The sequence below is a fragment of the Paramormyrops kingsleyae genome, chromosome 9 (genome assembly GCF_048594095.1).
Source record: "Paramormyrops kingsleyae isolate MSU_618 chromosome 9, PKINGS_0.4, whole genome shotgun sequence".
Classification (NCBI taxonomy): domain Eukaryota; kingdom Metazoa; phylum Chordata; class Actinopteri; order Osteoglossiformes; family Mormyridae; genus Paramormyrops; species Paramormyrops kingsleyae.
In genome coordinates, this window is record NC_132805.1 from 21915863 (window position 1) to 22028082 (window position 112220).

Consider the following 112220-nt stretch of genomic DNA (forward strand, 5'->3'; position numbering starts at 1 on the left):
ACCGACCGGCTGATACCCGCCTTGACTCACGTTCTGGCGACCCTGGGTATCCAAGCTTCCTTCGGCAGGTTGGAGGGGACCGTGGAAGCTATCCTGTACGATCTACGCGAGGCCTGCGATGGAATGCTGAATCAGTTGACTGGAACAGGATCTGTTTGAACAGAACCCTGTGCTTAAGCGATCCTGGAAGAAGAATTTTTGACTCGTTGGGAGGCCCAAGACTAAAACAAAAAAAAAAAAAAGCAACTTGTGATGGGGAACGGTATCGGTGGTGCCTTGCGGCGGTTTATGTTAAATGTTTTTTTTTTAGAAAAAGTTAGTCCTTTGTTGCATGCTATTGATAAAAAGAAAAGCGATTGTCGGGATATGGATGATTATGCTTGTTGCTGCTTTCATAGACTGATATTTGAGATTGAAGTCGGAGAAAATTATCAGCGGGGAATAGTTTTACATAGCTGATGGGGGAGAGAGAAGGACAATCACCCGAAAATCTCATTGGCGCGTGTCTATCTTGTATTCCCGACGATGAATTTGACTGTAATCACATTTTTGAATTTTATGCTTTAATCGCAGATGTACTTGCCTTTAAATTTCATAATAAGCAGCCTATCGATGTTAATCAGATGCTTTCTACTCTGCATACATGTATTGCTGAAAAGGCCACTATACGGACCTTACTGCATGTGACATCGCTAATCTACCTCAACAACTGTCACGGCTGTAACTAAATGGTATACCCTTGTAATAGCATTTTTAAACTATATCTTTCACTAAATGTATACCCTTGTAATAGCATTTTTAAACTATATCTTTCACTAAATGTATACCCTTGTAATAAAATTTAGTTGAATAGCTTTGTAATAGTCTTTTTTAAATACCGAGTGGTTAAGGCGCTGGACTTAAGATCCAATGGATCTTAAACATTCACCCCAGCTAAAACTCTTTTTGTAAACTCTACACAGAAAACACACATTTCATTGTTGTGTGTCTGTGTGTGTCAACATTTAATCACTAAACAAACCTGCATATAAACCCCCCCTCCCCAGACAGCTATAAAACGCAGCATCCTCGCTCTCACCCCCATTCGCTGTGTGAAAAGCATGTCTGTTGCCTACAGCTCGTGTCTTCAGCCATACATACTATGACCCCAGCCACCCAGGGTCATACGGGGCTGCCTCCAGACTGCAGAGAGCCGTGGAGGAAGATACGGGGAAAAAAGTGGCTACTGATGACATCAGAGAGTGGCTGTCTATGCAAGACAGTTATACTTTACATAAGCCGGCTAAAAAGAATTTCCCCAGAAACAGAGTGTTTGTACCGAGAGCCATGTATCAGTGGCAGGCCGATTTATGCGACATGCAAGGGCTGGCGACGTACAAAGATGGGTTAAAATATCTCCTTACGGTGATTGATGTTTTTTATAAAAAGGCCTACACGCGTGCGGGTGGCTGTAACGGAGGCCTTTGATTCTATTTTAACTGAGGGGGGTGTACTATTAAAATGAAACCTTCCGAAGTCACGACCGATAATGCTCATCCAGTATTTGATAATCTATACGGTCCTCTGAAGAAGAAAAAAAGCAGACGGCCACATTTTAAGTTTAACATAGGGGACACTGTGAGAGACTCCAAGCACAGTCAGATATTTGACAAAAAGTATGAGCAGACATTCACGGACGCATGCGAACGTGTGCCCCGGTGTATAAATTGAGGGACGTGCATGGTGAAATACTTGAGGGCACATTTTACGAAGTGGAGCTGCAGAAAGTCAAAATATCTCCGAAACGTGCGTTCAAGGTCGAGAAGTTTATAGGCTCTAATACTGACGAAAAGGTCAAAAAGTGGATTTTAGTACGCTAGCAGGGTTGGCCCTCGAGGTTCGTTTCGTGGATACCGCAGTCGGACTTGATATGGATTTAATTTTAATTTTTTTAATGTAAAAAAAAAAATGGAGGATCGCCCCTCTTTTTACCTCACGCTACCGTCAAACTCTTGTCTCTCCATCTTCCCCAATAACCAGAGTTCGGATTACACTGTGATGCTGTTGCGACCTATACAGCTATGGGGGCCTTACGAAGTAGGACTGGCTGAAATCATGTATTGTTACACATGGCGAAATATTACATACCCGGAAAATACTCTTGAATTGCGGGACACGGAGGTGGAGGCAAAAAGAGAGACCGATCCTTTAGTAGATTTGCCTTACCTTTTCCCTCGGAAAATTAAAGTCGGATATTATGAATCCGTTTCACAGATTGTGTCCGAAATCAACGCTTCGTTAAAAAAATTAGGTACAATATGTTAGGTACAATACAGGATCAAATTTAAACCTACTCTGGCCCACATGCTGGACTTTGAGCCGGGTCGCTGGTATAATGTAGGAGGTACCGCGTCGACCGCACCCTACCCCGCTGACATTCACGCGGGATTCTATAATATGTACATCTACTGTAACATCGTGGAACCGCAGCCGGTGAACAAGCAGAGCCTGCAGAATTTGCATATTGAGATAAAGAACGATTAGAATACTCTGATTAATTTCTCCTACGGAAAAACGATCGTCAAGCTATACTTTCGCCCCATGTCAAAGATCCCCGTTTAAAAAAAAAAGAGAGAGAAAGTGCAGGTGGTGGTGGTGGGGGGCAGCATGGCGTACCACAATTCGCAAAGACTTATTCAGTATTACACCAGTCAGGCGGGGCATGGGCTCCCCGGTTTTGCGGGGCCCCGTGATGTATGGGCTTGGGTTGGGCTCCATGCTCAGTAGGGCTTTTAGATTTGTTTTACCCATTCTTAAGCGCGGGGTTGATATAGTGAAACCTCATTTGAAATCAGCGGCCAAAGGAATAGCTTTGGATCTCGCCGGCTCTGTAGTCAGTGGCCGTTTTACAAACACCGGTGACCCCAAGCAGGAAGGGTTGGGTCTGCTGCTGCTCTCTCAGAGGGGGAGGAGGAAGAGAGCCTCAGCGCCTTTACTCAGGCAGCACGGTCATAAAAAACCTCGCAGCAGAGCCGTCAGGATTCCCAAGTCTCGACCTCCAAAGAGAAACAGGAACCCCCCCGGGGACATACTTTAAGAGAGAGAGCATAAGGAAGAATGGCTCTAGCTCACCGCCTCTCGGCAGAATGCACCAAATCTGAGCTGGACCTGTTTGCGGCCCCTAAGACGCAATTATCCATAGATCAGACCAATTATGTAGAAATCAACCCATTAAATTACATTACCGATCAGGATGTTTTGGATTTCCTAATACCGGGGTCGGGCAATTTCTATCTGGACCTCAACTCTACATTGCTATATCTAAGGCTCAGGATCGTTAGGGCGGACGGAGCCCCCCTGGTTGATGCCGACCCCTGCGGTATTATACAGTACCCCCTAAACTGTATATTCTCTCAGCTGGATGTGAGTCTGAACGACGTCCTGATCAGTTCTTCGTCGGCCAGAGACCCTGCTCAATTTTTCTACCGATACGCTAGAGAGTCAGTTTTCGGCAGGGCTCTGGTACAAAGACGTCGGAGCCGACTTGGATAGCGTGGACATCACCCCCCAGGGCCCTAACGTGGGGCTGCAGAAGCGAGCTGCCTTCTGTAGAAACTCACGGGAATTTTCTCTGATTAGCCCTATACACGCTGATATTTTTTTCAGCGAACGAATGCTGTTAAACAATGTGGATATACGCTTAAAGTTTGTAAAGGCTAATAGTCTCGTGTAGAAATGACGCCGATTATGAACTGAAAATACTGAGGGCCAGCCTGTTTGTGAAAAAAGTGGACGTCTCCCTGGCGGTGTCACTGGGTCACTTGGCCGCTCTCATGAAATCAAACGCCCTGTACCCCATAAGCAGGGTAGTCGTTAAAAATTACACGCTGCCCACGCAGTCGCGGGTCTGCCCGCCGGACAATCTTTTCCTGGGTAACTTACCGTGCTACATCGTTTTGGGGATCGTGGACCATGCCGCATTCATGGGCATGCGAAACAGAAACCCATTCAGGTTTCAGCATCGCGACCTCGAATTTCTGAGCCTCTGTAAATGGCCGACACATACCCAGCTAACCGTTCCAGCTCGATTTTAACGCGAGGCAGTCGGTCAGAGAGTTTTACAACCTTTTCCTGGCTACAAACAGGCATTTAAGGGATTTGATGCTATGCATTAACCGTGAGGATTTTGAAAACAGATACTCGCTATTTGCTCTCAATCTCTCCCGAGACGACGAGCTGGTCGGTAGTGCCCTGTCACCCGTCATCAGTGGCACGTGCCGTCTGGATTTAAGGTTCAGAGCCCCGCTACCTCGAACCATGAGTCTCATCGTCTATGTCTGCTTCGGCAGCGTGATTGAAATAAACTCCAAGAGACAGGTTTTGGTGGACTTTTAATCATGAACACTCACCAGCTGGAATGCTTTTTACAACCCCTGCTGGGGGATGCTTTTGGAGGTGTGTGGCCTAGCAATTTATTACCCACCTGCATAGAGACAAGGCCCACTTTTCTGGTCGCAAACACGCACGACCGCAATAGAGAGGGTGAAAACTGGATCGGGATAATTTTGGAGCCCCAAGAGGGGAAAGCCTCCTTCTTTGATTCTTACAGTTATCCCCCCGATTCCCCTTACTACCCTAAAAGTTTTATGCGCTTCTTAGGGAGGCACGCTACCGAAATAAGGTATAATACGTCTCAAGTTCAACACGACTTTTCCTCCACGTGCGGGGCCCACGTCACCTTTTTCCTCTACCAGCGCTTCAAGGGACTTTCATTTCAAGAGACTATGATGCTGTACTCTAACGACTTGAGGAAAAACGACGCTCTAGTATCCAAGTTCATCAAGAAATATTCAAAGTGTATTAGCTGTGTTAATAAACTTTCAAAGCCGCAAAATGTATGTTCCTTAAAACTTTTTAAAGATTGTTATAGTTGATAGATTAATGTGGGGAAAAAATAAAAACCTGACACGTTTTATTCAATAAAAAAAAAACATTTTATTAATCATCTTTTTGGCGTTACAGGCATTTTGTTTTTTTTCCACACGCGTAAAAGCACTTAATCACTGTAATCTATCCACCCAGGAGCATAAGGGGTACCCTATAAAGGCCATAAACGATATTCAGGGGAGGAATCGCGCGGCGTGTGAGGGGTACCCTCAAGCCCCGGAGAGATGTCCGTACGAAATTTTCCATGTCTCTCGCGCTTTTCAGAGCAGCAGCAGTGGGGGACGAGGTGTAATCTTTAAGATGGCTGAGGGCTTTCCTGGTTTGAATATTACCGACGGTCGTGAGGGGGATGTTTAATTCGGATATTACGTTTAAAAAGGGTTCCCAGCCTTTAGGATATCCGACGGCCTGGGATTTCGGCTGGGATAAAGTTTTCATCAAATCCAAAATATGGGAACCTTTAATTGAACAGAGCTTGACTTGATACCGGCTAAAACATTTCCATAAACTTGGACAGAATAAACACCACTTGGACACTGGATGCGGTGAGGACACTCAATCTCTTGTTTATTGGTCTAGGTGCAGCTTAAATAGGAAATCACATGGCATGGTCACATGACAAACACACCTGAGAGTAATTCACAATAATTGGGAGCACACCCATTAGCCAATCAATCAATTAACAGGGTCTATCTCTGATGATGAGTTCACCCGACTGGGTCCAACGTACGGCCCCGTTGGAATCAAGCAGTTTCTGCATGATGTACCCCACATTCTTTCTGGCCCTGGGAATGTCGTATGACATTCCTCTAAGACCAGGAATCATTCTTGTAGCCCTATGTTGAACCATTTCCAAGGCAGCAATGTCCTTTTTAAGATATGGTGACCAAACCTGCACACAATATTCTAGGTGAGGTCTCACCAAGGAATTGTATAATCTTAGCATTACCTCCCTTGACTTAAACTCCACACACCTGGAGATATACCCCAACATTCTATTGGCCTTTTTTATTGCTTCCCCGCACTGGCGAGAATGAGACATGGAAGCATCAACATACACACCAAGGTCTTTCACCTTTATTTCAGTAGGTCCCATAAAATACCTGTACTTTATATTTCTGCTCCCTACATGGAGTACCTTACATTTGTCTATGTTAAATTTCATCTGCCAGGTATCGGCCCAGTCACTAATTAAATCAAGATCCCGCTGTAGCTGCTGAGCCGCTAGTTCAGTATCTGCTACACCACCCACCTTGGTGTCATCTGCAAATTTCACCAGTTTACTGTATATATTGATGTCTATATCATTTATGTAAATTAGGAACAATAGTGGTCCTAAAATTGAACCCTGCGGTACCCCACTATGAACGCAGGCGCACTGTGACATTGTGCCTCTTATACTGTAACTACTCGCTGCTTCCTATCCGTTAACCAGTTATTAATCCAGGTCGCTACAGTTCCTAAAATACCTGTCGCTTTGAGTTTAAGTAAGAGCCTATTGTGGGGGACAACATCAAAAGCCTTTTGGAAATCTAAGTAGATGACATCATAGGCCTTCTTATCATCAACTTCCTGAGTAGCTTCCTCAAAAAACTCCAACAGATTTGTTAAACAGGATCTACCTCTCCTAAATCCATGCTGGCTATCCCTCAAAATGTTATTTGAGTCCAGGTAATCTACCATTTTCTCTTTCATTATAGCCTCCATAACTTTACCAGTTATACAAGTTAGACTGATTGGCCTATAGTTTGACAAATTACTTCTATCCCCTTTTTTGAAAATGGGTGTTATGTTGGCATGCTTCCAATCAGAAGGTACCACACCTTCAGATAAGGATTTTTGAAACAGTAAAGTTAAGGGTCGGCAAATAATATCCCTCATCTCTTTCAACACTATAGGTAAGATGCCATCAGGGCCCTGTGATTTATTTATTTTGAGCTTAGCTAGGCTTTGAAAAACATCAGCTTCAGTTATATACACTCACCTAAAGGATTATTAGGAACACCATACTAATACAGTGTTTGACCCCCTTTCGCCTTCAGAACTGCCTTAATTCTACGTGGCATTGATTCAACAAGGTGCTGAAAGCATTCTTTAGAAATGTTGGCCCATATTGATAGGATAGCATCTTGCAGTTGATGGAGATTTGTGGGATGCACATCCAGGGCACGAAGCTCCCGTTCCACCACATCCCAAAGATGCTCTATTGGGTTGAGATCTGGTGACTGTGGGGGCCATTGTAGTACAGTGAACTCATTGTCATGTTCAAGAAACCAATTTGAAATGATTCGAGCTTTGTGACATGGTGCATTATCCTGCTGGAAGTAGCCATCAGAGGATGGGTACATGGTGGTCATAAAGGGATGGACATGGTCAGAAACAATGCTCAGGTAGGCCGTGGCATTTAAACTATGCCCAATTGGCACTAAGGGGCCTAAAGTGTGCCAAGAAAACATCCCCCACACCATTACACCACCACCACCAGCCTGCACAGTGGTAACAAGGCATGATGGATCCATGTTCTCATTCTGTTTACGCCAAATTCTGACTCTACCATTTGAATGTCTCAACAGAAATCGAGACTCATCAGACCAGGCAACATTTTTCCAGTCTTCAACTGTCCAATTTTGGTGAGCTCGTGCAAATTGTAGCCTCTTTTTCCTATTTGTAGTGGAGATGAGTGGTACCCGGTGGGGTCTTCTGCTGTTGTAGCCCATCCGCCTCAAGGTTGTGCGTGTTGTGGCTTCACAAATGCTTTGCTGCATACCTCGGTTGTAACGAGTGGTTATTTCAGTCAAAGTTGCTCTTCTATCAGCTTGAATCAGTCGGCCCATTCTCCTCTGACCTCTAGCATCAACAAGGCATTTTCACCCACAGGACTGCCGCATACTGGATGTTTTTCCCTTTTCACACCATTCTTTGTAAACCCTAGAAATGGTTGTGCGTGAAAATCCCAGTAACTGAGCAGATTGTGAAATACTCAGACCGGCCCGTCTGGCACCAACAACCATGCCACGCTCAAAATTGCTTAAATCACCTTTCTTTCCAATTATGACATTCAGTTTGGAGTTCAGGAGATTGTCTTGACCAGGACCACACCCCTAAATGCATTGAAGCAACTGCCATGTGATTGGTTGATTAGATAATTGCATTAATGAGAAATTGAACAGGTGTTCCTAATAATCCTTTAGGTGAGTGTATATTTTACTTATAGACGATGCCGGACTAGTAATAAGAACTGGTAAGTTACTGGTGTCCTCAACAGTGAATACCCGTGCAAAACTATCATTGAACTCATTTACTATATCAATGTCATTTTCAATTATAAGACCCTTACTATCCTGCAGATTAGTAGTAATAATCTATATTATTCTATATTTAATAATAATAAACTATAAAGTAGTAGTAATTTCAGCTTTTAGTGCTCTTTTAGAGTTAAAATACTGGAAGAAACTTTTAACGTCATCCTTAGCCTCCAATGCGATCTTCCTTTCGACATTCCTTTTAGCTCGTCTAATGTCATTTTTTAACTCAGCCTGTAGATTTAGATACTCTTGCTTTATTCTGTCATCCTCAGTTATTTTCCATTTCTGGAACAAAGCCCTTTTCCTCCTTACTTTATACTTTATTTCCCTAGTAAACCACCTAGGTTGCAATTTCCTAAATTTATTCTTGCTGGAAACAGGTATGAAGTCCTCTTGCACTTGCAATAATGTGCTTTTAAAAAATTCCCATGCCTCTTCAACAGTTTTGTTATTTAACTCCATCCAGTTCACAGTTTCTAGTTTTAATCTCATACAATTGAAGTTAGCCTTCCTAACATTATATATTTTTGATTTGGACTTTGCTCTTCGGGCACTAAACTTAACCTCAAATTTAACCATGTTATGATCGCTACTGTCAAGTGGTTCTAAAACGTCTAATTTACCAATCCTGTCCTGGTTATTAGAGAAAACCAGATCAAGAATGGCCTGGTAGGGGTGTTAACAAACTGAGTAAAAAAACAATCCTGTACTAATTCCACCATCTCCAGTTCATTTTCAGAAGAGCCAGCAACAATGTCCCACTGCATCCCCGGTAGATTAAAATCACCCATAATTACCACATCATTTTTATTACTCATAATCCTAATATCACTGTATAACAATCTGCTTTCCTCGGCAGCTACATTAGGTGCTCTGTAACAAACACCGACAATTAGGCTATTTGAGTTTTTAGCATCTAATTTTACCCATATAGCTTCCGTAGTTTTACTTATATCAGTAAGCTCCCTTGCCTGCAAGTTATCCTTCACATATACTGCAACACCACCTCCCTTCTTACCTATACGGTCTGTACGGAACAACGTGTAACCATCCATATTATATTCTTGTCCATCCTTTTCTTTCAACCACGTTTCAGTTATAGCTATAATATCATAAGGGTCTGATGAGATAAGAGCCTCTAAATCATGAATTTTATTCCTAATACTCCTGGCGTTTAAATACAGACAACAAAGGGTAAGCCTATTATGGTGCCCACTTATATGATTTTTTGGGGCTTTCCGTTTCCCCCCAGTTACATACTTAACTAACCTCCCTGCCCCCCCAGTCCCTAGTTTAAACATTCCTCAACTACTCTACAAATTCGCCTTCCCAGTACACTGGTTCCCCTCCGGTTCAGATGCAACCCATCCGGCTTGGACAGGTCCCACCTGTTCCAGAAGGTCCTCCAGTGCCCCATAAACCTAAACCCCTCTTTACTACACCATCCTTTTAGCCACGCATTTAATCTCCTTATCTCAGCTAACTTAGCCTGACTTGCGCGTGGCACGGGGAGTATTTCAGAGAATACCACCATGGACGTTCTGCTTCTAAGCTTATTGGCGACTTCTATAAATTTATCCTGCAGAACAGCCCTTCTACCCTTGCCTATGTCGTTGTTGCCAACATGCACCACAACAAGTGGATCCACCCCAGCTGGGGCCAAAAGCTTGTCCACACGATATGGAAGGTCTCCTACCTGGGCACCAGGCAGGCAAGACACCGTACGGGACCCTCTATCACACGTGCACACATAACTGTCTACTCCCCTAATAATTGAATCCCCCACTACCACAACCTCCCTCTTCCTGGGGGGAGGGGGCTCCTCAGTGCCCAAGGGCACACCTGCCTCCCCAGTCCCTTCCGGCTCTAAAGCTGGAAGCACCTGAAACCTGTTAGACACAGACACCTCAGGTGTTGCCGCCTCTGTAACGTGTGTACGCCTTTTCCTGCGTCTACGACCTACGGTCACCCAGCTCTCTCGACCTCTCTGCTCTTCATTCTCCCTCCTCCCCGCTAGTGGCGTACACACCATCTCCCTAAACGGCGTATTAACTAGCTCCTCTAACTCACTGTTGCATTGGATGAGAGCCAGTTGCTCCTCAAGGTCACGAACCTTGACCATGAGTGAGTCCACTAGCTTACATCGCTCGCAGATAACATCCGACTGGACACTAATGTCCAGAAGGGCAAACATCTTGCAAACGCAACACTGAGCCGGCGCCATAATTAACTAACTGACTATGACCCCATACTCCCAGCCCAGTAAATTTATATAGTGTATTTAACTATAAAGATTAATTTGCGTAACGATAAATGCAGTAAAGTGCCGAGTACACTAAAATAAGTTACTTGTGTTAAAACAGAACTTAATTATTATTTTTATTTAAAATTTTAAACCTGATAAATTTACTACTACTTACCAGAAGAACTTCTACCTGAACCAAGTATGAACTAAAAACAAGGCAAAATCAAAGTTGCTCTTGGGAGGTCGAAAAACCACAAAAACCCCCTCACAGCAGGCTACTGCCGGAGCGGGAAAAAAGTGGAAAATGTCCCCCCGGCCCCGACTGGCGACCGAGCAAAGCTCAGGAGCAACTGTTCTTTTCCGGCGCTGGGTAGCAATACCGACGTTAGATATTATTAGATATTATTAGTTATTATCACCCCGTGGGTGTTTGTTACGGAGTTAAACGCGGACAGAAAACGCCGCTCACGGGACACCCACAGCTCACTGTCGGTAATAATCACACTGTTAATTAAAAGACAGGACAGACAAGCACTCACGCCGACCGAAATAAGAACAATAAATAGAAATAAACAGCCACCCACGTAAACAGGTAAAGCACACAAACACTCAAAACACTCCAAAAAACAATCCCAAACAATCGCTGCAGCTCAACACCACTCTCTCGCAGCAATCCCAGCAATCCTCGCAGCCAGTTCTGTTAACCTGCTATATTTACTTAAATATAAATATATTTACTTAAAGCACACAACACTCAAAATATACGTTCAAAATACGTTCAAAACACTCCAAAAAACAATCCCAAACAATCGCTGCAGCTCAACACCACTCTCTCGCAGCAATCCCAGCAATCCTTGCGCACAACCATCTATCTTTTCCTCGTCCGTTTTTTCTTTCCGCTCGGTAAGGATAATTTCTCGCCCCTGATTTTCCTCTTTCCGGCCTAAATTTAGATACCTCTGTAGCAATTGGTTGTATCTCTTTACTTTTTCATGCAAATTCATACCCGGCTGGTTTAATAAAGCGTGCATCTGGTTTTCAAGTTCACCCAGGGCCGATTCACCCTCTGGGTCAGCATACCGAGTTGTTGGGGACTCAGCAGGAACATTTTTTTTTTACCTCGCTCATGCTGGTGATGGAAAAACAAAAAAGCTAGTTAGCCATATTACTGGCGAGCGACCAGGCTTGTGATGAATGGCAGAGCCACTGACAGCAGCGGTAATAAAAATCCTCCTTTCTGAAGCACGGCCTTGCGTTTCCTCGCGACGCTGTTTTTCTTACAGGCGAAAAGCCTAATCAACCTTTTCTGCTTCTTAAGCTTGATAAATTGAGGTACGGTTAAAGGTATATGGCCTCTTATAAGATTGAGAAAGATTTCGGAGAGAGCCAAAATTATGTCATTAGATGAGTCCCCTAGAATCTGTTTACGTTTCTCCCCCCTGGTCCTCTGTAAAACTTTAAGGGTCGGCAGGTGTTTCCTGAGATGCTCGGACATGGCTCAGTAATGTTAAATCAATCAATGGCTCGCTGGTAGAAAGAGGACGGGGAGCGACCCCGGTAGTACACCGGTCCTGAGTCGAAACTCTTTTAGACACGTAGTTCTTAAATCGACCAATACATACCCGTGCCCGGGTCGAGTGGCCTCTTCGTAGGCATCTAGAAAAAACTTTTTCTGCCAAGGAAACATTTGCTGAGCTAAAACTTTGATTTTCATTCTGTCTCACACACTCTTAAACAGACAATAATAAGTAGTATTTAGGGCTATAGTCCTACTGTACTTGCCCTGATGAAATATATTCTGCAAGAGGTAGATGACCGAGATTTGACGGTGATGTATGAACCTCGTGAACGCTTCTGCCACGAGCTTGTTTTCGGACGCGCTGTCCATCAAATCATCGATAATTATCAAGGAGCTGGAGGGGAAGTGCTCCTCATCTTCCCAGCTTTTAGGCAGCCCTTGTATAAATTCAATTTCGCTGATCTGTTCACGCAATTCATCATAAAGCGGCTGATGGGAAGCGTAACACCACACAATTTTTTTAACTGGTGCCCCTATGAAACAGTGACTCTGATTTAAAAGCAATTCTTTAGTGAAATAGGTTTTCCCTGAAGAACTTGCCCTGGTGATTATCGCCGTAAACGGCAATTCTACACGGTGATCAAAGTCTACCTCTCTCATGCCGCTAGCCAATCTGATTTTAATCAAGCTCTTAAGATTTCAAGAAGTCTGTGGATCCATGGAAAATTCCGGAGCTTCTACAATTGTTCCAGTAGACATTCAATTTTACCTGGATAACGTTTGGAACAAACCGGATTTGTGAAAAGTGGACTTTCACATTTAATTGGCCAAAGACTGTAAGTAGTTCAATTATCATTGCATTGCATATTATTATTTGTAAGGTAATTGCTACATGATCGCGGGTCTGGTTTACTAACCAACACTATTCAGAGATGGATTATGAAAACCTGCTGTCAGCAATATCCAAACTTCAATGTCCCAAAGCTGTAAAATGCTTCTCTACTCACTGGAAAAATTAACCATCAGTACTTGATGTGCCATGCTCCAACATAGTAGCTGAGACAGCTGTAAAGTTGATGGAGGAGGTTCATTCTACTTGCAAAACTGACAAATATCTTAACAGCAAATTTATCAACACTAATACACAAATCTGAAACACTATTAAAAACACTAAAAATGCTATTGTAGCCTACTCATTTCTATGTATTCCTCATGTGTATTGTATGTAAAACTTACATGTTATAATAAAGAGTGTTTGAGCCGCTAGGTGTTTCAATGTGAAATATGAAACTGTCTTAGGTGCGGGAGGTTTTTTCATGTTCTAGCAAAACCAAAGTCATTTTTGTGAGTTTTAGGTAAAAGTTCACCAATTACAACCCCAGGCTAATAAATTTGAGATTTGTCATAACCCTACTGCCGAGGCAGCAAGGGTAGCAGGACAAGAGGCTTCTAGAAAGCGCAAGAGGGTATATGACTGTAAGGCTCGTGGGGCTCTCATTAGACCAGGAGACCGGGTCCTTTTACGAAACCACCAACCAAGGGGCCGGAACAAGATTCAGGACCGGTGGAAGTCAGATCCCTATCTTGTAGTGGCCCAAAACCATTCTGATATGCCAGTGTTCACAATTAGGCCTGAGGTTGGTGGCCCCACTAGAATCGTGCATAGAGATCAGATGAAGCCATGCATCTTTTAAGCCCCTAGCTCAAGTCCAGTTCCCTATACACGCAGAAGGGCCCAGTATCAGTCCACGTCTGATACCTATGATTTAGTGCGAGTGCCCGGTAGTCATCCCCATACCATTCAGACTCACCACACATCTACCCCCAGTACATCACATGGTGACACTCCAAATATAGACCAAGATGGGGGACAGAGTGGGCAGTCAGTTTTAGTTGAGAACCAGGTGATTGTAGAGGGTGGGTCAGAGGGGAGGGCACCATCAGAGGATGCAGATAATTCTAGTACAGACAGTGAGAACCTGCCAAGATTAAGTTGACCTCAGAGAAGTACAAGGGGTCAGCTCCCTGTGAGATTCAGGGACTATATCACGAAATAAGTTTGGGCATGATTGTATCTTCTTCTGCACCATGATTGTTCCATTATGATGTTTGTAACCCATGCTTTCCATTGTTGATGATGAATGTTTTGCCCAACTTCCTACTAGTTGAATGACCGTTTGAAAGTTTAAATGTATACCAATGTTTGAGTTCAAATACTGTGGAGAAGTCTCTTTAGTGGCAGGGTTTGAAAGAGGGGAATGTGGCGGTCTATGAAAGAATGGTTTATTCCTCAGGATTAATTCCCCTCCCACTAATGACTGAATTCTTCCCTAGCGAATTGGTGACTGTCTAGAACTGTGATCGAATTAAAAAAAAAATAAAGAGGAGAGAGATATAGCGGCGATATAATGGAACTGACGGAAGTTCAGGGGGTGTATGGAAATTAACGTATGGCTGTGTAAAAGCGATAGAAAAGAGCAGCTGCAGTGGGAACAGCGCGAGCATGAAAGGACTTCTGAGGCACAAGGGAAATGGATAAAGGCTCGCAAACTCTGCTATAGTAATGGAGGAACCCCCGGTGAATCTGTTCGGCTAACATACACAGTTGTCTTCTGTGTTCTCTTTCCTTCTTTCTGTGAGCATTCCCTGCCACTCAACTTCAGCCACAACAGTGCTGAGCACGCAGATCGGACTTTTACAACGAGGTTTTGGCTACTCCCTCTTAAATTGGACTCTAAAATTTACAAAGGTAGAAGTTTCACAAATGTTGTGCGAGCTATATGACAGGATGTAAGCTGTTGGATGGACTGTAATACTATTGTGAGGTGTTTTTGTTGTTGTTGTGAAACTGGTGTTCTGAGGGCTGTTCCACGAATCAGGATTTCTTGCTTAGCTGGATAACTTGACGGATTTAAGGTAGTCTTGGCTAAATGTAAGGGAATGAAAATAAAGTCCATTTTGCCCAGACTACCTTAACTCCAAGAAGTTATCTAGCTAAGCAAGAAATCCTCCTTCATGGAATACCCCCCTGGTGTTATGAGGAAAGTTGGATAGTCTCTATGTTAAGTTAGGAAGTTGTCCCCTTAATGTACCAAAAAAGTTAAGAGCATGGCCTTATGCTGAGGTAAGAGGTAATTTGATTGCTTGTTCTGTTTGTTTCTTTTATTTATTTCTGACTGAAAAACTGTTTGCCTATCAGCATTGTCTGGTAGCATAGTGAGAGGAAAGGGGGGTGGGTTGAAGGTGGGAAAACATTCATTCAAGCCCATGCCAGTGATATTCAGATCCAGCTCTTATCCATGTAAGTAGAGTTAGGTCGTTAACTTCATTTTAAGGAGTCCAGCCTGAGTCGTTACAATTGCTTTGCTGACACATTTATACAAAACACATTAGAATTTCCTTGATTTTGGCCTTGTGCCGTATGCCGCTTATGACATGCTCCAGGTCCTCTGTAACCTTGACTGAGATAAGCACTTATAAAATGAATGCATATAATATTTTGTCTAAGAAAAGTCAATTTACAAGTTGTTCATCCAAAATGTGCAATCATTTGTTTAGAGGTGGAACTGGTATTACATGCTGACTTCCATTATGAAACTGATACTTGCATTATAGAACTGAATCTAGACTAACGGAAATTGTGCGTCATCACTGTCATCCTGTGTGACAAATATGTTGGTTGACATTTTCCTGCACTACAAAGAATGTAATGACTGTTTATGAGAAATGACAAAACTGACAATGTTGTGTCCTTATCAAAGTGTTTTAGATCTATGGCTTATCTTCTCTGTGTTGTTCTACTTACATCAAGGTGAGAATCAGTTATTTGTTTTGCCTTGTCTTGATTTTTAGTAGAAATGTCTATTTATACTAAGATTGCAAAGTACCTTACATAAATGATTTTAAGGCAAATGAAATATAAAATTATGGAGAATGGAATGGAGATGGTTTCATTATGGAAATGAGTCTATTGGAAAGAATTCAGTTGGACTGAATCTATCAATAGGTATTCAAGTCAGATTTCATTTGTTGCTCAGGATGTTCCACCCTGGTGTCTGTGACCGAGAATCCCAGCATTATTGTCTCACAACTGGATGGTAATGTCACTTTGAATTGCCAGTTTTTCCACACTTCTGACGAGATGATAACGGGACCCATTCTGTATTGGTATTATGGAGCAGATATGTTTATTTACCCTAAAGCCTCACCACAGTACCAGAATCGGGTGGTGGTTCTTAATCTTGACTTGAACTGCAGGAACAGTTCCATCATTTTGCTCAGAGTCCAGTGGGAGGACAGCAGAAAGTACCACTGCATGGTGTCCTATGAGAGAGCAGGCATGGGTGCCAGGACCAGAGGACAGGGAGTCATGCTTCAAGTTCATGGTAACTTCAGTTGCCCTATGGCTGGGTTTTTTGTGTCTATTCATAATGGCAGATGGCAAAATATTTGCAGCAATAAGTACAACAACCTTTTTCACAGTTTTTGATATCAGAATTATTTTGAGAGGGAACACTACCTTTCTGGGTTTCTGAACAAAGCAGAACCATTAGCAGCACTCTTTACCTTTTTCCCAATATATACATATACAGGCAAAGTGTGACAATGCAATGTTGAATCAAATAAGGCTTCAGGAAAGCAACTAACAGTATGATAGTACAATCATATTATTAATCATATATGCACAATATTATAATGTGCATGGACATTGGACTTGCTATGTTTTTCCTAATATAGAAATATATTATGTAACATTAAAGACACACTGTATATATTTGTGTATTTATTTGTGTTCCAGGACCCATGACCTTTAACATTTCTGATGAGTTAAAACGCAAACTACAGTGCAACATCGAAGTGTCTGGAAACTCCAATTTATATCTCACCATGTTCCGTGATGGGAGAGAAGTGGCCCGAAGCCAAAATGACACCAGTGACCACCACACAGGACTGTCAGCACTCATTCCATTTGAAAATGGCAGGGAATACGAGTGTCAGCTCAACTTGGGCTCCACTGTTGTTCTGACCCGGTCATTCAGGTTGCAGAGTGAGTTGACTTCTGTGTTTGCATTTGTCCTTATTTAATTTTAGGCATGAGTGTAATGACAATGCAGTGTAATTCAGTGTTTGTGAAAGCTGTTGGCTCAAGCCCTGTACACACTAAACTTCCATTTGTCCAGGAAGTTACCCATAACTGTACAAAAATGCTAATCACTTTAGATAAATGCATCAGTTATATAACTAGTATTCTGATCTGTAAATGTATTGGTATAGTCTTTGTTGAATGTATTCCCCACTGTTAAAGCACCCACTTTTAATGAAGCCCACAGCTGATGGAGCTGTTTTCACCCCACTTCCTTTTTAGAGCCCCATGCACAGGACCTTCCAGAACCAGTCTTCTTGTATGCCATCATTCTTCTGATTCCCCTCAGTGTCCTCCTCTTTTTTCTTGTGATTCTTCTCATCCGCAAAATATGCTGCAAAGGCTCTGGATTCCCATGACTGTGCATAGGATAAGCATGTATAAAAGATGGATGGATGGATGGATGGAGACAGGTACAGAATAAAAAACCATAAATATGGATTTAGGACAGGATGTCTTCAAGTGCCATTATTACAAACTCTCAACTGCAGAGTTCAGACATGAAGGTATTGTATTTTCCAATCTAAACATTTAAAACATGAAGTGCTAGTGTAGAGGTGTACGGTATGACTGTGTCTGTTTGTATGTGTGTGTGTGGATTATGTTTATATTATATTGTGGGGACCAAATGTTCCGCACAATGTGATAAAAACCTGCTATTTTGGCGTTGTGGGGACTAGTTTTCAGGTTCCCACAAAGATCTGTGAGTGCGATCAAAAAACTTATGGTTAAGGTTAGAGCTGGGTAGGGGTTAAGGTCGTCATGTTGGGATTAGAGTTTTCCCCATAGAAATGAATGGAAGTCAGGGTCAGCACCCGTTTGTTCCAGTCTTTCATGTCTTCTCCCTGTTTGGCCAGCAGATGTCACTGGCCATCTTGTCCTCCTTGTTGTTAAAGTCTTTAGTGTGTTTCCCTTATTCCCTGGATTGCCATGTGGCTCAAAGAGTTGAGTATGTGACCTATAAACTAGCGGTGGTCAATCTTATCCGCAAAGGGCTGGTGTGTATGCAGGTTTTTGGGGTAACTTTTAAGTCAGCTGTTCAAACCCAGGTGTGAGGACTCCTCAGCCAATCAGTCCTCTAATTAGTAATATAATTAGGGAGCTGCAGCGAAAACACACACACACACACACACACACCCTTTGTGGATAAGATTGGGCACCCCTGCTATAAAACCTGTTGTCCTCTAATTGGTAATATAATTAGGGAGCTGCAGCAAAAACCCACACACATGCACCCTTTGTGGATAAGATTGGCCACCCCTGCTATAAAACCTGTTGTCTTGTGTTCAAATCCAGCCACCTCTGTTTGTCCTTAGTAGATTTTGTTCCCTAGTGTTTCTTTTTGTATTAGTCTTTTTCTACTTCCTGAGTTTAGTGGTTTGCGTTGTTTTGGGTTTTGCAGGGTGCTTGTGGTTGTGTTTTACTTGTCTTTGTTGTTCCCCTAGAGTTCTGTTTCCTAGTTTGAGTTTCATCACTTAGTTTATTTGTTTTTTAATTACACCTGTTGCCCGTTTTACCAGCCCTTGTGAATTGTTCTCACCTGTCCTACGTTATTCTTGTTAGCCCTCTGTATTTAAGTTCCTGATCCTGTTCTGTAACTGGTGGAGTCATTGTTGATAATATTTTGTTTGATGGTGTTCTGGGGGGTATTCCAGGGGGGTATTCCAGAAAGCAGGTTATGTGACATACCCGGGTAAGTTTAAGGGTAAGTTAGTGGATAACCTCAACTTTCGGTTCCAAAAACGGAGGTTAACTTTCTGGGTATGTACGTAACCATAGCAGCTTACTCTCTGAAGATAACCTGCTACTGAGCAGGTTATGTTCCAGGGTAAGTTTGTTGCAGAAGGTTACTGAGCATGGCGTGCCCTTTTGATGACGATCCTGTGAACGTGGAGGCATACATTATACAAGGTTTTTTTCGCCGGGAGACAGTTATAAGACCGCGTATTGATGTCTTGTCATTTCCTAATGATTATTTGAAAAAGCGTTATCAGTTTTCAAAAGAATCGTTCATTTACTTAACATCTCTTGAAACCGCATATTGCAAATGTCACAAACCCAAACCGCGGGTCTGTGCTTAGCACAGAAAACATCCTGTGCATAGCACTTCGGTTTTTGGCGTCAGGGCATTTTTTGTACAATATGGGCGACGCAGAGCATATAGGAAAGGCAACTGTGCGTAGAGCCGTTCGCACAGTATGTCTGGTACTTAACGCTTCTTACATACGTTTGTACAGTTCCCTGTCCATAGAGCTCTGCGTGTTATTAAAGAGGAATTCCACAGAGTGGTAGGTTTGTCCTTTGTAGTAAAATCTATGATGCATATTTAATATATAGTCATACTATTTATATCTATAGCCTACATGTATTCATCCTGCACACACACACACTTGATACTTCCATATATGACTTTCTATTTCAGGGTTTCCAAATGTAATTTGGAATACATGTAATACATGTATAGTGACAATAAAAGGCATTCATTCATTCATAATTGGGTGCATTGATGGCACCTACATTCCTATTAAAGCTCCTTCAATAAATGAGGGAGACTATGTTGATAGATAGATAGATAGATAGATAGATAGATGTCTTTATTGTCACTATACAAGTACAGCGAGATAGCGGAGGAAATCTATTCATAGTATCAATGTGCAGGTAACTTGATTTTGTATCCTTAATTTTTTGCCTTGTTAAGTGTTTAATTATTTTGCATTATAATAAAAGGGGAGGCGATGTCAAATTTGCAATTTAATACACACGCATTTACTCTGTCCGTTATTTTTTGCCAAGCCAACTCTTTCTTTAGCCGATGCAGCCGTTTTGCTTTTTTTCATTATTATTGGCTTGAATTCCTCATATGCGTGCATTAAAACTTCCAACTCCGCCTCTGTGAAGTATGCCGCTCTCTTTTTTTCACTTTGATTTTCCATTCTGACTCGTGAAATCGGCGATCAATTGAAAACGTCTTTATGTATGCACGGTGCACGCGCATTAACTCTGGGTAACCGATAGGAGGTTGATTGAACTTACTCTTCTCAGGTGTTTTGGAACCGACATACTCATGGTATGCGGGTTTGGGGTATATCAACCCAGAGGTTAAGATTTACCAAATGGTAAGTTAACCAAGCTTTCTGGAATACCCCCCTGGTTGCTAGTTTTTGATTACCTGCCTGTTCTCTGTGTAACCAGTTTCCCTTTGTAGATTATTCTGTTCTGTTAGTATTTTTGTACCCCTTTTTAGTTTTGACCCATTGTGGTCTGTTTGTTTTGTAGTGTTTCCTCGTGTTCTCATGTTCTGTTAATAAATCCCTGTTTTGCGGCGCCATCAGTGGATCATCCACCTTTTCCTGCCTGCACCATGCCACACCCCCTGATAGAAACTCCCGAGGTTGTGACAATGGAAAAACATTAGTCCCCACAAAGATAAAATTACTAACCTGTGTGTGTGTGTGTGCGCACATGTGTTTCATGAGACAATTGAAAAATATCTATTGTTTCACGGTCCGGCTCCACCTCTGAATTCAATGCATAGATTCCCTGAGGTCCATTTTCACGTGTGGTGATCAAGCAGGAAAGCTTACACTTGTCACCTCCATGTTTTACTATGACGCACTTCATTCTTTATGCTCTCATTTGAAACCAACTAACAGAGAATTGTCTTCTGGCTATTTTAGCTATTTCTAGCTGTTCTTTAGTAACTGTTTTGCAGTCTTCACTTTTCTGTAACTCTAAATGATAGACCTAACTTCCAAGGTAAGTTAATGGTTGGAAGACTTTATTGCACAGTCTTGGTCCGTATTCACAAAGCATCTTAAGGCTAAAAGTAGCTTCTAACTTGTCTATTTGTGATAAATTCCTAGAAATAATGGGCATGTCAGTCCTAAATGTTGGACTCCTGGGGCCTCATGTATAAACGGTGCTTACGCATAAAAATGTTGCGCACGCCCGTTTCCACGCTCACATCGAGATGTATAAAAACTAAACTTGGCGTACCGCCACGCACATTCTCACGGCAACCCCAGACAAGGCGTACGCAAGTTTCTGCTCGATTTGGCAAAATGGAGGCACCTACTGGCAAAAGAGTGCTACTGCAGTTTCACTGTGTCAGACTCGCATTCATGACGCGGTCTGCATGAAATACACCGAAATTAATTGGCCATCGGTCACCTGATCGTAATCAATCTGTGACAATAAAACGGTGCAGGGAAAGACAAAAAATATTCCAACCATGGCTGCTCTTGCATTGTTAGAGGACATTGCAAATGGAAGAGTCAGAAGAGAGCGCGTATTCAGGGATCACAGTGATTTCTTGGCTCATGATGATGACTGGCTACTAAGTCGATTCAGATTTCCAAGAGCTATCCTCTTGGAGCTGTGTGCTGAACTGGAGCCAGCTTTACGGAGGAAGACTGCAAGAAATTGCGCCTTACCGGTACCTGTACAAGTTCTCTCCACCCTCGGATTTTTAGCCACAGGTGCTTTTCAGCGTGAACTTGTGGACCGATCAGGCATTTCTCAGTCATCACTGAGAAATGCCAGCTGTATGGGATGGCATAATCCGCTTGTCATCGAGATATATAAATTTTCCCTACACTGTGGGTGAACAGGCAAACATTAAAGCGCAATTCGCAGCGATGTCCGGTTTTCCAAATGTAATCAGAGCGATCGACTGCACGCACATTGCTATAAAAGCGCCTTCAGAGAATGAAGTTGCATATGTGAATAGAAAGAACTTCCACTCCATCAATGTGCAGATCATATGCGACGCGAAAATGTGTCTCACTAATGTTGTGGCAAGATGGCCTGGCTCAACCCATGATTCCTTCATTCTCAGAAATAGTAGTGTTGGAATCAAACTTCACAGTGGTGGCAGTGGTGGCTTGATGGTTAGGGTAGCGCACTTGTAATTGAAAGATTGCAGGTTCGAATCCCCCACCAACAAGTCACCACTAAGGTACCCTGAGCAAGGTACCGTCCCCAAGCACTGCTCCCCGGGCGCTGAATTAGCTGCCCCCTGCTATGTCACGAAAGTCACATATGTTGTTGTGCACTGGGTGCTGTGGTGTGTTGACAATGACCACTGACCAATGACCTTAATTCTTAATTCAATGCTGTGGTGCGTGATGGCTGGCTTCTTGGTAAGAAGACATTTCTTATTCTGGGACCAAAATTGTATGTAGCCTGGCATTACTCAGCCTATACGGATGAGTAACTGATATAGTGTGTTACATGTATGTGGCTGGATTGATTAATTCATGGCCTAAGCGTACGGTGTCTTTAAGAGCAGGTAGTACCAACTTGTTCTCTATGCGCTACCTAGTTTGATTCCTCATAGTGGCAGTTGTTAAAGAATAGGTGATTGGGACTGTCCATCATTGGATTAGTACTACAGATTGGAGAACATATAAAAGAGAGGCGGGAGCATGATCGGGAAGAGACATACGCGGCACGCGGCTTGGCGCGGAAAAAAAAAAGAGAATAGTTCTTTTTGTTCCAGTCGTATCCCGTTTTAATATCGGGGACGTACCTTTCGGTGGGAATCTAAGTCCCACCGTGCTATTTATATTTAGATATAGCACGTCTTTTGAGGCTTTAGTTCAGAGCTGAGTTTGTCTATTGGTAAATACGCCACTTCATTACGGTGGCTAGGAGCTAATTCGTATTTGCATTTGGTGGATATTTCTGTTCCCCCCTTTTCCTTTGTAGTAGGGCAACTTAAGCAATGTGGTTTTATTTTGTTCGGGAGTGACGCCCTAATTGCAACTGAGTAAGCCTTGGACGTACCGGGCATTACGGCATATGGAGCTGCTCAGATAGCGCCTCCAGCTACCGTGAGACCGTAAGAGTCTTAACAGCACAGACGGAGGTAGCGGAATTCCTGGTCTCACACCCTTTGAGCAACTAGTTGCTGCGATGATTGGGGACATCGCGGGTGAGTTTTTCTCGTACCATACTTGCTTGAATTACTTGCATGTTTATGAACGACTACGTTGGGAAAACCGTCACTAAGACCAATTCACAAACAGTCGCAAAATCAGCTGCTGTCAATTCACATCATAATGTCTTGGAAACATTAAATTACTTAAAGGATACCACCTCAGTCGGGAGGGAATAATGATTGTTGTGGAGCTTGTGAGGGATGGCTTAGGTCTTCTTGTGCTTAATTTCTACGTTTCAAAACTACCCAATCATGGAAAACACTTATAGTTATCATTATAACCATTTTTTAAATTTTCTTTCTCTTTGTCTCAGGCAGATTACAATCTAATTGACATTTGTATATTTATGACATAAACATAGGACAGTGTTCCTATGTTGGGACTTTTAATGACTCGTTCATAATACAGTATAGCTGATTCAAATGCTTTTCATACTATTGAATTGTGTATAATTCAAATACACTATAATGCAGTACTGTACATAAAATATACCATATTGTAGTTTCAGTGGGTGGTGCAGTGGTTAGCGCTGCTGTCTCATACCAAAAAGGTTCTGGGTTCAGTCCCAGGTCCTTTCTGTGTGGAGTTCACACTCTCTCCCCGTGTTTGCGTGGGTTTTTGCCGGGGGCTCCTGTTTCCTCCCATGGTCCAAAAGCGTGGAGGATAGATTGACTGTGTCTAAATTGGCCCAGTATATTTATATTTATCATTGAGAGAAAATTACAGTGGTACCTCAAAACTCTAATTTAATCCGTTCAGAACTCCGGATCAAATCCTAAAAAGTTCGAGCTGTGATAAAATTTTCCCCATAAGAAATAATGGAAAACCAATTAATTGGTTCCCGGCCCCAAAAAATTATACCTAAATATGTTTTTTTTTAGCATTTAAACACAAAATGAACCGGATAAAACAAGAGCATATACTGTACTAAACACATCTAAGCACATTTATCAAAACAGTAATTTGTATAGTAAGAAAATAAATGTATCCAAACAATGTGTCCTGCCCCTGATTTTTTTCAAACTGGTTGACTTTTAAGAAATTCGAGTTATAATGAGTACCACTGTACTTTCTTTTTCCCTGTCATGTTTTCAATGGCCGCAGCATTAGCCTACGGTAGCTAGCCAGAAGCAGACGGGCTACCACAAGGCAAAGTGGTGCGATCAAAATAAAGTAAAAAAAATACTGCAGTTTTAATTTTTTCCTTATATTGTCATGTTTAAAAAGACCAAAAGTGAACAATATAAGTGGACTACTTGATTACTCAAAGCAAATTATTTAAACCATTTTTGTACAGGAATGATTCCATACCAAGCTTTTTGATCCATACAAGCAGTTGATCACTATAACCATGATCAATATAAGCAGTTTCCACTGTACAGTGGTACCTCGGTTCTCGAACTTAATCTGTTCCGGACTCCGGATCGAATCCTAAAAAGTTCGAGTTCTGATCTCATTTTTCCCATAAATAAATAATGGAAAACCAATTAATTGGTTCCCGGCCCCCCAAAATTACACCTAAATATGTTTTTTTTTTTTAAGCATTTAAACACAAAATGAACAGGATAAAACAAGAAGAGCATTTTTTTCTTAATGGCTTCCAAAACAATAAAGATCTTATCCCAACATTACCCCTGTCCTGCCCCGATCGTCCGCTCCTTCTGTGTGCCACGCCCTCTCATTAACCTCGTGTGGGATCCCCATGTGATCAGCTGTTTCTGGTTGTTGTCATTAGTCCTCTGTATTAAGTCCACGTTTCAGTTTGTTTCCCCAGTCCGGTCATTGAGTGATTACATTACGGTTAGATGCATTGCGACCTCTCACCCGGCTGCACAAAATGGAACTGCCTCCGTGACGACTAACCTTTTCCCTTATTGGCTGAAGAGTTTAGTTACACACATGATGTTTGTACCAGGCAGTTCTGATGCGTAATCTGCTATTTTTCCCGAATATCACATAAAGCAGTGAGAACTGGTTTTCAGTTAATTTACCTGGTAAAATAAAGTTTAACACTAGAAAGACTGACTGGGTCAATTGACCCAAATCAAACAAAATCACTGCTATTTCTCATTGAAGTTCTTGCTACAAAAATCTGAAAAAAGTTAGCTTCAGTTAGCTTTCGTTTGACAGCTCATGCATATTTTGGCCAAGCATTTGCCGCAAACAGGACGCTTGCACGTGTCACAGGTAGTGACAGTTTTGTTGCGTTTACAAGCGACCGTGACTTGACAGCTGACTCTTCTCTGAAGTTGCCCTGTCGGTGATGGTGTTATGACTATTATGTTATTGTTATTATGACTTGGTTATCTAATTCATTTGCATGACATTACGTCAATTGACCCAGTCAGTCTTTCTAGGTATATACTGCTGTAAAATACTAATTTCACCAGCAACTTCATTTGTGTTACCATGTTCTGTTCAAGAATGATAAAAAAATAAAAGTCAGATTTTTTCAGATTTTTGTAGCAAGAACTTCAATCATGTCCCTCCTTCATCTCTTTTATGTGAGGCTGAACAGATTCACGCCTTTGTGGGGGGGGTTCTGTCACATCCCGCTCCGTACGATCCCGATGTGTGCCACGCCCCCCTCATTACCTCGTGTTCAGCCCTGATTGTTCTCACCTGTTGCCTGTTCCGTTTACCTAGTTTACCTTGCCTGCTTGCCGTGTGCTGACATATGCCTTTTTTTAAGGGACATGTCATAGATACAAACATACTGTAGGAACATGTTTACCTGCAAAGGCTGCATGGAGCAATGTAAGGGTGTGCCATTATTTAATTATGATGATTTTAATAACAATAATACTTATAAACTAGGGGCTAAGGACCTTCCTCTATCAAAGATGTGGTTATTCTGGTGAGGTTGGGCCTGGTCCAACAAACTTCTGATCACAGACAGAGAGACTTAGCTGCTTTTGGAACTAATCCTGAGAAGGTTTTCCATTATCTTAATTTCCTGGAATCTCACAGGGATATTTAAGAAATTTCACAAGTTAAAAACACCTAATGCTTTTTAAATTAGTAATGTTTTTTCTTAAATTTCATTAGCATTCTTGAGGTAGAAGTCATTTTCAAGTGTACCCATTTTGTGTGAAAGATGGGTCCTGTATTATCTGGAATGCAAGGGTAGATAATTTGGTATATAGTAATGTACTATAATAATGTACTATAATAGTTTTTCTTTTGCTTCCTCAGTTTCTATTTTCCTGACCATATAATTTTTCATCCTTTATCAGTCCAGTCATTGTCCGAATTATGATAGTGAAAAAGTACCATAATGATAGTAATGGTGATATAATATAAGAAATTATGATTAAGATTATTTGTTTGATTATTTATTTATTGATCCCAGGAGGAAATTTTGGTGCATGCAGCAGCAATAACACAGTGCACAGATGAACATACACTCACCTAAAGGATTATTAGGAACACCTATTCAATTTCTCATTAATGCAATTATCTAATCAACCAATCACATGGCAGTTGCTTCAATGCATTTAGGGGTGTGGTCCTGGTCAAGACAATATCCTGAACTCCAAACTGAATGTCAGAATGGGAAAGAAAGCTGATTTAAGCAATTTTGAGCGTGGCGTGGTTGTTGGTGCCAGACGGGCCGGTCTGAGTATTTCACAATCTGCTCAGTTACTGGGATTTTCATGCACAACCATTTCTAGGGTTTACAAAGAATGTTGTGCAAAGGGAAAAACATCCAGTATGCAGCAGTCCTGTGGGCGAAAATGCCTTGTTGATGCTAGAGGTCAGAGGAGAATGGGCCGACTGATTCAAGCTGATAGAAGAGCAACTTTGTCTGAAATAACCACTCGTTACAGCCGAGGTATGCAGCAAAGCATTTGTGAAGCCACAACATGCACAACCTTGAGGCGGATGGGCTACAACAGCAGAAGACCCCACCGGGTACCACTCATCTCCACTACAAATAGGAAAAAAAGGCTACAATTTGCACGAGCTCACCAAAATTGGACAGTTGAAGACTGGAAAAATGTTGCCTGGTCTGATGAGTCTCGATTTCTGTTGAGACATTCAAATGGTAGAGTCAGAATTTGGCGTAAACAGAATGAGAACATGGATCCATCATGCCTTGTTACCACTGTGCAGGCTGGTGGTGGTGGTGTAATGGTGTGGGGGATGTTTTCTTGGCACACTTTAGGCCCCTTAGTGCCAATTGGGCATCGTTTAAATGCCACGGCCTACCTGAGCATTGTTTCTGACCATGTCCATCCCTTTATAACCACCATGTACCCATCCTCTGATGGCTACTTCCAGCAGGATAATGCACCATGTCACAAAGCTCGAATCATTTCAAATTGGTTTCTTGAACATGACAATGAGTTCACTGTACTAAAATGGCCCCCACAGTCACCAGATCTCAACCCAATAGAGCATCTTTGGGATGTGGTGGAACGGGAGCTTCGTGCCCTGGATGTGCATCCCACAAATCTCCATCAACTGCAAGATGCTATCCTATGAATATGGGCCAACATTTCTAAAGAATGCTTTCAGCGCCTTGTTGAATCAATGCCACGTAGAATTAAGGTAGTTCTGAAGGCGAAAGGGGGTCAAACACCGTATTAGTATGGTGTTCCTAATAATCCTTTAGGTGAGTGTACATATAGTGCAAATGAGACAAACTTCATAGACAGTACTGTACACACAGTGCGAGCAAGATCACGTGGTGCAAACAAATTTTAAAATGTACACAGTACACAAATTGAATACCATGCTAATGAAAACAGGATATTTCCCTAGCTCTGGGGCCTGCATCATGGGCTAAATATAAGTGAATGAAGACAAAGTTCATTTAATTAAACTGGGGTCCCTTGGTTATCCAGCTAAGCAAGAAATTTTGCTTCATGATACAGACCTCCATTATAAACACTTCACGACTCTGTATTCACTTTCAGTATGTAAATTAAAATTTTAATTCCTCTAAGTTTTATTCATGTGCCCTTCAGTGTTGTTACTTTTACAATCATCATCCAACTACAGTACAATAAACACGTAATGCTCAGTTTTTAATCCATTATGTTCTGGGGAATGTTTTTTTTTGGGGAGACGGGAGGGGGGTTCATGGTAAGCATTTAAATAGAAACAGAAACACAAGTGTCAACCTCCAACTTGTTCTTACACTGTCTGGTACGCACAGCATGGCTTAACATGGTAATTCCTTGTCTTTAATCCAAAAGTTATAGATATTTATTGATTTGTAATTGGAAATGATAATATGCTACTACAGAATTTCTATCCTCAGTTGTGAGCATTTTAAGGTTCTTCTTCATTTCAAACTGAATAATATTCCATTTTGCTGGGTTCTTGCTGAAATGTCAGGAAGGATAGCATCTTGTTTAAATGGATGTTTTACTAGCAAATGTAGGTTAAGAACAACAGCAAAATGGAACAGCATTGCAAAAGTTCACATTCTTAAAGATGCCCAAAACACACAAAGGCTCCTGTAACCTAACAATACATTTTTGTGAGAAACACCATAGAAAGGAATAGCATACAATTTTAAAGGCAATGGACAAACTTAAACCAACATTTCATGATTGTAGTATATTATATCTTAATAACGCCACAGTACGTAGGTTTCATAGACGTTACCATAACTACACAAACCACTGTTTTTCGGTCTTCTGCTCTCCCTCCCTCCCTTTCCCCATCCACCCCACTACTGCAATGCATCAGTCCCTCCTCCCACCCCTAATCTCTTTCCTTCATACTCTCGCAAAAGCACGACAGATCACACCCTTCGTGAAAACAATGAAACTGCACGAATATTTTCTGCGATCACTGGTGTGGTCGTCTCTTTTTGACGTCTCTTTTTGGCTTAGGTCTTCTTGTGCTTAATTTCTACGTTTCAGTCAATTAAAGAATTTTATGCGTGGTTTACCGTTGATTACTTCATATTACGCTGCGACAGACGTTGACTCTCATTGGGAGTCAGTTCTCGTCAGTATTCCGATTTCCAGAAGACGGGATTAAAGAAAAGGACGAACATAGAGAGACATCGGAAGGGTAAAGGAAATGATCATTTCGACAAGGGATAGAACAGACATTTTTGAGATGTATTGCTAGTAGAAAGGGACGGAAATTAACAGCTGGTTGATTTGTCGCTCTGGAAAAAAATATTGGGATGCTATGGTATTGTTTTTTTTTTTATCGTAGTCAGTGTGCTGGAGAAATCATTCATTCAAAGCGTCGCTCATCTTATATAAATGGTATGTGTTATCAGGAAGTATATAAAAATCTAAATTAAAATAGAAATAGAAATAAACACTTTCAATTGCCAATATTATAACGAATTGCAATAAGCATATGTGCCGTTGGTATGCGTCATAAACCAGATACAGTGCGTCCTGGTGGCAAGTGCATTGTCCATTAATATTATTATTATTATTGAAATACTTTTTTTCCAGTGACTTGTAAATTGTAATTAATGCTTTTTGAGTAACTAGCTACAGTCCTTTTGCATTTTTATGTGCACTTCTAAAGTTATTTTTCATGACAGAATAAGTAGAATAACGTTGCAGTTGAATATCAACAGAGAATGCGTGTGTACAAATTGTAAACACTGCAATACTTGTATTCGCCACCTGTCAGTCACTGTGACCTTATGTATGCAGTATTGATAAGTGTGCCGTAATCTATGTGAACAGATTAGAATTTGTTCACTTAAATTTAACAAACAGGCATCTGAAGATTGTATCGGTGTATGGCTTTATTACTGTAGTTTTCAGATTGATATATTCCAGAAAACAAAAGCAATAACAAATTTAACAAAGTGCTGAAATATTGTTCTGACTGCACTATGACTGACTAAAGCCAAAACACAGATGACAAGAAAGTGGGTGTGCTTCCTGTAATATAAAGTTGTGGTTTGGAAGTTCTGCTTGCTAGTCATTAGCTCAGGGCTCCTCCTGCACAGTTATTTAGAATTGAGATTGGATGTGGTGTCTTCCATCTGCACAGCCTTTGCAAGTTATATCGAGTCTTGCATTTATTGGAATTTTGCTGCATTCTGTGAACCATAACTGTCTTCCTGGAATAATGTTGGCTGATGCTTCGTGAGGAGATTTGAAAGGCACTCAGCCAGTACTTGTTAAAAGCATGAACAGACACTCAAAAGTTTATAAATAAATGAGCATAACCTCAGAAGACAACTCCAAGGACAAGAGCTTAATGTGTTTAAGGATTCACAGGATTATAATCAAATCGATCAGATCTGAAATCAATGTATGAAGTCATATATAGAATTCAACGTGATGCTAGAGCTGCATACATTTTGCAAGTGCCATTATCAGGGTTGTGGCTCAGCACCTGCCAGCATTTGCTGATCTCTATTACAGACTGAATATAGTTCAGAGCACAGATCAAAGGGGCGCAAGAAGAGTAACTAACTTGGACTGCAAGTGGCTAAGAACGGAGGCATCTTGTGTGTACAGGAAGGCAAGGTCGTGTTTTTTTTTTTTGCACTTGATTTGTTGGTGAGACTGTGCTGCACCTTGGGGTGGCCTGTGTACACATATATCCCTTCCTCTCCTGCCGCGTCAGCATTGGAGGACCCACTCTGAGCAGCCAGACACGCCCATCCACCACGAGCATGCCTGCACTGCGGCTGCTGCTGGGCCCGGCCCTCCTCTGCCTGCTCTATGGTGAGTGGGAGCCCCGCTGAGCCTCCTTGCACACAGGACCATGCATGAGCCTCTTCAGCTGCACCTCCCTCCCTGTACATGATGGAGCCAGGCAGCCAGTTCCTTTGGCCAGGGGGACATCAGAGTCATAGAAGGAACGTTTGGTATTTTGTTACAGGATGGGAGATGCTGAGATAAATTGCTGGCTTATTGTTTAACACTATAGATCTGATCTAAGTATCACAATTAAAGCAGATACTATGTACAAATTCATGCAGTAACACACTATTCTGCTTTTCATTTATTTTGAATACAGTGTGTTCCTTCATATTTAAAAGATAATGTATATAATATACACTCACCTAAAGGATTATTAGGAACACCATACTAATATGGTGTTTGACCCCCTTTCGCCTTCAGAACTGCCTTAATTCTACGTGGCATTGATTCAACAAGGTGCTGAAAGCATTCTTTAGAAATGTTGGCCCATATTGATAGGATAGCATCTTGCAGTTGATGGAGATTTGTGGGATGCACATCCAGGGCACGAAGCTCCCGTTCCACCACATCCCAAAGATGCTCTATTGGGTTGAGATCTGGTGACTCTGGGGGCCATTTTAGTGCAGTGAACTCATTGTCATGTTCAAGAAACCAATTTGAAATGATTCAAGCTTTGTGACATGGTGCATTATCCTGCTGGAAGTAGCCATCAGAGGATGGGTACATGGTCATAAAGGGATGGACATGGTCAGAAACAATTCTCAGGTAGGCCGTGGCATTTAAACTAGAGGTCGACCGATATTGAATTTTACCGATACCGATAGCTAGGTTGGTCTGTACTTGCCGATAACCGATAGTTTTTAAAATGGATACTGGATTAAAAAAAAAAAACTAAATTAAAACACAACACTACATGTAAAATAGTACTAAACTTTATTACAAAAACCAAACAAAAAAACAGTACTGAATCATGAAAATGTGCTATATGAAATAAATATGAATATATTAATAAATATTGAGGTAAATTAAAGACATGCTTTCAAACTGAAAGAAAAAGTAACACTCCAAATAAATAAAAAAAAAGTTACATACAAAATGAATTATAATAATAATTATATAATTATATAATATTATAATTATATATAATATTAATTATGTAAATGTATATTATATGTGTAGTCTCCCACTATATTTGCTTCTATTTTGAAAACTTTTTTCTCTCTCCATAGGCAGAGGTTGACCAAACTGTTTGTGTAATCTGTTAACAACGCTCATTATATACCCGTCTTTTTAGGCAAGAACCTGATAATGAGTGTCACGTCATGTCATGAAATGGTTTTAATACGAAGGGAGCTGTATTACGTGATAACAAATTTAATAAAAACATCGTAAGTTAGGCCTATAATAGTAATGATTTCATTTCAAACAACAAATATATTATATAGAGAAGGTGAGCAAAGTATCAACAGAGCTTTTTGAAACTCCGAATCAGTAAAACACTGCGTCGCAAAAAGATTCACTGTTTCGAAGCGCTCCAGTCGGATCCCCCCATCCCCCCGGCAAATCGCACCCTGTGCCTGAAGATAAAAAGAACTGAAATCGAATGCATTCCTGATGGTAACAATCATGACATTAAACATTTGGGTCGGACTTGCGTGTATTTTTGCCACATTATTTTAACCGCTTGATGTACTGCTAATGTTAGCGTCCTCTCAGCCTTGTCGACAAACATACTGCTGTTCTTTCTCCAATGCAGAATCTAATCAACAAATGAATTACTTTATATTGAGATGAAAACATGTACTGTAGTGTACTGTATACATACCTTTTCGCTGTCTGTGTTTTAAACGTGCATTTGAAGTGTCAGCGTTGTCCGTGCCGCGCTCTCTCCAGGCAGCTTGCGCTCTCCTTGCAACTAACAGTATCACGTGTCAAAACAAAAGCATGTGCTTTACAGCGATTTTCGCCTATAGAGGCGGCTCTTGCCATAGATATATATGTTGGCTCTCGCACTGTATAAGGACAACGGACCGTTCTCAGCCGCTTCAGCTCTGACGCAACCCGGAAAAACTATCGGCGTGGATTTTTGCCGATAACCGATAGTTCCGGGAATCAACTATCGGTGCCGATTAATCGGCAAAACCGATACATCGGTCGACCTCTAATTTAAACGATGCCCAATTGGCACTAAGGGGCCTAAAGTGTGCCAAGAAAACATCTCCCACACCATTACACCACCACCACCAGCCTGCACAGTGGTAACAAGGCATGATGGATCCATGTTCTCATTCTGTTTATGCCAAATTCTGACTCTACCATTTGACTGTCGAGACTCATCAGACCAGGCAACATTTTTCCAGTCTTCAACTGTCCAATTTTGGTGAGCTCGTGCAAATTGTAGCCTCTTTTTCCTATTTGTAGTGGAGATGAGTGGTACCCGGTGGGGTCTTCTGCTGTTGTAGCCCATCCGCCTCAAGGTTGTGCGTGTTGTGGCTTCACAAATGCTTTGCTGGATACCTCGGTTGTAATGAGTGGTTATTTCAGCCAAAGTTGCTCTTCTATCAGCTTGAATCAGTCGGACCATTCTCCTCTGACCTCTAGCATCAACAAGGCATTTTCGCCCACAGGACTGCCGCATACTGGATGTTTTTCCCTTTGCACACCATTCTTTGTAAACCCTAGAAATGGTTGTGCGTCAAAATCCCAGTAACTGAGCAGATTGTGAAATACTCAGACCGGCCCGTCTTTTACCAACAACCATGCCACGCTCAAAATTGCTTAAATCACCTTTCTTTCCCATTCTGACATTCAGTTTGGAGTTCAGGAGATTGTCTTGACCAGGACCACACCCCTAAATGCATTGAAGCAACTGCCATGTGATTGGTTGATTAGATAATTGCATTAATGAGAAATTGAACAGGTGTTCCTAATAATCCTTTAGGTGAGTGTATATATCTATATACCAAAATTATATATATGGCAAAAGGATGCACTATTTTTGTACACACACACACACACACAGTACATATGATAACAATGGTGGCTAGTATAATATTAGTATTGATATTAATAATAATGTAGGAACCAGCCAATAGTCATACTCAAATGGAGAATATGTCTGCAAATGTCTGGTGGAATCTATTCATTTATCTATCAAGCAAACTGCCAGAACAGATGGTATAAATATGTCAGCTTGCCAGGAATCACTGCATGTGTTTGGTTTTTGCATTTTCCCTACATCTACAAGCTCCTGACAATGACAGAATATAGTAGCAGGTGATGTTTATTGGATCCATTTTTTGAAGTATTTTTATAGGTGACACTAGGCTTGTTTCTGTTTTGTTTGTTTATTTGTGGTGCATTTGGCTGATCACTCGCATAAAATGTTATTTGTATGCTTGAATTGTTAAAATATATTATTCTATTTTAAGTATTTAGAATACAGTGTTCAGAAGATACTGTTACAGAATAAAATCATTTTAACATTAAGTAAAAAGCATACAAGCTTTCTCACACTGTCACTGCAAAAAATGGTAGTTACTCTTTTTGGACCTTGCATGTGTATTCTGAGGTTGTAGAGCAGGCAAGAAAAGATGAGTGGTAGACTGGGGAGATATTCTGTGGCCACTGGGGAAAGCAGTGAGAAATGAATTAGAGAATAAGAGACCAAACAAAAACTTGGAAGGAAATCAGGTAAGTCTGTTATGCAACTTGTGACCTGTGTGACCTTCTAGTCCTGGTTTAACAGCATAAGCTAGCCAGTGCAAAATCACAAAGAGGATGATGGGAATGATGCATGCTTATGCATCCCCACTTAGAGAGAGAACTAGAAAAATGCTGGAAATGTCTGAAAGTTATGCTTCTAAAATCACTATAATCTCAGAAAGTTAAACAGTTTTGAAAATAAATTATATAATCAGAAATTTCCCTATATGATTTTTTTTGTTAGATGCTATATTTGTATAAGTACTGTATTTCTTGGAGCATGTTGGCATGTTAGGCCATTAGAAACTGACTGAGTGACTTAACAAAGTTTATATGTAAATAACTCGGGGCAGAAATAGAAAGTAGGTGATGGCATCATTTTGCATTGTCCAACAAATGTATTGTTTTAGGATTTACAGTGAATCATATCATGGCCTTGTCCTACTAGCTTGTATGGCATATTTGCACCTCTGCCCCCCACCTCCCATGTGGCTTCATGCTTTTTACAGCATGAAATGCATCTGGGAAGCCCCTGTTGTACCAGGTATAGCTATATTCTTATAGTTCCTTACTGTCCAGCAGCATGGTGCATGCTCCCCTGTTAACCTCTGTGCTTAGATAGCAGCTTGCAGCAGCTTGTGTTGTTAACAGCAGAATGGCCTGCCAACATTCCCATCTTAGCTGGGGAACAATGATGGGGAAAGGGGGTGTACAGCTCCATGTAACAGCTGACATCCAATTCTTGCATGCACAGAGGAAGATACACGGGGGGGATGGGTGCACAGTGACATGGGGGAAGGGATCTCAGGTGCAAGGTCTCCATGGAGGAGAGAAACCATTAGGAGGATTTCAGAGAGCAGCAAAGGGAATGCATAGACCAACTGGACACAAATAATGACACAGGGATAGCTTTGTGAAATAACAAATGTCAAAGCTATGTCAAATAATGAAAAGGGGATAGGTATTTTAAATACTGATGATGAATAATGGTGATATCTATGTGAAAACATAACATGGGGATATCTATGTAAAATATCAACTGGAGGATATCTATTTGAAATTATGACATGAGAATTTCTGTTGAATTACAACATGGGTGTATATAATTGAAATAAGAACATGGGGATATCTATTTGAAATAACAACACAAGGATATCTGTTTGAAATTACGACACAGGGATAACTATTTGATTGTCACTGGTATATGAATGTCATTGACACAAGCATATCTTTGGTTACAATGGCTTTTTAATAATTGTGATTTGTTATATTTCACTCCCAGCATGGATCATTCCACTGATTATATAGCCTTGAAGATGAATTCATTCAATCTGGGGGTGGAATAGAACAAATACCTGAAATGGCTGTGTTTAAACAGAAGTTTGGGAACAACATCTTGCTAGTAGGGCTGTGAATCTTTGGGTAGACAGTGAATCAATTCGATTCACGATTCAGAGGTTTTTGATTCGATTCAAAAACGATTTTTGCAAATCAGAACGATTCAATTCGATTCGATTAACAATGAAATTTGATTCGATTCGATTATTAACGATTCTATTCTGTAAATTTTAGTATAGTTTATATTGTGACGTGCTCTCTGAAAAATTGCGAAATATTCATCTGTTCGTTGTATTTCCAAAGTATTTTAACTCAGATTTACAATGTCTGCAAACTGCAACGGACTTGTCAATCTTTCCATTTACTTTGTGAAAACCGAAGTAATCCCAAACCTTTGATCTCATGTTGGCTGGTGCCTTGCAAATTTCTCCTTCTTCGTTGCCCTCCATTGTGCACTGCTGCGTTTATTTAGATGACAACAAACAGGCGGGAATTGAAGATTAGCGACGTAATCCACTGCGCCACTGCAGTGAGGGCGCACTTTACGTCGCAGACGCAACTAATTTAAGATGTATATTTATTTTTTTAAATTATCCATCGTATATTCGTTATATAATCGCGATTCATTCGATTTTAAAATATTAAATCGATTATTGAATGAAACAAACGATTCACGATTCAAAAATCCATGTTTCAAGATCGATGCATATGCATCGGCAGGATTTGTAATCGATGCATCGAGAAAATGAATGAATCGTTACACCCCTACTTGCTAGTAATCAAATTATTACAACATAATACACATTCCACACAATAGTCTGTAAAAAAGTGTGGCCAGAATGACATTAAAAAATTGTAATCGGTAAGGTACAGGTAAGTACATATATCTAACAAAAGAGCAATATATGCATTATATATATGTTTTTAGTGTTTTGACCTATTTGGAGGGGAGTAGTTTTACCTGGAGAGATTATGTAGTTATGTTGAGGTATGTAGTATGTAAAGTAATTTGTCTGGCTGGTTCAGATGGGATAAGAAACCTGAGTAAATTCCCCAAATTACCAGAGATAGTGAAGATGAAAAGAATTCTGACTGTTGATGTTAATTGTCACGCGGGGAGAGGCAAGGAGACCAGGATCCAGGAATGCGGGGAAGGAAGTGTTTTATTAGATTGAACAGTGGGTGTTCAGAGGGAGCCGTAAGCTCCATAAGGGGAAACGGGGCGAAGCCCGGTCTCCGGGGAGCCCGGGAGAAGGCGATCAGGCAGACCAATCCGGAGGCGGTGAGCAGAGAGAATGGTCGAGGTCCGAAAGCGCAGGTCGAAATCCGAAGGGTCAGTCCGATACATACACGCGGGACAGGGAGACAGGAGGGATGGTCAACACGGGAAGCCGGGCTCAGCTGGACGGACGGATCAAGGACAGGAGCTGGGCTGAGGAGGTAAGGAGCAGGAGTTAAGGGGCGCACACGAGGAAGACAGGTAAGGAGCGGGAGCAGTGGAAGACGGAGGACAGAAATACGCTTAGTAAGGCTAGTCATGAGCTCAATACTTCGAGTTGGAAGAGCTCTACTTTGCCCTTATGTAGGGGTGGTAAGTGAGCTGGGGCTGTCTGCACCCATCGGGTCCGCCCCTGTGGGCGTGACAGTACCCCCCCCGACAACCGCCTCCAGGAGGTCCACGCCGTTTGCGGGGACGCCCACGGGGTCGGGGTGCCGGCTTGTCGGGATGGGTCCGATGAAACTCCGCCGTCAAGGTGGGGTCCGACACCTCCGTGGCCAGTACCCAACTTCGCTCGTCCGAGCCCGTACCGGTCCAGTCCACCAGGTATTGCAGACGCCCCTGTCGCTGCCGGGAATTCAATACAGCCCGCACCACGGGTTCCGGCTCGTCCGACACAGGAGCAGGGTCTTCTACTGTCAAGTCCGTGGGAGGACGCAGACTGCTGTATTTCACTGGTTTCAAAAGGGAAATGTGGAAAGTAGGCGAAATACGGTACACTCGAGGCAACTGGAGTTTGATGGTTACAGGTCCTACTCTTTGTAGTATCCGAAAGGGTCCTATGTATCTGGCTGTGAACTTACGGCAACCCGGGATCCGCAGGTTCCTGGTCGACAACCACACCTGTTGTCCGACACGGAAGGGAAATCCTGGACGCCTGTGCTTGTCGGCTTGAACCTTGGTTCTAGTGGACTGCACGCGGAGGACACGCTGTATACTCCGCCAGGCGCCCTGGCTCTCCTGGTACCAGGTGTCTACTTTAGGGACGGTCCCCGCAGGGGCATCCCAAGGGAACAGGGGTGGTTGGAAGCCCAGCACGCACTGGAAGGGGGTAAGGTTGGTTACCGGACTTACCCGGGAATTGAGGGAGTACTCCGCCCAGACGAGTTGAGACGTCCACTTGGTGGGGTCGGATCGGACTAGTAAGCGGAGAGCCTTGGAGACCTCCCGATTGGTCCTCTCAGCTAATCCGTTCGATTGCGGATGTTAAGCTGAGGGTGATATTCAGTTTACGGCAAAATTCTCTAAACACACGGGAAGCGAACTGAGGACCCCGATCTGATACAATATCCTCTGGAATGCCAGTAAATCTGAAGAGTTCCTGAATGAACACTTCGGCGAGCTCGATAGCAGAAGGTAATTTCGGTAAAGGAACCAGGCGACACATTTTCGAAAACCTGTCTACGATGGTAAGGATGATGGTCTTGCCGGCGGAACGAGGCAGATCGGTGATGAAATCCATCACCACATGGGACCAAGGTCTGGAGGGGACAGGTAAAGGTTGTAATAGCCCTGCCGGGCTGAGGTTGCTGGATTTATTAGGTGCACACTCAGGGCAGCTGTCCACAAAGGCTCGAACTTCTTGCTGCCATCCGGGCCACTAATATCGGCGGGACACCAAGGGCTGAGTCGCCGAAACCCCTGGATGTCCCGTTGGGAATGAATCCAGTGCAACAATTGTAAACGGTGCGTTCGCGAGACGTACCTCAATCCGGGGGGGCATCCCGAGGGGGGGCGGCTACGTTCTCGTTCTCCAGCCGGATTCTCTCCTCCAATCCCCAGGTGATTTGAGGACACAAAACAGGAGGGATCGAGGATGGGAACCGTGCGATCCTCGTTCTCGGGGGGGATCGTACTGTCTGGACAAAGCGTCCGCCTTCCAATTCTTCTCCCTCGGAAGGTAACTCACCCTAAACGAGAAACGGGAAAACCAGTGTGCCCAACGTGCCTGTCGAGCGGAGAGACGTTTGGCGGACTGCAGGTACTCTAGGTTCCTGTGGTCGGTTAATACTAGGATGGGATGTTGAGCCCCCTCCAGCCAATGTCGCCACTCCTCCAAGGCCAACTTCATTGCGAGTAGCTCCCTATCACCCACGTCGTAATTGCGTTCGGCTGAGGACAGTTTGCAAGAAAAGTAGGCACAGGGGTGACGGCATCCGGTCTCGGGATCTCGCTGAATCAGCACAGCACCAACGCCTGCCTCGGATGCGTCCACCTCTACCTCGAAGTGGAGCTCTGGTCGCGGTTGCTTCAAGATAGGTGCGGTACAGAAAGCAAGCTTTAGACGGTTAAACGCTCGATCTTCAACCGGTGTCCAGGGCAAACGGGTCGGTTTGCCGCGGGTGAGGGATGTGAGGGGGGCAGCCGTTTGCCTGAAATTCCTGATGAATCGACGATAAAAATTTGCAAAGCCTAGGAAACGTTGCAACTCTTTTAGAGTACGGGGAGGTGGCCAGTCCATGATCGCTGTTATTTTCTGTCCGTCCATGGCCACCTCCCCAGGTTGCATGACATACCCCAGGAACTTCACCTTCTCCTGATGGAATTCGCATTTCTCCCCTTTCGCATACAGGTGGTGCTCCCGGAGTCTCTGCAGCACTTGCTTCACATGTCGAATGTGTGCCTGCTTGGAGGGTGAATAGATCAGGATATCGTCCATGTACACGATAACGAATTTATCCAACATGTCGTAAAACACTGTTCATAAAAGACTGGAATATGGAGGGGCTGTTAGCTAATCCGTACGGCATGACTCGGTATTCGTACTGCCCCCTACTGGTAATAAACGATGTTTTCCATTCGTCGCCCTCGCGGATTCTCACCAGATTGTACGCGCTTCGCAGGTCTAACTTGGTGAATATAACCACCTCGCGTACTTGCTCTAATGCGGACAGGATTAAGGGAAGGGGTTCTCTCCTCTTAACGGAGATAGCATTCAGAGCTCGGTAGTCGATCACCGGCCTTAGTCCCCCATCCTTCTTCTTGACGAAGAAGAATCCTGCGGTCATGGGCGAGGTGGAAGGCTGGATTATTCCCTGGCGTAGTCCCTCCCGAATGTAGGTTTCCAAGGCCTCTTGTTCCTGTAAGGAGATGGGATACAACCTACCGCGAGGCAGGGGGGCTCCCCCCAGTAAATCAATGGCACAATCGCAGTCCCGATGGGGAGGAAGGCTGAATGCCCTCTCTTTATTAAATACGTCCGCGTAGTCCTGGTATTCCTCCGGAATGACTGATAAATCCTCTGGTTCGGGGCTCTCCACACCTGTTGCCTTACACGGGAGAGACATGCATTCTCCAAGACATTGTTATCTCCCCGGCTCGCCAGTCTATGCTAGGATTATGTTTTCTTAGCCAAGGGAGCCCAAGTATGAGGGGGTCTTTGGCTTGGGGTAGAACAAACACCTCCATCTGCTCCGTATGCAGTGCCCCCACTGTCAACATGAAGGGGTGTGTCCGGTGTTCAATTGTTCCCTCCCGAATGTGTTCTCCAGTGACCCCCTGTACCTTAATGGGAAAAGCTAGCTGGCTGAGAGGTATCCGTATCTGACGAGCCAGGTTAGCGTCCATGAAATTACCCGCTGCACCGCTATCGAGGAGTGCCCGTACAACACGATGTGCTCCATTGTACTTTACAGACACCGGCACCGTGAACTGCGTGAGGGACGAGAGAGGCATGGAGAGTACACCTACCGGCAATGGTGGCTCTTCTCGCCGGGGCCGAACGGGGCAAGCGGAAACGGCATGACCCACTCCCCCGCAGTATAGGCACAAGCCTCCCTGCGTTCTCCGTCTACGCTCGGTAGTGGTGAGCGGCGATTGACCGATCTGCATGGGTTCGGTCGAGTCGGATCCGGGAGCCGGAAGGGCTCGCAAATTGTCGGTCTGGGTCCTCCGGCGGCGGCGATCTCTCACTGTATTGTCCAGCCTTACGGCCTGGCATACGAGTTCGTCAAACGAGGAGACCTCACCTGTCGAGGTGAGCTCGTCCTGTAGGTCGGGATTCAGGGCTCGGAGGAAGATGGTCTGTAGGCAGTCGTCAGGCCACCGTAGAGCTGCTGCAATGGTACGGAACTCAAGGGAGAAGTCCGCCGCGGTCCGGTTTCCCTGGCGACAGTCCAGTAGACGGAAACCCGGACGTCTCCCGACCGCCGGGTGGTCGAATATCTCCATCAGGGCACGATGGAATTCCCCACCAGAATGGAGCAATGGACTTTGATCAGTCCAGAGGGCAGTAGCCCACTCGTGTGCTCTTCCGGTAAGCAGCGAAATCGTGAAACGAACTTCAGCTCCGGGCGCAGTGAACATCTCAGGGTGTTCCTCGACGTAGATGCCTACCTGCATCAAAAAACCCCTACATTGGTCGGGATTCCCGTCGTACCGCTCCGGAAGGGCGATGGACAGTGGGACGCTGGGACGTGGCAGAGAACCTGGTAAAGGCACTTGCGCAGCTTGAGTGGTGAGGAGCTGCTCCATGGCAGAAACGCGATTCTCCAAACTCCCCGCTGGATCCATTGAAAGGCGAAGTATTCTGTCACGCGGGGAGAGGCAAGGAGAGCAGGATCCAGGAATGCGGGGAAGGAAGTGTTTTATTAGATTGAACAGTGGGTGTTCAGAGCTCCATAAGGGGAAACGGGGCGAATGCCCGGTCTACGGGGAGCCCGGGAGAAGGCGATCAGGCAGACCAATCCGGAGGTGGCGACCAGAGAGAATGGTCGAGGTCCGAAAGCGCAGGTCGAAATCCGAAGGGTCAGTCCGATACATACACGCGGGACAGGGAGACAGGAGGGCTGGTCAACACGGGAAGCCGGGCTCAGCTGGACGGACGGATCAAGGACGGGAGCTGGGCTGAGGAGGTAAGGAGCAGGAGTTAAGGGGCGCACACGAGGAAGACAGGTAAGGAGCGGGAGCAGTGGAAGACGGAGGACAGAAATACGCTTAGTAAGGCTAGTCATGAGCTCAATACTTCGCGAGTTGGAAGAGCTCTACTTTGCCCATATGTAGGGGTGGTAAGTGAGCTGGGGCTGTCCGCACCCGTCGGGTCTGCCCCTGTGGGCGTGACAGTTAATATCTAGAACACAAATGACAATAGAATTTACAGTTTTGGATGACCTATCCCTTCAACATTGACAAATAAAAATTGGCATCACTTTCTGTATGACCTTATTACTGAGATGACAGTTTGGATTGGAGTATTCTTACTGAAAGAGGTCTGTGTTTGCTGAAATACAGAAGATAATTTGCTCCTGAATTTTTACTGTAGTAAAATAGAACTGTAGTACTGTAATAATTTTGTCACTCTCCACTTGGGCTTTGAAGAACAAGTCAGCAGTGGCGCTGGCAGAAATTTCCCCCTTCATCTTATAGGGCTAAAATTTAGATTGGACTCAAATTGTGAACCTCGACTGTAATCGCTTCAGTTACATTATTTCCCCAGGTAAAACCACAAAACTAATCCCATTTTTTCACACTTTTTTCAAATCTGAAATTTCCAAATAATAATTTAATGATTATTTTTGCATCACTTTATATTTTTGCAAAATTTGTGATATATGTGAGAGATGTATAGCTTTTAATTGAATACTGTTATTTTGCCCATACATATTTCAATTAAGTGGAATATAGAAAGTCCATTGTTTATGAATGTAATTGTGGAATGGCATCGTATAGTATAGCGGCCTTTTGCTGTTAAATTTAAACTCAGTGAGGATAATCCCAAGGAAAACAAATTCAGATGTAGTTTTACACGAGACATCGGACAGTAAATCAGACAGCAAATCAGATTAGTATTAACCTAGCTTGAGTGTGAATGGTGTGTGGAAATTAAGCATAAAGTATAACAGGAAGGAAGAGGTGCACTTAATGATATACACATTCATGTTTTATATTACCTTAAAAAAAAGTGAACACAGTAAGCAAAAGAAGAAAGACTGTGAGCCAGCTGGAAATGATAGATGCTGGGTATTTGTCTCTTCAGCTGAGCACCACACTTTCCTGCTTGAGACTGGGTTTTTCCCTAATGTTCCAAGCAAAGCAATATATGTGATTGCTAATGATCCTGGGGGATTAGGTATTTGAGTTTTGGTGCTGGCTGGAGTCAGGAGAGGGCTGTGACCTGAAAAGGGAAAAGAACTGTAAGACGTAGCAGGACTTTGGCATGAAATTCAATAAGAATGTATTGATAAAGGAAAGGAGGGAATGGGCCTTTATGAACCATTTCAATAAATGGTAGCAGAAAAATAATGACCATTCTCCAACAGACTACCGATTATTCCTTTGGAATAACTTACATTTTGGTACTGGATTTTGGGAATATCATTTTTAAAAGAAGTGAGTTGGTTCTCTAGTCATTGTGTTCCAGCTTCTGTCTGTCTTGTGTCTTTCTCTGATGTGATCAGTCTGTCTTATTCTTTATCCTCCCTCTCTCCTCTACACTACATTTCTGTGGTGTGTGTTCGTGTTCACCTCCTTCTGAGGTGAGTCTCACTACATGCCATCTTAAAGTCTTTCCTGCTCATACTGTACTTTCTCCCTCATATTGGTCAAGTTCTCCTACATAACAGGGTTAATACCTCTGTGAGAACTGTCTTTCTGAGTAATACATTAATATTTTGTCCCTTAACAAGCTTAATTAACCCTGTTAATGCATTCAGTTCTTTCCCTCATGTCTTTCTTTGTACCTGAGTATGAGAAGCATTAATCCTTTCCCTCTGTTTTCCTAACTCTCTGTGCTGCAGTTCGAGTAGCAGTATATTGTGTTGTTCTGCTCTGTGATAACTCCTCTTTCTCTCTTTTTCTGTCTCTCCCTCTCTCTGCAGTTTGCCAATATTACTGTATTTATTGTCTTACAGTTTTGCCAACAAAGCATCTAAATTTTACAATCATAAAAATAATAAAATGTGCTTGCATATGTTTCCACAAGACATCAATTAAGACAAGGTCAGAATAAACAGGAATAATCAAATGGTATCTTGTCTCTGACATGACATGTCCTGGCATTTCATGCCTGTCAGCTGTTGCTATTTTGATTATTTTTGTGATGCGTCAACTGACTATCACTTCACTGTGACTGAAAAAAACATCTCCAGAGGTCAGAGTTGAAAGTATGGCGAGATCAGTGGGTCAGAGTGATGCTGACATCTCTTTCCAAGCTACAGTTTGCTGTATGAAAAGAGACAGTTGGAGCTACAGGTGTGTTTTCCACTGCTGACTGAATTACTGAGCTACATATATAGACATATGTATCTATATATGACGAAATTTATTCAGATCTATCAGTTTAAGAGAATGTAAAAGATTATGGTATTTTCTAGCTAGCAATTTATTAATACTAGCAATTTATTTCCCCTCAGTTTTTTGATTCTGAATTTTTGAAAGGGCTTTGTTGCTGGCTAAACTTGGTTGGTTTTGAGTCAACTGTTTAGCTGTGTATTAATTATATGTAATTATGTCAATTGAAATCAAAATATCAGGATATTCACTATGAGAGGAAATAAATAATCCATTTTAATAAATTCTACATGAAATGCATGCAAAATATAAAATGAAAGGAAACATCATCTCAGGAGTCTCACAGTTGCTGCCAGGGAGCAGTTTCTTATTGGCAGCCATGACAGGTTCAATTAACTTTGGTGTCCATGTGCAATTTTGGGGGAGATGAGATGGTGAGTGATTCTCTGTGTTTCTCTGAAGACTCGCTGTGCCGTGCTGCCTGTGTGGAAGTAGACTCGGATACCGAGGCTGTGGCTGGACATGGCTTCAAGCTGGGCTGCATCTCCTGTAAGATGAGAGGGGAAGTTTCTGCCAGTGCTACTGTTGATTGGTTCTTCAAGGCCAAAGGGGAGAGTGACTTTGTTCAGGTCAGTATACAGTATACAAGCACTGCTAATACATTCTTTCTATTGAGGGAGTGTCAGCAGTACCTGCATAAAGGGATTGTCCGTACATGGACAATGGTGTCCGTTACAAAATGTTTTGATTGAGAACAAAAAACATACATGCTATGCTCTTAAACACCACACCGATGTTAAAAAAAAATAAAAAATTGCCATGATGTTGACCCCTGCCTGCTGCTTCCCCAAAGTGAGTTTCTCACTTTGTAAGTGTAACTAATGATAAGGGGCCTCTCAAAAAAATGTCAGACAGTGATATGGTGATTTGCATTAAAAATTTTGCATTAAGAATTGCATTAGAATTTAAACTTTAAGAATAAAGCTACCAACTTTTCAAATATTTTGAAAATATTCTGTACCTGCCAAATATCTTTAATGATTACAACAGATGCTCTAGAATGTGTATAACCCTAAATTAACAAATGAAAACAAGTTACAAAAGTATTTGAAATTTAATTCAATCCTATTTCTGGCACAGCATATTGTTTGTCATTCCCAAGTGATTTTTAACATTAACTGTACTGGGGAAGATTTGAATGACTTTTGGGTAGCTGGTAGTGCTGGTGGACCCTATACAAATTACCTGGTGTATCACACACACACACACACACACAGATACATACACACAAGTTGGTCTTCCTATCTAAATGGGGACCGTCCATTCATTTCTATGGAAAAAACCATAATCCCAATCACGACACCCTTAACTCCCTGGGGTCTGAGGCCTCTCAGCCACTTTCGGGGTAGTCTGACATGCCTTGACATTTTAAAATATTTCAGCTCTCTAAAAAACATTTATCCCAAAGTGTTACATTTGCTTTTATTCAGCACAAACTCAGCACCAATAATCTGAGACCTCTTAGAATGTTAGTATTCTATTTTTTGTTAAAATCAACTTTAAACATATACTTTTCAAAAACCTATTTTCAGACATGCTGAGAAATTGTAAAAAAATCACATTATAGACATTTCTAGGTAAGACTTTTGAGCTCTGAAGCTTATAAACACAGGGGTTGGCTACACATAGGTGAAAGTGACATTCTGAAATTTTATGTGGTTTGATTACTAAAGTGTTAGCACTTTAGAGTGACACTCTTTTTCTCAAAGTCAGTGGCCTTCACAATGAATATTGATGAGATAGGTGTCCTCACACCTGTAGTAGTTTGCATACTGTCAATGGCCCATCAGTCTGGAATGTCACTGCACCCCACACCCATCACTTTGGAAAGGCAGTTTGAAACACAAGAAAAGTAGCAACAATAAAATCCCTTTCGCAGATTATTGGTAGATGGAATGAAAAATGAAAAACTGTGACTATATAAATATAGAAAGCGATAAATACAGTATATGCCCACCCTCAGATTTCTAAAAAAAAAAAAAATCTGAGGGTGGGCCCAAACTTACATACACATACACACACAGCCGTGGAAAATTAAGAGACCACTCTATATTTTTCAACATATCTACATTGTTACGCTGAGCAGTACACAAGCATAAGATGAAGCAGGAAACACTGGGAACAACCAGAAACCAGCCAGGTAAAGGGTGGGAACAGCATTCTAATGCTAGAGATGACCAACAGTTTCTCATGAACCCTGACAAAGATGACATCAAGAGACGGAATGGAAAATATTAAGTGTAGGTGTGAAGTGCACTGCTAGGTGAGTTCATTTCAGGCTTCTAGAAGCAGGACCATAAACCATGGAAGAAATCCCTCATTAATGAGAAACAGAGAAGAACCAGGCTGCAGTTTGCAAAAAAAAAGAACACATTCACAGACACACACCCATAACTTGAGAAATGAGTGAAACAAATATTGTGCTGTGATCTCTTTCTGTGGCTGTGTGTGTCTATAGTATATATATAAATATATAGTTCCCCATCACAATCTGGGCAGTTGTTATAAATAGCATGCCATCTTGTGGGATTCAAGGCTATTTATCCACCAAATATGTAATTACAAATATATTACAGCTCCATTTTGGTCATTCAAAACACATTGTATTACGCATATACATTAGACATATTCAACAGAGTAAAGGTTTTGGGGATTTCTGAATGGCAAGGATCTCTGGTTAGTAGGATGCCTGGTTAATAAATTATCTCAGTATTTGTGATCATTCTCCTTTCAGGGTTTGCTTATGTGCTTATGCCTTTTCTCAGATATATAGCTATGAGGATGAGACTGCTACAATCATGGATGAACGCTTTGATGACCGACTTTACTGGAATGGCAGCAAGAAGACAACTGACCTGCAAGATGGTTCCATTTTTATACTCAATGTCACCTTCAATGACACAGGCGTCTACCGATGCTTCTTTGAACGTATCCTCACATACAACGACTACGAATTTCACACTAATGCTACCAAATTCATCCACATCAACGTAGTGGCCAAGGGTGAGCCTCATGGACAAGTAAAAGTACAGCAACTGTTGAGAGAGCATTTATTTTAATATCTAACATTTATAAATGGATCAGCAAGTGATGTAAATAACCAGATGTTGAGGGATGGCGATGATGATGATGATGATTGCACGGGTGTGTGTGATATTGTCAGATCGCTTTATTGGTTCACTGCTGTTATGCTAAAATAATAGAATCCATTGCCACTTCAACGATCAATAAATTAAAATGCATATTTACAATATAATTAAATGTATATTAACATGGATCCACGAATTCCCTTGCCCGGACGCGGGTCACCGGGGCCCCCCCCTGGAGCCTGGCCTTGGAGTGGGGCTCGATGGCGAGCGCCTGGTGGCCAGGCCTGCACCCATGGGGCCTGGTCGGGCACAGCCCGAACAAGGCACGTGGGTCCCCCCTCCAATGGGCTCACCAGCTGTAGGAGGGGCCATAGGGGTCGGGTGCAGTGCGAGTTGGACAATGGCCGAAGGCGGGGACCTTGGCGATCCGATCCTCGGCTGCAGAAGCTAGCTCTAGGGACATGGAATGTCACCTATCTGGTGGGGAAGGAGCCTGAGCTGGTGCGCGAGGCAGTGAAGTTCCGACTAGATGTAGTCGGGCTCACCTCGACGCATGGCCTGGGCTCTGGAACCAGTCTCCTCGAAGGGGGTTGGACCCTCTTCCACTCTGGAGTTGCTTACGGGAGAGGCGCCTGTACATTGGGGTTTACCGCGGTGGACGAGAGGGTAGCCTCCCTTCGCCTTCGGGTGGGGGGACGGGTCCTGACTGTTGCTTGCGCTTATGCGCCAAACAGCAGTTCAGAATATCCACCCTTTTTGGAGTCCTTGGAAGGGGTGTTGGAGAGCGCTCCTCCCGGGGACTCTCTTGTTCTGTTGGGGGACTTCAATGCTCATGTGGGCAATGACAGTGAGACCTGGAGGGGCATGATTGGGAGGAACGGCCCCCCCGATCTGAACCCTGACCCACTGAACCCGAGTGGTGTTTTATTATTGGACTTTTGTGCCCGTCACGAATTGTCCATAATGAACACCATGTTCAGGCATAAGGGTGTCCATATGTGCACTTGGCACCAGGACACCCTAGGCCGCAGTTCGATGATCGACTTTGTGGTCGTGTCATCGGACTTGCGGCCGCATGTATTGGACACTCGGGTGAGGAGAGGGGCGGAGCTGTCAACCGATCACCACCTGGTGGTGGGTTGGCTCCGCTGGTGGAGGAGGAAGCCAGTCAGACCTGGTAGACCCAAGCGTATAGTGCGGGTCTGATGGGAACGTCTGGCGGAATCCCCTGTCAGGGGGAGTTTCAACTCCTACCTCCGGCAGAACTTTGCCCATGTCCCGGGGGAGGCGGGGGACATTGAGTCCGAATGGGCCATGTTCCGCGCCTCCATTGTCGAGGCGGCTGACCGGAGCTGTGGCCGTAAGGTGGTCGGTGCTTGTTGCGGCTACAATCCCCGAACCCGCTGGTGGACACCGGCAGTGAGGGATGCCGTCAATCTGAAGAAGGAGTCCTATCGGGCCTTTTTAGCCTGTGCGACTCCGGAAGCAGCTGATGAGTACCGGCGGGCCAAGCGGAACGTGGCTTCGGCGATCGCTGAGGCGAAAACTCGGGTATGGGAGGAGTTTGGCGAGGCCACGGAGAACGACTTCCGGACGGCTTCGAGGAGATTCTGGTCCACCATCCGGCATCTCAGAGTGGGAAAGCGGTGCAGCATCAACACTGTTTATGGTGGGGATAGTGCACTGCTGACCTCAGCTCGGGATGTTGTGGGTCGGTGGAGGGAATACTTCGAGAACCTCCTAAATCCCACCGACACGCCTTCCAATGAGGAAGCAGAGTCTGGGGACTTGGGGGTGGACTCGCCTATCTCTGGGGCAGAGGTCGCTGGGGTGGTTAACCCTCTGGAGCCTAGGGGTAGGAAACACACTTTCACTGACTGGGGCATGATCACACATTTCTTCAAATATCATAAACTTAATTCATGGCAAATAAATTATTTCTTATATATTTGTTTTGCCATTACACTCATCTTTATTTTAATATATATTGTAAATATGTCAGATTTTTGTTAAGTTTGAAATTTGACATTAAAGTATAGACATTGCAAAATGCAGTTTGGAACACTTGCAGAAACATTATAAAAGTACATAGTAAGCAATGCTGGCAGTTTGTTTTGATCCCAGATATCTGATCACCAAAGTCTTGGCTACATGAAGATGACTAAATGGTGTAGATGCAACACTCATTTGGATAAATAAATAAGAAAAACCTAACTCATGTCACTATTTCTGGCTCCTTTCATTGAATATGTAGCAACTTTCATGTGTATGAATGAGCCATTGTCACCTGGCCACGTCCCCAACCCCCTTTTATGGCGCTGAAGGGGATGTATCTGGATCGCGTTTCACCGTTGCGCTGTTAATCAAATTACCATGCGAATGCGATTTGAATACGCGCTAATGCGGCTATTTAGAATGTGAATAGCGATCTTCGGGTGAGAGCGGTACTACACGCCCCCGATGCAGGTAAAACAAAGTAAGATGACATGGTTTACTTTTTTGCCGATTTATCCTAATTAAAAAAACTTTAATACTTCCGACAATGGACGTTTTGAAAAGAAGACAGATTACGGATTTAGCCAGCGTTTTTTTCATGATTCTACATTAAGATTTCAGCGAGATATAAACTGAAATAGACGCGAAAAGTACGCGATGTCGCCGACGACATACTCGACCCCAGAGAGTTAAAAAGCTCCTCAGTGGCCGGGCCCCGGGGGTGGATGAGATCCGCCCGGAGTTCCTCAAGGCTCTGGATGTTGCGGGGCTGTCTTGGTTGACACGCATCTGCGGCATCACGTGGACATCGAGGGCGGTGCCTCTGGATTGGCAGACCGGGGTGGTGGTCCCACTCTTCAAGAAGGGGGACCGGAGGGTGTGTTCCAACTATAGGGGGATCACACTCCTCAGCCTCCCTGGTAAGGTCTATTCGGGGGTGCTGGAGAAGAGGGTCCGTCGGATAGTCGAACCTCGCATTCAGGAGGAGCAGTGTGGTTTTTGCCCTGGCCGTGGAACAGTGGACCAGCTCTATACTCTCGGCAGGGTCCTTGAGGGTGTGTGGGAGTTTGCCCAACCAGTCTACATGCGCTTTGTGGACTTGGAGAAGGCATTCGACCGCGTCCCTTGGGGAGTCCTGTGGGGAGTGCTCCGGGAGTATGGGGTGCCGGGCTGCCTTATAAGGGCTGTTCGGTCCCTGTACAACCAGTGTCAGAGCTTGGTCTGCATTGCCGGCAGTAAGTTCGGACTCGTTCCCGGTGAGGGTTGGACTCCGCCAGAGCTGCCCCTTATCACAGATTCTGTTCATAACTTTTATGGACAGAATTTCTAGGCGCAGCCAGGGCGTTGAGGGTGTCTGGTTTGGTGACCTCAGGATTAGGTCTCTGCTTTTTGCAGATGATGTGGTTCTGTTGGCCTCATCAGACCATGACCTTCAGCTCTCACTGGAGCAGTTCGCAGCCGAGTGTGAAGCGGCTGGAATGAAAATCAGCACCTCCAAATCTGAGACCATGGTCCTCAGCCGGAAAAGGGTGGAGTGCTCTCTCCGGGTCAGGGAGGAGGTCCTTCCCCAAGTGGAGGACTTTAAGTATCTTGGGGTCTTGTTTCACGAGTGAGGGAAGGATGGAACGGGAGATCGACAGGCGGATCGGTGCAGCGTCAGCAGTGATGCGGGCGTTGCATCAGTCTGTCGTGGTGAAGAAGGAGCTGAGCCAAAAGGCAAAGCTCTCGATTTACCAGTCGATATACGTTCCTACCCTCACCTATAATCACGAGCTGTGGGTAGTGACTGAAAGAACGAGATCGCGAGTGCAAGCGGCCGAAATTAGTTTTCTCCGCAGGGTGGCTGGGTTCTCCCTTAGAGATAGAGTGAGGAGCTCGGTCATTCGGGAGAGACTCAGAGTAGAGCCGCTGCTCCTCCGCATTGAGAGGAGCCAGATGAGGTGGCTCGGGCATCTGCTTAGGATGCCTCCTGGACGCCTCCCTGGTGAGGTGTTCCGGGCATGTCCCACTGGAAGGAGGCCCCGGGGAAGACCTAGGACACGCTGAAGGGACTATGTCTCTCGGCTGGCCTGGGAATGCCTCGGGACTCCCAGAGGAGCTGGAAGAAGTGGCCGGGGAGAGGGAAGTCTGGGTTCCCCTACTGAGACTGCTGCCCCCGTGACCCGACCTCGGATAAGCGGAAGCTAATGGATGGATGGATGGATGGATTAAATGTATATTGCTCAATTGTATGGCAGAGCATATTTGATTTTCTATACTGAAACAAGTAATATTTACAGAGGTGGATAGGTCTGGCCCAGAAAATAAAAATCCAGACCAAGATTTTGTTTCATCTGACCAGCTGAGTAACTGTCACTCTTCATGCTTAATTGGTTGGTTAAAACAAAATCTTTGGATATTTACTTTCTGAACCTGACCAATCCACATTTAAATATTTAAGAGTTAAAGAATACTACATTTTTCTGTCTCACTCTAAAACAGGGCGGCAAGAATAAGGTAAGATGCAATGTTTATGGCAATTCTGCCTGCTACATAAAAAAAAATATTACATATGAATTGCTGCTGTTTTTCTTTCCCTTGTTCCTACCTCCAGCCACCAGAGGGATGGCGTCCATTTTGTCAGAGGTGATGATGTATGTGTCTATTATTGGACTACAGCTGTGGTTGGTGGTGGAGATGGTCTACTGCTACCGGAAGATAGCAGCAGCTGGTGAGGAGGCACTTCGAGAGAGCGCGTGAGTACATCCCACATGGTTCTCCATTTTCTTATTCTTACACAGACAAAAAGCTCATCATTTCCTCCTTCTTCAATGTCTCTCAGTTACCATGACACTAATAGTGTCATCGGTCATCTTCAGCTTCTGCAGTCAGCTTCATATGCCTAAAGGCTGATTTATACTTCTGCATAGAATCTATGCTTAGTGTTTCATAGCCTTGTAGCCTGCAAAGTTTACTATGCCATAACATGACGATTGTAGTTACATTTCTGGGGAGGTGCACATCAGGCTACGGTGTGGAGTACACAGATACATGACAGCCTACAGCATAGATTCTACACAGATGTATAATTTAGCCTTTAGGGCTACCATTTTGCCTGCCATACTCATTCTTGCTCAGTGCTAACCTCTGCCTTTCTGCTTTTCCTCTTCAGGGCTGAATATCTAGCTATAGCTTCAGAGAGTAAAGATAACTGTGCTGGAGTGCAGGTGGCAGAATAGCACAGGTAACATGCGTGGCTTTTTCTTTTCCTTATCTATGCTACCTTGCTCTGGAAACATCCCAGGATACAATACAGAGTACTTTGCTAACGTTTTATTTTTGTAATCTGTGATCAACAACATTGATGTGTTGTTACATAAAGCATTAACGACAAGTTAATTCCTTGAAATATGTCCATCATATTTTTAGTTTTACATCAACAAAAAAAATCTATGACAAACCTGTATGTACATTAGGACTATTTTAATGTGAAGAAAATTGAAGACTTAATTTTTTTGTATTTTAGTATTAAATATGGTGTGGGTGATGGGTGTTATATAAATGTATGAAAAAGTAACTAGTACAGATTGATTCTTAAACCAAAATAATGGGCATATTGATATGTATATAAATATGTACAATCCTAAAGATCATTAAGGGAGTATCATCAGTAAAACTGCTGAAATGACTGTTCATGTAGTCTAGAGGCAATGGGCTTTATACACTCACCTAAAGGATTATTAGGAACACCTGTTCAATTTCTCATTAATGCAATTATCTAATCAACCAATCACATGGCAGTTGCTTCAATGCATTTAGGGGTGTGGTCCTGGTCAAGACAATCTCCTGAACTCCAAACTGAATGTCAGAATGGGAAAGAAAGGTGATTTAAGCAATTTTGAGCGTGGCATGGTTGTTGGTGCCAGATGGGCCCATCTGAGTATTTCACAATCTGCTCAGTTACTGGGATTTTGACGCACAACCATTTCTAGGGTTTACAAAGAATGGTGTGCAAAGGGAAAAACATCCAGTATGCGGCAGTCCTGTGGGCGAAAATGCCTTGTTGATGCTAGAGGTCAGAGGAGAATGGGCCGACTGATTCAAGCTGATAGAAGAGCAACTTTGACTGAAATAACCACTCGTTACAACTGAGGTATGCAGCAAAGCATTTGTGAAGCCACAACATGCACAACCTTGAGGCGGATGGGCTACAACAGCAGAAGACCCCACCGGGTACCACTCATCTCCACTACAAATAGGAAAAAGAGGCTACAATTTGCACGAGCTCACCAAAATTGGACAGTTGAAGTCTGGAAAAATGTTGCCTGGTCTGATGAGTCTCGATTTCTGTTGAGACATTCAAATGGTAGAGTCAGAATTTGGCGTAAACAGAATGAGAACATGGATCCATCATGCCTTGTTACCACTGTGCAGGCTGGTGGTGGTGGTGTAATGGTGTGGGGATGTTTTCTTGGCACACTTTAGGCCCCTTAGTGCCAATTGGGCATCGTTTAAATGCCACGGCCTACCTGAGAATTGTTTCTGACCATGTCCATCCCTTTATGACCACCATGTACCCAGCCTCTGATGGCTACTTCCAGCAGGATAATGCACCTTGTCACAAAGCTCAAATTGGTTTCTTGAACATGACAATGAGTTCACTGTACTACAATGGCCCCCACAGTCACCAGATCTCAACCCAATAGAGCATCTTTGGGATGTGGTGGAACGGGAGCTTCGTACCCTGGATGTGCATCCCACAAATCTCCATCAACTGCAAGATGCTATCCTATCAATATGGGCCAACATTTCTAAAGAATGCTTTCAGTACCTTGTTGAATCAATGCCACGTAGAATTAAGGCAGTTCTGATGGCGAAAGGGGGTCAAACACCGTATTAGTATGGTGTTCCTAATAATCCTTTAGGTGAGTGTATATTATATTTACCGAATTATATTTATCTCTATAAAGCAATGCATGTGATTAAGGTACCGATAAGGATACTAACATATGTAAAGTCTTTGTTGACAAAAATGTATTTTTTTCCTGCATTATTAATTTGAAATTTGATAGAAATTTCTCAGATTTCTCTGAACTTTCTAAAATCTTCCGAGATTGAATTGTTAGCAGATGGCATGTAAAAATGCTGAAACTATGTTGATTGTTATAGTTTTGTATACCTCTACTGTTCAGAACTCCCAGAAGAAAAAGGGTTCTACCTCAGTCCAGCTTCTATAATACCTATAGAACTATGTTACAAAGTATTTATTTATTAAACTGTACAAAGCCAACACTGCATATGCATACACTATATGTAAATTTGTACATCACATATTTTAATTTCTACCACCCAGTGCAATTAAAATATACTAAATACAGTTTAACGTGCATGTATTTTGAGACTGGAGTCTGTATTAAAAAAACATTTATAATTCGCAAAATATATAGGACTTTACTAGGAATTTTACCAACATTGTCACCAGTTCATTCGTGAAACTGCAAATCTTTTTTTCATGGAATTCAGATACCTTGCAACTGACAAATTTATTTTGAAACCCAAGCAGTTAAGTGTATGCCTCATTTAAATATACATGAAATAAATGATAAACACCATCAGGTTTGACAAATGATTTTATACAGACAGTATATTAGTGTTCAGCTTAACCATGATAAAGCATTCCTTATTTAATAATTTTGCCATATTTTCACATAGTAAAAATCTAATACTGACAGTAGAAATTTAACACGTGAATGCAATACCATAAAATTTTGTGTGCTCTTAAGTCTTTATAAATAAAGAAATACAAGTATGGTACATGAATGATTGTGATTTTATTTGATAGCCATAACAAAAAACCTGACATAAAACCTGACAAACTACATTATATATGTTTTGATTAGTATATAGTAACAGAAAAAGTATTTGGTTTTAGAAGACATTTCTTAACTTCTGCTTTTTGAAGTTACTGGCACCTGAGAAAAACACTACTGTTAATATTACTCTTATAATGCCACCAGTTTCAGTGCAATGGGTTTTCAAACAATTGCAAACTGGTACAAATTAATCATTCGACTATTGGTAGATCAAGTATAAGAGTAAGAACATTTAAAGTCAATTCTCCCATGCACTTAAGTCTGGGGTTTATGCATGTTTAGATTAGATATACACTTTGGGGGGAGAAACACCAAAATATGGGCATGTCACATGTACATGTCCCTTGCGTGCATTCTGCCACAAACTGAAGGGCTTTTAATTACATTTTTGTTGCATTTTCAAGGTAATGTCAATTGTTCTGCACAAAATTCACTGTTTCATTGTAACACTTTATTTGTTGAAGGATAAGGATGAGCATAACAGTAGTAAGCTACCGATATGCTTTCATTTTCAGAATAAAAGGGTTTTTTGACATGACATCTTGATGGGGGAAAAAGATCCCAGAATGATTAGGTGATGCAGGTTGTTATATTTTCCTACTCCAGTTAGCATTTATGTTTATGTACATTATTCATACTGGTACACAGTATGAATACAGTGTTAAGGCATGCTCAAGGTTTTAGATGAGTGCTGTAGCTTAGCCATGTCCTTGAGATCATACGTATAAGAAATAGACATGCTATTAAAACAATAAAACCTCCGTTTACCTGGGACTCTTAAGTCAAATTGTAATAATTACACCAGAAACTTTAATTTTTATTTTTTATGGATTTAATGTACTGTGAAATATGTTCGTATCAACAATGCAGCTACTCCTCGACTTGATGGGGTTGCGGTCCAATGAATCCATCATAATGTGAAAATACCATACAGTGTATTGCTAGCCCAGGATCAGGAAAAAATTCATTGTTTGATGACTACTGAATGTACATCAGTATCACACCATTGTAAAGTAAAACCATCGTTAAGTTAGGGGCATATGATGTTATTTTTAATGTAATTAAGATATCTATGCATTGTGACACCAAAGTGTCAAAGAGAGGGAGGGAGATTCATGTGAGGATGACTTCAGTTGGACATTTGTTTCCACTCTTCAGACTCCTGTGTGGCCCTTCATCCCAAATGCACCACAATGAAACACCACCCCAGAAATGACAAAAAAGCTGCACAGTAGAAGTTATTTATACTTAATCCTCATGAAACAATTAAATATGCAATTCAATTATACAGTAAATACATCCAAGTGATGTCTACAATACATCATTTCATCACTTCCTGAGAGCCATGCACAGCAAGGCCCTGACACTTTTGCAACAGATGCACCAGAAGGCAAGAGATAGTGCCATGGAGGGAAGAGGAGAGAGAGCTGATGGGAGACAGATATTCATCCATCCATTTTCTGAAACTGCTCGTCCTATTCAGGGTCATGGAGAGTCCGGAGCTTATCCCAGAGGCTACAGGCACAACCCAGGGTGGGGCAGGAGATGGACATAATACTGCAAAATTTCTGGTTCTTCCTTTGGGCTAAGACCCCTAAAAGTCCTAATCAGTTCCATAATCCAGTTACATAAACACATTGTTAGACTAAGGGATTTGTTTCCCAGAACTAACAGGGGAAAAAAGGCATGCAAATCAAAGATCTTACATATCCTATCAACAAAATATTTATACATATAGTTAAGATACATGAAGATGCAATGAAAATTAACAGATAAGGTTTAAAATAAGAAACCATAATAAAAATAACTAGTGTTGTTCAAATACACTTGCTTCTCTCTTGCAGCACAACTATTTTCTTTTTCATTTCAAACCATTATCATTGTTGTTACAATAGACATCAAGTTCAAATTATTTCACCCTTTCTTGGTCCATGATTAGAGGAGACAAAATTACTTTTTAGTCAGTAATAAATACTGTGACTAACGTGCATCAGTTCACCATATTCCCCCTTTCAGAACCCATGAAATGATAATTTAAGATTGGATGCACAGAAAACGAGGAGCGGTTTCATCTTTAACGTAGAAAAGTTCACTTGGGCATAGATTGACAATTGAATATTAGCAGGGCAAGACACAGGTTTGACTGCAATAAAGTGGCAGGAGAAGCAGGCTGCCAGGTGCGCATATGTTGTGTTGGTGTCCTATACACATCTCATTTCCTTTCTTGAGAAACAGCACCTTCTTTAAGATGCTCACAAATTGGTGTGAAAACCTACCATGTGTCGCTTTTAAGCATAGCCAACCAGATGGTGCTAAATCATGTTTTATGCTGGAGCACAATGAACCAGGAATTTAGGCCCTAGGCCAGAGGTGCTGTGGGTAAACATGGGGGTCATTGTTGGCTTGCCTGAACATCCTGCACTCCTGTTACTATTGCACTGCCTTTTTTGTAAGTCTGGGTTTTCCAGAACTCTTCCCATGGAGAATAACTACTCACACGCAGCAAAATGGGGAGTCCTCGACGTGCAGTTTGCAGCAGACAGGCTTGCTGCTGAGAGGATTAGTCTGTGGGCGGCTCTGAGGGGGAGGCCTGTCCTACTTCAGGAGTGACAATTCCTCTCTGCAGCTTCTCCAGAGAGTGTTTCATCTGCAGATGGACAGGGAAAAGGAGGACAGGGAAATAGATCAGTCTCCCAAACATGGAAAACATTGTTTTCTGATACAAGATATTACTTCAGAAATTGTTCTGACATTGAATAAAAAATGGAGCTAATTGAGACTTATATGTTGCATATTGCTTCAAAGTGTGGCATTGCTCACTCAGATATGATTTAATTAGTTAGGCTGGTTTAAAACTAACACAAATTATATTTTGATTCAGTTATCTTCTTCTGTTCTATTATCATAATCATAATTACTGATCTGGAGCACTGCATACAAGGGTTATAGGCTATTCAAATTTGTGTGGATATTTGTAGATCTCTCATATTTCTTGTTTTGCAGTTTTCTTAGCATATCGTTGTGGTGTATAATCTGCACTAGTAGTTTTTGCACCAACAAGCAAAGAATTTGATCTTGTCTATGAAACCTCTTGTTCATCCTTTCACTCTCACACATCATCAACGATAAAATTGTGATGCGGGAGTTATTCTACACAAGTCATACTTATTTTTGAATGATTTGAGAGGTTGAAATTTACATTAATAAACCTTACTGCATAGTGACTAAGGACATTAATTCAAGTGCTATTCTAGAATTAAACCACATAAATGTGTAAAACAGTTTAGTCTAAAAGAATTAGTTAAGCAATTAAATCCAAAATATACTGCTCAAAAAATTAAAGGAACACTTTGAAAACACATCAGATCTCAATGGGAAGAAAAAAGGTGCCGTTGTATAGCCAGTAGAGATCTGTGCTCCCTCCATGCATATGCCTCCCCAGACCATCACTGACCCACCACTAAACCGGTCATGCTGAACAATGTTACAGGCAGCATAAGGTTTTCCATGGCTTCTTCAGATCCTTTCACATCTGTCACATGTGTTCAGGGTGAACCTGCTGTCATCTGTGAAAAGCAAAGGGTGCCAGTGGCAGACCTGCCAATTCTGGTATTCTATGGCAAATGCCAATCGAGCTCCACAATGCTGGGCATTGAGCACAGGGCCCACTAGAGGCCCCTTAGGCCATCCTCATGAAGTCTGTTTGCTCAGAGACAGTCATACCAGTGGCCTGCTGGAGGTCATTTCGTAGGGCTCTGGCAGTGCACATCCTGTTCATCCTTGCACGAAGCAGATGATACCGGTTCTGCTGATGGGTTAAGGACCTTCTATGGCCCTGTCCAGCTCTCCTAGAGTAACTGCCTGTCTCCTGAACCCTCCTCCATGACTGTGCTGGGAGACACAGCAAACCTTCTGGCAATGGCACGTATTGATGCGCCATCCTGGAGGAGTTTGACTACCCATGCAACCTCTGTAGGGTCCAGGTATCACCTCTATGTCACTGACTGTAGCCAAATGCAAAACTAGTGAAAAAACAGAAAAGACGAGGCAGGCAAAATGTCAGTTGCCTCCACCTGTTAAATCATTCCTGTTTTAGTGGTCGTCTCATTGTTGCCCCTCTAGTGCAATTTCATTAACACCAAAGCAGCTGAAACTGATTAACAACCCCCTCTGCTACTTAACTAACCAGATCAATATCCCAGAAGTTAAACTGACTTGATGTTATACTCTGATTAAAAAGTGTTCCCTTTTATTTTTTTGAGCAGTGTACATCTGTAAACCATAGTACCTACCATATGTCATGGTAGTAAGAGAGTTTGTATTACAATTTTTATTACTGAAAAATTCAACTATTTACAAGACGTCACATTTCAGTGGGTTTGCACATACAAGGAATACTCACCAAAACAAAACCCATAGTACAACACTCACCCCAAACAAGAAAATATTAGAGCTTTTCCACTGGCATACAGGAACTGACCAAAACCAGAGCTGAACTGCGGAGAGACTAGATACAGCATGGTTCCAGCTCTCTTTGGTTTTCCACTGCAGAAGGGTCGGCTCAGTAAGGGTGTTACAGTGTTTGCAGAGTGACAGTGATGTGAAACTGAAGAAACATTTATTTACTGTTCACATGGTGTATCATGATTTACTATGTGCAATAAGTATTTTTTATTTTTTTTTTACTATGTGCTAATTCCCACTAGCATGACTGTGAGAATCGCCAAACTATGCAAATATCAAACGTTAGTGGAACTAGCATTTGCTCATGTAAATTTGCATTACAAATCCATTACGTTCAGCTGTTCTATAGTATTTTTTTAAGTAGGAGTTAAGAAATTTTCAAGTTCCAGGAACGGATCTTGATGGGCGATGTTACTAATAATTAATAAAATATAGAATTCCGAATATACGCTTTTTCCTTTAATCCATGCGCAGAACACCAGTATCTCCAAGCATTCTGACCTATCAGATGGTGGTGAAAGAAGCAGCTCAGTTTGGTCATGTTTTTGGCCATGTCAGCATGGTTATGACTCAGGTACAGCTCACATTCTTTACCATGGAAAACCGCCAGTTCACAGTATGGCTTGGTTCTTGGTGGCAGTGAAAAAGCTTCATAAGAATCCACAAACTACATGGAAGGACCAACATAGACAGAAAAAAAGGACATGGGACGTCTACCTGGTCCAGCATGGCGACGGACGATTTCAGAATTTGCTGCCACTTATTCAGTTGGGCCTGGTGAAACTGCCTGTGCATCTGAATAACCTGTGTCCACTCCTCTACAGTTTGGGGCAGGGGACTGCAACATGAGGAAGACACCCTCACTTCATTACTGCAAACATTTACAGCCTGCACACACAGCACTGTGCTTCATCTGAGAGTTCAAGGTGCAATAAACCTCATCAACTGAAGAACACCATAACAACACGCCCACAGATAGCAGTTGGACAGTACTGTAAGTATGACAGATATAATGAGCCACAAATAAGGTGTAAGTGCTAATAAACAGTATAAAACTTCAGCTTTAATTTCTGCTGATAAAGGGCGCAGACATCTTGAATTTTGAGCTCAGAGATCATAAGTGGAAATTCTGACTTCAGGGGGTGTTCCAGTTGAAATTTTGAAAAATAGGTAAGTTCAAATGGAACACAGCAATAGACATCACAAAACACACTCAAGTGTATTTATCTTTTGGGACAAAAGTTGTTAATACTGTGCTGCTACCTGTCTGTGTGGGAGTAGGAGTGCCAGGTTTCCAGAGTGTATGCCGCATGCTCCAGAGACCACAGCTTGTAGAACAGCAGCATGTTCAAAACCACGAGCACCAGCAGACTGAAAACAACGAGGAGGAACACAGGATACATAAAACAAACAGCAGAAGGTAGAGGAGTCACAGAAAGAGAATGGCAGCCATCTGACAGAAAGAATGGCAGCCATCTGACAAAAAGCAGAAGCAATGGAGTATTGCACAATAGCTTCTCACTTCTTTTTACATCTGACTGAGGCTGAATATAACAACACTTGACAGTTTCCTCTGTTGAGGTATGACATTTATGATTATAGATAATAAATACAGTACCTGATACAGACCCTATTGAAAGGGAGGAGTGTGGAGAACAGAGGGGAAAACATACAGATAAGTTAGAAACAGCAGGCAACAGGCAAGTAAGCTGCAGAAATATAAAGCCCAGCATCTCCCAACAGAGTATAGCCCCATGCAAAGACAATGACTGGAAGGTTTACCACTAGGGGCAGGCAGTGATCAAATTGTCATATCACTAGGGCTGCGTGATATCACATCGCAATTGTATGGCACATGCGCCATAATTAATTACCTGGGCTTTAGAGTTGAACAAAACATTTGTCCGGATGCCAGCTTTTCGGTACTACCATGTTTACTTACGCCCACAATTTGGTAAGCAGATTAACAGTGCGCCTAATTAGGAATATTATGAATCTGTATAAATTCAGCATATGCTTATACTATACGATACAACTTTATTGTCAGTCATAGACTGAAATTCTTATTGCATCCCTGGGTGGCTCGTTTATGACAAAGACATAATCATACATGTAAAAACTCATGACAAACCCATGGCATACAAATACAAATACCCATAACATGCACCCCATTGCACTGGATTTTACCATAACTGATTCAACAATAGGATAGATTGGAATACAAAAGGTTTTTTAAACTGAATAGGTTTGAAAGAAGGAACTCTGAAATGTCTGCCTGAGGGCAGTAGTTGATATTCTTTATGCAGAACATGTGAAGAGTCAGGGGAAATGTTTCTGGATAATCTAAGCATGCATTTATAACATGTCGGACTTGAAACTGCAAAAAGTACCATCACACCACCGGCATCTTTTTTACCTTGTTTATCTACAATATATCCTCTTTCAAAAAATGTTGTGGCTGTTGAGCTGTCCCTTTCTTCATCGCCACTTCAGTCCTTATTGCTTCCATGATATACCAAAACAGTAATATGAGGCATGCTCCACTAACCAAATTTAACATAGGGATATGCTGAATTAATTCAGATGACTAACTTTTGGGTGTCACAATACGCATCTCATTAATATTTTAGGGGTATTACTAATCTGCTTAAATTGTGGGCACAAGTAAACGTCCTTATAGTACTGAAAAGATGGCATCTGGACAAATGTTCACGCCCATCATCTGAAGCCCTGGTAATTATAGTGTCATATAATCGCAATTACATTGTAATGTGATTTCGTGTAGCCCTACATATCACAGTATTTTTAGTTAGAATCACAATCCATATATAAATGTAAATATTTTTTTTTGTTTGTTTACAAGGCAATCACACTTGGTATATATGTCGTAATGTTGATTAACCATTCAAACACTTAACCACTCAACTTCACCTAAAATTCAATCCTTAAAAGTAATGCATTATAATATCAATAATATCAAACTTAAGTTCAAACAAGTACACCATCCATCCATCCATCATCTGCCGCTTGTCCGGGGTTCGGGTCGCGGGGGTAGCAGCTTCAGTAGAGGCACCCAGACCTCCCTCTCCCCAGCTAACCCCACCAGCTCCTCGGGGGGTACACCGAGGCGTTCCCAGGCCAGCCGAGAGATATAATCCCTCCAGCGAGTCCTGGGCCTGCCCCGGGGCCTCCTCCCTGTAGGACATGCACGGAAAACCTCTCCGGGTAGCCGCCCAGGAGGCATCCGCACCAGATGTCCAAACCACCTCAACTGGCTCCTTTCGACGTGAAGAAGCAGCGGTTCTACTCTGAGGCCCTCCCGGATATCCGAACTTCTCACCCTATCCCTAAGGGAGAGCCCAGACACCCTGCGGAGAAACCTCATTTCGGCCGCTTGTATTCGCGATCTCGTTCTTTCGGTCATTACCCATAACTCATGACCATAGGTGAGGGTAGGGACAAAGATGGACCAATAGATCGAGAGCTTGGCTTTTTGGCTCAGTTCTTTCTTAGCCACGACGGACCGGTTAAGCGCCTGCAGAACTGCAGACGCCGCTCCGATCCGTCTATCCAGCTCCCGATCTCGCCTACCCTCACTCGAGAACAAGACCCCGAGATACTTAAACTCCTCCACTTGAGGCAGTACGTCTTCCCCAACCCGAAGAGGGCAAACCACCCGTTTCCGGCTGAGAACCATGGTCTCGGACTTGGAGGTGCTAATCCTCATCCCTGCCGCTTCGCACTCGGCTGCGAACCGCCCCAGTGCCTGCTGGAGATCCCCAGCAGATGAAGCCAGCAGGACAACATCGTCTGCAAAAAGCAGCGAGGCAATCCTGAGGTCACCAAACTGGACACCCTCGACGCCTTGGCTGCGCCTAGAAATCCTGTCCATAAATATGATAAACAGGACCGATGACAAAGGGCAGCCCTGGCGGAGCCCAACACGCACCTGGAACACGTCCGACTTATTGCCGGCAATGCGGACCAAGCTTCTGCTCCGTTCGTACAGGGACCGGATCGCCCACAACAGTGGACCCCGGACCCCATACTCTCGAAGCACCCCCCACAGAGCACCTCGGGGAACCCGGTCGTAAGCCTTTTCCAAATCCACAAAACACATGTAGACTGGATAGGCAAACTCCCAGGCCCCCTCCAGTACCCTTGCAAGGGTATAAAGCTGGTCCAGCGTTCCACGACCAGGACGAAAACCGCATTGTTCCTCCTGAATCCGAGATTCGACTATCGATCTCACCCTCCTCTCCAGTACCCCGGAATAGACTTTCCCAGGGAGGCTGAGAAGTGTGATCCCCCTGTAGTTGGAACACACCCTCCGGCCCCCTTTTTTATTTATAAAATAAATAAAACTTATATCAAACTTATGTACAGTGGTACCTCAGTTCTCGAACTCATTAGAAGTCAAATTTCTTAAAAGTCGAACCAACTTTTAACCAAATTACCTAGAGCTCGATCTGAATCTCAGAAGTAAAATCGTGAATGGCGACCTAAGATAACTTGTACACACGGGGAAATGAGTCATGCTCAGCGAAAACAAAAGGTAAAGCTTCAGTCTCAGCCTCACATTCACTGTGACAGCACCAAGCATGTTTACACTAACTGAATACATATATTTAGACAGTAAAAATACATTTAAACAATGATAGACAGTAACAGTAATTATTATTATACACTCACCTAAAGGATTATTAGGAACACCTGTTCAATTTCTCATTAATGCAATTATCTAATCAACCAATCACATGGCAGTTGCTTCAATGCATTTAGGGGTGTGGTTCTGGTCAAGACAATCTCCTGAACTCCAAACTGAATGTCAGAATGGGAAAGAAAGGTGATTTAAGCAATTTTGAGCGTGGCATGGTTGTTGGTGCCAGACGGGCCGGTCTCAGTATTTCACAATCTGCTCAGTTACTGGGATTTTCACGCACAACCATTTCTAGGGTTTACAAAGAATGGTGTGCAAAGGGAAAAACATCCAGTATGCGGCAGTCCTGTGGGCGAAAATGCCTTGTTGATGCTAGAGGTCAGAGGAGAATGGGCCGACTGATTCAAGCTGACAGAAGAGCAACTTTGACTGAAATAACCACTCGTTACAACCGAGGTATGCAGCAAAGCGTTTGTGAAGCCACAACACGCACAACCTTGAGGCGGATGGGCTACAACAGCAGAAGACCCCACCGGGTACCACTCATCTCCACTACAAATAGGAAAAAGAGACTATAATTTGCACGAGCTCACCAAAATTGGACAGTTGAAGACTGGAAAAATGTTGCCTGGTCTGATGAGTCTCGACATTCAAATGGTAGAGTCAGAATTTGGCGTAAACAGAATGAGAACATGGATCCATCATGCCTTGTTACCACTGTGCAGGCTGGTGGTGGTGGTGTAATGGTGTGGGGGATGTTTTCTTGGCACACTTTAGGCCCCTTAGTGCCAATTGGGCATCGTTTAAATGCCACGGCCTACCTGAGCATTGTTTCTGACCATGTCCATCCTTTTATGACCACCATGTACCCATCCTCTGATGGCTACTTCCAGCAGGATAATGCACCATGTCACAAAGCTTGAATCATTTCAAATTGGTTTCTTGAACATGACAATGAGTTCACTGCACTAAAATGGCCCCCAGAGTCACCAGATCTCAACCCAATAGAGCATCTTTGGGATGTGGTGGAACGGGAGCTTCGTGCCCCGTATGTGCATCCCACAAATCTCCATCAACTGCAAGATGCTATCCTATCAATATGGGCCAACATTTCTAAAGAATGCTTTCAGCACCTTGTTGAATCAATGCCACGTAGAATTAAGGCAGTTCTGAAGGCGAAAGGGGGTCAAACACCGTATTAGTATGGTGTTCCTAATAATCCTTTAGGTGAGTGTATAATAAAATACATTTAAAAATAAAGATTTTATTCATTATTTTACTATTAATAATAAACCATTAATACATTATAATAATATTGTTGTGCCGGGACGGAACGGAGACAAAGGCGCAGACGTCAGGGTATTGGGGAATATGGGGTTTAATTATAGGCAAGGCAGGCAAAACGCAGACGGACAATACAATGACCGGACGAGGGAAACAAACTGAAACGCGGATGAAATACAGAGGACTAATGACAACCAGAAACAGCTGATCACACGGGGATTCCACACAGGGTTAACGAGGGGGCGTGGCACGTGGAAGGAGCGGACGATTGGGGCAGGACACATTGTTTGGATACATTTATCTTCTTACTTTACAAATGACAGTTTTGATAAATGTGCTGAGATGTGTTTAGTACAGTATATGCTCTTTATCCAGTTCATTTTGCGTTTAAATGCTAAAAAAAACATATTTAGGTGTAATTTTTTGGGGCTGGGAACCAATTAATTGGCTTTCCATTATTTCTTATGGGGAAAATTCGATCACGACTTGAACTTTTTAGTATTCAATCTGGAGTTCTGAATGGATTAAATTCAAGTTCTGAGGTACCACTGTATAAATAAATATTTATTTTGATCAATAACTGTGCACTGTACAACAAAGTTTATAACAAATATAAACAAACAATAATAGATAAATGGTTGTGTTGCCAACTGTTGTATGAACAATATTTTTATATAGCTTGTGAATTGCAGTAGATTGGTCCACGTCATATTAAACAAAACTAAACCATTTCCACACAATCAAAGTAGAACCTTTTTTGGAAGTAATTCTTACTTAATGCACACCGTTTATTCAGCAGCCTAGCCAACCCACATATGGACTGTGTGTTGTTTCACACAGGACACAAGTGCAGTATTTTTTTTAGCAGTCATATGGTACAGTTGAGGACAAACTTTAACCCCCCTATGATATTTGAAGTTTCTTCAAGATTTTCCAAAGTGCATTTTTAACAGAGCAAGGAATTTTCAACATAGCATTTCTGAACATATTAGTTTTCTTTAGAAGGAATGATTTATTTATATTTGCACACAATAGCAGAATTATTTCAGAAAAAACAAAAATGACCAGGGACAATAATATTAGCCCCCTTTAAGAAATGCTTTAATTTCACAGGTGATTTAACTTAACAATTAAGTTAAAACTGAAGGTATAAAACTCAGTGTAAAATCCTCAATAAGGGTCATTCAGCTGTCATTTGAGACAATACATTACATACAAAGTTATGTAATGTATTGTGGAAAGTTAGTGTTTCCAAGTATCAAGAACTGGAGTGAGAAGTATAATCCAGAAATTCAAAGAGCCACACAGTACAGAACAAGCCTGGCAGAGGTACGAAGCAGATGATTTCAAAGATCCTGGAAAGGAAACTAGTGAGAGATGTGTCTAAAGACCCCAGAACAACTGCCAAGACACTAAAGAATGACTTGGCCAAGTCAGGAATTGTGGTCTCAAAGAAGACAATCACTAGAGCGCTGCACAGGAATGGTCTTCGAGGTTGCAGACCAAGAAGGACTCCACTTTTGCAGAAGAGACACCTTCAAGCCAGATGAAAGTATTCTCAGGACAACCTGGAGAAAGATGATGCATACTGGAAGCATGTCCTATGGTCAGATGAGACTAAACTAGAGCTTTTTGGCCATAAAGACACTGCTTATGTTTGGAGAAGGAAGGGAGAGGTGTATAACCCAAAGAACACCGTCCCCACAGTGAAACACGGTGGTGGGAGCATTATGCTGTGGGGATGCTTCAGTGCATCAGGAACTGGAAATCTTCAGGTGGAAGGGAATTATGAACAAAGAAAAGTTTTTGGAGATCTTAAAAGAAAACGTTAAGCAGTCAGCAGCAAAACTGGGTCTGGGTCGTCGCTTCGTCTTCCAACACGACAACGATCCCAAACATACGTCTCTCCTGGTGAAGAACTATCTCCAGAAGACCAAAGTGAACGTAATGGAGTGGCTTGCACAAAGCCCTGACTTAAACCCAATAGAAAATCTGTGGGGTGAACTAAAGAAGAAGGTCCATGCCTGAAGGCCATCAAATCTGGAAGATTTTGAGAGATTTGCCAAAGAAGAATGGGCTGGGACTCCTCAGATGAGCTGTCAGAGACTTCTTGAAAACTACAACAAATGACTGCAGACTGTTATCCAACAAAAAGGATACACAATTGACTATTAATATCCGGAGGGTTAATAATTTTGACCATGGTAGTTTTTGGTTTCTGTGGAATATTTTCATTTCTGTGTGAAAAGTAAAATAATGTAAGCATCCAAAATAAAACTGAGATGTTTTAAAAGCCATGTTAAATATTATTTGCTCTATTTAACAGCACTTGGGAAAATACTTTTAAAACAATGAGATTTTCATAGGTGGGCTAATAATTTTGTCCTCAATTGTATATAAAGTTTCTTTGGGTATATATATATATATATATATATATATATATATATATATATATATATATATATATATATATATACACACACACACACACACACACACATACATACACACACACATATATACATATACACACACATTTTTTTACGAAGATAGCTAACTGGTTAGAAAAGATTCATTAAGTTTTTAGTTCAACATCTAATCACTAAGATGAGATCGACTGACACAGATAATTGACAAAGAAGTCAGATATACAGACAGTGCTGAAATGTTATGCAGGCTGAAATTGCTTTATTTCACATGAAGGCGTTTTTGTTGTACTGTTGCAGCTTCTGAACATGCAAGTATCACATGATAGGTGCTTGCTGGTTTGTTTTCATTATAATAATAGCACTAATTTGTGCACTTCTGCCTGACAGTCCACCTTAGCTGTACCTGTGCCTAGTCAACTCTGATACACATATGTTTGTAATGTGTTGTCTCACTTGTACATCGCTTTAGACAAAAGCGTCTGCTAAATAAATGTAAATGTATATGTCAATGTAGTGCTGTATAGTGATTCTCGCAATAACTCAGCAACACTTGTCATGTACCAGTCATAAATTATTGTCATTTATACTACGGGACCGTTGAATGCTTGAATCTGATTGGCTGACGAACGTTCTGAGGTGTGCAATTATTTTCAGGGAAACGCACGGCGAACGTAGTTCCAGGCAGCTCTCTTGACCGTATTACAGTTCCATATCACTTCGCATAGTTAACTTTAATAACGGAAATTAGCATACAGTACCTATACAGCACACAGGACTAACAAAAACAACAACATGACAGACGATTTTCCGAAAGTAAATTTTAATATTTACGGTGAATATGAAACTTTCAACAACTGGGCTGCAGCAGTATTAGACAGTCCAGATGAAAAACAACATAAACGGAAGCGGACATCAAAGGCAGCCAGCAACAACAAAAGACATAAAACGATCAGCGAAGAACAGCTAGACATACTCGAGGGAGAAAAACACGAAGAAAACACCAAAAAAACAACAGCTAATGACGTTTTGGAACTAGCAAAAGAGTCGTTGGATGAGATGCGGAAGAAATAATCCTACTCACAATAGCGATTTAAGTAGAAAAACCAGACGAATCCCTTGAAATATATCATCTGATCGATGTCTTGAGGTGTGGCAACCGTAGTATAAGCGGAATAATTGACTCCGGACCGTTGAATTATTAGAAAAATAATGCACACCCGAGGTGTAACGGCCTCGGGTGTGCATTATTTTTCTAATAATTCAACGGCCCGTCGTCAATTATTCCTTACATCACCCACCAATAGTTACCACTCAAATAAAACCACAGAATTTAATATGACCATACAATCAGAGTACCTGACTGCAATGCACTGGTCAATCTACCAGTTACAGACTCCATTCTGCTGCCTCTCACCATCAGCAGGGATCCATCCATTCACATAGTCACACAGTGGCTGGAGACTCAGACAGAACCAGCACAAGAGGAAACTCACATGAAGCTGACGATGAGCAGTGTAATAGTATTGGCACTTCCTCCTCTTGAATGTTCTCTCAGCTTCAAAAAATGTGCAGCTTAAAGAAAGAGGTCAAATGAAAAAGAAGTGAACACTGCAACGGGTTTATATGCTAACTTGTAAAGATCACAATTCACTGGCTGTGTATGACAGTGCACATACAGTAACGCTTACGCCCGCTCGCGCTTCACCCGTGGCATTAACATTACCTTTCTCCCTCTTATCCTTCTCTTCTGCAGAGCTCCTCTCCCCCCGCTCCCCAAGACTGCCGTCTGCTGCTTCTCTCTCCCCTGTCCGCCGGGAGCAGTTGCGCTTGCGTCTACGCAGGCCTTGGGGGCCCTTGGCTGCCTCGGTGACACTGGCCTCCCCCGATGCTATCACAGACACTTTGGATTGGAGCAGCGTCTCTAGCTTGCTTACCTCCATCTCTGGCCGAGTGTTGGATTGAGAGAGAGAGGTAAAAAACATATAAGCATGAATGTATGCGTGCGTGCACACACACACAAACACACACAAACATATGTACAGACACACAAAGACGGCAGTATATGGGCACTAGGAGCAGATGTCAAATCAGTCTCTGGTATGACCAAAATAAAATAAAAATTAAATTAAATAAAGGAGAAGAACTAGTGAAATCCAGTGTCTGACAGGGCTGTGCTTACAGTGAGTTGTGCTCTCACCCATGTGCCTGTAGTACTCTTCAATGCCACTCCAGGTGTTTTTCTCTATCAGGGCTTTAACCAAGCTCCAGGGCTGCTTCCTGTAGCAGATATCTGAGGACACCCTGTACAGAGGGCGAGAGAAACGAAGAAGCATGTAGTGGGCCCTTCATCAGTACCTCCCCCCAGACATGGGCACCGAGGAGGAAAGTACCTGAGGCGACTCTTGTGCCGGTTGATGGACGTTAGGCAGTATCTGTGTACAGTGAAGAAATAATCCTGGTATGGGATACCTGAGGTTATGACTTCTGAGTCCACCACATAGCATTCTCCCTGGATGCTGCTCTTGTACTGGGTCTGAGGACAGCAAGCCAACTGTATGAATGAAACTGCTAAGAACTACAATTACTTTTTTGTCAACCTCATTTTACCACGCTTTAAATTTGCATTTAAAATCACTGACCACATTTAAATCCATTATGCTCTACATAAAGAAACTGCTCCGATAGTGTCAACATTATTACTATTATTGTGTGCGAGAGCAACAGAAGCATGAGCACTGACCTGCGTCTCCATAACCCGGGCAGTCTTTGGCCCAAGGGGGTTATTAATGGCAATAGTATAATTCAGCACACGGCTTGCATTCCCACTGCTGCTATCCTGCTGCCATTGCTGCACTCTGAGGTCTGAGTGGCACACAGAGATCATAAGCAGGAGCTTTATAAACCTTGCAGATCACAACCACACGGCTCACATGATGCAGCTATTTCTGTCACAGGAACAATAGAAATATGTTGAATGGAATTCAATTAATTACTGTCAATTAGTGTGGCAAGACATACACACAATTAATAATACCTCCTTAATGTCAGTCTGTTCTAGCGATGTGATTTATATGAGAGAGAATAGAGGAGACATAATTGTGGTGGAGGAGGAGGAGTAAATGAAAGCATAGCAGATGGCATGTACCTGTAAACTGGCGCTGGGAGAAAAGGTGCTGAATGAAATGTGTGTCTGCAGAGAAGAGCAAGTCATGCAGCTTGTCCACGCCCATGCGGATCACTGTGTTGATATGCAGCCGGCCACTTAAATCGGAGCAGAAGGACTCGACCTCACCTGCAGTAGGGAAACGGCCACAGACACAGGACCATCGTCAAAAGCAGAATGGATGGTAAAACCTGGAAACACTCAAGCTGCAGCAATATCAACTGTCAATAAGCAGTTGTTATATTTTGGAGGGTTAGGAGTGCAAATCCTGCAAGTACACATGCCATTCTCAGTGTGTTAACAGGTCAAAATGTGAACTGCTGGCGCTAAATTTCCCTTGGTGTGTATTTGAGTATGCAAGCGTGTCCTGTGATAGAATGGCAGCCTGTCCACTGTGTGCCCTCTGCTTTCTACAACTAGCTCTAGAATCTCCTGTACTGGATAAGAGAAAATGGACAGAGGTGGCAGCACCTTACAGGACTAAGACAATTTTGCTATTTCAAATCATTTGGAAATTGAGCCCCACTGGCAAACAGACAAAAGTAATCAATAGCTCCCAATGAAAAGCGGACTCAGTAAAAGCTGACACATTATCAACACTATTGCTTATACACGGATCACGGTGACCAGCCTTAACTTTAATACTGCCTGTCTAATATTGTATAGGTCCCTTTTGTCCCACTCAAGCAGCTCTGACCGTTGAAGCATCGACTGCACAAGACTTCTGAAGTGTTTTCAATAGAACTGGCACCAAGACATTAGCTGCAGATTCTTTAAGTCCTTTAAGTCAAGGTTTCTCAACCCAGTCCTCGGGGACCACCAGACGGTCCACGTTTTTGCTCTCTCCCAATTGGCAGGGAATTGGGAGAGAGCAAAAACATGGACCGTCTGGTGGTCCCCGAGGACCGGGTTGAGAAACCCTGCTTTAAGTTGTGAGGTGGGGCCTCCATGGATTTAACTTATACTTCCAGTACATCCCACAGATGCTCAATTGGATTGAGATTTGGAAACCAAGTCAACACCTTGAACTCTTCTTCATATTCTTCAAACCATTCCTGAACAATTTTTGTAGTGTGGCACGCTGCATTATCCTGCTGAAAGAGGCCACTGTCATCAAGGAATACCCCTGCCATGAAGGGGTGTACTTGGCCTGCAACAATGTTTAGGTAGGTGGTACGTAAATGTTGGTGAACGTAAGAGATTTATTTAATTTACCATTGTTTAAATGGCGTCTACACAAATAACATATTAAAACTGACGGTATAAATTTCAATGCAATTGGTCAAAGGTTTAATCCTTCACAACCTTGGGTGAATTTATTTTGGACATCAGAAGAAATATATGAAATAATTTTTTTTTAGATAATTATAAAAAGTTTTAAAAATTGGAAAGAGATTTAATGGAGATTTCACAATAAAATGAATGTTTGAGCTTTTAACATACTTGATTTTAATTTATGGGTTAAAAACCCACACTTAACATTTCTATTGGTTTATTGCATAAAATTCATGTTTTTCAGCCCTGGAGGCACATCAGTCAGATTTTCATTACAATACCCCCATAAAAAGCTGGACACATTTATTACTGTATTATTGCTCATCTGCTACAGTATGTATTTAGGTTGAAGGTTTGAATAAAATTCTTCAGGCTGGTGCGACCCTGGGAGCGAGATTTGGATACTGCAGCACTAGTTAATAACATGTTCATTGTTACATATTCCAAGGGCTTCATCAAGATTTCTTGGACAGTAGATAAGATACACTGAGACTGAGATAAGACACACACTACTAAAAAACGGAGTCAAAAGATTGAAATAACAATAATGTTAAAATAAAAATAAATGCCAGTAGTTTTTAAATTTATACAGCTACACAGATTAACTTCAAAGTATAGCAAGTTCGACCCAATGAGAAACATAAATACTATGGAGTGCTGATGTTCAGTTTTACAAGTATGGGTCACGTTTACCTTTGAATGAGTACTTCACACTTACAATGCCAAATGAAGTAATATTTAAGATAAACTGCACGTTTCATATGCATGTCTCCATCCCGAATGAGACACAAACATGTATGTTCTGCCTGCAGGTCTCCATTCTGAATACGTGTACTTTGCACATGCCGCATATGCATGCTCAGCAGTGCAGGAGATTGATCCCCATGGGGAAATGATCTTTTACGTCTCCCTCAACTTGCCATTTGTAGAGTAAGCTGTACGTGAACGGCAACCAGTCCAGTCATCTAGCCATCACAATTAGGTCCTTGTTAAAGTCGCTCAGATCCTTAGGCTTGCCCATCTTTCCTGCTTCCAACACATTGTATATTAGACAAGTGAAGTCACTTCCTGAAGTCAGCCAGGAGCATAAATATTTGGACAGAGACAAAGTTTTTCAATTTTTAAGTTCTGTACATTACCACAATAAATTTTAAAAGAAACAAGTCAGATGCAGCTGAAGTGCAGACTTTCAGCTTTATTTCAGTGGGTAGAACAAAAACATTGCATAAAAATGTGGGGAACTAAAGTAATTTTTCTACACAATCCCCTCCTTTCAGGGGCTCATAAGTAATTTGACAAATTAATATAACTGCAAATAAAATGTTCAATTCTAATACTTAGTTGAAAACCCTTTCCAGGTAATAACGGCCTGAAGTCTTGAACTCAGCGACATGACCAGACGCTGGGTTTCCTCCTTTTTAATGTGCTGCCTTTACTGCAGCAGCTTTCAGTTCCTGTTTGTTTGAGGGTCTTTCTGTCTGTAGTTTAGTCTTCAGCAAGTGAAATGCATGCTCAATGGCGTTGAGATCAGGTGACTGACTTGGCCATTCGAGAATATTCCACTTCTTTGCTTTAATAAAGTCCTGGGTTGCTTTTGCGGTGTGTTTTGGGTCATTGCCCATCAATATTATGAAACGCCACCCAATCAATTTGGCTGCATTTGGCTGGTTTGAGCAGACATGATGTCTCTGAACACCTCAGCATTTATTCGGCTGCTTCCATCCTGCGTCACATCATCAAGAAACACTAAAGACCCTATGCCACTGGCAGCCATGCACACCCAAGCCATCACACTGCCTCCATCATGTTTTACAGATGACGCAGTGTTCTTTGGATCATAAGCTGTTCCAGCCCTTCTCCATACTTTTTTCTTTCCATCATTCTGATACAGGTTGATCTTGGTTTCATCTGTTAAAAGAATGCCGTTCCAGAACTGTGCTGGCTTTTTATGATGTTTTTTGCAAAGTCTAATCTAGCCTTTCTATTCTTAAGGCTTATGAGTGGCTTGCATCTTGCAGAGAGGCCTCTGTATTTGCTTTCATGCAGTCTTCCCTTTATGGTAGACTTGGATATTGATACGCCTACCTCCTGGAGAGTGTTGTTCACTTGATTGGCTGTTACGAAGGGGTTTCTCTTCACTATGGAAATGATTCTGCGATCATCCACCACTGTTGTCGTCCGTGGACGTCCAGGCCTTTTTGCATTGCTGAGTTCACCAATGCTTTTTTTCTTTCTCAGGATGTACCAAACTGTGGATTTTGCCACTTCTAATGTTGTGGCAATTTCTCTAATTATTTTTTTCTGTTTTCGCAGCCTAAGGATGGCCTGTTTCACCTGCATACTGAGTTCCTTTGATCGCATGTTGTATGTTCACACCTCAATCTTCCAAATGCAAACAAGACACCTCAAATCAACTCCAGGCCTTTTATCTGCTTAATTGATAATGAAAGAACGAAGGAATTGCCCACACCTGTCCATGTAATAGCTTTTAAGTGAATTGTCCAATTTCTTTTGGCCCCTTTAAAAACAGGGTGGCACATGTTAACGAGCTGAAACTCCTAAACCCTTCATCCAATTTGAATGTGGATACCCTAAAATTAAATCTGAGAGTCTGCACTATGTCCATGCCCATTGTATAACTTCAATTGGAATATATTTCAGTAAACAGGTAAAACAGTAAAACTAGTGTCAGTGTCCAAATATATATGGACCTAACTGCATAATGGCACCCTTGACAGATACCATAATGAGATAATCGATGTGGTTTTAAAGTTATGGGTGGTCAGTGTATACAAGTCAGAGGGCCACACCATGTGTTATCAGTGAATGGTTTCTTTATTTCAAGCCAGATGTGGGTAATATATCTTGGTAATATATACTCACTTTCTTCCTGTGTATCTGAAGAGTTGCTGGGGTCAGTGGGGAGATCCTCTTCATTGGTGATATCCAGGGAGGAAATGTTTTCTAAGCTTGGTGGTGCAGGGGACAGCAAGTGATTGATGGAATCAGATGGAGGGTCACCAGCTTCTCCCTGGAGGGAAAGTTACAGTGGTGAAAATATGTTGTCTTATCAAACGTATTCCTCAGATGTATCGATACTGCTCGTCAGTCCTTCGTGTTACTCAGACATAAAAATATGCACTGTCCATAAATGTATGAAGTCTACACAACTGAAGCTACAAAAACATATGTAGTTCAAAGATCACACTTGTTATTTCATATAAAGGGATCAAAGCCAATGTACTTACATTTATGTCAAAATTATGCAATAATCATCTGGGTGAAGAGATCATGTGATTTACGACAGCTAGAACATACAAAAGTGGGGTGGGGCATTTCTGGAAGAATGACTAGTCAAGTTTTACCAGTTTTTCCAAAATGACATCGCGGATGCGTGCAGCAGCCAGAAGCCTCACCAAACTGTGCTCCATTTGTGTATATATAAATTGCCATTCATTTTATCTGCTTAGAGACTTCACCAGTGTAATAGCAGCATTTATATACCCCTTGATGCTACTGCTAATATGTTGCAGGAAATCCATCAGCATATAAATGACAATTTATTTAACAGTATGAGGTGAAGAGCTGGGTGGGGATTGGTGTCATTGTCTTTGGATAAACTGATGCGTCAGTGCTGTCACTCTAGCTTTACACTAGAGTGCTGATGTTCAGGGAGTCCCCATGCCTGTGTTCCCACCTGTCTCTCCCTCTTTCTCATGCTGCTATACCCAGATCTGCCGGAGCCTAGACGAATATTGCACTCGATCATTTTGCTTGCACTGCCTATGGTTTCCTCAACTCTGGCTAATACACAATTTTTCTTACTTCCTCCCTCACCCCTTCTGGGGTGTGCTCCTTGGAGCACAATGTCATTGAAGAATTTATGCCTCTACTGCCTGCAAGACAACTACCTCCACCTCCGGCAACTACCCTCCAACCTGCCTGCCCTTGGCTCAACGCGATGCCTCGCCATCCTTCGATGCGGCTATGCCTCTATTAATCCTGCCATCGTGCATCAAGCACCCCGTGCCTGCACCGGTCGGCCACTGCATTGAGACTTATATTTCAACCCCTGTATTAGCTTAGTCATATCATCTTGTTTGTTTGAATCATCTGCCGGCCCCTGGAGGATGGGCTCCCCCTTTGGGTCTGGTTCCTCCCAAGGTTTCTTCCTCTTAGGGAGTTTTTCCTTGCCACCATTGCCTTTGGCTTACTCAATGGGGGGTCCTTACGAGGCAGAAATGTAAAGCGCATTGAGACAATGTAATGTTGTGATAATGCGCTATATAAATAAGATTGAATTGAATGCAAGCATATCGCAATTTTTTTTGTAACTGCCGATTTCAACATTTTTCGTACCCCACAAGAGACAATACTCTCGACCATGTATATACTACTATCAAAGATGGCTACAGAGTCCTACTCTGTACCCACTTCAGATAATCAGACCATATTACACCACTACAGCCTATAAGCATAAATAAAAAATACTTTGGATTTCTCAATAACCAACAATAAATAATTTACAAAAATGCCAGTTAAACTAATTGGCCTATAGTTTGATGGATTACTTCTATCCCCTTTTTTGAATATGGGTGTTATATTAGCATGTTTCCAGTCAGAAGGTACCACACCAACAGATAAGGATTTCTGAAATAGAAAGGTTAAAGGCCGGCAAATGATCTCCCTCTTGTCTTTTAAAACTATAGGTAAGATGTCATCAGGGCCCTGCAATATATTTATTTTGGGCTTAGCTAAGCTTTGAGGCACATCAGCTTCAGTTATATAAAGATTAGTCATAGACGACGCTGGATTAGTAATGAGTCAGTATGTAGTATCCTCTACAGTGAATGCAAAACAATCATTAAACTCATTAACTATATAAATTTAATTTTCAATTATAAGACCCTTACTATCTTGCAGATTAGTGTTTTTGGAGTTAAAATACTGGAAGAAACTTTTAATGTCATCCTTAGTCTCCAATGCAATCTTCCATTCGACATTCCTCTTAGGAAACATAAATGTTTTTTTAACTAAACCTGTAGCCTTAGATACTCCTGCTTTATTCCGACATCATTAGTTATTTTCCATTTGTGGAACAGAGCCTTTTTCCTCCTGACTCCTGAATTAGGCCATTTCAGTTTTTAGCATCTAGCTTTACCCATATAGCTTCTGTAGTTTTATTGTTATCAGTGAGTTCCCTTGCCTGCAAGTTGTCTTTTACATATACTGCAACACCTCCCTTCTTGTTCCATAGGGACCGGATAGGCAACATGTAACCACTGATATTATATTCTTCTCCATCATTGACACTCAGCCATGTTTCTGTTATTCCGATAATGTCATAAGAGTCTCATGAAATAAAAGTCTCAAAATCATGAATTTTGTTTATAATACTCCTAGCATTTACGTACAGACAGCAGAGGATAGGCCTTTTACAGTGCCCATTTTCATTATAATTTGGGGCCTTCCATCTTCCCATACATATTCTTACTAACCTCCCTGCCCCCCAATCCCTAGTTTAAACACTCCTGGGCTACTCAACACATAACTATATTGCCAAAAGTATTGGGACACCCCTCCAAATAATTAAATTCAGGTGTTCCAATCACTTCCATAGCCACAGGTGTATAAAATCAATCACCTAGGCATGCAGAATGCTTCTACAAACATTTGCGAAAGGATGGGTCGCTATCAGGAGCTCAGTGGAATCACGTGTGGTACTGTGATAGGATGCCACCTGTGCAATAAATCCATTCATGAAATTTCCTCCCTACTAAATATTCCATGTTCAACTGTTAGAGGTATTATGACAAAATGGAGGCAATTGGAAACAACAGCAACTGAGCCACAAAGTGGTAAGCCATGTAAAATCACAGACCGGGGACAACACATGCTGAGGCGCACAGTGTGCAAAAGTTGCCAACTGTCAGCAGAGTCAATAGCTACAGACCTCCAAACTTCGTGTGGTCTTCAGATTAGCTCAAGAACAGTGCGTAGAGAACTTCATGGAATAGGTTTCTATGGCCGAGCAGCTGCATCCAAGTGCAATGAAAGGGGCAGATGCAGTGGCATAAAACACGCCACCACTGGACTCTAGAGCATGGAGATGTGTTCTCTGGAGTGACTAATCACGTTTCTCTTTCTGGCAATCCAACGTAAGAGTCTGGGTTTGGCGGCCGCCAGGAGAACGGTACTTGCCTGACTGGCCACATAATGAACTCTTACTATGACCCCATCCCTTACTCCCAGCCCAGTATATTTCAGCCTCTGCCTGCAGCAATCCCAGCAGCCTCCAAAGAATGCCAAGAGTCTGCAATGAACCAATTGTGTTAGTTCCCAAAAAATTCACAGCAATGTGCCTAAACGACTGCTGAGCAATAGCTCTAACCTCTGTGATAATGAAGTGTTTTGAGCGACTGGTCCATCAGCACATCAGGAACTGTATTCCTGACACCCTAGATCTGCATCAGTTTGCATATCATTCCAACAGATTCACAGAGGACACAATCATCACTGATCTCCAACTTCTGCTCACCCACTTCGATAAAAAAGACATGCATGGAAGAGAAGAATTTATGGACTTCAGCTCTGAATTTAGTACTATCACTCAATGATAGCCAAACTCCACACCCTAGATCTGAAAACTTCTCTGTACAACTGGATTCTGGATTTCTTGACTAACAGTCAAGAAAATGGGTGATCTAAGTTCTTCCACAATTTCGCTGAATACTGATGCTCCACACGACTCAGCAATCAGACCTATCCTCTCCATCCTTTATACTCAGGACTGCATTCCCTTGTATCCAGATAACTCCATCAATTGTGCAGATGATACAGCCGTCACTGGCCTAATTACTAAAGACAAAGAGTCATCCTACAGACACCAAGTGGATACACTAACAGTTTGGTACTCTGAGAATGTCCTAACCCAGAACGTGAACAAGACAAAAGAAATAATCATTGACTTCCAGAAAAATGAGGAAGTACATACCCCTTTGGATATAAATGCAACAGAAGTGGAATGAGTGACTAAATTCCAATTTCTTGGTGCTGACATCATAAAGAACTTAACATGGACCGCTTACACTTCTGCTCTCGCAAAAAAGCCCAGGTCTGGACAATCAATCGAAAATTAATCAAAATCGACATTCAGAACCTCTAACCGACAAAATCTTGCCCATTTTGATTACTTCCTTTTTGTTTTTTTTTTCTTTCCCCAGTGTGTGTTCATGTACTGTCCCTTTTAAAAACATGTATGCTGTCACGTGACCACATGCAGTCTACGACAAGGCAACAACATGGAGGAGAACTGAAACATCAAGCCGACTGAGCAACTCGAACAGCTTGTACCAAAGAAAAATGCCATATTCATCATTTGGACTCATTGTGGCTTTAATGCTTTAGAGGACGACTCCAAAAAAAAAAAAAAGTCAAATGTAAACACTACCGAAAAACTGTTTCACCTACCAAAGGTAATACCACAAATCGGTTTCAGTACTAGCAATACTTCAAATACAGTGGAAACTGCTTAAAGTGATCACAGTTATAAAGATCAACTGCTTATATGGATTAAACATTTTGGGACAGAATCAATACTGTTTAAATAATTTTCATCCATCTATCCATCCATCCATTAGCTTCTGCTTGTCCGGGGTTCGGGTCGTGGGGGTAGCAGCTCCCTCTCCTCAGCTACCTCTACCAGCTCTTTGGGGAGGGGGGGGGGATCCCGAGGCGTTCCCAGGCCAACAGAGAGATATAATCCCTCCAGCGTTTCATGGGTCTGCCCCGGGGCCTCCTCCCTGTAGGACATGCATGAAAATCCTCTCTGGGTAGCAGCTCAGGAGGCATCAGCCCCAGATGTCCAAACCACCTCAACTGGCTCCTTTCGACGTGGAGAAGCACCGGTTTTACTCAGACTCTCTCGGATATCTGAACTTCTCACTATATCTCTAAGGGAGAGCCCAGACACCCTGCGGAGAAACCTCATTTTGGCCGCCTGTATTCACAACCTCATTCTTTCGGTCACTACCCATTGCTCATGACCATAGGTGAGGTTAGGGACGAAGATGGACCAATAGATATAGAGCTTTGCTTTCCGGCTCCGTTCTTTCTTAGCCATGACAAACCGGTTAAGCGCTTGCAAAACTGCAGACACCGCTCCGAATCGTCTGTCCAGCTCTCGATCTCACCTACCCTCACTCGTGAACGAGACCCTGAGATACTTGAACTCCTCCACTTGAGGCAGCACCTCCTCCCTGACCTGAAGAGGGCAATCTACCCGTTTCCGGCTGAGAACCAAATCTCGGACTTGGAGGTGCTAATCCTCATTCCCGGCGCTTCTCACTCGGCTGCGAACCACCCCAGAGTACGTTGGAGGTCACTAGTAGATGAATCCAACAGGACATCGTCCGCAAAAAGCAGTGAGGCAATCCTGAGGCCACCAAACTGGACACCCTCAACATCCTGGCTGTCTCTAGAAATCCTGTCCATAAATATTATAAACAGGACCGATGACAAAGGGCAGCCCTGGCAGAGCCCAACCCACACTGGGAACGTGTCCGACTTATTACTGGCAATGCGGACCAAGCTTCTGCTCTGTTCATACAGGGACCGAATCACCCACAATAGTGGACCCCGAACCCCACATTTCCTAAGCACTCGCCACAGAGCACTTGGGGGAACCCGGTGGTAAGCCTTTTCCAAGTCAACAAAACACATGCAGACTGGATAGGCAAACTCCCAGGTCCCCTCCAGTACCCTCGCAAGGGTATAAAGCTGGTCCAGTGTTCCACGGCCAAGACAAAAACCGCATTGTTCCTCCTGAATCTAAGATTTGATTATCGATCTCACCCTTCTCTCCAGTATCCCGGAATATACTTTCCCAGGAAGGCTGAGAATTGTGATCCCCCTATAGTTGGAACATACCCTCTGGTTCCCTTTCTTAAATATGGGGACCACCACCCCAGTCTGCCAATCCAGTGGCACTGTTCCAGACCTCCACGCGCTGTTGAGAAGGCGTGTCAGCTATGACAGCCCCACAACATCCAGAGACTTTAGGTACTCCGGGTGGATCTCATCTACCTCGTAGCTCTTTAACTACCCTGGTCACCTCAGCCCCAGTGATGGGCCACTCCAGCCCCCCCATGCTTTGTGTCCTCAGATGTCTCAAAGGCAGTGTGCGTAGATGTATTTGAGGCAGGGTTGAGGAAGTCCTTAAAGTTTTCCTTCCACCTCCGGGTGATGTCCCCATTTGAGGTCAACAGCACCCCCTCCCCACTATAAATAGTAGGAACCAGGAGCTGCTTCTCCCTCCTGATATTCCGGATGGTTTGCCAGAACCTTTTTGAGGCCGACCAAGTCACTTACCATAGCCTCACTAAACACCTCCCACGCCCGGGTTTTTGCTTCTGCAACCACTCGAACCTCGTTCTGCCTGGCCTGCCAGTACCCGTCAGCTGCCTCCAGAGACCCCCAGGCTAATAATTCCCGGTAGGCCTCCTTCTTCAGCTTGACAGCCCCCCTCACCTCTGGTGTCCACTATCGGGTATGAAGGTTACCGCCACAACTGGCACAGACTACCCTGCAGCCACAGCTCTGCATGGCCGCTTCTACAATGGAGGTTCAGAACAGTATCCATTCAGACTCAAAGTCCCCAACCTCCCCCTTTAAAATAATTTGCTTATAGTAATCAAGTAGTCTGCTTACAGTGTTCAGTTTGGGTCTTTTTATACATAACATATGGAAAAAAATTAAATTACGGTAATTCTTTTTTTTTCTTTTACTTGCCTACCTTGCCTTGTGGCAACCCATCTGCTTCTGGCCAGCTACCCGAGGTTAATGCTGCATGCACAAAAATCATGACTGGAAAAAGTCATTTTATCACAATCACGAATATGGACTCATCAAAGTTCATGACAAACTATCAAAAACAAGCCAAAGAGATACAGATCTACAATAAGCTATAGTTTATGTATAGTACTGTATTATATTATAGTGTATTTGAATTATACACAGTTCAGTAATTTAATTTGTACATTACTGTACTTTAAAAAGCGTTTGAAACAGCTGTACTGTATTTTGAGTCAATTCAATTCAGTAAATAGTGAAACTGTCCATTTTATTATCTTATACTTGTGTAATAAATATACAAATATCAATTAGTTGGTAATCTGCCTGACAAAGGAAAAAAAACATCAGTTATAATGATTTAACTGATTAGTGATCAGTATTGCCCAGACAGATGTGATCACTATGAACGGTCTGTCCGCAAGAAATGCAAACTTGCTTTTTATATTAAAACTGAAATGTGACCTTTTTCATAAGACGTGTTACTTTCAAAGCAATTCTTTGATTTCAGTTGTTCGAATCATTCAATGAATAACCATAAATGGTTCCTCTTTGTGTGTTTCCTTCAATTATTTTAAAATTAATGATTTATAGTCTTTTGAAAAAATAGCCCAACTTTAATAGTTGAGTATATTTACAATACAAACCTTGGCAATGAAATATGAGGGCGAAAAAATACAAACAAAAAAAACTAATCATTCATTAATCGTAATCGAGGTAAAATGTTCAATTAATCATGATATTGATTTGAGGTCACATCACCCAGCCCTAACACGCGGGTGATGAAAACCTCCGAATACATCATCGACACAGTGCTCCCAGACATAGACTGAAGGAGAGGTCTGAAGGGAGTGCACCAGTTCACTACGGACATAACACACCCCAGTCACGATCTCTTTGCCCTCCTGCCATCTGGACCATACTGCAGGAGAGTGCGCTGCCAGACCACCAAACTGGCAAATAGCTTCTTCCCCCAAGGTGTGCATATGCTTGAACGCATCTTGAAATATCATTTATATTATTCATAAATTTATACATGTCTAAATATTCATGTTCTATTTTGATCATTTGCACTATAAGCAACATTTTCCTTGACATAAGATCTGTAACAGATACAGTGATGGATAGACAAAGTCCTGGAGTGGGCATAGATAGTTTGTTTTGTTTTTGATGGGCAGGATGCTTAAAATCGTGAACACAATTTAACGTTCCCAAAAAATACTCAGATAATCCCAAAAAATGTGAACGTCATTTACCTTTTTTTGCACTGAAATTAGCTTTTAGTTTAATTAAACGTTTTGAATATTTGTGTTCTTCCCTGAGGAAAACAAGACCGCAAAGCCCGAAGCTGGAGTAAGGCAAGTGAATACAGTGGGTTTTATGGTAGAAAATTTCTCCTGAGGACTAAAGAATTAAATCGCATTCAAAGATCAAAATGTATTTTGATGCAAAATACAAAATAACCTATTTGTAAGTATATCAAAATAACACAGAAAATACAGGCACCATGCAAAGTATCAAAATAAACTACAGTATTTTGTATTTTAAAACTAAAAATACTTCAAAGTATTTCAAATACTTCACAAGCACACAGGTTCAAATGGACAAGCCTAAGAGCAACATTTTGTTAGTGAAACCAAAGATCAGATATTCTGAAGCATTTTAAATATATCTACTCACGTGAACACTCAGATAATGGTAATTCAATTATATGATAAAGTAATAACACACACTGAAAGATTTGTTTTTTTGTGATTTGATTTTGTGATCGACAAAAATGCTTCCTTTTTTGCACCATGCAGATAAATCAAAACAACAAAATTTAAAACGAAAAATGACACAAAATTTAAGCGCTTCACTAAGCACCATGTTAAAAACTTTAACGACAGAGGCCCAATTGCAGCTTGCAAGTCTTTTGGTTCAATTGAAGTTATCAACTATTGGCTCTAATGACCATTGACTAAAATGTATGCAGTATCCTTCCTTTGCTGCCACACAGGGGGAACATTTTAAAATGAATTTGAGGAAGCACTTCTTTACACAGCGTGTAGTTAGAGTATGAAATAGTCTTCCTGCTAGTGTAGTGCAAGCTAAAACTCTAGGTTCCTTTAAATCAGAGTTAGATAAGATTTTAACAACTGTGAGCTATTAGTTAAGTTCTCCCCAAGCGAGTTTGATGGGCCGAATGGCCTCCACTCGTTTGTAAATTTCTTATGTTATGTTCAGTGCTGCTGCTACATTTTTGAGGACATTTGTATGAAAATTAAATGATGTAGATCTCAATTGATAATATAAACAATCAAATACTTTTTGACTTATCACATTCACAAAGTCAAATGTCATCTGCATTTACCTTTTCCTTTGCTGCCACTTAGCAGCATTGCTTAAATATTTTGAGATGTCTCAAAATGTAATATTTCCAGTCTGTTACCCATTCAATGCCTCTGCAAAGTTTGCGAAGGATCAAATCAAATGGTTTTAAAGTTGTCACCTTAACAAGCAAAGCATCTGCAGCGGTGGCAAGCTGGTCCCAAAAACATATGTATTAGGGTTATGACAAATCTCAAATTTATTAATGTAATTGGTGAACTTTTACCTAAAACTCACAAAAATGACTTTGGTTTTGCCAGAACATGAAAAAACCTCCCGCACCTAATATTTCACATTGTAACACCTAGCGGCTCAAACACTCTTTATTATAACATGTAAGTTTTACATACAATACACATGAGGAATACATGGAAATGAGTACATATAGCATTTTAGTGTTTTTAATAGTGTTTCAGATTTGTGCATTAGTGTTGATAAATTTGCTGTTAAGATATTTGTCAGTTTTGCAAGTAGAATGAACCTCCTCCATCAACTTTACAGCTCTCTCAGCTACTATGTTGGAGCGAGGCACATCAAGCACTGATGGTTCATTTTTCCAGTGAATAGAGAAGCATTTTACAGCTTTGGGACACTGAAGTTTGGATATTGCTGACAGCAGGTCTTCATAATCCATCTCTGAGTAGTGTTGGTTAGTAAACCAGACCCGCGACCATGTAGCAATTACCTTACAAATAATAATATGCAGTGCAATGATAATTGAACTACTTACAGTCTTTGGCCAATTAAATGTGAAAGTCCACTTTTCACAAATTCGGTTTGTTCCAAACGTTATCCAGGTAAAATTGAATGTCTACTGGAACAATTGTAGAAGCTCCGGAATTTTCCATGGATCCACAGACTTCTTGAAATCTTAATAGCTTGATTACAATTACTAGAAAGTTTTGTACTCTCAATGGAGCCACAATCTTCTTAAATTGGTAGTCTCTCTGACTACCCACACATGATTAAGAAATGCCAGATGGGGTGCTAGGTGCGGGAGGTTTTTCCATGATCCATAAAATTAACTTCGAAAAAGTGATCTATGGGTAAAAGTTCATCAAATGCAACATCAGGATAATTCAAGTTTTGAAAAAAATTTTGTAGTCATAAGCCTAATATGTATACCCTGTCTGGGGAATACATTAAGCCAGTGTAGTAGATTAGCACATATACTGTACAGTATACAGTGTAAAGCAATCCCAGTGCCTTATACCCCCAAGGCCTGGTGCAGGGAGACTTACTGCTGATGTCCGCTCAGGCTGAACAGGATTGGCGGGAGAGGAGACGGAGCTTTGGTCACTTGGAGGACTGAGCACCATACTAGACTTGGATGGAGGCACCTCTATGGGCAGACCAGATGGAGGGGAGGAGACAGGAACAGCAACAGATGGGGGAGAGCAACCCATCATAGCCACAGGCACAGAATCCAGATCTAGAAGATCTGACATGGACACTGACTCATCCCCTGGCCTGGAGAAAGCATCCAGTTAGAAAAATACAGAAAATGCTATTGAAAACGTAACCTATACACTTTTATGCTTTTATTCAACACAGAATATATAAGAACTTTTAAGTATTTCCAAACAAAAAAATCATAACAATAAATCAAGTAGCATCAACAGAGTAATAATTATGCAGGTGGGGAGAACTCACAGCAGACCATTAATGTGATCATTGGTGGGCGAGACATAGTCATCGTCCTCACTAGTCAAGCCCAGCTCGGTGCCATAGCACTGGTGCACAATGTGCCACAGCTCTTTTGGGGAGAGAGGCTGCAGTGGGGAGGCAGGAGAGGCCAGCATTAAACAATAACCCTCCTCAAGCGAGCATGAACAGCAGCCACGTGTGACCTACTTGTTCACTGTGCCACTGTGGCTTACACAACTTGAGAGAGTAAAAGGACCAGCACCTTGTTCAACAGGGCATTCTGCCACAGCCTGAAGATCATCATGTAGCTGCGATCTCGTGCCCCAAATGAGGTAAAGAAGTGCTGCCACACAAAGGGTACAGAGGGGAAATAATCAGGTCTTTTTACACTGTGTTTATATCAACATAATCCATGTTCATCTATTACAAATGCCTGATTTGGAAATGACCAAGATTAACATTAATATTAAGTGTAGAAGTAGTGCAGTATAGTGACTGAGCAGTTTGCACTGTAGGCTCACACTTCCAGGAATGATGGTTTTAATCCAACATCTAGTTTTGAGTGAAGTTTCCATGTTTCCCTATGTTTTCACTGGTTTAAACTGGTAACTCTAAATTGCCCATAGTGTACAACTTTGTATATGAATATGTGCCTTGTGATGAAGGTAAATCATGCCAAGGGTGCATGGTACTAAACAGATTTATGAGTTTAATCAGAAGAATCTGCCTTTCTGGCTCTCATTCACTTTGTCATGGTCTGTGCTGATCTGGATGGCATTGGGGATGAGCTTTGCTGTCTTCTCCTTGGTGAGGTTCACAACATCTTTCAGCAAGATAGTAATCTGTGAGGAGCAAAACAAAAGCCCTGTAGTAGCTGACCATGTCCATATGAATCACCACTCAGAAGCTAAGGAAACACTAAATTGAAGACTTAACAGTGATGCATCACACTATTATTGCAACTACTAAGATGCATGTACAGTTAATAAAGGCTATATAAAACATCAGCAGTGCAATTTACTTCATGATCTAAATTATGTTTCAGTGTTGATAGCTGTGGTGTTCTGATACATTCTGTAGCCTGCCCAGGGGGATTTGGCTAGAGAACCTACTGAACATTTCTGGAAGTTCCTTTGAGCCTAAACTCAGCTTGCTTCCTTCAACTCAGACAAACTTTATATTAGGATATTCAAACGGCCAAGTCAGTGCTATCCAATCAAGCTTTTTTTGATGATTTTTGCACGTGCCAAGTTCAAGGCTGTGCTGAAAAGTTTGTCCGTAACATTTAGTCTCCTCAGAGAGAAAACCAAGTTGTTGCTGTTCTTAGGGCTATTGTATCTAACACAAAAATTCCCCCTTAATATTAATTACTTGTATGGTACTTAATTTGCCTTCTTTTCTTAAAACTATGTGAAATACAGACACTCCTCACTTAACTGAATTCTGTTCCTACAACTATGTTAAGTAAACTGGTCAATAAGTGAGGAGTCGCCTCTTACCGATAATGCAAGCATACTGCACTGGTAGTGGGTCTGTGTCAACCATTTTTAGAGATTGTTTTAATGTCACCTTTGCACCACTTATAACATTTTTAGTATATTTATAAATGTTTTCAGATAGCAGGTAGATGTTTTTATGTATTTTCACCAAAATCTTATGGTACAAATAAAGATGGACAAAAGATGAGATGGACAATAAAGTACAAATTTATAGACAAAATGTGCAGTCTTGGAGATTGCGAGTGCTAGTGTAGTGAGTACTGACTGACTGTGGGAACCAGACAATATCCAGTTCTTTCAACTTCTTTCAAATCGTTTCACCTACCCTAACAAACTTTCCATCACAGTAGGCTCTGAAAACAATATCAAAAGCTGCAGTGATAATAATGAACCATAGGATTCTTACACTGACTCCTATTGAGAAGACAAATTTATAGGACTAAGGGCCTCCTCCAAGTGTTCCTTTCAGTCAGTTTGACTTGAATTTATTTGAAATAACATTACTGGCATCATAAAAGACTATCATTATGTGTTAATAATAGTATTGGTAATATTATGTAATAATAATGAATGATAATGTGACTCACAGTGGTCTCCCAGCGAAAGATATTGCTATAGAAGCAAAGCCAGTTTTCCGACAAATACAGACGTCCCTGCAGCAAGATGTCCTTCTGGAGAGCACAGGAGTAATCTAAGGCAAAATGGCAGGACTGATTAGTTTTTGCAACTAAGCTCCTGCTACATTACTTACAATATTTTTCTAAAAAGAACAGAAACTTGCTCATCATTAGCCCTTTGAAAACTAACCCACTATGAGTCTCTCAGTGTCAGGCAGCTTCTTGAAGAGTTTACGGAAGTCTTCATTACGTTGTTTGTAGGTAGGACTGAGTACCTTTAAGAACAGTGTGTGGATACAAGTGGCACAATGACAGCAGGTAAGTAGAGAAAGTAAAACACATTCAACAGAGAACAGAATGGGAAAAGTTTACCATAAAAGCAGCAACTAGGGAGACAAAAGCAATTAATTAGATTATAAACATCTCATATGCTCGGGACTTTGTGTGGCTCTGCGGGTCTCTGGCTGAGATCACAAGGCTGTAGGTTCCAATCCCATTATCCTCATCATCCTCATCATCTGCCGCTTGTCCGGGGTTCGGGTCGCGGGGGCAGCAGCTTCAGGAGAGGCACCCAGACCTCCCTCTCCCCAGCTACCTCTACCAGCTCCTCGGGGGGGACACCGAGGCGTTCCCAGGCCAGCCGAGAGATATAATCCCTCCAGCGAGTCCTGAGCCTGCCCCGGGGCCTCCTCCCTGTAGGACATGCACGGAAAACCTCTCCGGGTAGCCGCCCAGGAGGCATCCGCACCAGATGTCCAAACCACCTCAACTGGCTCCTTTCGACGTGAAGAAGCAGCGGTTCTACTCTGAGGCCCTCCCGGATATCCGAACTTCTCACCCTATCCCTAAGGGAAAGCCCAGACACCCTGCGGAGAAACCTCATTTCGGCCGCCTGTATTCGCGATCTCATTCTTTCGGTCATTACCCATAGCTCATGACCATAGGTGAGGGTAGGGACAAAGATGGACCAATAGATTGAGAGCTTTGCTTTTTGGCTCAGTTCTTTCTTAGCCACGACGGACCGGTTAAGCGCCTGCAAAACTGTAGACGCCGCTCCGATTCGTCTATCCAGCTCCCGATCTCGCCTACCCTCACTCGTGAACAAGACCTCGAGATACTTAAACTCCTCCACTTGAGGCAGTACGTCTTCCCCGACCCGAAGAGGGCAAACCACCCGTTTCCGGCTGAGAACCATGGTCTCGGACTTGGAGGTGCTAATCCTCATCCCTGCCGCTTCGCACTCGGCTGCGAACCGCCCCAGTGCATGCTGGAGATCCCCAGCAGATGAAGCCAACAGGACGACATCGTCTGCAAAGAGCAGCAAGGCAATCCTGAGGCCACCAAACTGGACACCCTCAACACCCTGGCTGCGCCTAGAAATCCTGTTCATAAATATTATAAACAGGACCGATGACAAAGGGCAGCCCTGGCGGAGCCCAACCCGCACCGGGAACACGTCCGACTTATTACCGGCAATGCGGACCAAGCTTCTGCTCCGTTCGTACAGGGACCGAATCGCCCACAATAGCGGACCCCGGACCCCATACTCCCGAAGCACCCCCCACAGAGCACCTCGGGGAACCCGGTCGTAAGCCTTTTCCAAATCCACAAAACACATGTAGACCGGATAGGCAAACTCCCAGGCCCCCTCCAGTACCCTCGCAAGGGTATAAAGCTGGTCCAGTGTTCCACGGCCAGGACGAAAACCGCATTGTTCCTCCTGAATCCGAGATTCGACTATCGATCTTACCCTCCTCTCCAGTACCCCGGAATAGACTTTCCCAGGGAGGCTGAGAAGTGTGATCCCCCTGTAGTTGGAACACACCCTCCGGTCCCCTTTCTTAAATAAGGGGACCACCACCCCGGTCTGCCAATCCAGCGGCACCGTCCCTGACCTCCACGCACTGTTGAGAAGGCGTGTCAGCCACGACAGCCCCACAACATCCAGAGCCTTCAGGTACTCCGGGCGGATCTCGTCCACCCCCGGGGCCCGGCCGCCACGGAGCTGTTTAACCACCCTGGCCACCTCAGCCCCAGTGATGGGCCACTCCAGCCCCCCCATGCTCTGTGTCCTCAGATGTCTCAAAGGCAGTGTGCGTAGATGTATCTGAGGCAGGGTTGAGGAGGTCCTCAAAGTATTCTTTCCACCTCCGGATGATGTCCCCAGGTGAGGTCAACAGCCCCCCCCCACTATAAATAGTAGGAACCAGGAGCTGCTTCCCCTTCCTGATACTCCAGATGGTTTGCCAGAACCTTTTTGAGGCCGACCGAAAGTCACTTTCCATGGCCTCACCGAACTCCTCCCACGCCCGGGTTTTTGCTTCTGCGACCGCCCGAGCTGCATTCCGCCTGGCCAGCCGGTACCCATCAGCTGCCTCTGGAGACCCCCGGGCTAATAATTCCCGGTAAGCCTCCTTCTTCAGCTTCATGGCCCCCCTCACCTCTGGTGTCCACCATCGGGTACGGGGGTTACCGCCACGACTGGCACCGACCACCCTGCAGCCACAGCTCCGTACGGCCGCTTCCACAATGGAGGTCCGGAACAGTGTCCATTCAGACACAATGTCCCCGACCTCCCCCGGCATGCAGTCGGAATTCTGCCGGAGGCACGAGTTAAAGCTCGAGCGAACAGGAGCCTCTGCCAGACGTTCCCAGCAGACCCTCACTATGCGCTTGGGCCTACCAGGTCTGACGGCTTCCTCCCCCGCCACCTGAGCCAACTCATCACCAGGTGGTGATCAGTTGACAGCTCTGCCCCTCTCTTTACCCGAGTGTCCAAGACGGAAGGCCACAGATCAGATGATACGATTATAAAATCGATCATCGACCTGTAGCCCCGGGCATGTTCGTACCATGTCCACTTATGGACACCCTTATGCTGAACATGGTGTTCGTTATGGACAAACCATGCATTGCACAGAAGTCCAATAACAGAACACCACTCGGATTCAGATCAGGGAGGCCGTTCCTCCCAATCACCCCCTTCCAGGTCACACTGTCATTGCCCACGTGAGCGTTGAAGTCCCCCAGCAAAACGATGGAATCCCCCCGGCGGCACGCCAAATAGCATACCGCTAAGGGAATCCAAGAAGGCCGGGTACTCCGAACTGACATTCGGCGCATAAGCGCAGATGACAGTCAGAGACCTATCCCCGACCCGAAGGCGCAGGGAAACAGCCCTCTCGTTCACTGGGGTAAACTCCGTTGTTAATGCACCGAGCTGTGGGGCCACCAATAGCCCCACCCCAGCCCGGCGTCGCTCACCCGCCGCAACTCCAGAGTAAAAGAGCGTCCAGCCCCTCTCCAGGAGATTGGTTCCAGAACCCAAGCTATGTGTTGAGGTGAGCCCGACTATATCTAGTCGATACCTCTCAACCTCACGCACAAGCTCAGGCTCCTTCCCCACCAGACAGGTGACATTCCATGTCCCGAAAGCCAGTTTTGTCAGCCGGGGATCGGACCGCCAGGTCCTCCCTTGGCCGCCACCCGATCCACAATGCACCGAACCCCTGACATTCCCCTTGCGGGTGGTGGGCCCACCTGGGGACAGTCCCGCGTGCCTCTTTCGGGCTGTGCCCGGCCGGGCCCCACGGGCCAAGGCCCGGCCACCAGGTGCTCGCCAACGGGCCCCTCCCCCAGGCCTGGCTCCAGGGTGGGGCCCCGGTGACCCTAGTCCGGGCGAGGGAAACGGGACTCTGATTTTATAATCCAATCCCATTATAGCTAAAGTAATTTCAAAGTTGGGCCCTGAATAAAGCCCTTATCCCCAGCTGCTCCAGAGACTGTCTGACCCCAGTTTCTCAATTGTACATTGCTTTGGATAAAAGTACAGTATTTGCTAAATACACTCAGTGACAAAAAAAAGTTAAGCACCCAGACAAAGTGGTGGAAAGTAAATGAATCTGCACATGTTGGAAGGTCATGTGACATCGCAATGATTATAATATCAGATCAGACAGATAACAGAGTTGGCAGTATGGGCACACTGCTGGTCCCAGGTCAGTATGGTGGGCCTGGATATATGCGACAATACGGTGCGGAAGGGAGTCGTAAAGCCATTGAATCCTCTCCTGCGACAAGTCAGCCCACAGCTATTGTAACTGGCCCTCAAGATCCTGCAGATTAGCACTAGGTCTGAGTTGATGTCCGAGCTGATCCCACACATGTTCGATTGGGGAAAGATTGGGGGACCTGGCTGGCTATTGGAGGATCTCAAAATTATACAGGCAGTCCATAGACACACGTGTCGTGTGGACAAAGTTGTCTTGTTCAAAGATTGTACCAGGGTGCTATCTCAGGAGGGGTAAGACAAGGATGTCAGTGACAGCACTGTGCCGTCAGGGTCTGGACCTGATGTCATGCCCTATGGCTCCCCACACCATGATTTTTTTATTTTTATTTAACCTTTAATTAACCAGGTTTGTCCCATTGAGATCACAGATCTCTTTTGCAAGGGAGACCTGGCCAAGGTGGCAGCAACACAGTGACAATGCAGAGTCTTACAAAGTAATACAAGAAAGAAAAGAAAACATAGTTAGAATTTACAATTACATATAGATAACCTCGATTCCAGAGTCTTTAGAAGAGTTTTAAATTCCTTGAGGGGTATTAAATTGTGCAAACGGAAGTTTGATGCCAGAAGTAAAGCCGGTGTGTCTCTCTACAACACTGTCAGGATTGGTCCTCTCCCTTCGGCACGACCATACACACACACACACACACACACAACGGTCATCCGTGGTAATGCAGTACCGAGATTCATCGCTGAACATAGTATGACGCCAATCGTCAACAGTCCATGCCTCCCGGTTACAGCACGTGGGACAGTGAACCCATAGTCTATCTGATGCCAGTCGTCAAGAGACGGTGCAGGATGACACAAGGCCAATGCAAATCAAGTCATTTACGTACCCATCGCTGGTCTGTATGTGAACCAAATTACATCCAAATCGGACCATTACTTCAGGGTGCTTAACTTTTTTTTGTCACTGAGTGTAAATTGAATCAATCAACTACACAATGCTAGTTATAATGCTGAGGTATTATTAGTATTAATTCATCTAATGCTACATACTTACATTGTACCAGCTTTGTATTTTCTGAAAAAGAGAAAATGCATTCAGTGATTCAGGGCATAAAGTACTAAATACATAAATAAGCATAAATTTTACACGGATGATGGCAGTTGCTCGTTAATTTACTATATAAGTCTTGTCTATCAGTCTGCTAGCTGCTTACATTCATTGGCATGTCTGTATCAGCATAAATCTCTCTCATGGTGTTGGCCCTTCTGCATTCCCACAGAGCAAAAACATTTTAATGACAAACTGTGCTCAGCAAGTATCAGCAAGAACAAGAAGGCCATAACCTTCCTGGCTACCTAGGAGCCCCACCTTGGCATTACGTGTGAAGTGTCGAGGGGCAAGGGCGTAGGAGGAGGATGATGATGAAGAGGGAGTAGGGGTCAGGGGGCTGTCAGAAACCCCAGCACTGCGCTCCTGGCTCCAGTCACCCTCAGCAGTCCTACCCACCAGCATTCTGCGACGCATGGAAGGCGAGCTGCCCGGCGTGCTGCGTGGAGAGTTACTGGCAGTGCTGCACAAGACAAGCAAGGAAAAGAGGAAACGTTTACAAGGAATAACACAAACAAAGAAGCAATTAGTTTCGGTCCAACGTCAGCTTCTTCTGTTTTTGCATCTTGAGCATGCTGGAAACGTGGGTCGAGGTCATTAACAAAGTTTAATTAGTTCAGTAAAAATTCTTTTAGAATGAAAAAAAGTTTTCTTCCCAATGATTATAAATCCCAAACAAGCATGTGTTTAAAGTTTACTTATCAAAATCAGCCATACCAAAAATGGGGCCAAGCAGACTATCACGTCATAAATACAATGGAAATAAATTCAGAAAGAGGAAATACAAGAACAGAGGAACATATAAACTAGGGCTGCACGATTCTGAAAAAAATGTGAATCATGATTTTTTGCTTAGAACTGAGATCACGATTCGACCTGCATGAAGTTGGCCCCCCATATGTTTCAGATTTCAACCAGACTGATCTCAATCGTATGTGCCACGTTTGTGCCAGGTTGTGCCGTTAAAATAGAGCTGGGCGATATGGCGAAAAAAATAATCACAATATTTTTTCCTGTATTGACCGATATCGATAATTATCAAATTATAGTTTCACAATGCTGTTCCATGTAATAATGTAATAATCAAAATAATAATAAAAATAACCCTATTCTGACCAGGGCTGTGGAGTCGGAGTCGGAGTCGAGGAGTCGGAGTCGGAGACAATTTTGGGTACCTGGAGTCGGAGTCGGCAAAAAGTTAACCGACTCCGACTCCTACTAAATTTAAATGGGAATTAAAAAAGTAAGTTGAAATGTCCCAATTCACAAACAGTCATAATGAACTACTTCTCTGCTGTAAGAATAAAGCCCAATGCATGCAGTGCATAATGTTACCACAAAACGAACATGTCAAGTAACCATGAAGCATGCTTTTCATTGACTGTATGCGTCACTATATGGGATGTAATGCACAGGTAAGGTGCGGCACCGCTTTCCATTGTGTCATGTTCCACTGTTACAGGGAACTGTGAACCTAGCCTAAAGCCCCCCATACATTTACAGATGCACTGCCGATTTTTCAGCCGTTCAACGAGTCATCACGCGTCAAACGCCTGAAAAATCATCTGGTGTGTTCTCAGCTCCGTCGGCTCCCCTTCGCTATGCGCTACCCTTGAAACCTTGTTTTCAATGTGTTTGTCTTTAATCTGGCATTATAGTAGAGTGTTGGCTTCCTAGCCAGTAGTTCTGTGGTGAAATGGCATGTATGTTGCCTTCCTTTCCTTCAATGGATGTAGAAAATACATTAGCATAGTATATACATACAGAGGAGTCGGAGTCGGAGTCGGAGTCGGAGCATTTATCTACCGACTCCACAGCCCTGATTCTGACAAATAGAATACATTGAAATAAACAATATTAATAAACAAATACTTATTTTCCAACAAATTTTACTGTTTACATAAAAATTCCCTTAAAAATATAAAAGGTTATTGATTTTCAAGTATTCAAAGAAGCATAGCTCAAATGAACAAAACCATATAATAATGTAAGAATGTGCAAAACTGTATAATATTGCAAATATGTTAAAGGACAAACATAAAATAAAGCAGGACAGAACTGACTACAACAAGTATCTTCCTCTATTCTTGGTCTCTTAAATTTTTTTTTAAATTCTGAGGTAGAAAAGTATTTAAACCAAACAAAAAACACTTATTAAAAAAAAAAGCCAAATCATGGTTAGATTTTTTTTGTTCGGCGCTGCAAAACGTCACCACGCGTCACCATGTCACATGGTACAAAATCCTCGCGGGAACAAGACGACTTGAGACAGACCGTGCTGCAGAAACTGGAACCACCTCCATGATGACACAACTTTGCCCTTATTGGCTGAAGATTTTAGTCACACGCATGACGTTTGTATCCCAGGAAGTTCCAATGCGTTATCTGCTATTTCTCCCGAAAAGCACGTAAAGCAGTGAAAACTGGTTTTCAGTTCATTTACCTGGTAAAATAAAGTTTAAATAAATTACATAAATGCTCTAACAGTACACGTAAGTTAGTGGTTTATTTATTGTTAGTTACTGTAATGTTGCGCTGCTTTATTTGTTTAATCGTCCAGTCTGTGAAGAAGGCATTCAAGTAAGGATTGCATTGTACTCTGTATATGACAATAAAAACTTTGAATCCTTGAAATACATGCATTTGATCTTTTTCCTGGCAGCTATCTTTTTACACAGAGCCACTATACACCATAGTTTTATTCACTGCTAACAGTTTGTATCAGGAGTTGGTTATTGTAAAAGATGTAATGTGCATGCAAGTGATATTTGTATAGATTTATCTACACCCTTCTGGCAGTGCTGTCATTGCAGTCAGGTCTCGCAGACTATGAGGAGTAGAAGTTGTCCGACTTGGCTGCAGTCAGTTTATACTCCACCCCTGCAACAGCAGCCAGATCACACTCCATGTCGCGTCAGCTGCAGACAGACCAAAGCCCAAGTCGAACGCAACCATTGCTTCTTCAAGGGAGGATGGGCAAAATTACAACGTCGTCAGTGATTGGCTGTTGTGCTGGCGTTCAGTAAACCTCTGCTCGCTAGGCCATCGAGTTGTCTGTCTCAGCGCATTCTCTAAAACGGAGCAAACTTGGTTGGTCGAGTTTTATAGTCTGTGTATCATCGTGATCGTCCTCATTCTTTATCGAAAAAAATAAATAAATAAATCGAGATCGTTTTATCGCCCAGCACTATGTTAAAATTTTTGTTTGTGCTGTTTTATGGTGCGCGTTCGTTTTTCTCTCGGAACTCGGAAATTCCGAGTTGAGTGACATCACGTCCGACATTCTCCCGTTCGAGCTACCCACATCTCGGAACAAACATGGCTGCCTCCATGAACACGTTGCTGTGTGTTGTTGCTTTATATTTTAGCAGATTTGGAGTTTTCCAAATGGAGAAAATGGAGAAATGGAGATTTTTCCGAGAGACAAACAAGAAACACGAACCAGTCAAACCACATTAAAAGCTTTATAAAATATTTTAGTATATTCATAGCGATATTCTTTTTTCGATCGGTAAACAAACTACAAACAAACCAAGTCGCCATGTTGAAATTACGTCACAGGGGCAACTCGGGCAACAAAATCTTATCCGACTTCAACGTCATAAAAGGGGCGTGTTTCCGACGGGAAGTGATGTTTTTCGTGACGTATCGTGACATTTTCATCCGAGTTCCAACTTGGAGAGAAATAATCGAACGCACCATTAGTTTCTGAGATATGTTTGTTTACATTGTGATGTCATCAGCGTAAAGTTGGCCCCCCATTTGCGTCTGATTTCCACCAAACTGAGATCTCTCAATCATATGTACTGTGTTTGTGCTGGTTTGTGCCGTTAAAACTGTCCTTTGTGCTGCTTTAGTTTCTGAGATATTAATATTGTTTACATGGTCACATGACACCAGCATGAAGTTAGCCCCCCATTGTTCTAATTTCCACCAAACCTATCACAATCCTATGTACTGCGTTTGTGTTGGTTTGTGGTGTTAAAACTGTCCTTTGTGCTAATTAAGTTTCTGAGATATTAATGTTGTTTACATGGTCACGTGACACCAGCGTGAATTTAAAAAGCAAGGATGAAAATGACCACGATGGTCTTGGAGAACGCATGCAGCACTCATGCAAAAGCAGTGGAGGTAAAGTTTAAACTGATTTTTAAAACATATAATAGATAATCTTGAAAAGGAATCAATTAAAATTGCTAAACTTTCCAAGGTTTTTTTTTCCTGTGACAGGGTAAAAATGATTTTGCGAAACCTAAACATCCTGTACTGTAATATCTGTACCAAACTGAAGGTAAGAAAAAGCCTGACCTTAATATAGCTGACTAGTGATGTATGAATTGCATGTACACAAAATGTAATGTTACCATTAATATCACACATCATCCAGCCCTATAATATACTACAGCCATATTTCGAATTCAGTACAAAATACCCCACCTCGCATTGTGATGTCATTCAGAGCCGGTACCAGTTTTTACTCCAGTGGAAAACCAACTTGAAGTACTGTACTTTTGGTACTTTCTCAAAGTACCAAAAGAAAGGTACCTGGTGTGGTGGAAAAGTACCCTTTAAAGAGAATGTAGAATTATGGGATGCTTGAGACCCAGCATTAGACATAACATGGAGACAATCCTAGAAGGATAAGACATCTAAGAGAAACCAGTAGAGAAGCAGAAAAGACAAGAATGTCAACAGAATTTAAATGAGCATAGGATATGGTAAAGAAGCAAAAGTGCGAATGAACACACAGCTCTAACAATTAATGACAGGATAACGGCATAGGCCGGCATATATATATCGATAATGAGTTATAAATGGGAGACAGCTGTGAGTAATTGAGACACTAGGTTGGGAACCATTAGGAGCATATAAAAAGGCCAGAGACAAATGCTGGTCATGATGGGACTGGCAGAAACAAATCCTGACAATCCCCAGTCATAACAACCACTTTTATAAGGCCAAAGCATCAAAATGTAGGAAAAACATGCTTTTGCTCATTGCAGTGCCCCCCAGTGGTCAAACGACACAAAATTTGGTGGACATCCCCAGGCTGTGGCCCAAGGCCAAATACAGTGGTACCTCAGTTCTCGAACTCATTATAACTCGAATTTCTTAAAAGTCGAACTAACCAGTTCGAAAAAAAAATTACCTAGGACTCTATCTGAATCTCAGAATTCAAACCGTGAACGCCGACCAAAGATAACTTGTACGTGCAGGGAAATGAGTCACGCAGCACGTCTCTCAGCGGAAACAAAGGGTAACGCTTCAGTCTCAGCCTCGCATTCGCTGTGATAGCATCGTGCATGTTTACACTAGCTGAATACAAATATTTAGTAAAAATACATTTAGACAATGATAGACAGTAACAGTAATAATTATTATATAATAAAATACATTTAAAAATAAAGATTTCTTATTATTTTAATATTAATAATAAACCATTAATACATTTAATTATAACAATATTGTCGTGCCCAGCGGGGACGGAACGGGCACAAAGGCACAGAAGTCAGGGTATTGGGGAATACGGGGTTTAATTACAGGTAAGGCAGGCAAAACGCAGATGGACAATACAATGACTGGACTGGGGAAACAAACTGAAACGCAGACTAAATACAGAGGACTAATGACAACAAGCAGAAACAGCTGATCACACGGGGATTCCACAGGGGGTTAATAAGAGGGCGTGGCACATGGAAGGAGTGGCCGATCGGGGCAGGACACATTGTTTGGATACATTTATTTTCTTACTTTAAAAATTACTGTTTTGATAGATGTGCTTAGATGTGTTCAGTACAGTATATGCTCTTCTTGTTTTATCCGGTTCATTTTGTGTTTAAATGCTTAAAAAAAAAAAAACATATTTCGGTGTAATTTTTTGGGTCCGGGAACCAATTAATTGGTTTTCCATTATTTCTTATGGGGAAAATTCGATCAGAACTCGGACGTTTTAGGATTCGATCAAGAGTTTTGAACGGATTAAGTTTGAGTTCTGAGGTACCACTCTACCAAGTTTGACCTCAAAACACCAAAGCATTGGAGATATGGTGACAAATCCTGATTGGCAGCTTCTCTGCCAGTTTCATTTGTGAATTACAGACAAATGGCTTTGAAAATCAAAACTCCCTCTGATGCCTCTCTGACAAATTTGGTGAAGATTGGACAAAATTTGGACAAAATCCTATATGGTGGCCACATCAATTAGATGGACATAAAAATTCCCATGGATCAACCTGGCATTAGAAGACACATTTTCTTTTTCCAAGGCAAACCAATCAACAATTATGAGCCAAAACACATTTTTGCTTACTGCAGCCAACCCTAATTGTGGAATGACACCATTTTAGTTGGGCATTTTTAGTTGGGTGTATCCATCCATATTTTTGTCATCAAATGTATTGGATGACAGTGGGCATAGTATTTGCCTTAGCATAACAGTTTTGAACAACATTTGGTCCCAATCCTCTGCAGATGATGCATACCAATTTTGGTAGTGACAGAAACCTACAACAGCTGAAGGTCACATAAACATAACAGATGGAAACAAAAATATTTTTATGTAAAATTAAGAAAAACAGATGACATATTTAAAACTCATCCTTTTACTTTTTTCATATTTTCATTTCTTTATTCACTTATTAAAAAGAATCAAATTTCTCAGCCACATCGTTATCACTAAATTAATGCTGCAAGCATCAAGCATGAAAGCGTAAGAAAACCGAGAACATCTACTCATACTCTTCAACTGTCAATTAAAATTCACAGAGATGAATTTGATTAGCCATTTAACATTTGAATGTTGCACATTTCTTCAGCATATTAGCTGGATGAGAAGTAGTTTGTATCTGTATAGGCAACAGCCGCAGACTAAGCAGCAAGTGGAACTGATTATACACTCACCTAAAGGATTATTAGGAACATCTGTTCAATTTCTCATTAATGCAATTATCTAATCAACCAATCACATGGCAGTTGCTTCAATGCATTTAGGGCAGTTGAAGACTAGAAAAATGTTGCCTGGTCTGATGAGTCTCGATTTCTGTTGAGACATTCAAATGGTAGAGTCAGAATTTGGCGTAAACAGAATGAGAACATGGATCCATCATGCCTTGTTACCACTGTGCAGGCTGGTGGTGGTGGTGTAATGGTGTGGGGGATGTTTTCTTGGCACACTGTAGGCCCCTTAGTGCCAATTGGGCATCGTTTAAATGCCACGGCCTACCTGAGCAATGTCCATCCTTTTATGACCACCATGTACCCATCCTCTGATGGCTACTTCCAACAGGATAATGCACCATGTCACAAAGCTCGAATCATTTCAAATTGGTTTCTTGAACATGACAATGAGTTCACTGTACTAAAATGGCCCCCACAGTCACCAGATCTCAACCCAATAGAGCATCTTTGGGATGTGGTGGAACGGGAGCTTCGTGCCCTGGATGTGCATCCCACAAATCTCCATCAACTGCAAGATGCTATCCTATCAATATGGGCCAACATTTCTAAAGAATGCTTTCAGCACCTTGTTGAATCAATGCCACGTAGAATTAAGGCAGTTCTGAAGGCGAAAGGGGGTCAAACACCGTATTAGTATGATGTACCTAATAATCCTTTAGGTGAGTGTAGAATGGGAACACAGGATGCACCCAGTACAGAACCTAAATGTTTAGTCTCTAATTCTATCATCTACTTATACATGAAAGCTAAATAGTCAGACATTTTCAAGAGTTTTGGCTTTATTCCTGTATTTTTAGTTTTCCCCAATTTCTATATTTTCCCCTCCCCTGTTTTTACAGCACCGTTCTTCATGGTTTCTCAATCCAGTTTTGCGTTCTGCCAAAACGGGCTCCAAATCTGACAACCAGATTCACGTTGTCGTGGTGACAAATCAGGGCAGTGGAATACTGGGGTTTCCAAGGTGAAGCAGCTCATCAGCACAAAGCCCCTTACTCATACTATGACAAAAGGAGGTGGCAGCAGTAGCAGGCCATCGTTTTGTTCTAAATTAAAACTATACCAGAGCAGTAATAACTAGCGTTATTAGTAAAATGCAAAATGCCATCCCGAAAGCTTATTAAAATACAAAACCATTGACGGTGTTTTGTGAGCGGAAGAAATGTCGTTTACAAATTGAAATTCACCGTCATTCTCCGTGGAACACCAAAACTGTCGCTGTGTATCAAACCCGCGAATTCGCTCTGCAAAATACAAATGTCATTTACACTAATTCCCAAAATATTTTGACTCAATTCGCGTCGAATAAACACAAAATAACTACGTTCCTTTCACATTTATTACACGTATAGCCGCAGTCGTTAATTGAAACAGAAAGCAGTAATGACAATAAGGCGTCTTGTGAAAGGCTTCATCTGAAAATTCAAGTGAAACGTACACACAGATCCTTATTCAGATCATTATGAACATTTCTGGGTACTTACTCGAACATGTCATTAAATGCTCCAGAATGCACAGCTGACGTGCACGATGACAATAGTGTGCATATGGCAGTATAGCGGCTGCACGGCTCAGAGCTCGCAGGAGGCAGCGTCTGCTCACACGCTCCGTTACGCCAATAAATAAGCATTTCTCTGCCGAGAGATACTTGAGCTATACATCATGCCGCTTCTCATGCTCCCATCTAAAGGGATCCTCGGGCATTTCGGCTGTGATTGCACAAACCCTTCACTTAGTATTTTTTGTTGTCGTTTTACGATGCAGTGACAAAACCGGTAAATCCTTTGCTTTGACACAGTTGCCGCTGGGGAAAAGGGTGGAATAAGGAGTTACTGAGGAGTGAGATTAATATGAAGATTACTGTTTATACAGTTGGTTTTCTATGGTTGTAGGTCGGAGAGAATAAAAAAAAAATCGTAACCGTATTTATTCGTAAAATTGTTGTCATTTATTTAGAATTAATGAAACAAACGTTATAATCCACTGATTTCGGTTACAAACCTTAATGAGATAAAAAGCAACACAATTACTGATGCAGTGATGTTTTTGTATTTCATTTGTCCTAATCATAAATATAGTCCCCACAAATTCAAATGTCCATGAAACACTTTTGAATCAACATTATTTTATAAAAATTAATCAATTTATTTGAAAAAGAATTATTCAAGGTTCAACTGAACTCCAAAAAACATGCATGATAGTATCACATATTCAGGTCATTTTGAAAGCCATTAATCTTTCCAGATAGAGAGGAAGAACTCAATGTAAACAAATACAATGTAAACCAGAACTATTAATATTTATCTTAAAACCATTATGACACTCCGCTACTTCCAATGTATGCTGGTGCCCAGAGGTAGTTATTATACTTAGTACAAAATAAATAAATAAGTCACGGCACAAACAACAAAACTGAATGGAACATATACACAAACTTCTCAGACTGTCAGGCAGCTGAAAAGTCATGTAGGAACTTGCCTTAGAATGTGTTACAGATCTGCAACATTCTGAAGAATTTTTCAAATGACTTCATTTCTTTATTTAAATGAGTGTTTATACTTTTCTCTCCAAACATGTCAACATATATGTACAAGTGCACTGAGGGTGTGATCAGTGGTCTACTAGTAACTACATTAATAAATATCCATTCATCTTCCAAGCGCTTATCTTGGTGAGGGTTACAGGCAATGCAGAGCACAAGCCACAAGCACACACTTGACAAGATGCCAGTCTATTGCAGATCAATAAATATAATTATGATAAACATTACAGACATCAGACAAAGCTTTTTGTGTGAGGCCTTCCTCATTACAGGAGACCTAAATTACAAAGCAAACCCTTAGATTACCTAAGTGACATAAGTGCAAGCACAAGCCCAGACTAGTAAGTGATGTCATGTGTTGGCATACACCTCGAAAAACATATTCAACCTTCTCCACAATTACAGTATGCTTGATTAGCCCGACATATTTTTCCTCTTTGCATTTCCATCTCTTTAATACAGTTATATGACACCCGTATACAAAGTATACAGTTTACATAAGTGATACAGACATTCACTTCATGATATGTAAAAGACTGTAACTTTACAAAACAAAAACTTTACTTTGCAAAATGGATCCTTTACTTCGCAAAATAAAAACTGTACACGTACTTTTGGCCCACCCTGTATGAACATCAAATCAGGTCAGTTCCCTGTTGTTCCTTGAAGTAGCAAACTTTTCTCACAAGTATGGTCAAAAATTGGGTTCAGGGCAAAGTACATGGTGCAATATCGCCAAGCATACAAAGTCAGTGCATGCTCACATAAATTAAGCTGCACACATCTAAATGTATAAGCTAGCTTTACTATCATCGTGAAGCACACAACACTGTGTTTAAAACTAACTGCATATGCAAATAACTTTAAGATTAATTTAAAACAGGATGTTCCAAATTTGTGTGGCTCTACGTCATATTGTTTCTTTTTCGACATTTTTTCTAGATAACTTCTCCAAAAATCCTTAAGTTCTAGATAAACAGCGACGAGTTCGCCTGACAAAACAAAGCGCTCAATAAAACATAGAAGACGACTACATTTTGCTCTTCCTCCACCGCGCGGTTTTCATTAGAAACACTGCACCACTTATCGGAGTAAAAAGGTTAAAGGATAACTTTTAAATCCCATGAATATATTTGCCTACCTCCCGTTAGACGAATGTCCCCCATTGCGGTGATCCTGCTCGGCCTCCAGGACAAGCCGGGCGACTGTACGAGGCGTGAAACTGAAATCGTTTTTTTCAATGGAGCACATCGGCATAGTCATAAAGGCACAGGACGTTCACCATATGCTAGGGTCACTTTTATTGTGCTTAACTACCAAGCTAAAAACCCAATAATTCGTGTAACTAAACATATCGCGGGCGGAAATGTATATATGTCCAGCAGTCAATTCCTACTAACATTCTCGTTAATTTCTTTTTTTCCTCTTTATTTTTCTCTACCCAGAAACACGCAACTTTCTCAGCTTTGTTAATATTGCTGGAGTCCCCTTATTTACTTTCACTGATACATACAGTTACCGGTCGCCTAAACATTAGCTCTATAAACTGGTTTACGACGCCATCGACCAAAAAACAGATCTTAAAACGAAGGTAGAGGTGGTGTTTTTATAATTTACATTTTATCTATTTGATTCCCAAGAATCAATATTTAATATTAGGTAGTAATAAATAGCTTATGAAAGACATTTCGTAACAGGATGCGGTACCTGGTTTTTAAATTTATATCATTGGTATTATACTTTTTAAAATAAATCCCCTTTGTTCAAAACTTTTGGTACAACCCGCCTCGAAACAAGCGTGATCAAAAAGTAACGGAAACTCTTGATGGAAAGGCTCCAAAACCAATCAGAGACAAGATTCTGCCCCAAAAGGTGTAGTAGCAATTACGCACGCATAATACAGCTCTTTTCTTAAAGAGTAGACAATTAAAAACATCATGATATGAGTACAAATACATAGATTATTTTACTCGAGCAATCCATAGAAAAATCCAATGGGAAAAAATACATTTCATGGTAAGTATATAAATGTGATAAATACTAAAAATATGGATGGAATTTTTATTGTTTCGTCATTCCTTTTTGGAAATGGCAACACAACACATGTCACACACATATGAATATTAACTGAGAAACAGGTGTATAAGATCTGTTATATGACATACAGCCAGCATTACTCAGATATAACCAACAATACTGATGCAATTCGCTATGGATAAAAAACAGCAAAGAAGCAGCAAATACAAGAAATTTCTTGGACATAAACTAACAGCCACTGAGTCTCAAAACCATTGATTACTTTATTTACAAGATCAATAATTGTGATTAAAGGTATTTCTCAACAATATTCTATATATGTAATGCTCTAGCTTGGACATGTCCAAAACTAATAACCAACATCATTGATTCTGTCCTAATTAATCCTAATTAATTTATTCTGTTGAATTAATTATTGTTCATAGCCTGTTTAACACTAGGATTTTTAATATTCCGCAATACTGCAAAATATGAATTCCTTCATTCTTGTTTTTTAATCTGCTATGCAAAAATTGCAATTATACTGGTTTATGTGGCCAATGAGGAAAAGTGGATGAACAGCCACTTATCATGTTAGTTTGTCAAAATTTTGGCAATACATATTGACATACATTTGTCACAAAACTTATCAGTTTCACTTAAACTCAGTTTTAATTTCCAAAGTAGATCATAACAATCTTCTAACAGCTTAAGATTTAAAGTCACCATCTCTCATACCTGTCAAGTTTTGGATTTGAAAATAAGGGAAATTTTCCGGCACCCACCGCGAGCCATCCCACCACCCCAACCAAGCTCCAGTATCCCTTACATTTTAAGACAGGTGTACAATAAATCTAAAATAACCACTTGTCATTTCTCATGTTCACTAATGTGGTACTCTGGCATTCACTAATGACTTATTATACAGATTTGTTGCAGACTTTGTATCCTTGCTGAAGTCGTCACAGAAGGTGAAAGTAACGTTGTTTTTGGCACACAGCATTGCCATTTTAACCTCCGCATTTATGACCTGGTTAATGTTGTAAATGACCTGCAGACTACTGCAGGTGGAAGTTTTCGTGAGGCTACTGGCAGTTCAGTTTGGAGAGGCAGAGGAATTTTTTTTAATGATATTATAATACGGGAGATTTACGGGAAAATACTAATATGGGAGGACGGCGGGAAAGAGGGGTAAAATACGGTAGTTTCCTGACCAAAACGGGAGACTTGACAGCTATGCCATCTCTTTGTGCTACTTCCATGGAATCTAGACTGGGGTTAAGGGCTTTGCTCCACCAGCTATGCTATCTGAAGCCACAAGCTTACAGACATGGTCACAGATACCTAACCTATCCAAAACAGATACATCACATGACAAGGAACCCCTTGATGGTTTAATCCAGGTACATGGGCTTCACAGGGTGCGGGCTGGAAATCACTCTTCAGATTAAGAAAGGGAGCCATGCTCCTAGCCTTTCTGCATGTCTGACATTTTGTTAGGACTTCACTTTTGATGAATTTGTAAACTATTTACTTCACTCTTGACCAGCTCATCCACAATTCTAGGCAGGATTGGTCCCTGTCTTGTCCGGTCCTGTCCAACATTTCCCCCTTTGGCCAGTAGGTGTCACTGGCCATCCCATTCCTTTTCCTGTCTTCTCCTAGGTTTAGTTCCTCACATAGTCCCTATTAGTTTCCCCTGCTCCTTAGACAACTGCGTAGTGGAATGGACTGAGTTATTCCTAGTTATTCCTGTTAGGGCTGCACGATATATCGTTTCAGCATCGTCATCGCGATGTACGCACGTGCAATAGTCACATCGCAGGATGTGCGATGTTAAGTAACGCAAATTAAATTAAGCGGCGTGGACAACGCTTTTGGTGTTTTTGCTGAAATAACAAATGTCACACTGTTCTTATTCTTAAACAATCCACAAAAGTCTGTCTAACATAATTTAAATCAATTTAAAGGTTTTTGGATACGGAGTCGACACGCAGCTTTGCACTGGCAGCTAACAAACATGTCGATCACAGAACGAACCACCAAGCACAAACATTCTAACCATTTAACCCAGCGTTATTTTGTCACTCATGTTAACTCTCATATGCGATAAGCTTCCATAGTTTAATGCTCATGCTCTGTATAGTACTGATTAAGTTATCATTACCATTATATTTGGGCTAAATCAGGTCAATCTTTCTAGAATGATTAATTATACCAATAGAGCAGCGGTCACTAACAGGCGGACCGCGCCGGACCCGGACCCAGAAGCTGTCCCATACGGACCTGGACCGATAGCCAAAACAGAAAGTTATGATTTAAAACCTGATGGGGCCCTTCTATTTTAACCGCCCCCACAGCTTTTGTAGTCTTTTCGGTAGTGGTTTAGCACTAGAACTGCCGCTTCCCACACCAATGCACGTCAAAGGCCTTTAACTGCGAAGCGTAGTTCGGCATATGCAGCCCTTTGTCTGCGCTAATGTGCCATTAGTGTTAATAACAGCAGCAAAGCGACCAAAAAGCCGTAATGTTCCTAACAGAGTGGCTGCTTAATAACAGCAGCGAATCGAACACCCGCAACCAAAAATCCGTAATGTTCCTAAGAGAGTGGATGGTCTGTCCTGAAATCATATAGCTGAAAAGTTTTCAAATACAGTATGTACACTCACCTAAAGGATTATTAGGAACACCATACTAATACGGTGTTTGACCCCCTTTCGCCTTCAGAACTGCCTTAAATCTACGTGGCATTGATTCAACAAGGTGCTGAAAGCATTCCTTAGAAATGTTGGCCCATATTGATAGGATAGCATCTTGCAGTTGATGGAGATTTGTGGGATGCACATCCAGGGCACGAAGCTCCTGTTCCACCACATCCCAAAGATGCTCTATTGGGTTGAGATCTGGTGACTGTGGGGGGCATTTTAGTACAGTGAACTCATTGTCATGTTCAAGAAACCAATTTGAAATGATTCGAGCTTTGTGACATGGTGCATTATCCTGCTGGAAGTAGCCATCAGAGGATGGGTACATGGTGGTCATAAAGGGATGGACATGGTCAGAAACAATGCTCAGGTAGGCCGTGGCATTTAAACGATGCCCAATTGGCACTAAGGAGCCTAAAGTGTGCCAAGAAAACATCCCCCACACCATTACACCACCACCACCAGCCTGCACAGTGGTAATAAGGCATGATGGATCCATGTTCTCATTCTGTTTATGCCAAATTCTGACTCTACCATTTGAATGTCTCAACAGAAATCGAGACTCATCAGACCAGCCAACATTTTTCCAGTCTTCAACTGTCCAATTTTGGTGAGCTCGTGCAAATTGTAGCCTCTTTTTCCTATTTGTAGTGGAGATGAGTGGTACCCGGTGGGGTCTTCTGCTGTTGTTGCCCATCCGCCTCAAGGTTGTGCGTGTTATGGCTTCACAAATGCTTTGCTGCATATCTCAGTTGTAACGAGTGGTTATTTCAGTCAAAGTTGCTCTTCTATCAGCTTGAATCAGTCGGCCCATTCTCCTCTGACCTCTAGCATCAACAAGGCATTTTCGCCCACAGGACTGCCGCATACTGGATGTTTTTCCCTGTGCACACCATTCTTTGTAAACCCTAGAAATGGTTGTGCGTGAAAATCCCAGTAATTGAGCAGCCCGTCTGGCACCAACAACCATGCCATGCTCAAAATTGCTTAAATCACCTTTCTTTCCCATTCTGACATTCAGTTTGGAGTTCAGGAGATTGTCTTGACCAGGACCACACCCCTAAATGCATTGAAGCAACTGCCATGTGATTGGTTGATTAGATAATTGCATTAATGAGAAATTGAACAGGTGTTCCTAATAATCCTTTAGGTGAGTGTATTATATAACATGTTGGATAAATAGACATAGTTTATTGGTGGTTTCATGTTCGTGGAAGTTTCCGCTTTTTAACATATGTATAAAGTAATATTATCTGTTATATAGATCAACTCAGGTGAAACAAAAATTGTACGTTTTCAGCATCTGGCATGTCACTCATGATTTCAGACTTGCGCAGGAAATCTTACTGCAAATCTATATTATTCCATTATAAACCTAAAATGAGCTACGTCAAAAGTGTGTTTACATAGTTAAATACAAAAGCATACTATTTACAAGGTAAGAACTGTTACATGTGTGTTCAGACATCTCAAATTGAATTGCACTGAATTAATTTGATTTGACAGTCAGGTACTGATTACATGCAATGTTGATACAACTGATATGCTACTTAAATATACATCACACTAAATAGTTAGACATTATGATCTTCCGGACCTTTGCTTCAAGAAATTTTCTCTAACTGGACCTCTTTAAATTTTAGTTGAATACCCCTGCAATAGAGCTATTGAAATAATTAGAATTTTTAAAATCCCAATATCGCAATATATATCGCAGAAAGAATAAATATTGCAATGTGATTTATTCCCAATATCGTGCAGCCCTAATTCCTGTCTAGTTTTGTAGTGATGTCTTGTAGTCAGTGTTCCTAGTGTCTTCTGGTGTGAGTCCTGAGTGCTTGTTAATTACCATCACTTGTTCCTTGTAACATCTAGTTCCCAGTGTTTGGTTAATTGGTAATAGTTCACACTTTTCCCTTGCTGAGACCTTGTTATCTTTGTTTATACTGTATGTGCCAGCCTTTGCCATTTTCCTCCGTTGGTCATTGTATGTGTTGAAGGTCAATGTGGTTGCTGTTAGTTGGTCCCCGGTATGTTCCCTGATTTGTGTGTTTGTTCTTCATTTCCTTGTGATTAATTTAGCCTTCACTAAGTTCTTCTTCACACCCCTGCCTGTGTTTAAACTCCCTGTGGTCCCTTTTGTTCATGTTCTTCTGAGTTCAGTTTATTAAAAAGTCTCCCATTCTTGTAAGCCGCAAGTGGATCATTGTTCATCGTTGTCATGCCCTGTTCGTCCGCTCCTCTTGTGTGCCACGCCCCCTCATTAACCCCATGTGGATTCCCCGTGTTTACCAGCTGTTCCCAATCGTTGTCAATTAGTCCATTGTATTTAGTCCGCGTTTCCATTTGTTTCCCCAGTCCGGTCATTGTAATGTCAATCTGCTTTGTTGCCTGTTCCTTTGTGTTCGTTCCCATTAAACCCCGCATTTTCCCCGATTCTATGTCTCCTCGCCTCTGCTTCCCTGGTCAGCGCAGGACAAAATGACCGGACTCGCAAAGAAGAGGAATACCTCACCGCCATCGACGAGATGATTTACTGGCTGGCTCAACCCGAAGTCCGGGACGATCCCGTGCTTCGGGCTCTAGCCTACTGTTGGAGCACGCCGTCTCCACCGGGTCCGTGGATGAGAAGAGATTCACAGCTGACACGGGGAGAAGTTGCAAATCATCGGTTTATTCTCTTGACTGATTATAATCAGGGAGCGGCCGTCTGACATACATTCAGCATGTACAGGAGGAGGCTCTGCCATATGTATCAGCTGTATCCCTTTTAAAGCCCTTTGGGCATCCCCCCCCCCTTTCTCGGTACCTTCCGTCTATGTGACAACCACATGTTTGACACTTGCCCTCGTTAGTCGGTTCGTAGTTGTCCTTCTGGAAGGCTAAAAGATGAGTAGGGGCCACTGATGTTCTGTCGCCCCCCCTATCTGTTCCGATTAGGTAGCCTTGCCTTGCCGGCGCGGCAGTCAATTCTCGTTTTGATTAGTTACAGCCTTATAGAATCATTCCCTTTATTTCCCCTTATAAAATTATTCCCTCACTACCGGAACAGGGACGTCCTAGAGGTGATGTCCCCGCCCGGAGACGCACACATCGCGGAGAAGGTACGTGAGAACCTGCTGCGACTGAGGCGTGGGATAGTCGAGGTGAAAATGAAGCGGGTGGCCACTGATTATGGGATGGCTTACGGTCGGCTGTCAGAGCTGCCAGAGGTGCCTGCAACAATGGCAAAAGCGGCTAGCAGGAAGAAGCGGAAAAAACGGAGACAGGAAGACGCGCAGGAGGTCTCAATGGGGGCTGTTCATCTCTCCGCTGCTTCCTTGGTCGGGTGTCGGGAGGACACCCTCCCAATTCTAAACCAGGCGGTGTTCGCTCCAGAAGTCACTGTTGCCACCGCCTCACAGCAGCTGCCTGCCGCTTCGCTGCCCTCATTAGCAGCGTGCCCCTTCTCTGGGACGTGCCTGGCCCTTAAAGGGGTCAGGTCCATGTCGGACGCTATCCCGCGGGTTCCAAAGTTCCCTAAAAGAGCAGCGCCCCCTGTGATTCCCGTGCCAGCCGCTCCGCCCCCTGTGCCTCCTGCTTCAGCAGCTTCGCCCCCAGTGGTCCCCGTGTCTGCGGCTGCGCACCCTCTGGTCCCCGTGTCTGCAGCTGCGCACCCAATGGCTCCCGTGCTGGCTGCTCCTGTGGCGCCCCCAGAGGCACCTGTGTCTCCTGCGGCAGCCGCAGAGGTGCCTGTAGCTCCTGCGGCGCCCCCAGAGGCGCCTGTGGTGCCCCCTATTGACCCGGAGTCGGCAGTTGCTGCAGCGCCCCCCGAGGTTCCTGTGGCGCCCCCTGCTCCAGCTGCACTGCCCCCTGCTGGCACACTGCCTGCGGTCATTCCTGCGCCTCCAACCCAGTCCGCTGTGCAGCCCCCAGCGGCCCCCGTGCTCCCCATGACTCCCGTGCTCCTCGAGGCTCCTGCGGCCCCTGCGGCGTCCCCCGAGGCTCCTGCGGTCCCTGTGACCCCCCCCCCCCGAGTCTCCTGCGGCCCCTGCTACCGTGGCGGCCCTCCGAGGCCCCTGCTGCTGTTGCTGCCCAGTCCCCTGTGCAGCCTCCAGAGTTCCCCGTGACTCCTGAGCTCCCTGCTCAGCTCACCGTGACTCCTGAGCTCCCCGCTCAGCTCCCCATGGCCCCTGCGGTGTCCCTCACGGCCCCTGCAGTGTCCCCCGTGGCTCCAGCGGCCCCTGCAGCCCCTGCGGTGTCCCCTGCGGCTTCAGTGACCCCTGCAGTGTCCCCCGCGGCTCCAGCACCCGTGGTTCCTGCTCTGGCGCCCGCAGCTGCGCTGCCCGAAGTCCGGGCTC

At 42.6% G+C, this 112220-nt stretch overlaps 3 protein-coding genes across 17 annotated transcripts; 2 read left to right on the top strand and 1 right to left on the bottom strand.

Annotated features, from left to right (window-relative positions):
- Positions 1-15664: 15664 nt before the first annotated feature.
- Positions 15665-93060, top strand: LOC111840174 (uncharacterized). Of its 3 annotated transcripts, none has more exons than XR_011993026.1 (5): positions 15665-15806; positions 16033-16380; positions 16794-17042; positions 17361-20288; positions 92950-93060. XR_011993026.1 is itself a non-coding variant. In XM_023804714.2 (5 exons), the coding sequence occupies exons 1-5, from the start codon at positions 15715-15717 to the stop codon at positions 17495-17497; spliced, it is 666 nt and encodes a 221-aa protein (XP_023660482.1). In that variant the 5' UTR covers positions 15665-15714; the 3' UTR covers positions 17498-20466. The 3 variants fall into 3 exon arrangements, 2 of the variants coding, with proteins under 2 accessions (XP_023660482.1, XP_023660481.1); XM_023804714.2 differs by lacking the exon at positions 92950-93060 and having other exon boundaries at positions 16033-16092; positions 16253-16380; positions 17361-20466; XM_023804713.2 differs by lacking the exon at positions 92950-93060 and having other exon boundaries at positions 17361-20466.
- On the top strand, positions 22363-79640 carry scn1ba (sodium channel, voltage-gated, type I, beta a). Of its 10 annotated transcripts, none has more exons than XR_011993027.1 (8): positions 28785-29316; positions 30650-30750; positions 44741-44907; positions 47104-47341; positions 52016-52157; positions 52574-52645; positions 69865-72060; positions 72178-79640. XR_011993027.1 is itself a non-coding variant. In XM_023804718.2 (7 exons), the coding sequence occupies exons 3-7, from the start codon at positions 30699-30701 to the stop codon at positions 52638-52640; spliced, it is 666 nt and encodes a 221-aa protein (XP_023660486.1). In that variant the 5' UTR covers positions 28786-29113; positions 29264-29316; positions 30650-30698; the 3' UTR covers positions 52641-55215. The 10 variants fall into 10 exon arrangements, 6 of the variants coding, with proteins under 6 accessions (XP_023660489.1, XP_023660487.1, XP_023660486.1 ...); XR_011993028.1 differs by having other exon boundaries at positions 69865-70082; positions 72246-79640; XR_011993029.1 differs by having other exon boundaries at positions 69865-70082; positions 72258-79640.
- Positions 56502-104727, bottom strand: gramd1a (GRAM domain containing 1A). Of its 4 annotated transcripts, none has more exons than XM_072716544.1 (19): positions 104301-104727; positions 93925-94126; positions 93610-93630; positions 88722-88806; positions 88502-88605; positions 87162-87257; positions 86678-86758; positions 86422-86540; positions 86010-86238; positions 75433-75580; positions 71257-71403; positions 70852-70973; positions 70502-70644; positions 70309-70412; positions 69835-70053; positions 69605-69683; positions 61002-61109; positions 60456-60576; positions 56502-57921 (listed from the first exon to the last, which is right to left on the bottom strand). In XM_072716544.1, exons 1-19 carry the CDS (start codon positions 104420-104422, stop codon positions 57835-57837), a joined length of 2337 nt encoding a protein of 778 aa, XP_072572645.1. In that variant the 5' UTR covers positions 104423-104727; the 3' UTR covers positions 56502-57834. The 4 variants fall into 4 exon arrangements, with proteins under 4 accessions (XP_072572645.1, XP_072572644.1, XP_072572643.1 ...); XM_072716543.1 differs by lacking the exon at positions 104301-104727 and adding an exon at positions 102102-102335 and having other exon boundaries at positions 69605-69680; XM_072716542.1 differs by lacking the exon at positions 104301-104727 and adding an exon at positions 102102-102333.
- Positions 104728-112220: the final 7493 nt, after the last annotated feature.

What these genes read in the sequence shown, in the direction of transcription:
- scn1ba (XM_023804719.2), top strand. Translation starts at nt 30,699, where the DNA reads ATGCCTGCACTGCGGCTGCTGCTGGGCCCGGCCCTCCTCTGCCTGCTC. An exon ending in GGGAGAGTGACTTTGTTCAG is followed by an intron (nt 44,908 to 47,103) that starts GTCAGTATACAG and finishes GCCTTTTCTCAG; the next exon opens with ATATATAGCTATGAGGATGA. An exon ending in GAGGCACTTCGAGAGAGCGC is followed by an intron (nt 52,158 to 52,573) that starts GTGAGTACATCC and finishes TTTCCTCTTCAG; the next exon opens with GGCTGAATATCTAGCTATAG.
- LOC111840174 (XM_023804713.2), top strand. Translation starts at nt 15,722, where the DNA reads ATGACAAAACTGACAATGTTGTGTCCTTATCAAAGTGTTTTAGATCTA. An exon ending in AGTCATGCTTCAAGTTCATG is followed by an intron (nt 16,381 to 16,793) that starts GTAACTTCAGTT and finishes TTTGTGTTCCAG; the next exon opens with GACCCATGACCTTTAACATT. An exon ending in CCGGTCATTCAGGTTGCAGA is followed by an intron (nt 17,043 to 17,360) that starts GTGAGTTGACTT and finishes CTTCCTTTTTAG; the next exon opens with AGCCCCATGCACAGGACCTT.
- gramd1a (XM_072716542.1), bottom strand. Translation starts at nt 102,247, where the DNA reads ATGCTTATTTATTGGCGTAACGGAGCGTGTGAGCAGACGCTGCCTCCT. An exon ending in TCAGCACAGACCATGACAAA is followed by an intron (nt 86,759 to 87,161) that starts GTGAATGAGAGC and finishes TTTGTGTGGCAG; the next exon opens with CACTTCTTTACCTCATTTGG. An exon ending in CTCCCAGCGCCAGTTTACAG is followed by an intron (nt 70,974 to 71,256) that starts GTACATGCCATC and finishes TGTGCCACTCAG; the next exon opens with ACCTCAGAGTGCAGCAATGG.